Raw genomic sequence first — 144,179 nt, 5'->3', positions numbered from 1 at the left:
GTTGTCTTTACTTTGTCCGTTACACTCTTTCTGCCCTTTGAAACTGAAAACATCAGCAAGACAAATCATTTTCCCATACCCGCTTTTCTTTCTTTGTAATGGTTTATGCCTTAATAAGATGTTTACGTTGGCCGACACCTTTCAGATTGTTTTGTACTTGAAAGGAGAAGGTTCGCGGATGCATGCCTGCACTTGCGCCAGCTTAGGTGATCAAACAGTTGCATGGAAAAACCAACTTTCTTTCAAGTGTTCGCTGTGCTCATTACGTTAAATATATACTCCTATATATACTCCTCACATTTATTGATGCATATAATGAGAGCTAAACACTGGGAACAAAACAAGTTTCAAGTTTGTCTAGAGAACCTGTTTTACAGGTGTTTAATGTGGCATGTTTTGACATTATCTTGTGAGATCTGTGACTAGTGTATTGAAGTTCTTACATGATGTGCAGAATGTCTGTTTAAATAAATAGACCTGAAATTCTTTTCATAAGAAAACATTAAATATACAATTAACGTCTCGTTACTGAGATTATTGCTGGTTTTTATCATTGAGCGGATTTTCCCATGTCTTGCAAAAAAAAATATTTTTTTTGTAGGGAACTCTGGCTAGCAATCTCTGCTATGGGTGCAGCATGGGGCTCTGTGCCTGACATTGTACAGGGCTAGCAATCTCGGCTCTGGGTGCAGCATGGGGCCCTGTGCCTGACATTGTACAGGGCTAGCAATCTCGGCTCTGGGTGCAGCATGTGGCCCCTGTGCCTGACATTGTACAGGGCTAGCAATCTCTGCTCTGGGTGCAGCATGGGGACCCTGTGCCTGACATTGTACAGGGCTAGCAATCTCGGCTCTGGGTGCAGCTTGGGGACCCTGTGCCTGACATTGTACAGGGCTAGCAATCTCTGCTCTGGGTGCAGCATGGGGACCCGTGCCTGACATTGTACAAGGCTAGCAATCTCTGCTCTGGGTGCAGCATGGGGCCCCTGTGCCTGACATTGTAGAGGGCTAGCAATCTCTGCTCTGGGTGCAGCATGGGGCCCCTGTGCCTGACATTGTACAGGGCTAGCAATCTCTGCTCTGGGTGCAGCATGGGGACTCTGTGCCTGACATTGTACAGGGCTAGCAATCTCTGCTCTGGGTGCAGCATGGGGCCCCTGTGCCTGACATTGTACAGGGCTAGCAATCTCTGCTCTGGATGCAGCATGTGGCCCCTGTGCCTGACATTGTACAGGGCTAGCAATCTCTGCTCTGGGTGCAGCATGGGGCCCCTGTGCCTGACATTGTACAGGGCTAGCAATCTCTGCTCTGGGTGCAGCTTGGGGACCCTGTGCCTGACATTGTACAGGGCTAGCAATCTCTGCTCTGGGTGCAGCATGTGGCCCCTGTGCCTGACATTGTACAGGGCTAGCAATCTCTGCTCTGGGTGCAGCTTGGGGACCCTGTGCCTGACATTGTACAGGGCTAGCAATCTCTGCTCTGGGTGCAGCATGGGGACCCGTGCCTGACATTGTACAGGGCTAGCAATCTCTGCTCTGGGTGCAGCATGGGGCCCCTGTGCCTGACATTGTACAGGGCTAGCAATCTCTGCTCTGGGTGCAGCATGGGGCCCCTGTGCCTGACATTGTACAGGGCTAGCAATCTCTGCTCTGGGTGCAGCTTGGGGACCCTGTGCCTGACATTGTACAGGACTAGCAATCTCTGCTCTGGGTGCAGCATGGGGACCCTGTGCCTGACATTGTACAGGGCTAGCAATCTCTGCTCTGGGTGCAGCATGTGGCCCCTGTGCCTGACATTGTACAGGGCTAGCAATCTCTGCTCTGGGTGCAGCATGGGGACCCGTGCCTGACATTGTACAGGGCTAGCAATCTCTGCTCTGGGTGCAGCATGGGGCCCATGTGCCTGACATTGTACAGGGCTAGCAATCTCTGCTCTGGGTGCAGCATGGGGCCCCTGTGCCTGACATTGTACAGGGCTAGCAATCTCTGCTCTGGGTGCAGCTTGGGGACCCTGTGCCTGACATTGTACAGGACTAGCAATCTCTGCTCTGGGTGCAGCATGGGGACCCTGTGCCTGACATTGTACAGGGCTAGCAATCTCTGCTCTGGGTGCAGCTTGGGGACCCTGTGCCTGACATTGTACAGGCCTAGCAATCTCTGCTCTGGGTGCAGCTTGGGGCCCTGTGCCTGACATTGTACAGGGCTAGCAATCTCTGCTCTGGGTGCAGCATGGGGCCCCTGTGCCTGACATTGTACAGGGCTAGCAATCTCTGCTCTGGGTGCAGCTTGGGGACCCTGTGCCTGACATTGTACAGGGCTAGCAATCTCTGCTCTGGGTGCAGCTTGGGGACCCTGTGCCTGACATTGTACAGGGCTAGCAATCTCTGCTCTGGGTGCAGCTTGGGGACCCTGTGCCTGACATTGTACAGGGCTAGCAATCTCTGCTCTGGGTGCAGCATGGGGCACCTGTGCCTGACATTGTACAGGGCTAGCAATCTCTGCTCTGGGTGCAGCTTGGGGACCCTGTGCCTGACATTGTACAGGGCTAGCAATCTCGGCTCTGGGTGAAGCATGGGGCCCCTGTGCCTGACATTGTACAGGGCTAGCAATCTCTGCTCTGGGTGCAGCTTGGGGCCCTGTGCCTGACATTGTACAGGGCTAGCAATCTCTGCTCTGGGTGCAGCATGGGGACCCTGTGCCTGACATTGTACAGGGCTAGCAATCTCGGCTCTGGGTGCAGCATGGGGCCCTGTGCCTGACATTGTACAGGGCTAGCAATCTCTGCTCTGGGTGTAGCATGGGGCCCCTGTGCCTTACATTGTACAGGGCTAGCAATCTCTGCTCTGGGTGCAGCATGGGGCCCCTGTGCCTGACATTGTACAGGGCTAGCAATCTCTGCTCTGGGTGCAGCTTGGGGACCCTGTGCCTGACATTGTACAGGGCTAGCAATCTAGGCTCTGGGTGGAGCTTGGGGACCATGTGCCTGACATTGTACAGGGCTAGCAATCTCGGCTCTGGGTGCAGCTTGGGGACCCTGTGCCTGACATTGTACAGGGCTAGCAATCTCTGCTCTGGGTGCAGCATGTGGCCCCTGTGCCTGACATTGTACAGGACTAGCAATCTCTGCTCTGGGTGCAGCATGGGGACCCTGTGCCTGACATTGTGCAGGGCTAGCAATCTCGGCTCTGAATGCAGCATGGGGACCCTGTGCCTGACATTGTACAGGGCTAGCAATCTCTGCTCTGGGTGCAGCATGGGGACCCTGTGCCTGACATTGTACAGGGCTAGCAATCTCTGCTCTGGGTGCAGCATGTGGCCCCTGTGCCTGACATTGTACAGGGCTAGCAATCTCTGCTCTGGGTGCAGCATGGGGACACTGTGCCTGACATTGTACAGGGCTAGCAATCTCTGCTCTTGGTGCAGCTTGGGGACCCTGTGCCTGACATTGTACAGGGCTAGCAATCTCTGCTCTGGATGCAGCATGTGGCCCCTGTGCCTGACATTGTACAGGGCTAGCAATCTCTGCTCTGGGTGCAGCATGGGGCCCCTGTGCCTGACATTGTACAGGGCTAGCAATCTCTGCTCTGGGTGCAGCTTGGGGACCCTGTGCCTGACATTGTACAGGGCTAGCAATCTCTGCTCTGGGTGCAGCATGTGGCCCCTGTGCCTGACATTGTACAGGGCTAGCAATCTCTGCTCTGGGTGCAGCTTGGGGACCCTGTGCCTGACATTGTACAGGGCTAGCAATCTCTGCTCTGGGTGCAGCATGTGGCCCCTGTGCCTGACATTGTACAGGGCTAGCAATCTCTGCTCTGGGTGCAGCATGGGGACCCGTGCCTGACATTGTACAGGGCTAGCAATCTCTGCTCTGGGTGCAGCATGGGGCCCATGTGCCTGACATTGTACAGGGCTAGCAATCTCTGCTCTGGGTGCAGCATGGGGCCCCTGTGCCTGACATTGTACAGGGCTAGCAATCTCTGCTCTGGGTGCAGCTTGGGGACCCTGTGCCTGACATTGTACAGGACTAGCAATCTCTGCTCTGGGTGCAGCTTGGGGCCCTGTGCCTGACATTGTACAGGGCTAGCAATCTCTGCTCTGGGTGCAGCATGGGGCCCCTGTGCCTGACATTGTACAGGCCTAGCAATCTCTGCTCTGGGTGCAGCTTGGGGACCCTGTGCCTGACATTGTACAGGGCTAGCAATCTCTGCTCTGGGTGCAGCTTGGGGACCCTGTGCCTGACATTGTACAGGGCTAGCAATCTCTGCTCTGGGTGCAGCTTGGGGACCCTGTGCCTGACATTGTACAGGGCTAGCAATCTCTGCTCTGGGTGCAGCTTGGGGACCCTGTGCCTGACATTGTACAGGGCTAGCAATCTCTGCTCTGGGTGCAGCTTGGGGACCCTGTGCCTGACATTGTACAGGGCTAGCAATCTCTGCTCTGGGTGCAGCATGGGGCACCTGTGCCTGACATTGTACAGGGCTAGCAATCTCTGCTCTGGGTGCAGCTTGGGGACCCTGTGCCTGACATTGTACAGGGCTAGCAATCTCGGCTCTGTGTGAAGCATGGGGCCCCTGTGCCTGACATTGTACAGGGCTAGCAATCTCTGCTCTGGGTGCAGCTTGGGGCCCTGTGCCTGACATTGTACAGGGCTAGCAATCTCTGCTCTGGGTGCAGCATGGGGACCCTGTGCCTGACATTGTACAGGGCTAGCAATCTCGGCTCTGGGTGCAGCATGGGGCCCTGTGCCTGACATTGTACAGGGCTAGCAATCTCTGCTCTGGGTGCAGCATGGGGCCCCTGTGCCTTACATTGTACAGGGCTAGCAATCTCTGCTCTGGGTGCAGCATGGGGCCCCTGTGCCTGACATTGTACAGGGCTAGCAATCTCTGCTCTGGGTGCAGCTTGGGGACCCTGTGCCTGACATTGTACAGGGCTAGCAATCTAGGCTCTGGGTGGAGCTTGGGGACCATGTGCCTGACATTGTACAGGCTAGCAATCTCGGCTCTGGGTGCAGCTTGGGGACCCTGTGCCTGACATTGTACAGGGCTAGCAATCTCTGCTCTGGGTGCAGCATGTGGCCCCTGTGCCTGACATTGTACAGGACTAGCAATCTCTGCTCTGGGTGCAGCATGGGGACCCTGTGCCTGACATTGTGCAGGGCTAGCAATCTCGGCTCTGAATGCAGCATGGGGACCCTGTGCCTGACATTGTACAGGGCTAGCAATCTCTGCTCTGGGTGCAGCATGGGGACCCTGTGCCTGACATTGTACAGGGCTAGCAATCTCTGCTCTGGGTGCAGCATGTGGCCCCTGTGCCTGACATTGTACAGGGCTAGCAATCTCTGCTCTGGGTGCAGCATGGGGACACTGTGCCTGACATTGTACAGGGCTAGCAATCTCTGCTCTTGGTGCAGCTTGGGGACCCTGTGCCTGACATTGTACAGGGCTAGCAATCTCTGCTCTGGATGCAGCATGTGGCCCCTGTGCCTGACATTGTACAGGGCTAGCAATCTCTGCTCTGGGTGCAGCATGGGGCCCCTGTGCCTGACATTGTACAGGGCTAGCAATCTCTGCTCTGGGTGCAGCTTGGGGACCCTGTGCCTGACATTGTACAGGGCTAGCAATCTCTGCTCTGGGTGCAGCATGTGGCCCCTGTGCCTGACATTGTACAGGGCTAGCAATCTCTGCTCTGGGTGCAGCTTGGGGACCCTGTGCCTGACATTGTACAGGGCTAGCAATCTCTGCTCTGGGTGCAGCATGTGGCCCCTGTGCCTGACATTGTACAGGGCTAGCAATCTCTGCTCTGGGTGCAGCATGGGGACCCGTGCCTGACATTGTACAGGGCTAGCAATCTCTGCTCTGGGTGCAGCATGGGGCCCATGTGCCTGACATTGTACAGGGCTAGCAATCTCTGCTCTGGGTGCAGCATGGGGCCCCTGTGCCTGACATTGTACAGGGCTAGCAATCTCTGCTCTGGGTGCAGCTTGGGGACCCTGTGCCTGACATTGTACAGGACTAGCAATCTCTGCTCTGGGTGCAGCATGGGGACCCTGTGCCTGACATTGTACAGGGCTAGCAATCTCTGCTCTGGGTGCAGCTTGGGGACCCTGTGCCTGACATTGTACAGGCCTAGCAATCTCTGCTCTGGGTGCAGCTTGGGGCCCTGTGCCTGACATTGTACAGGGCTAGCAATCTCGGCTCTGGGTGCAGCATGGGGCCCTGTGCCTGACATTGTACAGGGCTAGCAATCTCTGCTCTGGGTGCAGCATGGGGCCCCTGTGCCTTACATTGTACAGGGCTAGCAATCTCTGCTCTGGGTGCAGCATGGGGCCCCTGTGCCTGACATTGTACAGGGCTAGCAATCTCTGCTCTGGGTGCAGCTTGGGGACCCTGTGCCTGACATTGTACAGGGCTAGCAATCTCGGCTCTGGGTGGAGCTTGGGGACCATGTGCCTGACATTGTACAGGGCTAGCAATCTCGGCTCTGGGTGCAGCTTGGGGACCCTGTGCCTGACATTGTACAGGGCTAGCAATCTCTGCTCTGGGTGCAGCATGTGGCCCCTGTGCCTGACATTGTACAGGACTAGCAATCTCTGCTCTGGGTGCAGCATGGGGACCCTGTGCCTGACATTGTGCAGGGCTAGCAATCTCGGCTCTGAATGCAGCATGGGGACCCTGTGCCTGACATTGTACAGGGCTAGCAATCTCTGCTCTGGGTGCAGCATGGGGACCCTGTGCCTGACATTGTACAGGGCTAGCAATCTCTGCTCTGGGTGCAGCATGGGGCCCCTGTGCCTGACATTGTACAGGGCTAGCAATCTCTGCTCTGGGTGCAACATGGGGACACTGTGCCTGACATTGTACAGGGCTAGCAATCTCTGCTCTTGGTGCAGCTTGGGGACCCTGTGCCTGACATTGTACAGGGCTAGCAATCTCTGCTCTGGGTGCAGCTTGGGGCCCCTGTGCCTGACATTGTACAGGGCTAGCAATCTCTGCTCTGGGTGCAGCTTGGGGACCCTGTGCCTGCCATTGTACAGGGCTAGCAATCTCGGCTCTGGATGCAGCTTGGGGACCCTGTGCCTGACATTGTACAGGGCTAGCAATCTCTGCTCTGGGTGCAGCATGGGGCCCCTGTGCCTGACATTGTACAGGGCTAGCAATCTCTGCTCTGGGTGCAGCTTGGGGACCCTGTGCCTGACATTGTACAGGGCTAGCAATCTCGGCTCTGGATGCAGCTTGGGGACCCTGTGCCTGACATTGTACAGGGCTAGCAATCTCTGCTCTGGGTGCAGCATGGGGCCCCTGTGCCTGACATTGTACAGGGCTAGCAATCTCTGCTCTGGGTGCAGCTTGGGGACCCTGTGCCTGACATTGTACAGGGCTAGCACTTGCAAAGTAACCACATTATGATAGTTACCGATGCAGCGCCCGTTATCCGACCATTTCTCGAATTAGCTTTCGAGATTTCCCGGAGATCCTTTCAACATTTGCTGCTGCAGACTAATGGCCCATCGGATACCTGTCTGTAAGAGACACACTGAGAGTGGCTGAATCAGCCCCTCTACCGGTGTCACGTGACCGGAGGCCTTTAATGTTGTGTGGATACCTCACCCCATACCGGGGCCTGTATCTCGGGAAGCAGGTGGTAGTACAGACAGGCAGAACCCAGTAGGATTAACACAGCAGAGATCCCTGCTGTGTTAATCCGATGGGCTATTTCGTGTGCAGCGGACCAACTCGACTATAGTGGGTGTTTCAACCCAAGAAATGGTCGGATAACGGCCGCTGCATCTGTAATTGTCATAATGTGGTTACATTACCAGTGCTAGCACTGTGTGACACAGAAAAGGTACAATGAGGTTTGCAGATACACAACAATGGTTGTTGCCCTCGTCACTCACACCCAGGGTTGCCACCTCTCCGGCATTCTTCTCCTTCAAGTGTTTACCCTGCAGCTCCTTTCAAAATGGCCACGCAGCGTCATTTGACATTTATATATTAAACCACACCATGAAGGAATTGAACCCATGATCTTTCATATACCTGTCCACCACTCTAATCAATTACACCACGTTGTGGATGGAAGGTTATCCTCTTTAAACAACCCTGTGGTTGTTTGGAATGCAAATTCTAATTGGATGATGGACTGCACTGTGCAGTATATGTTACGTTTGTTTAAAGAGTCCGATACATCACACCACCCTGTGGTGTAGCAGTAAGAGAATTACACTAGTATATGAAGTATCAGGGGTTCAATTCCTGCATGGTGTAGTATAATTTATATTATGTTATATACTTTATATAATACACAATGCAGGAATTGTTAGGATTGTGGTGCAGAGAAGCTGTATGTTAGGATTGTGGTGCAGAGAAGCTGTATGTTAGGATTGTGGTGCAGAGAAGCTGTATGTTAGGATTGTGGTGCAGAGAAGCTGTATGTTAGGATTGTCGTGCAGAGGACCTGTATGTTAGGATTGTGGTGCAAAGAAGCTGTATGTTAGGATTGTGGTACAGAGAAGCTGTATGTTAGGATTGTGGTACAGAGAAGCTGTATGTTAGGATTGTGGTGCAAAGAAGCTGTATGTTAGGATTGTGGTACAGAGAAGCTGTATGTTAGGATTGTGGTACAGAGAAGCTGTATGTTAGGATTGTGGTGCAAAGAAGCTGTATGTTAGGATTGTGGTACAGAGAAGCTGTATGTTAGGATTGTGGTGCAATTTTATTCAGCATAATTGGTGACTTAGTTTTTGTTTCTGCGGGGGGAAATGGAGGGGGCAGGGCTAGTTGACGAGTAGCTTTTCTGGTTGAGCGATTAGCTTTTTGAGTAATTTCTCAAGCCCTAGTCATGACGTCACTTAGCGTTCCATTGCCATGGCAACGCAATGCCATTTTACTCCCCTTTGCCATCTCAACGCAGCGTCATTTGACGTTGCACCGCCATGTTCACTGCAGTTGAAGGTGGAGTTGCAGCAGGATGCCGGGAGACGCCGCCGCAGCACGCCACCAAGGGAATTTTTTTTCCTCCGGGTTGGCCATCAGTTGAAGGCGGCGATCCTGTTGCCGTCCTGCATTCTATGATTTGATCAAATATCAGAGGGGAGCTATTTATGCCAAAATGCAGCTTGTTAACCAAGGTTTTACTCAAATTTTCAAGTAACATTCAATTTCTGCTCTGTATTTCATCTGTTACGGAGTGTACTCTTCAGTACATAGATATTTTTATATAGCTTACAAGATTTATTTTGTAATGCATTTAATCCAAGTAACAAAGTACCTACAGTACAACAATCTGATTTATATATTTAAAAAAAAAAATCTGAAGCAGAGGTATAATTATTTTACCTTTTTCCCCCTGGTGGCAGCTACTTTGCAAACATATAATTCCACATTATGGTTGTATTGAACTCACAAGGTTTCAGGTGTTGAATGATATGACAACAAGCTCAGAAGTTACGGTTACTGTACATTAATTGCAAATGCTGGGTTTTAGTCACTGTCAGTGAATGTCCTACCAGTGGAAAATGCCTCCCCAGCACTTCTCCACATACTAACAATTTATTGTACTTCTGCAGTCCGTTTACATGTATTTACCTGGACCATACCACTTACACTTAGTGTCCCGAGGGCTTTAAAAAAGGTGTACACCTAATCAGGCAATGAACCCAGTTCATGAAACCAGGTTACTAAGAACACAAAACCTTATTGCAAATCGGATCTGGAAGAACTAGCTTGCATGTAGTGTGATGGTTACACTGGTTTATAATAGCAGCATATTGTGGTGCAATTACCTTGGACAATAAAGTCCTTACCACTATTGCATTCAGTCACTGACACTGAAGGAACGTACAGGTGCAATGAATTTACTATCAATGGGGTCTTCAGTCTTCACTTTATAGAAAATGGGCAAATGAACCTTGACTCAATCCAAGCATCAAGTTATTTCCTATATATCCGGTTATATGAGCTTTCACATCTCGCTGAGCATGTGTGGTTTGCGTACACAGTACATTAGGGAACAAAAATGCAAAGTTAAACATTAACCATTTATTGACGCAGCGAGGCAGTTCTTGCACTTGGGCTGTTTTTTCTTTTTTGAGTAAATATTCAGGAAACTATTTGGGAAACTTGCTTACTCTGTGCCAAACTGAGTGCAGACAGCATGGCTGTATGATCACCAAGAAACACACTCACAGGAGGAGACCCAGGGAAAAAGAATAATTGGCTCCTGAGATAGAGGACTTCTGTACAGCTCAGAAGGCAACAGAAGGTCGCAAGGAATATTCCCACATTTTAATTGGTGGAACTCGCCTGAGGCATAAGCAGTTAGGAATTAAAAATCGGCTCCATTTGTCAGCTATACCGTAGATCTACAACTCTCCCCTGCAATCTGTAGGGCGGCCTTTGCTGGAGATTTTACGTTTATGGGACAGCATGGTCCCTTTGAGGCACTGAAAATGTTTTGTGGCTTTTAACATGAAAGTAGCTCTCTAGATTATCCGGAGATAAAGATGAGTTTTGGTGGGTTTGGGAATTCTTCTTTGTGTGTTTGGTGTGATCCAGCACAAAACCCTGGTCTGTTTCAAGTGCTTGTGAATTGACTGGAGGTTTGGCTTGGGTGGAAAGACCAAGTCTAGCCTGGTCATTTTAGGTGGTTATGTTGTTCCCATTTGGTTATTTTTAACAATTTTTTTTTGCTCTGCTACTTCAGAAAAAAAGGATCCGTGATTTAAGGCTACTGATCATATATTTATATGAATACATATGCATTTTGTGAGCTGCGTCCTCCGTTCGGCCCCTCAGAAGTACAGTGTACAATGCACATCAGAAAGTTGCTGCACAATTGATACAAAGCAGAATTTGAGTAATTAGACTAGTATTACTCGCCAAATGCTCTGCTCAGTTTATTTTAAGTCCTTTGTGTACATGAGAGCCTACTGTATACAGCAGTGATTACTGGTAATCAGTATATAGCAAGTATACTTGTCAGTATTTTGATTTCAGGCTGCGAGATACAGCTCATGCCAGGAAAGCTCAACACTGCGACATGAGCGGCAGAGGCAGAAACCGTATAATACTAGTTCTTGAACATGCGGACGTGTTTGACAGCTGTCAACCTCAATGAACAAGTTAAACGTGCAGCTATATATGTAAATCTAACTAACTTAAGATCGTCAGTATTTCTTATGAGAAATGTGCAACATTTTCGCTAAAATTTGTGAACCAGGCAAAATTTGCAGGGTTTCTTTTCAGTGAAACCCTTAATATTGCCATTTTCAATTATTTTTGCAAATTTCCGTATGAACTTTATCAAAAATAATTCATGCAGAATGCGAGAAGCAGAAAAAATGGCAAGGCGATTGTGAAGATTTTGGCACCTCACTAATTGTCGTCATGTAAAGTTGCGAATCTAGAGTATGCTTGCTGCTTTATATTAGCCATAGGAGAACATAAGTGGTAGTTTCTTATGTACAAGAAAGGGATGAGACCCGCTCAACCTGAGTTGGTAGATGGTAGGTACAGAAGTGGGGCCCTAGGGGAAAAACAACTTGAGGTAACAAGAAATCTTGTCAAAATTGCAGGAAAATAAGTAATTTGGGGCCTTTTTTCCTGCCATTTTGGCAGGATTTCTTTTCGTTACCTCTAGTTTCTTATGTAACCAAATATTTAATTCAAGGATATTTATCATATACTGTAAGGTTCATGGGCAAAGCACTTGTTTAAAGACATGTCCTTGATCTGTAAACCCATTTTCATGGTCACACTTTTGCATCCTTAGGCAACGTATATAATCTTTTATGCTGGTAGGAACAGGTGCGGGTTGGGAATAGGGGAATGCGTACTGTATCTGGTTGATTTTTGTTAACCAATCTTATTAAAACCTCAGTTTTTGGAAATGCTGATTCAAATATATGGCTATGTACCGATTGTTTTATCCAGCGCCATCAACGTTACCCATTTTGTATTTGACAGTTGTGAAGATATCTACTTTTGTCAAACAGGCCTCCAAAATATGGTTTTGCTTAAGTCAAAAGAATTTGTGTTATTAGTGTACTAGTGTTTCCCCCACCCGGAGGGAGATTTGGCCATTACTAGTTGTGTGGTGCTTGATACCTGCTGGTAACAAGAGGGCTAAGTCGTCCGCCGATGGTAGTGGGGACACAGGAACAGGATTCTGGGGTACATTACCCACATGGTTCTCTAACAGTGCAGCGCCTCCATCTGCCGCAGGCTCCAAGATGAATGGAGGTGATCTACAGTAGAATTATTCCCTCTCCTCCCAGTTTCTCCTCCCAGTATTCCCTCTCCTCCCAGTAAGATCACACACCAGGTAGGAGTTATATGCAAACAGAAACGGTCTTTATTGAGACCACGCTCAACACAGCAGTGGTCTGCCCAATCACAGCTTACTCAGGATCAGCTATCCACTGGATGATGGTCCCTGCACAACCACTGAGGTCTAGGCCACCCCAGCTGTCCTAGCTCTTCTCTGGCGTTCTAGCAGGACCAGAGGTATATGGTATCACTCACTCTCCCTCGAGGGAAAGAGGAACAGGGTAGGCCCAGATCCAGGCATTCCTGCATGATCCCTGCCTCTCGTGGGGAGAGGAACTACTGAATTTAAGTACAGCCAGGAGGAAGATCTGTCCCATGATTGGACATGCTCAGGCCTGTGGTCACCGCCTCCCACTGTCGCTCAAATGCAACACCATGGAGTGGGGAAAACCCATCTTAACTGTTGGCAAGTTTGACGGTGCTCATCTCAAATCAGGAGGCGGACCCGCAGGGCTGAGGTAGGAATACAAATAAACCGACCACAACCCAAGGACAGAGCCCTGTAAGAGTATCCGTAGTCAGTATGGAAGCAGGGGTCAGGGCTTGTGGCAGAGGTGCAAAGTCAAGGAGGCAAGCGGAGGGCAGTGCAGGCAGAAGGCAGCGAGGTCGGGGTCACGGTCCGGGGTCAGCAACAGGAATTCAAAACAAGCAAGAGGATAAGGCGTAACTGCAAAGACCGACAGGAGCTGCAAACACAGGAGGTTGCTCAGCAACTCCCTATGGTAACTGTAGCCTTAGGCCACGCTTATAGTGCTGGCGACGGCGACGCGACCGATGCCGTCGCCATTATTGGAAGTTGTAATTAGGTCTTTAGTGATGTCGCTGGCGACCAGGCCAGTGACATCACTAAGGGGGTGGGCCGCGTAATTTGGTTTAGAGACAGTGACATGTGGCGACTATAAACGCTTGTGACGGAGTCAATGTATTTGTTTCGGAGCGACGTCATATCGCCGTCGCAAGGCACTATAAGCGCAGCTTTATAAAGCAGACTGCCAGTACCCAAAATGGCCACAGAGAGCAGAAAGGGCAGGAGAGACAGAAAACCTGGACCGAAGTGAAAACCCGGCACAGATCAAGCAGAATCCTTACAGCAAGGCCTGTTCTTACCAGGGCTTACTGCCAGTACAAGGGCAGGCTAGTAGCCACAGGTGGCATGGTTACATCAGTATTCTAAAAGACACATTTGTCCATAAACTTTCAAGGTGACTGCATCTTTTATGTAGCATATGTCTAACACCATGGGTACAATAACTTCTACCATGTAACTTGCCTTAGATTTTCATGGGTAATTAAATGACAAATGGCAGCTAACTACTTATTCACAGCAATAAGCCTTTTCTATTAAACATTTAATTTAATAAAGAATTGAGTTGCATAGCGTACAAATTGCAATGAAGGGCAGTATTTGAATTTAATAATATTTAAAGCACTGAATTTAAAGGAAGCTCTTGCCAAGCATGGTTCATTGCTCTGATGGAAATGGGCAATCTTCTAAAAGTTAATAGGCCTGTTGTCATAAACCTAATATGTTGTGAGAAGGTGCAGTGCATGCGAGATTCCTAGAGGTACAAACAGAAGGATATAACAGAAGTCGGAAAAAAAATCCAGTCTTATCAGCTAGCTTTACTCTGTCTGCCTTATATCTCTCTCCCTCTCATGTCTCTCTCTCTTCTTTGAAATCCTCTCTGGCAACCTTTGTTTAATTTCTTAATCTCCTCGGGTATCTTCTCAGCTTGCTATACTGTCTTCTCTTTTTCTGTTATCCTTTTCTCTCTAACACTTTATTTTGAAACCAAATGCACAGGCTGGTTTTTTTCACATCTTTTCATGTCTTTTGCCACCAATTCTATGTTTTGCTTTTTCTTTCACTGTTTTCTCATGTCTCCTGTGATCCTTCTTTTTTCCCCCGACCTCTCCTGAGTATCTCCCCTGCAAGGCTGTTACTGGCATTCTGCTCCTTGAGCAAGCTGACTTTCAAAGCTTTAAACTTGTACTCAAGTGGTAAAGCAAAATAAGTATGCTGAAGATAGAGAACAAATATTAGTTATTAGAAGTTTCTGATTTCTAACCTTACATAACTACAACGTATCAAAGAATGCTGGATGGTGCTAGATGCCTCTTCCTGCAACCGGTCCTCATTTGAAAATGAGGTGCAATAACTACATATTAAATAGATAAATAATATTTTGAATTCAAATGTAGAAACATTGTTTCAATGTATTAATTCCATTATGGTCACTAGTCATACACATTCAGTGCGATCATCATATATAAATAACTGTTGTGAATGTTTAGTTACCATGCAAAATTAAATTGTCCTTTTGAACCATGTACACATCAGATTAGACAACTCATTGGCATATTCCATTAAAATCCATGAACAACATATAGGTTTTGAACAATTCGTAATGTAGGTTATATAAATAGCCAGAAACAAAAAATGATCGATTTTTTGGTTGTTGCTGCCTGGATCGGAGGACACCACCGGTTTCACCATTGTTGCAGGAGGAATGGATTAGTGGTGACACCTTGTGAGCATGCGGCTCTACACCACTTCATTTGGAAGGAGACGGGGTAAGGTGAAGCTTCTCAGGGGGTCACGCAGCCTGGTGTGAATCCAACCTCTCTGTAAGTACCCCGCTTCTTATACCTTGCTTAACCCCTTGGTTTTTCTCCCCTCTACCTGCATCTATACTTATATGTACCGGACATTGCTACTGTATTATCAATTTAAAAGACTGTTATTTGATTTCACTTACCTTTTTGCTTCTGGAGCTGATATTCGTTTTTTTGCACTGTGTATAGAAACAGCCAGGAAAGCAGCAAAATATGCAAATGCACATTCAAAATCCGTGTGCAACACACTTATATACTTTATAGTATGTACATGATCATGCCAATCCATTCTGCAGGCCCCTCCTAAAGTTCACAAAATGATTCTAAGCATGAGAAATACCCTCAAGTCCCTGCTGCCTGGAATAAAATCATAAAAGAGGATGAGACTAGCAAGGAAATAGAAACTATAGGTTTCCTTTATACAGCATATTACTAAAAGAACTCCACCATTCATTCTGAACCCCTTCAGCCCATATCTGTCGCCTCGGAGGCGGAAGCCTGAAAGGGTTGCCAAAGAGCTGCTCCCCTCTGCACAGAACCTGTGTGCTAAGGGTTAACATCTGTGTTTGCTTACGGCTATTTTGTCAGTACCACACACTGGAATGTTAATGACCTAGGTCCTAGGAGGACAAAGGACTGTCAAACCACAGCTGCATTCATTCTGAACCCCTTTAGCCTACATCTGCATCGCCCTAGAGGAGGGGACAGCCTTTTGGTGGCCAAAGGGTGTCAGACATTTGCTGATTGGTAATGTTAAAGCTGCTCTATTGCATTCAGAAACTCACCAGCCCTCTCATCCCCTTTACCCTGTTTCAATTTACCTTGCCTTATAGATTGTAATCTCCTTGAGGCAGGGCCTCTTCTAACACATTGCAGGCCTATCCTACCTCTTCTAACACACTGCAGGCCTATCCTACCTCTTCTAACACATTGCAGGCATATCCTACCTCTTCTAACACATTGCAGGCCTATCCTACCTCTTCTAACACATTGCAGGCCTATCCTACCTCTTCTAACACATTGCAGGCCTATCCTACCTCTTCTAACACATTGCAGGCCTATCCTACCTCTTCTAACACATTGCAGGCCTATCCTACCTCTTCTAACACATCGCAGGCCTATCCTACCTCTTCTAATACATTGCAGGCCTATCCTACCTCTTCTAACACATTGCAGGCCTATCCTACCTCTTCTAACACATTGCAGGCCTATCCTACCTCTTCTAACACAATTGTAACCCAAAGGGAGAAGCGAAGGGATTCACTTTCTGTTTTTCACAATTGTCTGTAAATGTTACACACATAATCATAACTCTAATTGTCCATGAAATGTCTTGTATATAATGTATAACCTCTGTTCACTTAATGTAACTATGTATTTGTCAACATAACTCTATGCCCAGGACATACTTGAAAACGAGAGGTAACTCTCACTGTATTACTTCCTGGTCAAATATTTTATAAATATCTAGATATAGAAGTCCTCAAAAAGGAACTGGGGCTCCACAGGGTGCAAATAGACACAAAAAATAATCTTTATGATCTCTTATTATAAGGAGATATTCCCTTGCAAAATGTCCATAAACCGCATATAGATTTCCAGGCTTGTTATTTAATGAGAAGGAGAAAAACTGGAAGAGCACTACTGTAGGTATCAAAAAAGTAGAAAGGAGGGTGCCTATCCCATAAAAAGATTATTTATTGGTCATGGAAAAACAGGGCAATGGAGAGCCCCACCAACGTTTCACGCTTCACAGGGCTCTTTCTCAAGCTTGAAACGTTGGTGGGGCTCTCCATTGCCCTGTTTTTCTATGACCAATAAATAATCTTTTTATGGGATACGCACCCTCCTTTCTACTTTTTTGATACCTACAGTAGTGCTCTTCCAGTTTTTCTCCTTCTCTACTAGCCTACACCCTAGACGGAAGCACACCTGGGGACCCCTCACCTTTGGACGGAAGCACACCTGGGGACCCCTCACCTTTGGATCGCATGGACTGTGAAGCGCTCAGAGTGAGTCAATCGCTTGCTACATGTTTTCCTGTTCAGGACTTTATTTAGACAATTGGTACGTTATAGGGGGTTATTATGCTCAATCTTCCTGGTGTTATTGTTAACAACAGCGTCACTTATTAGTGAGCTTACCATCCGGGACTGCAACCCAGTACCTGTCTTCTATCAAGCTTATGTTTAGGGGTCCCCCCTACAAGTATCTGGTTATTCATTCATTCATTTATCCTACTGTTGGGGTCTTTAGCATTACAGAGTCACATGGTTTGTTATTTAATGAGGGTGACTCCTACCAGGATCTTCCTCTATGAGACAATACAGCAAAGGCGATGACGTTCCAGATTTCCTCTACAACTCTTATAGTTTACAAATGTAGCCCATTGTAATGAGTAAATACTCAAAAAGAGACTCACGTGCTGCTGTGCTGAGGATCCTTTGGGTGAATGGATGTCTTCAGACACTTGTAGCGAACATCCGGTGTGCGAATCCGCCAACATACTGGGACAATGGGAGAGAGCAAAAACATGTGATGTGCCACCAAGCGGAATGAAAACAGGGCGAATTTATTGGATCATGCAAAATTTATGGCAATTTGTTCTATCCTCCATTTTTAGCATGATCCAGTAAATTTACATTTTTTCATGGAAGTCACCCTCGCTCTTTTCATTACGCTTAGTGGTACGTCGCATTTTTTTTTGCTTTCTCCCATTATAAATAAATAACTGATTTCTGTATATTTTGAGACTTTACTGGAAAATATTTGGTGCGCGTGGGGCAAGTTCTAGTACTTGTAATGGGTCTCTAACACTGCATGATATGTTCAGAGTGGCGAGTATAAACTAGAGATGTGCCAACAAGTCCCAATCCATTTCCTGGGTCTTTTAGACCAAATCCGATCCCCTGCCAAAATCCTTCTGTGGAATGGGTACAAAATAAATCCGAGCGGATTAAGCCGAATTCGCCACTGGATACAATCAACGTGGATTTTTATGAATCCGCACCTAGATTCCATATTGAAGCCAAAATCCACATCGCGGACTTTTAAAAAATCTGCATTCACTACCCTGGGGTTTAATCTGGGCACATTTTTAGCAATCTGACTGCAGATTACTAATCCGCCATGTGGATTTCCGTGATTGAATAATATATTTTTTTTTTTTTTGGAAAAGGTAGATTTGCCCTTTTGTGACTGACCCGCGGCTCAGAGGAACAGGACGATCCGAGGCGGATCCAGATTCGCATAAAAAAATGCAACCATCTCTAGTACAAGCTTCATGAGTCAGCCCGCCAAACTAGACACAAGCTTTTATTGTATTGTTGCTGCCATTATTCTGATTTGGCTCACATGGAGATTGTTTCGTGGTTTAGAGACTGCAATGACAGCCACAAAGATAGTCTCAAAAACAATTCAGCCGTATTACAAAGTATCAACAAATTACAACAGTAATTAAATATAATGGGGAAGCAAGAAGCCGGACACGTTTCTAACAAAAGGGAGACGGTTGGAACAAAACCTATGTCCAGCGGCCAACAAGTGCCTGAAACCCAACAAATAATGTATATCTCATTTTACTTTTGTTGAGTCTTGGAATTATCCTGAAATGCATTGTCCCGTTTCCTTAACTGCACTTCACACCTTGCTATGCCATTTCTTTCCAAGCACTGCTCTCTTCCGCACGCTCTTCATTGAGGGTGATCTGTCTTTTGTTTCATGCATTTCTATACTCTGCATGGTGCCTTTTTTAATCGCTTTGCCCCTGGAGTATCGCCAGCTTACTGTTTGTATAATCACATTCAGTTTCAATGGCATCCCTTCCTCATTGGTACACTACTTAATAATAAAGAAATCTTCATTGTGACAGGAGTGAAGTGAAGCCCTCCCCCCACTCCCAGTATCTCTAAATTGTTTGCTGAACTTAAGGTTTGATTGTGCCCGGCTTCATTGTGACAGGTTATATGAAATTACTTTTCTACGCAACAATGGACGTTGGTGAGCAAGAGAGAGTGTCACACACAATGATTTCAATAATTCCTTACCCAAAGGGAATTAAACTGAAAAGTCATCTAATTTCAGTCAAAAGCAAACATTTCATAAAAATAATAATGCTAATCCCTGTGAGGGATTTGCAGGGCAATTGAAATATTAAATCAATAGACATGGGACTAGAAATAAATCAACTAACTGATGTTAATAACAGAATGCAGTTACATACAGAATGCCTTTGTGTGGCGAAGAATACCAACCTCTTTTTTAAGGAATACAAATGTTTGTTTTCTTTTATTCAACGTTACAGTTTTTAAGTGAGGTAGAAGTGTATGACTGTATATAATTAGAATTATCATGGTTGATCAAATATGAATTAGAATTTTATGGCAATGGGATTAAAAAAATACAACTAAAATGTGAAGATCTAGTATAAAATGACATGGTCAAATGAGTACATTTGCAGCCCAAATGGTTTCTTAATTTCATGCAATTTAACTTTAGTATTGTACTAAGATCACTCCCTGTAAACTGTAATCTTAATTAGAATGGAGGGAAAAGCCATAAGCATCGTTCTTTGTTTCTAATGGTCTGTTTCTGTTTAATAGTTGCAAAGCATTGGTAACCATTTTGTTTTCACTTACTAATTACAATTAACGTGATGGTAGTTTGAAGCAGATTTTAAAAAGATGTGGATAGAAAGAGCCTAGTACAAGTAGGTCTTGTGCACTCGTATGAATTGGAAGAATTAGGATACAGTGCACAGAAACTAAGGCTTTATAGGCTAGCACATACGCTGGGAGATAAAAACTGCGATGATCTTAGTAATGCCATGTCCTTCGTCACAGGAAGTGTATTGAAGCCAATACAAATAGGGTAGCCATATATTTGCTATCAAGTTATATTTTTAATAAATATATAAACAATGGGTTATTTTTTTATATTAAAAAACAAACAAAAAAGGCAGATGTTTATATATTAAGGATAAAGTGCACCATTTTGTTGGAGCATTAAAACGAAGAGACATACCATAAACAAAGTGCAAAAACACGAGCAAAAAAAATATAGGTGAAAGTTGTTCGGAAAGAAACGCGATCGCAATTCGCCATGGCCAGTCACATAAAAAATATATATTGCGCATCCAGCGGATGGTAATATAGTATGTAATTAACATTAATCTAATATACTGATATTGATGTCTATAATCGGACGATTGTAGTGTAACCAGATAGGGTGGAAATCTACAACATAAAGGCATGGTTCATTGGTAGGGATTTTCAAGTGGCCTACAATGACCATGAACCTGTATTATATACCAGATGACAGTTAGAAACATTTAATGAGGGCTATAGTTATATCTCCTGGGGGGGGCAAGATCCCATGATGTGGTGAATTGGGGCAAATTAAGCCGATGGAGGTATATAGAACGCACAATTTCCTTGGGAAGAAACTGTAAATTGTGGAGCTATGCTAACCAAGATGGCATCCGGTCGTCCTGCAGGTATGAATCGCAAATAAGGCGAAGTTCCTGTGGAATAAGCCCTCCATTATGGAGCTATAATTTTAATACAACTACTGGGGAACATATCTTTTATATTGGCCTATACGGGATTGTAATGCTGAAGCTCCAGGAAAAGTAACCCACTGTTTTTGGAGCTCTGGTTTAGCTCCTGGGGGACCCTCTCTCTGTAATGGAGAGCACACCCCTACTTGGCTCCTTACACTGTCTCACCCAGGAGCATCATTACTACATACCATTCTCCCTCAAAGAAAATACCACATTTCCAGTTGTGTCCATTCAGCCATCATCATACATTCTGAATTCAGTTGAGAAAGCCCGTTAATAATGTCTGCTTTATTGATATCATTTTTTTTCCGCTAATCACATCACTGCTCACTAAGAATGAAAGAAAAGGCGTCGATGCTCTGAATGCGTTTGTTAGAGAAATATCTGCAGTGTTGTGCTTTTTTTCTTTGCAGTTCATACATTTCTATTAAAATGCTAGCCATGATGGGCAAGAAGTATTTTTTTCGAAGTTATTTTTTAATTACTCCTAAACATACTTACAGTATATAGTGTTATAACTTTTAAAGTAATGTATTGTTATAGAGTAGTAACAAACCTCAAAAATATATATTTTAATAAAAATAACCTAAAATATTCATATGTTAATAACCTTGTGAAATACCTAGAACATACGTCATCATTTAATGGGAGAGAATATTGTGTTAATTGGAATTGTAAGAAAAGTGTGTGGTGATTAAGAACTAGGATTTTGATCAGAGATTGTTGAGTACCATCTGTTTCCATCCTTTCAAATATCCATAAACGAAATGATTTAGTTTTAAATTGAGCTGAAAGAACAAAGCCGTGAAATATTAAGCAAACAAAACCCAATAATAACTACTAAAGGAACGAGGGAGAAAAGAGACGGCTGTTGAAATATATCAGAACACCACGTTACACCTGAAATATTGGAATACTTTTATATGACAATAGCGTTATATTGCTGAAAAAGATATGTCACTCGCCAGGAAGCGTCCCGATCTGCTGGGGTACTATAATAAGAATACGTTCTCTGAGTTTGTGCATTTAATTATCAGGCAGGGAGACACTGCCAGGTTTGTGTCGTCTGTCTGTCATATCTTAATTAGTATTTTGCATATAGCGCTGGCAGTGTATACCTTTACTGTACACAGTTTAACAGACTTAATCCACCTACTGTATATGACTTCTAACAATCTTTCCTAAAAAACGAAACGGTCACAAAAGGGTCTCTTAACACTTTCATTGCCTGAAGCAATGCTTTGCTGGCAGAGAAGCGGTCACCAATTATGTTTTTGGAATTAACAGTAGAAACCAAGTGAGATTGGGAAAAGCTGAGCTGAGAATGTCTGATTAACTTGGGTTAAACTGTCATGGAGACTCATGATCATGAATTCAAGTAGTCCATCATAAAGACCATGAGAGTTACTATCTAAATCCTGTCATTACTAGAGGGCCCCGGAAGGCTCCTAGGATGTACTTGACTTGATTTAAAAGGGGTAAGAAATAATGCTGCTTTGGGTGCAGCACAGCTCCACATAACAGATCTAATATCAGAGAAAGGAAGACACAGACCAAAAGACTGTTCATGTCCCAAGGCTCGACAAAGTATCCGGCCGCTCCTCCTTCTCTTACAGGGCACCCCAAAACTGGAACAATCTACTGGAGACTCACATCCACCACCAGTTTAAGTTCTTTCAAAACCAAAGCTGTCTCACATTTTAATCTGGTCTGTAACTGTTACATACGCCCATAACATATATTATCTTTAACTGTGCATGCAATGTCTTGTATGTAATGTATACCCTGTTCACTTATGTACCTGTATTTGTAACCATGTACTATTTGTCATTTTAACTCTATGCCCAGGGCATACCTGAAAACGAGAGGTAACTCACTGTATTACTTCCTGGGAAAACATATTATAAATCAATAAAAATAAAACAGACGGAATAAGGGACCGGTACAAATATCAAAGTACACAATTGTTATATGAATGGCACTACTGCGATATGTAATAAAACTTTAAGAAATTAGCACAAATGGTCAGGTATACTCCTGAATGGCAGAGTAAGACCAACACAAGATGCAAAAAGTTATTTAGTGGGGAAATGCTATTTTAACGCTTCCCCATATCCTTATTGTGTTTTCCTGATGTAGGGATTTTAGTTCAGAGCGATATGTTTTCTAAAACTTATATGGACTTGAAGAAAAGTGTCTACAAGGTTCTACACGGGAAACTTTATCCATCGGGTTGTGGTGAAAGGTCTATTAAGATTCTGTACAAGTGAAATACGGACCAAGTCATTTGATGGCACTTTTGGGTTCCTGACACTTCTTAATGCAACATTGTGTCAGATAACGTGGGACATGTTTGTATTCTGCAAAACTAATATACACTGAAAAAAGGAAGTTCTTATGGTCACTGTCTGAATAAAGCAGAAAAGCCAGCTAAAGTGGATATTGCATTTAAAAATAATTTTGTTTGCATAATTGGAACTGTGTTGTCCTGTGGAGCTGAACTGGCTCCCAAAATACTTAGTTTTTGGTGCCTGTGCACTTCCTGGATTTTAAAGTCATCGAACAGGAAGTCGCAAAGTCTTCTCTTGTGCCTTCCTTCTGACCAATTGTTTGGAGACCATTTGTAATTGCCCAGGAGGGAGAGGAAACACTAGCACCTAAACTGTAAGTATTTCAGGAACTAGGGGGTCCCCAGATCCCAAAATAGTGTGGTTCCGCTTCAACCTACAGGTACAAGTTACTTAAAAAAAACAATATACTAAGCAGTCGGAATTGCTGCTTTAAGGTATTTTATTAATTGAAATCTGCTTCAAACAATAATATAATGTCTTGCTGTGTAGAATAAATGAGGCGTGTGACCTAATTGTAACTAAGGAATTCTTCGAGTTTGTTTAATTGAGCCATGACATACAAAGGCGTACATTAACAGAAAGTCTCTTATTTGCTGGAATATTTTGACTTGAAGTAGTTGAAACGATGGGATCTCAGTTTAGTGTATCACAGGGTTATTATCATGCGTTTCTGTGTATGTTTAAGTGTTCTTTCTTCATGCAGTATAACTCTTAGAGGCACAGTCCTGTACTAAAGAGTTCAACAAAATCTATGTTTTGGTGTCTAAGACACGTAGATCAAGTGACTTGCACAAGGTCACAAGGGGCGGACATTGGTCTTTGAACTGAACTCCCTTACTTCAGTCAGTCCCATTGATTTTAGTATGTGCCTTTCCTTACAGAGCCACTCCTTCAGCTATACTTAAGTATGTGCTGTTCTTGAAATAGGTGTTATGTAACCCTCCCTGCTTGGTTTCTAGGGAGATTACATACGTATTATATGGCTACTCCGCATGGGTTACCCTGACTCGGGCTGGATTCATGCAACTGGGCGATGAGGCAGCGAGGTTGTAGACTAACGGGCGCCAGGATCCTTTGTAGTACAACTGTCATTTATTTGTGTTCCCAAGCACAGGGACTGCTCATACACACAACACAGTTCGTCCATCATTGCCCAATCTTAACACTACAATAAAGGTACTTCAGCTTAGTTCTCTGAGTAAATGTGAAATCCTGCTCCCAAGTTGCCGAAGAACCATCAACGGTATTGACCCTGCTGGGCCCATACGGGAATCCTGGCAGGTCTTTTCCTACTTGACCCAATACCTTTTGCCTGCTTGGGAATTGCCACTTCTGCCCAGATGGATGGAGAATGTTAGTGCTGATCCGCTTGCACCCGGGAGCCCTCTATGACGTGCCATATTCCTTTTCATCACTTATGCAGGACTACGTTGTCTCTTTTGGGGATCCTAACTTAACAGATACTGTCTATCTACAGCATAATAATTGTGGGAGGGGGCTGATCTATACTATTACCAAACATTACCCATCTACGCTCCCCGAGGTTCCTCTCCTCATGTCCTCCTAGAACCTAACCTTCTAGAATAGTCCCTCCTCCTTAAATACCCTTGGCTGACGCCTGGATCCTCACAGCAACCCAAGGTGGGGCCCCGCTTACAACAGCCATGTTAGTAACCCTTTAAGAGGGGGGCTACACTTATGACTGTTAATAATATGTTTGATATTTAAACACTGACATCTAAGTGAAATGCTCATGTAGAATTTGACTATCATGCGCTTTAACCATTGACTCTATTGTTATAGTTGTCCATAATGTATTATGATTGCTGTTAGATTATACCATTTAATATGCATCGGGCTACAAAGGCAATGCTTATTTCAACCATCCTTCCTTTCATTAAGCATCTATCCTATTTCCCCATCTATAAAAGTAGCATAGTGTTTTGAATATTGCTGTGTATCTTGGAAGAAAAAAACCCAGCATTACACAGAATTTACAAAAAAAGTTAGAAGCAAGATAGTTTTCATGTCAACAGGGAAAAACTCTCTGCACTGCTCATATTACATTTAACTATTTATTTTTATTAAATAGGAGGTTTGCAGGTCATTAGAGCTGGGCCAGTGCTTCTGTAATATAATTGGGAGCTGAAATAAAGGATAGAAGCATTTTGCAAAGGAGTTCAAATTCCAAACACATCCATACTGAGATGATTACCTCGGTGAGCTTTACATTTTAATAAGACGCTTTATATTTTTTTTTACTCGGCCACAAAAGTAGTATTATTATTTTTTATTAATTTTTTTTTTTTTTTAAATCGTCCTTTCCGGATGAGATGGACGTCCAGGATTTCTAAGCACTGCAATGTTTACCCTTCTAGAGAAAGGTGAAAATGTAAAAAGATGTCCCAAGAAAAAGGATCCCTAATTAAACAAAATAAAGTAAGATAATGGGACTGACTGAACGCATCTAGGAGAGGGTTTTTTGTGTGTGTCATTTTTACTGAAAAAGGTGCCGATTTTTGCACTCCTGATTTTACCTGGTTTACCCTATTAACGATCTTGGGCTTTTTTCCCCCCCTACTCATGAAAAGGAATAAAACCATTCGTATGAAAACTGACCATAATGGTCATTTTAATTTCGCTATTTGCCATATATTTTTATCGGTGAACGCTGTTTACAATGTGTATGCACTATATATGTATATAGTTAATATATTGTATTGTATGTCTTTATTTATATAGCGCCATTAGTGTACATAGCGCTTCACAGTAGTAATACATGTGGTAATCAAATAATTAACAGATAATATAAATAACAGGTCATGGGAATAAGTGCTTCAGACATAAAAGTAACATTAAGGAAGAGGTGTCCCTGCCCCGAGGAGCTTACTGTCTAATTGTTAGGTAGGGAGAACGTATAGAGACAGTAGGAGGGAGTTCTGGTAAGTGCGTCTGCAGGGGGCCAAGCTTATATATAAGGGTTGCTGTTGTTTTTCATGGTTGGTTTAAGTTTTGAAAGAACTCAATTGGTTTTGGATTTGTAACCAATTATGAGGGAAAAAAATCGCAAATAATTCCTCACTACATTTCATTGGAAAGGACTAGTTACAGGGGTGGCCAATTCAAGTCCTCAAGGGCCACCAACAGGTCAGGTTTTCAGGATATCTCTGGCTTAGCACAGGTGGCTCAGTCAAAGACAGGGCAGGGAAGAACCTGGATGAAAATTAAATTTCACTTAAATTAAATTAAACTTTTGTAAGAAATTGGGTGAAATTTAAATTTCACAAACGGAAAATACTCAAACTTTTGTGAAAAGTTTGAAGTTTGAAGTTTGAAGTTTGAAAATGTTTACCCACATTTCACTAAAAAGATACAACAAATGCTGTGTTTTTCCCATGATTGCTTAGAATTCCCAAACCCAGTGAGTTTTGGCAAAATTCAAACCAAATCCAGAATATGAAATTTCTTTAGAACCAAAAACACCAGTGAAAGCGCTAGGCCCGGATCCTCTGGGCAATGGGTAACATGACTGCCTGACGAGTGGAGGGGGGAAGCTTATTGTTACAAATTGGGGTGAAAGAGTAAGGAGGGGCGGTTATATCAGTGCTGGGAGGAGGATTTGCATACTGCTTTGAATTGTGAGAAGTTGCAACTCCAGAGCAGCATGGATCCAGTTCATGAGCAGCAAGGATCCAGCAGCATGGCCCAGTGGAAGCACAGTGCAGATTCAGCAGCATGGCCCAGTGGAAGCACAGTGCAGATCCAGCAGCATGGCCCAGTTCATGAGCAGCAAGGATCCAGCAGCATGGCCCAGTTCATGAGCAGCATGGCCCAGAGGAAGCACAGTGCAGATCCAGCAGCATGGCCCAGTGGATGCGGAGCATGGCCCAGCAGAAGCATAGTATGGATCCAGCAGCATGGCCCAGTGAATGAGCAGTATGGATCCAGAGGAAGCACAGTGCGGATCCAACATCATGTCCCAGTGCATGAGCAGCATGGATCCAGCAGCATGGCCAGCGGAAGCAAAGTGCAGATCCAGCAGCATGGCCAGTGGAAGCAAAGTGCAGATCCAGCAGCATGGCCCAGCGGAAGACCAGCATTGCACAGTGGATGCAGAGCATGGCCCAGCGGGAGACCAGTATGGCCCAGTGGATGCAGAGCATGGCCCAGCAGAAGATCAGCATGGCCCAGTGGATGCAGAGCATGGCCCAGCGGAAGCATAGTACAGATCCAGCTGCATGGCCCAGTGGATGAGCAGCACGGATCCAGCGCCATGTCCCAGTGGAGAGAAGCAGAAGGAGATTGGGGGTTCCAGCAGCAGAGGTGGTCGTGAAGGAGTTTGGGCATGTGAACCTGAGGGCAGAAGCAGAGAGAAGAGGGGCAGCCTGGCTGATGGAGCGGGTCCTGGGACGTGGAGCAGCAGCCGCAGAGGCAGACCTGGTGAAGAGAGCTGTGGTGGGAGGAGTGGCGGGGGCAGGCCAGGAGGTGGGGACGTCTGATGCGATGGGAGCACAGGATGGAGGTCCCCGGCGTAGATGACGTGGATCGGAGGGCTCATCTTGAAGGAGAGCCTGCCAGAAAATGGCGGCTGTGCCTGAATTCTGCGGAGGCAGCTTTGTAGGCAACAAGTTTCCTGTGGGGATGTAAGCGGTCCTGCCCTCTGGAGCAGCTGAGCTTGTCGGGAGACATGAGATTGGTGAGGGACATAAATGTAGCAGTGTCGGGAGGCAGTGCAGGCAATCCTCCCAGGTTGGCCCTTTTAAGGTTGCGCTTCCAGTGCCGACGACAGTAACGCAACGTCGAATAAAAACAAATGCATTGTCGTGTTCGCGTGCGCTTATAGTACGGCGCGATGGAGCGACGGCTTCGTCACGATCGTTGGAAGTCATCTCAATTTGATTTTTCCAGCAACCGCAGCCTGACGTCACCGTCGCCGGCACTCTAAGCATAGCTTAAGGCAGCAGTAGCTGTGGCTGCTATGAGGCAGGACTTGCCCAGGGGGGTGGGGGAGTTCTAGGGAAGTAGTGATTTCTACACTGGCAGCAGTAGGTGAAAGGAGGGGGCAGGCAAATTGGGCTTTCAGGGATAGGGGGCCCAGAGCAGTGTCCCCAGTGTACAGCTCTGGGGGTGAGGGGACAAGTGCTGGCAGGAGGATAGGGTTAGGATGGAAGGAGGACCCAGGGCCAGGGTTGTGTATTACAGACCATTACAATGAGGAACAGCAAGGGAAAGGCAGTGCAGGCCATCAGCAGCACGGGCCAGGAGAAACACTGTGGTGTCTGGAGCGGCTGATGCAAGGGCTGAACTTGCGGTGGCATCAGTCCCAGGAAGGTCAGGGATGGGTGTATCACACAGTAGGATGGGGACCTGGGGGTGGCGAACTTTGTGGATGTATGTCTTTATTTATATAGCGCCATTAATGTACATAGCGCTTCACAGCAGTAATACACATGACAATCATATAAATAACAATTTATACAAATAACATCATGGGAATAAGTGCTTCAGACATAAAAGTAACATTTAGGAAGAGGAGTCCCTGCTCCGAGGCGCTTACAATCTAATTGGGGATGGTATTGAGACCTTTATGGGAGCATTATTGGAGCTACTGTTGAAATTGGGGACAAGGCAGCTTCCTGGGACATGGGGCGGTATGAGTATGTCGGGGCGCTGGGGGTTTAGGGAAGAACATTTCAGTATGGGGGGTGGGATAGAGGACCATAGAGGCTGGCGGGTACATTGGAGAGGGGATAGGGAGTGCATTGAAGGTTGGGGGGTGAGTATGGTGCAGGCAGTGGTGCAGCAGGTAGCGGGAGCATTTAACCCAAGTGGTAAAAGAAAGTGTGTAAGGGGGATTAGGTGGATATTTTAACATTGCTCCCCGATTATATAAAGAACCCCATATGGTGGATAAGAAGGGTGAGAGGGATGATGAGGCTGAGGAAGATGAAAGGGAGAGGAGGCAGGCTCCCAAGCCATCTGGAGGATGGTTAAGGGCATTCTCCATTTTGGCGAGCTTGATTGGGGAAAAATTGCTGGAGAAGTGTTCTGCAATATTTTAGTATGTACACACAATCTGGAGGGCTTGTTATCCCTGCTTCAGCACAGGTGGCTCAGTCATTGACTGAGCCACTGATTAAGCCACCTCTGCTAAAACAGGGATATCCTGAAAACCAGACTTGGTGGAACTTGAGGACTGGAGATGGCCACCCATGGTGTAGAGCAGGAGTGCGCAAAGATTCCTACATACGCCGCCCTCCTGTCTCCTCTCCGGCTCGCGCCCGCCCTCCCTGCACGGCTCCGGCGTCAAATGACGTCACGGGGTCATGTGATGTCAAGTTGCCATGGAAACGTGATGTCACATGACCCCGTGGCGTCATTTGACACCGGGTTGCCATGGAGACACGTCGCTGGAAGGTAAGTAAAAGTTACAGAGGCCTCACACGACCCCCGGCATTTATTTTAAATGCTTTCGGGGATGCGCGGGGCCTCTTTGCGCGCCCCTGAGAGACAGTTCTGCTCAGTTTTCATAGGTAACGAATGCTTTTTCCTCCCTTCTTATGAGTAGGGCAATAAAGTCCGAGAGTTCTAGATGTCTATTTGTATTCAATAGACATTTGTTTTCATGGTTTTGAGAATGTGAGATGCGTGACATGTCTAGATAACCATGACCCGATGACCTGCTTAGTTTTACCTCGTTAAATCAGCATGATGCAACATTTGACACTTGGGATTAGTTCTAAATGAGCATGTAACTGAACAGTTTCCTTTTGACTGTCCCTCAATGTTCCAATTTAAATTTGGAAAAGTTGTATGGAAATAATAAATTATACTGGACACATTGGTAACCACTGGCTGACGCCCATGTTAGTGGCTGGAGTCAATGGAGCGGCAAAAATGAGTTAATAGTTGATTGTATATAAAGCTTTAAGGAAGCTCGTTAGCAGAAACTGTGCTTTATTTTCTGGCTTACAATATATTTTATGGAGACCTACCTCAGGGAGCAATAGGCCAGTTGTCTCTTTATTAGATTGCAAAAAAACATATTAGAATTGTAGACTATATATTATGAAATTAAGAGGATGCCCTTGGGTTTGGTCCCTTGCTGTATTTCTAATGAAAATAACAATTTCCAACATACTATTTAAGATCTATAACTATTAAAATACACTAGCCTTAGTGATGCTTAAGAAGAACGAGTGCTTTATTTTATATGAAAGAGGGCAGTCCTACAGGGCCCAATATCCGTATTTCAAAACTAATAACCTCCAAATGGGAAACCCAACAATGAATTCGCTATTCCGCCCTGCCTGCGGGTTACCCGTGGTGGTGTTGTACTGAATGGTGGGAAAGGATATGCATTAGAAATTTGCCGTTTCATTTTCCACAATGTTTTGTCTAAAAGAGTCTTGTATGTATCTGATTATGTAATAATAAGGTCGCAAATCATACCCTCAAGTACTAAATGTATCTACTTTTAAAGTGCGTTATTTTAAAATCAAATCAAAGTCAATTTGAAGGTATCTTGTCTATAAAAAAAAAAACCCAACAATTATTTCTGTGCCGTCTGTTAAAAATGTAATAAATCAATATAGACAATTTTTGTTTTGATCTCTTTATTAAAGATATTATACCTATTAAATCAGTAGCATAGCAAATGCATTATCTTTCGACACAGTGTAAGGCATCATTTGCTGCAGTCACTGGGGACAGCAAGAACAATTTAAAATAATAAATGGGAATTCTTGGTTTATATTAGTGATTCTGTATGAAAATGAATGACTAAAGATTTCAGATGGGAAATCATTTTGATAAATGTATATGTTAGGTTATGGTTGATATGATTACGGCTTTATGCAATTTTATTGGAAATGTAACCTCCCCATAACACATCCAGCACCTCAAGAAGAGCGTTTAGGCTCAGGTTCACTACACGGTAAACCAATAATGCTTCTAACATGAAATAACTCAGATTTTACATTGTGAGTTAAATTTAATGGCAACCATGGAAATGAGAATGAACCGAGCTAATTACGGCAAGTTACTTAATCATTAAACCGCGATACCTGGAGATATTGGGTTAGTGCCAACAAAACATTGGCTGTATCATTTAGTCCAGGTTGGTGTTGAGTATCTTGCCTACGAATATAGACACCACTGTATAGGTAGGAAAGCAGGTTTTAACTTCCTTTTTATCTTCAGTTTTTACCTGCCATTTAATGAACGTGTGTGTATCTCCCTCCACGTTTAATGAACGTGTGTGTATCTCCCAGGGCTTTTCCCTCCCTCCGCCCCCGCTCAGCGGGCAATTCCTGCCTCCTCTCTCCTCCTTCTGAACCACAGCTTCAAATGACGCTGTAGACGTCACAAATGTGACGTCTACAGCGTCATGTTGCCATGGTAACACAGTCATTTAACGCTGAGATTCAGAAGGAGCAGGGCGGCAGGTAAGGAGGCGGCCGCAACAACTTTATGACTTCCCATCAGCTCCGATAGGTCCGAGAGCGCGGCAAAAGTATATGGGGGCGGACATTTTTGCCGCCCCAAAATCTTGCTGCCCTAAGCCCGGGCCTAATGGGAAATCCGCCGCTGCCCCCGCGCACGCCTTTCTCTAACAAAAGCCATATCTTGCTGATGTTTATAATGGCCAATGCGACTGATCAGGGAACCCCCCCCAAAAAAATACTTAACATTTCAGAACCAGGGGCGTAGTTATAGCCCGCTCTTCCCCCAGCCCTGTAGAGACAGGCGGGGGAGATGGTATGCGGTGGTGGAGGACCCCGGCGTTAAACAGAAGCCGGTAGAGGAATCAGCAAGGCAGGGGAGGAGCGCCCTCTAGCAGTCTGACCCGGAAGTGTTTCTTCTGGTGTCTGCTACCAGAGCGCAAATCCTAACTCCTCTACTGTCTGCTCCTCTGATCTTCTCCTCCTGCCAAAGGTAGGCATTGGAGAGAGAGCTGAGGGGAAGAGAGAGAGCTAAAGGTGGGGGGAGATAGAGCTCGTGATGAGGGGGGAGCTGGTGATGGTGATGAGGGGGGAGAGCTGGTGAGGGGGAGGTGATAATGAGAGGGGATAGCTGGTGAGGGGGAGGTGATAATGAGAGGGAGCAAATGATTAGAAAGAGGATCAGAGAGAGGATGGGGGAGAAAAAAAATGAGTCCGTATTAATATTAAAGGGGCTCGGAATTTTTTTTGCCCGGGTGCCCGCTCTTGTCTTGCTACGCCACTGTTCAGAACATATCTTTAGTGCTAGGAAGCACAGCATGTAATGGTAACTTGTCCCGAGCACCAAGGTAAGAACAGATCAAGCAAATCCTGACTTGTAATGTTTGTATTTTTTACGAGGGGGGAATGCAGCTCAGAGAACATGGTAACAAATAATTCAATTGGAAGTTAGGAGGACTTTGCTGATCTGAGGCCACCCCGGAGAGGTGGAAAACTTTGCATAATTGGGCTAAAATATGTCATTAAAAGCCCATTTGAAATGAAATATTCGAAATAGTAAAAAATGTGCAGCTTATTATGCACCGTGATCTGAGACAGAGGCGTTCAACTTCAATCCTCAAAGGCCACCAACAGGTCAGGTTTTCAGGATATCCCTGCTTCTTGCACAGGTGGCTCATTCAGAATGACTGAGCCATTGGTTGAGACCCCTGTGCTGAAGCAGGGATGTCCTGAAAACCTTACCTGTGAGTGGCCCTTGAGGACTGGAGTTGGCCGCCCCTGATCTAAGAGATAAGAAAGGGCGGCTAATGATGAAACATGGGGGGGGGGGGTTTGGGGGGGAGGGGAGAGATTTGGGTGCTGGTGTTTTTAGCTGCTAAATTATTTTTTGCTACAGGGGTTTCAAAGAAATACTTTTACATAACCATCAAGTGAGACTTTAACTTTAATTTTAACAGAATTCAAGTGAAATCACTGCATCGTATATACAATTATTTAACATCATTTTTTTTATAGTATACATATTTTATGGAGATAGAAATGATCGTGAAAAAAGCTATATTTGTGGGTTAAAAACATGGGGGGTTTTTTGTTTGTTTTTTAACCCGGTGTTATATTAACTAAGTTTAACAGAGTTTACTTTATCAACATTTCAGCCCTTATTGAATATAATAAAGTCCTTTCCCTGTGGTGGAGAACATTTCAGTCTTATTCCTGTGAATGGAAACTCTCTCCCAGCACTTGAAAGCATGTCAAAGCACATTAAACAGGGTCCTTTGTGATTTTGATCATGAAAAGCATACACATACTATATGAAACAACCAGGTATCTATCAAAGATACCACAGATCTGATGAAAACAAACGTTTATTTTTGAATACTACAAAGGATGTGGTGCTCTATTTTAAAAGGTAGATGCCACTGTAAGATGCCTTCTTCCCACCTTGGTTCAGTCCACAAACTGATGCCTTGATATATTGATATTAAAGGGAACTCATACATACAGTAGCAGCATATTTATGGAGTTGCAGTAAGGTGAAAGGATCCAACAATGTCGAACCTTATCTACCTTAACATTTTGTCATTTAAGATATACAGTATTAAGTATATCTTACAGCTTAGGCTCGGAGCCTTGCAGAATGGGGTGCCTTATACATGATAGTTCTTCATAATTTAAAGCTATTTACAAGCCTCTCTTGCAGATGTACACTACTGCCAATGGTTACATACAAAGAAGGTACTTGGGAGGTTTCAAAAGCTTAGAAATAATTATCTAAACAAATAACTATTCTGAGGGTCCTGTACAATTGATCAAAACCAGCAGCAGGGGGCACTTACCAGCTATTAGTGTAAGCCAGTGGTGGCCTACTCCAGTTTTCAAGGGTCACCAACAGGTTAGGTTTTCAGGGTATCCCTACTTCAGCACAGGTGGTACAGTCTTCGACTGAGCCATTGATTGAGCTACCTGTGCTGGAGCAGGGATACCCTGAAAATCTAACCTGTTGGTAGCTCTTGAGGACTGGAGAAAGTCACTTCTGGTGTAGACTAGTAAGTGTAAAACAAATATATAATCGCCGTGCTTCTCCATGTTAGGAGCATGCAGCTGGCGAAGGGATTGGCCATACAAATGTGAAAAACAGAAAGTGAATCCCTGTGCTTCTCCCTTTGGGATAGCAATAAATGGGGAATATATATATATAATGTGTAAAAATCTATAAGATAAAGGAGACTTTTGGTTTACATCCTTTGATCAAATAAAGCCAAGCCTGCTAACCACGTCAAGGTAAGTCTCTATAGCAGGTTCCTACGCTAAATGCATACTAATGCTATGTGAAATAAACCCAGAGGGGGTTAATATATCCAAGCATATGCTTATATAACCTAGTGCAGTTAAAAACTGGTATATCCCAGTGAAGATACTCGCATGTCTGCAAGTAAAGGGAATAGTGAAATACAGGGACCTTGCTGCGAGATTATATGTAACTACGTTTATGGAATGTATAGAAGAAAAATTGACACCACTTGTGAATACTATTAACGCAATCAAAAACAAGACGTTCATTAGAGACAGATGATTATGAAAGAGCAAATCTTTTTATAGAGGTAGATATGGAGTAAAGACGAGGAGGGATTTTATAAAGAAAGCAATCTATTTAAAATCCAGGGAGAATGTTTCCACTGAAGTCTTGTCTTTTATCTCAGAACCAGAAGATGGTTCTCTGGGAGACCAAGCACCTTCTGCATCTTAATGGTCTCCCACCTCACAACATTCACACGGTGTCATGTAGCGCTGAGGTTCACCAGGCAAAGGCGTTCCTTAAGGTTATAAGTAAATCATTCTATTATCTCTATTGCTAATGGAGTAGATATGTTTGAGAAAATTATAATAAAAGCTGATTCCGGAGGTTTATGGAAAAAAAAAAGATACATTTTGTGAAAAGTATAACGGAGAATGGATTTCTTCTTTCTTCTTGTCAAAAAAAAGTCTTGTCTGTTCTTGCTCATAATGCTTTTTCCTTTGTATGATATTACAATAAAAAGGAACTGCAGTGGTGCATACAGGAAAAGTGGCCATTTAACGGAGGCGCTCCTCCGGTCATGGGCATAACAAGCAGGTAAACGTCCATAACAGTTCACGGATCAGAGCCTAATCCCTGCCACGCGTCTCCGGTACACCCTGCCGACAAACTCAGGCAGGGGAAGAAAAAGGACCGTACAGGAGGTCGCACAATTCTTCCACCGAAGAGACCCACGTTGGCAAGCAGAGAAGGAAGACGACAACTCCAAGACTCAGTGGACGCTCATAACCATCAACTGAAGGTGATCTAGACAACTTACTAAAAACATCTTAAGACTTTACATGCAGGAACTGATTAAGCAGTGTCTGATTTAATGTGCTGACAAAATGTCCTCCTTGATGTGGGTCCTCAGTGTGATTATGATGAAAAGGGATATAGGGAAACAACCAAATATATATCAGAGTAAACCTTCTAGTACATCTACTAAAACAAAACCACCACTTGTGCATCATGTGATAACATAATCATATATAGAGAAGTGCTTAGGATAAGTGCCCTTTTGCATCCGCTCCAGGACTGATATAGGGAAAGAAGTAGATAAAGCACATTATTAAAACAAACTACCTGTGGTGATACCAAAATGAATGGAAATACACCTGAAGACCAGTAAAGGTAAGTGAATGGCAATGCTAAAACATGAATACTTAGCTCCAACTGTCAGGTTGGTGCCCATGAGCATGGAAAGATGGCATGGATTATGTAGAAAAACAGAAATAATCCTCATGGTGCAATAAAGTACAACAATTTATTACAACATAAAATAGGGAATCCAATGGAATCTCACTCACGAATTTATGGATAAAAATGCGCATGTAGATCAAATAAGATCAGGGTGTTGATGTCTTTGGCATCGGGGTGAGTTCTGTGCGCTGTCCTCGCTGCCTTGACGTCTGTATGCAGCGTGGAGTTTGTGCTGCCGAGTATCTACCTGCTGTAGTGCGGTCCTCGATCTCGTCCTGGTTTGTGGGTAAGCTCCGCCCCACGTTTCAACGTTGTCGCGCGATGAAGAATCACACTAAAGCAATTGGCGCCGCCCAGGAATCCTCCGCTCTCCTCTGCAGGCTTCTCCGAACACAGCTCTCCTCCTCTGACATACTATCAATTTATTTATAAAATATTTTACCAGGAAGTAAACAGGAAAGGGAACAGGAGAGATGAGTTGCTCACGATAGTGTGGGGGAACAGAACAGTCCTTTTGGGAATCCGCTCGTTCTTCTCCACTTGGTGTCAGCGCCTCCAGACATAGTGGGTTCAGCAGAGCTGAAGGCAGTCCCACCATGACAACCTTTACCCCCAATACCTCTGTCCAACAGACTGCCGCCGAGCCAGAAGTATAAATGAGGATGATCTTTATTGTAGCAGCCACTGCCACTGGTGTCATTACAGCGCATGCTTCAGTTGATAGGATAGATCTCTAGCTTCTGGATGGTACTGGCCCATGAGGCTGAGCACATGTCTCCCTTCCAGAGGGGAGGAGACATCTCCAACACTCTCCTACCCCATGCAGGGGCAGGCGGGAAACTAACTGAAGGTCTCACCCCTAAGGGGCTGAACTTCAATCTATAATTTAGGAACTTCCTTCCTGAAGCTCAAAGAGGGAGGGCCCAGTATCTGTACCACCATTGGCTGTCACAGATCCCTTGTCATCTCCACTTCTGTCACTCAGGAAGTCAGCATGAGGAGGTGGAAAACCCTATAGGATAGCCTGTCACTTTCTACATCTTATTAGAACTTACATGACAGGAAAGTTAGAGAGATAGCTGGACCAGCCATGGCTATACTTTCATTTTCAAGTATGTCCTGGGCATAGAGTTAAGATGACAAATAATACATGGTTACAAATACAGTTACATTAAGTGAACAGGGTAGACATTATGTACAAGACATTGCATGCACAGCTAGAGATAATATATATTATATGCATATGTAACAGTTACAGACCAGGTTAAAATGTTGTCTCAGCACCAGTAAAACACACCCTACGCGTTTCACGAGTACTAGCTCGCTTCCTCAGACAAGAATTACATGAGCTGGGAAAGAGAACTTGCTGGTTGGAGGGTATAGTACATGAGCTTATTTCAGCCCAAAATCCACCCTGGTGCGCCATGGCTTGACTAGAGGGGCGCCGCGATCAGGGCCGCCAGCAGCGGGAAACAAGGGCCAGCAAATTAAAAAAACAAAAAAAACGCTGAACCCGGTGCTGGCTCTCCCTGCGCACGCTGGAGGAGCAGCACTGGGAGACATGTCTCCCAGCAGCACTAATACCCCACCCCCCGGCCAGAACCACCACCCCCCGGCAGCATCGGTGCATCATCACCCTCCCCCCCGCAGCACACCGGCCCTCACCCAACGTGGCATAGGCCCCCGCAGCACTGACCCCCCCCCTCCCCTCCCCTCCCTCCATGCAGGGACCGGGCTGTTCAGTCACCCCACGCTGCCGCCGTCCCATGCAGCACTGGGCCGTCTGCCCCCCTGCAATAAATGTATTGGGGGTGTGGGGGTAATTCTTAAATGTATTGGGGGTGTGGGGGTAATTTGTGTGTGTGTGTGAGAGAGTGTCTGTGTGAGAGAGAGAGAGAGAGAGAGTGTCTGAGAGGGTGAGAGTGTCTGAGAGGGTGAGAGTGTCTGAGAAGGTGAGAGTGTGTGAGAGGGGGAGGGTGAGAGGGTGAGGGTGAGAGGGTGAGAGGGTGAGGGTGATGGTGAGAGGGAGAGGGAGAGGGAGAGGGTGAGAGGGAGAGGGTGAGAGAGAGAGGGTGAGAGAGAGAGGGTGAGAGAGAGAGAGTGAGAGGGTGAGAAAGAGAAAGAGAGGGTGAGAGAGAGTGTGTGAGAGAGTGAGAGAGAGTGTGTGAGAGAGTGAGAGAGAGTGTGTGAGAGAGTGAGAGATAGTGTGTGAGAGAGAGAGAGAGAGAGAGAAAGACTGTGAGAGAGAGAGAGAGAGAGGGAGAGACTGTGAGAGAGAGAGAGTGTGTGTGTGAGAGAGAGACTGTGTGTGAGTGTGTCTGTGAGAGAGAGTGTGTCTGAGAGAGACACCAACTGCGCACTGCAACTGTTAGGTATGTATATACAACTTTGTTTTAACTTTGGGTGCCGCGGAAAAATCCTGATCGCCTTGGGGAGCCTTGAAAAAACTCCTAATCGCCCTGGGGAGTCTTGAGCGGAAAAAGTTTGGGAACCACTGAGTTAACACATTAACCGTGGTGCTAGAAGACATGGAAAATTGGGAAACTAAGAGATATTTATGGAAAACGTACTTCTGGAAGCGCTTGAAAGTTTGCGCTTAAATTATTCCAAGCATTGATCCCAGACATTCCCGAAGAGACGCTGATGCTAGGCAGGGTTCACAGGGTCCTGGGGCTGAAACAGGCGGATCCCAATAAAATGAGGGCTATCATTCTGCGTGCTTAAAATCTTTGATAAAGCCTGCCTCATGGTCTTCTTTGCATTGGCACATGTAAAGAAAAGAGGGGTAGCTATAATGGTGAGATAATACGTCCCATATTTCCTCGAAAAGGGGGAATCGGACAAAAGAGGGATGGTTTCTGTTTCTCAAAGGTAAAATTTCATCTACACCCATTACATTAGCAAACACTTATGCACCTAAAGAGAGGCAGGCTCAGTTTTTCCAGAGGGTTTTCCAAATATTAGCTTAATTCGCTGAATGGAGGGTTATTTTGGCAGGTGATTTCAATGCCTTGTGGGACAAAAATTTAGACAAATCAAACCCTTTGAAAGGGAAGATAAGGCGCAACCCCCATACACTCTCACTGACATCTCAGGGCAAATAAGATTTATCGCTGTGTGAAATTTGTAGGCTAAAGCATCCAAAATAAAGGGACTACACATTTTATTCTGCATCACACCTAGGTTATTCCAGAATTGATTACTTTGTTGAGCACCCCATGGGCCCAGCAGTCGTCACGACAATGATAAATGTGACTACTTGACTCTGACCATGCAACAATAACATACTCTTAGATATACAACCCCCAATACAGCAAAACCTTTATGGAAACAAAATGATTTTCTCCTGAGATCTCTCACTAGTTGAAGAGCTAGACATGTATCTCAAAGTTTCTTTTACCTTCAAATATACGCCAGATGTGTCTTTGGCGACAACTTGGGAAGCACATTAGGCTCGTATCTGAGGGAAGATTATTGCCATTTCCTCACCGGAAAAAAAAATGTAACAATGTACCAAACAATTATTCTAGCAGAAAAGCAATTATCTTTGAGTTGCTTTCAATTTTCACTTACTCACTAGCACTATTTGGTGGTGGAAAGTGTGGGTCTATTTTTTCACATATTAATTGTATTTATACTGTACGTGATAAGAAGTTTATTACTAAATAAGATTAATATATCCTTTCTTTAATGATATTCACTAAAAGATCACACTACAGGCATACCCCGCTTTAAGGACACTCACTTTAAGTACACTCGCGAGTAAGGACATGTCGCCCAATAGGCAAATGGCAGCTCACGCATGCGCCTGTCTGCACATCCTGAATAGCAATACCGGCTCCCTACCTGTACCGAAGCTGTGCGCAAGCGGGGAGACTATAGAGCCTGTTACACATGCATTCTTTACATCAGTTATGCACGTATATGACGATTGCAGTACAGTACATGCATCGATAAGTAGAAAAAAGGTAGTGATTCACTTTAAGTACATTTTCCCTTTGCATACATGCTCCGGTCCCATTGCGTACGTTAATGCGGGGTATGCCTGTATATAACACTTATTTATATACTGTAGGGGCGCCCGATTACACCGTTTTTTCAGAAAAGCAATAAGGCTAGCAGATTGTTCGCTCACAAACTAAGAAAAGTTCAATCATTAACCTTTATCAAATCAACCAGATTGGGAAATTGAGGGGGGGGGGGGGGGTGGGGTCTCATGTGATGCACAGATTACAGAGGGGGAGTTTATAGATTTCTACAGAGCAATCATAAACAAAATCAAGAGATATTTGGAAAGCGATTAGAAACATGCCTAGACTTTGGTCATCTGTGGATTTTGAGTCCTGAGGATCAATGCCTGTTGAACTCTGAAATTGCACAAGATTAAATACTCTCAGTAATTAAAGAAATTAAACTCCTGGCCCTGATGATCTCTCCAGTTTGTATTATATTATGTTTAAAACACTATTCGCACCATTTTATAAAAGGCTTTTCAACGTCTTTAAGAAACGGAAAGGGATTCCACCTCTGCTGAGGGCCAAACATCAGTAAACCCAAAGCCAGATAGGGACCATTACTATTGTATGTATATCTATCTTTATTTATATAGCGCCATTAATGTACATAACGCTTCACAGCAGTAACACATGACAATTGTATAAATAACAAATAATATAAATAACACATAAAAGGGAGAAGTGTTTCAGACATAAAAGTAACATTTAGAAAAAGGAGTCCCTGCTCCAAAGAGCTTACAATTGAATTGATAGGTAGGAAGAATGTACAGAGACAGTAGGAGGGCATTCTGGTAAGTGTGTCTGCAAGGGGCCAAGCTTTATGTATCAGGTGTATAGTATTAGCCACAGTGCTACTCAAATGCTTCATTAATCAGGTGTGTTTTAAGGTGGATAGAGAGGGTGCTAGTTGGGTATTGAGGGGAAGGGCATTCCAGAGGTGTGGGGAGAAAGATTTAAGGAGGGAGAGGGCTTTAGATACAAAGGGGGTAGAGAAAAGACATCCTTGAGCAGAACGCAAGAGTCAGGATGGTGTATAGGAGGAAATTAGGGCTGAGATGTAAGGAGGGGCAGAAGAGTGTAAATCTTTAAATGTGAGGAGAATTGAGTATGAGATGCGAGATTTGAAAGGAAGCCAGGAGAGTGATTTCAGCAGAGGAGTCGCTGAGACAGATTTAGGAAAGAGTAGAGTGATTCTGGCAGCAGCGTTTAGGATAGATTATAGGGGAAACAGGTGAGAGGCAGGAAGGCCGGACAGCAGGAGGTTACAGTAATCAAGACAGGAGAGAATGAGGGCCTGTGTCAGAGTTTTAGCAGTCGAGCAACAGAGGAAAGGGTGTATCTTTTTGTAATATTGCAGAGGAAAAAGCGACAAGTTTTAGATATGTTTTGAATGTGAGAGGAGAATGTGAGAGGAGTCGCGTGTGACCCCTATGTAGCGTGCTTGGGCTACTGGGCGTATGACAGAACTTCCAACAGTAATGTGGAAGGAGGTAGTGGGGCCAGGTTTGGGATGAAATATGAGGAGCTACTACTGCAGTAATTACCACCCCCTTTCCATGTTGAGTGTTAGAGATGTTATGTTCTTTGATAGACTTAAAATATTTGAGGAAACAAGAAAAATATAATATTTCACAATCTGAGTACTTCAAATACATTCAAATCACTTTATCACAACTAAATTCCAATTTTGAAGGAATATTCATTGTACAGGAACATCAAAGAGGGCTGATCATGGCTGCATACTCGATCTTGAGTCCCTTAGATTGAAAAACACAAACACAGTTATGACTCTATGGGAGAAGGATGTTGGGAAGAAAATCACAGATGATGATTGGACAGATATATTGGAGGCTGCAGCTCATCTTCTATCTCCACAATTAATAAAGAAAATAGATACAAAATGTTGATGAGATGGTACTTACTTCGGATAGATTAGCACATATTTATAAAGAGGCCAGTGAGCTCTGTTAGAAAACCTGTGGACACAAGGGCATACTACATCACATATTTTGACATGTCCACAAGTTATTCCTTTCTGGGTGGAAATGAGAGTACAGATCCATCAAACAGTAAGGATTGAGCTCTGATAATGGTCCTGGGTAAACAAAGCCCAAATATCCGTTTAAATGGACAGCATGGCACCACGATGCACTATATCACATCAGTGGAAGCAAATGTACAGTGCACCACCTCAAATTTTCATGGAGAAGAGAAATGTTTTAGAAATGGAACAATTCACTGCAATATTAAACAATTCCCTGACTAAGTTTGAGGGGATATGGTTCTCCAGAATAACTGCTTGTCCTGGGGACATTTCATCCATGCAAGATATGAGTTTAACCCTGTATAGTTACGGGTCAGTTTAGCTCCTGATTACCAATTTGTTAATAGATTATTATTATGAATCTTATTTGATCTTAGTAATGAATTTACTTATTCTGTATATTCAAATGTAATTACTCTAGTCTCCACATATATTGTTTGTTTCCCAATCCTTCTCACCCCCCCTTTTTATTTTTCTCTTGTTTTTTGTGTACCCCATCCCATATAACCCAACTTAAAATATATATATTTTTTTATTTTTTAAAAGAAGGGGGGACTGCAATAGCAATAATATACACTAATTTATCCCTATGTCATTGGTAAAGAAAATGTATTTATAATGATCAGAATCCCTTTCTATCTAATATCAAATTATATGGACATTATATCGATGACTTCTTAATTGGTAATACAGTATGTCTTTTACCCCAGTTTGTGAAGACAAACAATTGAAATTGTTGGATTTAAAAGTTTATATTGAGGCTGAAGATTAAATTATTTGAATATAATTTGTATACTTAATTTCCCAGGTATCTCCATGTGTGTGTTCATGGGTATCTCTCCACATAAATTATAAGTGACTATTGGGAGATATAAATCAATGAGTACTCTGCTAAATAGGGCTCCCTCTTTCTTACACTCTCTCCTTTCCTCTGATAATTTAGGCTGCAGAGAATTGTACAGTATTTGCAAAGCAAAAGAATGGCAAATGTGAACTTCACATATCTCTACTGAAGCGAGTATCATTACTAGCACTTATACCAAACTTCTTGTAATGCCTAGAGAGGAAAGAAAGGCGCACGCTCCACGGTGTAATCAAGTTTAAAAATGGGTTGACGTTTAAAAAATACATCTAGAAGTAGTGAATTATGCACTCACAAAAGAGGAAATGAGATTTGATCTCAATGCTTATTATCTATCCTCTATTGTGAGTGCATATCTTACCACTTCTAAAAGTAGTTATTACACCATGGAGCGTGCACTTTTCTTTCCTTCTCTATAGATCTTCTTTTGGACTTTCTATTAAATCCTCTTTGGGATGTTTTGAAGAATTCTATTGATTCTATTCACTCAATTGGTGGTTGTTTTTTTTTGTCTTTTATTTACTGTTTGTTACATTCACAGGAACCCTGCACCATTATTACACTGTGTTGTGACTTTGTTCCACAGTGCAACACTTGTATATTAAAGTTATATGTTTTGAGTGCACTTTTTATTCCCTGTTGCTCTTCCATTTTTAGAGCAACATCGTTTAGTAATTAGAGATTACCAACACCTTTTTAGTAGAGTATGTATCGCCTTTCCCGTCTTCTTGTAATGTCTTTACATTTTAAGAGTTTTCTTCCACAAGCTATGAAGAAAGGTATTCCGTTTTGGCAATTCTTACAAATTCATAGAGACTGCAGTAATGTTTCTGATTTTGTTTTACAGGCTAAGGCACTTTATTAAAAATACATATGTTTAAAGGTTATTAGAAACAACTTTTGGATAGAGCTTATACAAGAGCTTAGACTATAAAACAACTGGACTTTTTCAAGAGAAATTTGAAATATAGATGCTGTCTCTCGGGATATGATTAATCCAGCCTTTGGAATTGTTATCTATTATTGTAAGGAATTGAGAGATTTTGCTAAATTATCCATATACTGTACCATGCATATTTTTAAACATCCTCAGAGTAAGTTTCAGGAAAGTGCACTCTTTGGGAGTTGCCGTGGTTAGTAAAATTAAGTTGGGTTGTCGCCCAAAACGTAAATTCAGATGTGGTACTGGCAGCATTTATAATAATATCACATCCCAGAAAAGATTTACTCACGAAGAGAAAATGTATAGGATTAATATATATTTTCTAAAGTCCAGGATAACTTTTGTGGTTCATTTATATGATTAAATAACATTATTTATAATATAATAATGTTGTTCTTATGAATATATATATATATATATATATATGAATGTAGATAAAAAGTTCCAATCGCGCAAACTGTTCCTGGTAATGTAGCGGTTAAAAGCCGAATCCTTGCTGCTGTTGCCACAGAGGGGCTCCGCTCTCCCTCTTGATGTCCGTCACAGGATCTTTAACAAATGGAGAAAAGACACAGCGCACCAGATTCAATGGCAAAAAATGTGTATTAGAGGACACACAAACATATATAACTTACGCACATGTAATTAAAAGCAGACCCTTCACAACACTAAATGAGAACTATGCCGACTGACGATCGCAATGTCTCTGGAGCTCCATATACATATGTATATGTGTATACAACAAAAAACAAACAAAGATGCCCAAAGCTACTGCCAATGTGACAAAAATACACAGTGAAATATCTATATATTCTCTTGAAAAAGGGTCATTTAGTTCAACCCTTTGGCCAAAGTGTCTTAAGCTACTTCCACTTCAAGGCATGACCGTTAGCAAGCCCTAACACTCCCTGAGTTCAAATTCTTATTTACCTGTATAATTAGGGTAAGAATGATCAGCATTGGATCTGTCGTAACCCAGCAAAATGAAACTGACCTGCCAACTTGGAAAGTGGGGAGGGGTCAGGCTTAAACCTTTGGGGGGAGGAGCCGCTAACCTCCCAAAAACAGCTGAGACCAGCTGCACATAGTTTATAAACACACAGATACCCAACAGGCTCTGAGAAACCCAAAACATTACCACAGTATTGCACTGTGTATTTTTGTCACATTGGCAGTAGTTTAGGGCATCTTTGTTTTGTTATTTGTTGTATGTATACATTTAGCCACGCCCTCTAGCACTCCTTTTGACACTTATATATTTATATATTATATGTGGTAATGTTTGGGGTTTCTCAGGGCTTTTTGGGTGTCGGAGGTAAGAGCCCCTACACCCGGCCATCCTTAACACTCGAGCTACCTGTACATCCAGAGATGGAAAATACCGGACACATACATGTCCTGTATTACTTCTCATTTTTCGGCCAATCTGCGAAATACCGGTCTGTCCGGTTCAAAACCGGACACCTCGCAACCCTCCCCACAAAGCATGGATAACGTGAAACCGTTCCTCTTCGATCGGTATCCCAAAATGTGATGATGTTTGGATTATTTCTTTTTTGCATTTAGAGTTTGGTGTATGTATTATTTCTTCTGATGACCTTTGCTCTTGTGATGGGACTGATGTTTTTAAGATTGTTTAATAAAAGGATTACTTTTTATGAAAAGGTGCACAGATCCGCTCTCTAATCTTTCTCTGTATGACCTATTGTCTTCTATTGATGGTTGGTGCACGGTCATAATCCTGTTTTTGGACATTTCAAAGCATGATAAAATTATGGCTGAATCCCTGAGCTATTCCTGAAACTATGTGAGACACACATTTTTAAATATATATATATATATATCTCCTTTAGTACTATGCACAACGCATCTAAGCTATAATGGCTAACTTTATAAAACACTACATGCAATAATAGACATTTTCTTTTATTATGAGCATGTTACGGGGTTAGTTCTAGCTGATAAGATTCTTATGGTCTGAAGTAGCAGTGATAATAAAAACCAAGTTATAGAAATGTTTTTTTTTTTTACAGAAACAAAACATAGTAAGTTTCAAACTCCTCAAACATATCTTTATATTTATATAACATACTAGACTATAAAAAAAATCTTGTGTAGGAAGCCTGTGGAACGCATGTATTGGTGCCACGACTGGTGGAACAGTTGTCTATGCATGCGTCAGCACACATTTAAAACATTTGTGTTTTTTTTTTAATCAGTATACACCAAAACACCCTCCAACCCAACCCCTCGACCTCCATTATGCATATTCTAAAATAAAAGATCAGCTTTTGTGCAATAGCTTGGAAACATTACATTGACAGGACATTAAATTACTTTTGTGTTTGTGTGGGGCAGGGGAGACGGCTCCAGTGTGTGTGACCAATTAATTAGCATTATTGGAGAGCTCATCGCTTTGAGTACTTTCTGCAACTTTTTGCCTATTTTATGCCACATGCTAATCTTATTGCCAGCAAAGTAAAGCAGAATTCTCCCCACTTTCGTGGTTCTTTTTTTGCGGTGAAGGGGAGATAGAACCTGTTGTGTCCTCTCCAGCTCTGTAAAATCTACTATGATCTATAAAACATAATCTCACTTACCACCAATTTTACCACATTTTGAATAGCCAAGAAAGTTTAATGTGTGCAAAATCTGGGGCATCTGATTATCCTCCACCCAGGTGTGAAATGCATATGCAAACAGATGCTCATCCAGCACTGAGTAAATCAATTAGTATTCTTTTGTTACAGTAATTGGGGAACCTTCCTTAAAGGACATTGCAAAACAGCAGTAATGTATGCAAAATTGCAGTAAAAGTTAATGTCCTTGTGAAATTCTATTTAGAATGCAGAATAAGAATGCACATTACTTGTATTTTAATACCCAGGATATTTCATCCTGGAAAAAAAATGTGCTGTCGTGTTCTGAATAGGCAGATACTTCTTCCTTATTCATGCCTATTCAATATATTTTCTCTGGAAGGCAATTTCAGAGAATTCAGTAAATTAGCAGTTGAACAATTGCAGAATTCGATGATTTTACATGACGAAGAGATGACATATTGCCGTTCTCTAGTAATATTGTATTTCTGTCGTTGTGTACAGTAAGTGTAAAAGCTTTATATTATCGCCTGTGCATGTTTCAGCACATTTCACTGTGAAACTCCCTTCTTATGCAAGCCTAGCTGCAGAATGCTGAAAATACATATGTAATGAGTAATAAAGTTTACTGCATGGCTGTCAGATCTATTCTTCTATGCTGCGATGCTTCTATGCTTGAGATCATAGGAGAGTACGTTTGTTGCAAAGACTTCAGCTACATATGATCACATTAAATTCTGAGAATATACTGGCATAAGTCAATAAAACCCAAAACTTTTTAACCAAACTGAATTTTTCCAAGTGAGAAAGACACTTTTCTAAATTGAGATGCATATCATTCTCCTTTATATTAATTTAACATTTATTCTATACCCAGCAGGGCCATGCACGGAGGCCCTCTAGCACTGAAGGAAGTGATTAATAATTGGCTATTTATCTGCTTCTCTCTATATTGTAATGTTATGCAATATTAAGCCATCGGAAGAGGTATTTTTGTCATTGTACACGTCATATACAGAATACAATATTATATTATATATCACAATAAATATCGAGATTGAACATTACCACTAAATGCATGGAGATCTGGGAAACTAATTTAACGTTAAACAAAGAATATGAATCAAATGTCTTAGCTGCGGAACGTGGGAAATGCCAGAAAGGCTTTCTAAGTGCTGAACGGTGGCAAAATACACGTAATCAAATATGGCAGAATCATTTCTTAAACGGATAAGCTAACCAATTAACCCAGCCGTTGAATTCGATACACATTATATACACATTACAACTCCAGTCCTCACGCTCCACCCCCGGCCCCTCCCCCCCAAAGGTCAGATTTTCAGGATATCTCAGCTTCAGCACAGGTGGCCCAATTAGTCTCTGCTTCAGTAAAGGTGTCTCAGTCAGTCCTTGCTTCTGCACAGGTGGCTGAATCAGAGGCTCAGTCTTTGATCCCTGCTCTAAGCCACAAAAAAAATCTCCATGTGAGCCAAATCATCAGAATAATGGCAGCAACAATATAAAAAAAAGCCTGTGTCTAGTTTGGCGGCTCCCAGATGACGTTTATACTAGAGATTGTTGCATTTTGTGTATGGATTTGGACCCACCTCGGATCGTCCTGTTCCTCAGTCGCAAAATCTGCCCTTTCCGAAAATAAGTCCCTGCTTCAGCACAGGTGGCTCAGTCTGATTGACCCACCTGTGCTGAAGCAGAGATATCCTGAAAACCTGACCTGTAAGGGGGGGGGATCATGAGAACTGAATTTGAGACCCCTTGCATTAGAGGATAAAAACAATGTAGAAAGACTTACTGTTTTAGGTGCCACTGACAGACACGGTCACGTAACCACAGCAGTTGCGCCACCACTGTGGACAGGAAGTCTTGCTACGTTTGTATTTGCATGTAAACATTTTCAAAAGTATTCCATGTTTTTTTTTTTTTTTTCAACTCTTCCATCTGGTCAGTTAGCTAACAAACACATCAGTATATCAACATATGCTCTTCATCAAAAATCAGTGTGAAGTTAACTTGTGAAAATAATTGACATTTTATATCATCTCTATAGTAACACGCTTTGATATTAATGAAAAGTGGAAATTGCTTTTCAAATATTTTAATCTATTTCTTCTCAAGAAGTGAATTTTATGCCATTAAGCTCTTCTCTGTTAGAAGGATCGAAAACACTTGGGTAAATGCAGTTTAACTGATGTTTTCACTGAGTACGTATTTCTAAATAGATATATAGCTATTACATATCTTTAATTAAAACAGGGCGATTGCTTTTGTCACGGTTGCCTATGAAATGCATGTATTATATTATATTAATATTCAATAGTGTCCATGGCGCATTAGGAGCTCCCTCCAAAACACACAACCCATCCCAACCCCCAAATAATGACAGACACATAGTGTATGGGGAAAAACAAGGCACAGCTTTATCTATATGTTAGATATAAGGGAGCTCACGCAATGCAAACAAAAAGTAGCGGAAAAAGCGCAGAGATGCAGAATATCCATTTGTTTGAGATAAAATAGTCCCACAATAGGACTATACATTACAAGAATAACAATGTTACAATAATGAACTTACAACTAGCTTGGAGGTGTGAGTAGGGTGACAGGGAGATCCGGAAGTGAAGCTGTAGGAGCAGAAGTAAATCATGACATGTAAAATACTTACATAATTGCTCATTCATATACTGTAAATACATGCTTTAAGACATATTAAAATTATAAATAATAAAATGGCTATTAACTTGAGCTCTGTATAGTATGCAAAAATGGCTTTCCAAATCTATATGTACTGTATATATTTCCTGAGTTGGAACCGCATGAAATATTGGTGACCTGTATATATCTATTTATAAAATCATATAATGGCTGATATATGACAAATATACGCTACAATAATGAACAATCTTATTACCAGCCATTATACAGTATATAATTTAACCTAAGCTTCAAAAACACCATGTTATTAGGATGTAGCCTGTTATTCTCTTAACAGGGAAGTGAAAGGCAGACTTTAATAAACTGAGGTCTAATCTAGTAGTAATACAATGGGATGATGTTTTTGCAGGGAAAAATGTAGAAGATAAATGGGCAGTCTTTAAAACATTGTTAGAAAAGCACACTTATCAGTGTATACTCTTGGGTAATAAGTATAAAAGAAATAAGTCAAAACCAATGTGGCTAAATAAACAGGTAGGGGAGGAAATGGACAAGAAGAGGAAGGCGTTTAGATTCTTCAAGTCAGAAGGGACAGAGACATCGTATCAGAATGATAAGGAATGTAACAAAAATTGCAAAGGGGCAATTAAATTAGCAAAAATGGATAATGAAAAAAGGATTGCAATAGAAAGTAAGGTCAACCCTAAAAAGTTCTTTAAGTACCTTAATAACAAAAAAATGAGAAAAGAAACTATGGGACCCTTTCAGTGTGAGATGGGTAGGCAGATTATTGGAGATAAGGAGAAAGCAGAGGTATTAAACAAATTCTTTGCCTCTGTGTTTACCAGGGAAGAATCAAGTTCAATAGTAGCGCCACAGGAGGAAGCCACAACCTCCATATTAATGACCAATTGGTTAACTGAGGAAGAAGTTCATAAGCGACTTGAAAAAATTAAAGTAAATAAGGCACCTGGCCCCGATGGCATACATCCAAGAGTTCTCAAGGAGTTAAGCTCAGTAATAGCAAAACCATTATATTTAATATTCAAGGACTCCATTTCAACAGGCTCAGTACCACAAGATTGGCGTAAAGCAGATGTGGTGCCTATATTTAAAAAGGGAGCTAGATCACACCTGGGGAATTACAGACCTGTAAGCCTGACTTCAATAGTAGGGAAACTACTTGAAGGTTTAATACGGGATAATATTCAGGAATACCTAATGGAAAACAAAATTATTAGTAATAGTCAGCATGGATTTATGAAGGATAGATCTTGCCAAACTAACCTTATTTGTTTCTTTGAGGAGGTAAGTAGGAATTGAGACCAGGGTAATGCAGTTGATGTGGTCTACTTAGATTTTGCAAAGGCTTTTCATACGGTTTCACACAAGAGGTTGGTGTACAAAATAAAGAAAATTGGACTCAGTAATAATATATGCACCTGGATTGAAAACTGGTTAAAGGACAGACAACAGAGGGTTGTCATAAATGGAACTTTTTCAGGTTGGGCTAAAATCGTGGTAGGGAGTACCTCAAGGATCGGTACTGGGACCCCTGCTTTTTAACTTGTTTATTAATGACCTAGAGGTTGGGATCGAGAGCAAAGTCTCCATCTTTGCTGATGATACTAAATTTTGTAAGGTAATAGAATCAGAGCAGGATGTAATTTCTCTTCAGAAGGACTTGGAGAGACTGGAAACGTGGGCAAGTAAATGGCAAATGAGGTTTAATACAGATAAATGTAAGGTTATGCATTTGGGATGCAAGAATAAAAAGGCGACTTACACATTAAATGGAGATATATTGGGGGAATCCTTGATGGAGAAGGATTTAGGAGTGCTTGTAGATAGCAGGCTTAGCAATAGTGCCCAATGTCATGCAGTAGCTGCAAAGGCAAACAAGATCTTATCTTGCATCAAACGGGCAATGGATGGAAGGGAAGTAAACATAATTATGCCCCTTTACAAAGCATTAGTAAGACCACACCTTGAATATGGAGTACAATTTTGGGCACCAATCCTAAGAAAAGACATTATGGAACAAGAGAGAGTGCAGAGAAGATCCACCAAATTAATAAAGGGGATGGACATTCTAACTTATGAGGAGAGGCTAGCTAAATTAGATTTATTCACATTAGAAAAGAGGCGTCTAAGAGGGGATATGATAACTATATACAAATATATTCAAGGACAATACAAGGAGATTTCAACAGAACTATTCATCCCACGGGCAGTACATAGGACTCGGGGCCATCCCTTAAGGTTGGAGGAAAGGAAATTACACCAGCAACAAAGGAAAGGGTTCTTTACAGTAAGGGCAGTTAAAATGTGGAATTCATTACCCATGGAGACTGTGATGGCAGATACAATAGATTTGTTCAAAAAAAGGTTGGACATCTTTTTAGATGGGAAAGGTATACAGGGATATACCAAATAAGTATACATGGGAAGGATGTTGATCCAGGGATTAATCCGATTGCCAATTCTTGGAGTCAGGAAGGAATTAATTTTTACCCCTTAATGGGGTTTTTTGTTTGCCTTCCTCTGGATCAATAAGTAAGTATAGATCTAGAATAAAGTATCGGTTGTCTAAATTTAGCATAGGTTGAACTTGATGGACGTACGTCTTTTTTCAACCTCATCTACTATGTAACTACAGTATGTAACTATGATTCATTATTCTCTTAGAAAAGGGATTAGTTCAATATAATTCTTGAGACCTCCGGGAAATTTAGATTGAAACATAAAGATCCAATACTGTTCCCTTTTTGTTAGTTGGAGGTCCCTATTTCCTAGTCTCTTAGTTGCTGGCACCGTCTCAAAACCCATAAACCTGAGTTTAATCGAGTCCCAATTATGGGTGTGTAAAAAATGCCTAAGCAGGTGGGTGAGAGGCTGATTTTTCTCAATTAGTTTCGGAATGTTCTTAATATTTCTAAGGTGTTCCAATATCCGCATTTTAAGATTCCTCTTCATTTTACCAATATATTGGAATCCACATTCAAACAGAATGAGATACACCACATCAGTGGTAAGGCAGTTTATGAAGCTCTTTATTTTATATTTTTTTTAGTAACTGAAAGGAATCTTTCCTCTGCCAAAAGATCTGGAGGCCTTGTGACTGGATACACACATCTGCACCATTGCAGCAGACTCCCCCTGGAAGCTTTTCACGCACTGGCACTGTTATCTCTTGATAGAACGTACGGATCCGGGAAACGAAAGAACCAACACACAGACAGTGTTTCAATCCTTCCGCCTCTGTTTATTAAGCATTGGGTTAAGATTTTTATACAGAAAAGAAAAAGGTTTGGTTAGAGGTGTAACATAGGTGTAACATAAGGGTAGAGTTGCTCCGCGCTAACGTGGATATTGGAAGAAATCCCTCTTGCAGCCTGTAGTCTGAAGGGGCTTCCACACGTCCCCTATAATAGTGGGCTCCCACAAGGGGGGCTCACAAACAGAAAAAACAATAGGCAGACAGGCGCACTGAAGGGTATGATAGGTTTATTAATCTAAAACAGTGGACAAAGTATCCACTGATGCAAGGAATAAAAATAACAATAAAGCAAATTATTACAAAATTGCGGCAAGATTATGACAAATAAGGGTTAAAAACGGGACTGGATAATACACTAGTATATTCGGTAGGGGCAGGGGGTAACCACAGGGTCTAGCTACGCACTACAGAATGGATCCGGACCAATCCGAGTACTTACCCAGCTAGAGACAAGGGGACCCGCTCCCACCGGCTGCAAAGAACTCCACAGGAACTGCCACCACGTGACCTCTACGCGTTTCGCACGTAGTGCTTCGTCAGGAGGTCACGTCATAGCGTTGTCCCTGGAGTTTAAGTAGAGAGCGGCAGCCAATGGATCTAGTGTAATTAGAGCAAGTAGGAACACATGTGATACAAAGCAGAGGCAAATAAAGTTCCCTGCAGCATGTGGGGAGGATTAAAAGCACATATTAGATAGGAGCAATGTTAAACAGGTCCCAATTTAGCTTTAAATAAATCCAAAATCATACCAGCATAACTGTAGTGAATGTAGACCAGTATATACTGATATGGACAATTTTAAGGTAAACATGTATTAAAAATCTGTTTAAAACATATATAGTTATTAAATACTAAAACATGTTATCTAAAAATACAAAAAATGCTTGGAAACCGTGTGAACACCTAATAATTAATTCATTAGAATTCGTTCTTTTAAGAATTCATTCTTTTAAGAAAGGGACCAATTCTATGTAATCATTTAAACCATGAGGAAACCTCGTTCGCATGGTATAGATCCAGAATTGCTCCCTTCTACTTAGGCGTAAATCTCTATTGCCTAGGCGTTGATTAGCGGTAATTACTTCAATGCCCATGAAGGAAATGCCACTCGGGTCACACTGATGGCAATCATGAAAGTGTTTTAAAAGGTGGGTTAGGGGCATGTTTTTATCAATTAATTTTTGCACATTTTTGATGTTCCTCATGTGTTCCATTACCCTCACTTTCATGCATCGTTTAGTTTTACCGATGTACTGTAACCCACATTGGCACTGTAAAATGTACACTACATATGTTGTGGAACAATTGATAAAGTGATTAACTTTAAAACTACGTTTTGTGGTAGAGGAAACAACCTCTTTTTTATTCATTAGACACTAAGATCCAAAGGTATCTTTAATCTCTCTTCCCTTAGGATTGACTTACAACTATGCAATGTCTTGTCTAAGGGTCTAACATTCGCTCCGACAGCAAACCCTTCGGAGTTTGAATTATTCATAGACCTTCAGAAGTATCTGAGAAAACTGACATTGCATAGGCACTTTGCCAATTGTAAGGAAATAGAAAACAATATAATGGAACCTTTACCAGTAGCCACTAATCTATACAGCGACCCTATAGAACAACAGACATATAGGGATCTGGAAAGTTTGTTTCGTGAGAACCATACAGATAGTCAAACTGTTGAGGACACGAGAATTTTCCATTCTGGATATAAACCCAAATCGGTTTTTTACCCTTACTATTCTAGAGGACAATATGTCGAGTTGTTTGGGAAACTATTAGAACAAGAGTTCAGACACATCTGTAACTCGGCCTCAATCAAGAAGCGTAGTCGGTCCAATATGACAGCGAGCGAATCCCTATCCATTAAAAACTTGCGCACTAATACTGATATTGTAGTGCGTGAAGCAGACAAGGGAGGGGGAGTTGTCATACAGGACAAAATAGACTACTGCTTAGAAGCAGAGAGACTCCTGTCGGATCCCAAATCATATAAAAAATTGAAAAAGGACCCTACAGGGGACTTTCTCCTATCACTTAAAGTCCTACTTGATGAGGCCCTTGACAAGGGTATACTGAGAAAATCCGAATATGAGTTCATTTATATTCCATCGCCCACCATTCCCATATACTACCATCTACCTAAGATTCACAAATCGACTTCGAATCCTCCTGGACGCCCCATTATATCGGGCATAAATTCTATGACATCGAATTTATCCCAGTATTTGGATTTTTATTTACAGCCCTTAGTTACTGAGTTACCGTCATACCTAAAAGACACCACTGCGGTTATTAAACTATTACAACAAACCAAGTGGAAAACCGGATATAGATTGGCCACGCTAGATGTACAATCATTGTACACATGCATACCTCATCAGGCTGGATGTATGGCGGCTAGGCACTTTTTGGAGGCATGTAATTTCATTAAACAAACACAAATTGATTTTTTGTTATGCTCCATTGAGTTCATATTAACTCATAACTACTTTTTGTTCGAATCGGAATTTTATTTGCAGATACTTGGTACCGCAATGGGTACCAAGTTCGCTCCATCATTCGCCAACTTATATATGGGGTGGTGGGAGAAAATCACGCTTACTGAGACACCTCCTCCACAGTTAATTCTGTGGAGGAGATATATAGATGATATCCTCATCATTTGGGATGGTACAGAAGCCTCTCTTTTAGAGTTTGTTGCACAATTAAACACGAATACATGTAACCTCTGTTTTAGTGGGGAAAATAGTGAAACATCAGTACATTATTTGGACCTTGAAATTACCATCGAATCAGAGCTAATCTGTACCAAAACATATTTCAAGGATACTAATGTGAATTCTTACATTCATCCGTCTAGTTGCCATTTTAAACCCTGGATTGTTAATATCCCTTTTAATCAATTTGCACGTCTTAAAAGAAATTGCACTAATGATGAACATTTTCAGGATCAGGTACTCTTTCTGAAGGAAAGATTTATCCAGAAAGGTTATGATAAACACCTGATTGACCGTGCCATTGACAAAGTCAATCTCGTTAAAAGGACGAATTTATTAAAAAATAAGAAAAAAAGAGATAAAAGACTTGACTTTAGAAAAGGGTCTATCAATCCAAATCCAGTGGTCACGACTGAGCTTGCACTAACAGGGAGGGTAAGTCACGATGACCCAAAACAAAGCAATAAATTCCCAGTGTTTATCACACAATTTAATGATAAACACAAGGCCATACAATCGGCCATTGCTAAGCACTGGGGGGTTTTATCTCTAGACCCTGTGTTGAGTGCCGAGATGTCGTTGAAACCAAAGATTGTATACAAAAAAGCTCCAAATCTGAAAGGATTAATAGCCCCTAGCCAATTGAAGTCTGTTTCTTGTCAAAAGGGTACACTAAGATCCTATTTAGATCTGAAGGGCAACTACAAATGTAGTAAATGTAAAATATGTACCAACCTAATGAATAAAAAAGAGGTTGTTTCCTCTACCACAAAACGTAGTTTTAAAGTTAATCACTTTATCAATTGTTCCACAACATATGTAGTGTACATTTTACAGTGCCAATGTGGGTTACAGTACATCGGTAAAACTAAACGATGCATGAAAGTGAGGGTAATGGAACACATGAGGAACATCAAAAATGTGCAAAAATTAATTGATAAAAACATGCCCCTAACCCACCTTTTAAAACACTTTCATGATTGCCATCAGTGTGACCCGAGTGGCATTTCCTTCATGGGCATTGAAGTAATTACCGCTAATCAACGCCTAGGCAATAGAGATTTACGCCTAAGTAGAAGGGAGCAATTCTGGATCTATACCATGCGAACGAGGTTTCCTCATGGTTTAAATGATTACATAGAATTGGTCCCTTTCTTAAAAGAATGAATTCTTAAAAGAACGAATTCTAATGAATTAATTATTAGGTGTTCACACGGTTTCCAAGCATTTTTTGTATTTTTAGATAACATGTTTTAGTATTTAATAACTATATATGTTTTAAACAGATTTTTAATACATGTTTACCTTAAAATTGTCCATATCAGTATATACTGGTCTACATTCACTACAGTTATGCTGGTATGATTTTGGATTTATTTAAAGCTAAATTGGGACCTGTTTAACATTGCTCCTATCTAATATGTGCTTTTAATCCTCCCCACATGCTGCAGGGAACTTTATTTGCCTCTGCTTTGTATCACATGTGTTCCTACTTGCTCTAATTACACTAGATCCATTGGCTGCCGCTCTCTACTTAAACTCCAGGGACAACGCTATGACGTGACCTCCTGACGAAGCACTACGTGCGAAACGCGTAGAGGTCACGTGGTGGCAGTTCCTGTGGAGTTCTTTGCAGCCGGTGGGAGCGGGTCCCCTTGTCTCTAGCTGGGTAAGTACTCGGATTGGTCCGGATCCATTCTGTAGTGCGTAGCTAGACCCTGTGGTTACCCCCTGCCCCTACCGAATATACTAGTGTATTATCCAGTCCCGTTTTTAACCCTTATTTGTCATAATCTTGCCGCAATTTTGTAATAATTTGCTTTATTGTTATTTTTATTCCTTGCATCAGTGGATACTTTGTCCACTGTTTTAGATTAATAAACCTATCATACCCTTCAGTGCGCCTGTCTGCCTATTGTTTTTTGTGTAACATAGGTGTAACCTGGGTGTGGCTTGGGCGTGGCTTGGATTAGAGGCGTGATTTGAGGGCAGGACATATTAGTGGCATGATTTTGGGACGTGATTCTCCCAATACAGGCACAGGCTGAATACATAGCTTATTCATTGTCTGTTATCAAAAGAAACCTTGAATCTCTAGCAACTAAGTTATACAATCTGCCTCTCTAAAAGAACCAGTCTTATTGTTTACTGACTAAAACAGCAGGAAACTGACAATACAAAAAGTATCTTAGCATAAAAAGTATCTTAGCAAAATCCTGAGCTAGAAGGAAATTAATTTTGGCAGAAGCTGAATACATTAGAAATTATATCTCAGCAAAAGGCTGACTACAGAATCTTAACTGGTTATGAACAGACAAAATGGATGGCTTAACACAAGTGCAGATTCTGGCCTGACCTACTGGTCCTAACAGTAACAAATAAGGTAGCCTGCTTTTCAGTTATGTGTTTACAGGTCTCACACCTGTTACATCTGTAATTCCCCAGTATCCCAAAGTGAGATCTTATGGTTTTGTGTCCCTGGGTATAGGATCTCAATTGACTGGGGGCCAAGATTCCCTTTAGGTTCTGGGCTCGCTTGTATATTACTTTGGGCCTTGAATCCAATGTAGATCCATAAATAGGATCTAAAGTATGCATATTCCAGTGTTTATTCATGGCTTTGTGTATAGCTTGATGAGCCTCATAATATTGAGTTAGAAACACGGGCATGTTGTATTTCTATTTGAGGGATTGATTCCTATTGGGGTTGTTATTGAACCACTGGAGATAACCCCAGTCAGTGGTAGATTGTCTGTATTAGTAGCCTGCCCATTTTTCCTCAGCTTTCTATTGTAATGCAATAGTGTTGCGTTCCTTCTTATTTACTTTATTGATAGAGTGATCAATCAATTCCTCTTTATACTCTTTTCTTTATCTTTAATTAAAACAGGGAGATTGCTTTTGTCATGGTTGCCTATGAAATGCATTTATTATATTAGTATTCAATCGTGTTCATGGCGCGTTGGGAGCCCCACCCTTCCCGCCCCCCAAATAATGATAGACACATTGTGTGTGGGGAAAAATAAGGCACAGCTTTATTTATATTTTATCCTGAGTTTTACCAACTCTTCTTTACCACCTGCCAGGCACCCGACTGTAGTACCGAGCTCCAAGCGGCATTGCCGTAGTCCGTGACTCCTGACTGTAGTACCAGAGTCCCCAAAGGCATCGCCGTGGCTCGTGACTTCCAATGCTACCTGTACCAGATGTAGCATACTTATTCCAACCAGCCCCAATGAGGGCGCCATTATATCAGGTATCCTTTTACCTCTTAGTCTTTCCGAGCCCGGCAGGGCTTCCACCCGCCACGCCCCAGGACATTTACTCCCTAACTTGTCCTGGACACCGCCATGGCGATAGCCTGCTCTATGGCCTCCTGCATGTTCATGTTAAATACATATCGTTGCCGAAACCCAACAGGTGTATTCAACATTTCCAAAACCACCACTGTATTTCCTTCTGTAACTGTGTGCCTTACTGCTTCCTTTCTACCCTTTCCGTGGCCTTGTTTATCCTCAGCTTTTTCATTTCCCTGTGATCCCTGGCATCACGCCAACCCCACCACAGAATAAGTTCCGCCCCATGTATGCTCACACCATCCATCTTGCAATGTAACCTCAGTTGTCTTACCAGTTCCTGAAGCCCTTGGATCCCACACCAAACGTTTTTAATCATCCTGCTCCATGTGGAATCCGAGCCAACAGCCATATAGTCACTCCTGTGACTGGCCCAGAAGGCTAGACATCCCATGTGATACCTCTCCACTCCCTACTAAAACGAAATAAATAGTTAACACAGCCGTACCTGTTATACGATATCTGTTATGTCGATGGTAACTACCCCCAGCCAGTTCCACACTTACCATGTCTTAATTAAACAGGGGGGAAGATCAAGCCACTTACCCGCTCTTGTTCCACACATCAGTGATCCACCCGTAGAGCCCGGCAAACAACGCCTGATGCGTCAAACAGTATAATTCTCCATCCCACATGGTCTTGTATTCCAAATGATTGGCTGTTATAATGCGCCCTTCATAAATCCTATCTTGGAATAACCCACAGTTACTGTCATCATCTAACAGATTATACGGCTGAAAAAATGATCCCCCTTTCTGATATTCTCCCCATGGTTCATAAACCTGGTTGCTATTTTTAACGTAACTGCATACATAGTTGTATCAATGGGAGACCCAGGAGCTGCCGAAATGACCCTTCATACGTCCCTGTATTCAGGTATGCTGATCTAAAACAAAATGTGCTCCTGTCACTTTGCCAACTCACAATACAATAACTTCTTCAGATAGGCTGAGGTGTTCTTCAAACCCACGAGTGACGAGCCTAAATCCTGTGCCTTATACAGTACTGCTCAGCCATGTTACCTGAAGCTTCCCATTTATTATCCCTTATTATTCTAAGCCATAGCATAAATGTAGAGTATACTCTGAACCAGTATTACCATACTTATTATTATATGGCAGGGATTATTATATGGCTGCAGCATGATGTACTGTATCTTAGCCACGCTGTTAGCAAACATATTCCCCTATCAGCTGACTACAGATTGTCTCATTGACAAAAGAACAAAAACAAAATGGCAACTCTCACCAGCCCTCATTTAGGAACCTCGACTAATTTAGTAACCATGTTATTGCACTCTAGGACTTACACCTTCTTGCATTAATATCACCAGCTCTTAGCATAGGGCGTCCCCTCAAGAATGAATTTACCAGATTCCTTCATTCTCCGTAATCCAGCTTGACCTTTAGTAAAATTGTATTTGGATATTATGCATGAAAAGGGTCAGAAGCCAACACATTCTGAGCAATTCAGCTCTATATCACGGCCGCTGCTTTTCGTGTGAGCGACCTTGTTAGCATCCCAGGAGGAGATAGTTATACATAGGCACTGTCTGGTCGCTGACTACAAAATGTTTTCTTTTTTCTCTGTAAAATCAGGGCTGTGGCATGTTGCCGGATCGTAGCAAAGGGCTTCCCCTCAAAATAGATTTACCAGATCTTTCATTCTCCGAAAATCCAACCTGGCGTTTAGTAAAATTGTATTTGGATCTTATAAAAGGGGCCATAAGCCAATATATTCGGAGCAATTCTGCTCTATAGCGCAGCCGCTGCTTTTCGTGTGAAGGACCTTGTTAACCTCCCATTCCTGCACTATAAATCAGGGCTGTGGCCTGTGGCAGGATGTCAGCGCAATGAAGCACAATTTGAAACAAAAAAGGTAAAATGGCTGCTGATTGAGGGCTGGAATATACCTCAGGTTGAATTATGGTTAGGATGAGCAGACGCCCCAGTTTAGATGGGACTGTCCCTTTTTTAATCTTTGTCCTGGTTCCCGACTTTCCTTTTAAATATACCTTTTTTGGCCTTCCGCACATGCACAATGGACACTTGACAGCCGCTTGTGCGCATGCGCAATGGGCGCCTTGCTGGTCGTGTATGTGCGGTGGGTGCTTGCCATTCACAAATGTGCAAAATTTGTCTCGGTTGGTCCTGGGAAAAATATGGTCACCCTAAGTGTGGTCCAGCCTGAGAGCTAATCCCATGGATCACACATACATTTAACACCCATTAATCTGTATACATAATTTAATGCCAACATTACGCTGCAATGCTACCAGATACACCTCAGACTGCGCACCTTAAACCATGGGCCCCTTCCTCTCCCTGTCAGACATGAGCGGGCATTAATCTGTGTGCTTAAAACAAAACCACAACTACAATGCCTGATTAATAAATGTGATCCAGATAAACTTCTGATTGGTCAAATTTAAATAAGGGGCGGAGCCAAAATTACTCAGTGAGGAGATTGTCAAAGCAGCCATTTTGTGTAAACCTTTTGCAAGACAGATAAAGTTTTGCATGCAGCTGAATCATCATAATGATATATGATACTTATATATCATACTGCTATATAACACAGCTGAATATTACATTGAATGAAACCTATATATGCTCCACATAATGTACTATAATAAATTACTCTAGTAACCTCTTACCTATCATGTCACTTGGAGTAAAGAATATGGCACCTTGATTCTTTGCTTGGCAATATTACACGTATAACCCATAACTGTAGAGGTTTAAAGTGTCATATGTCATATTTGTCGTCATAGATTCTGTGTATCACTTATTTGAAGCCGGCCTCACTCTTTTTATTATCTTATCTGCATCTGTAACCTGAAGGGGAATATCATTTACTAGCCATTTTCACTGAACAACTCAGTCCTTGATCCCCTATACCCCACACTAGATCTGTATCTGCCTGTGGGCCCCCCAGCGGGGCAAGGACATGCTGTCCAGTTGCAGAATGAATCCTGGCTCCAGCAGACTTGCAGCAGCGTTTGTAAATTTAAGCTGCCCCTGCACTGAGGGACCCCCAAGCCTCATAAGTAATTTCTTCCCCTTCTCCACTGGGGAGCAATAGTAGGTCCACTTATCTGCTCTGCATTACCATCAATATCAATATGGAGCTGCTACACTCAGATCAAGATCTGATATACATATACAGGCATAGCCCGGTTTAAGGACACTCACTTTAAGTACACTCGCGAGTAAGGACATGTCGCCCAATAGGCAAATGGCAGCTCGTGCATGCACCTGTCAGCAAGTCCTGAACAGCAATACCGACTCCCTACCTGTTCCGAAGCTGTGCGCAAGCGGGGAGACTATAGAGCCTGTTACACATGCGTTATTTACATAAGTTATGCACGTATATGACGATTGCAGTACAGTGGGGAACCCCCATTGATAAGTGGGGAAAAGGTAGTGCTTCACTTTAACTACATTTTCGCTTTACATACATGTTCCGGTCCCATTACGTACATTAATGCGGGGTATGCCTGTATATACACAAATCACACAGTCGGGTCGGTGATTTTTGGAAGTGGTTTCTTAGCAGATGGATCTGTCCAGCTATCCGTGGGTGAGATTCCTTGTACAATAGATAAATGATGGCCCCGCTCAAACCTATCCTATGAAGACTATGTGCTGCCTAGGAGAAATACATACAGGAAGCAATTAGTGCATAGAAGCACTATAAACAGAGCTCCCTATTCGGCACACCAAAGTCAAATGGTTCATGACGTAATTAATTTAAAACATAACATTTAATGTGCTATAGCTAAAAAGAAATAGTCACTTAAGGTACGCATATAAAATACCAGTACTGGTCATATGTTTAAAGTGAAGTGTAACCTCTCGTTACAAGTTAATAGATTAATCCATGAGTATACACTTACCCAAAATTGATATGGGTGTATCATGTGTTTTTTTGGATTAATATTTTCTTAGATATGTGCACAAATCATAATACAGGATATTTACAATATGTGTAGGTCCTTTAGATGTTAATAAATCCTAGATTGGCTTATGGAGAAAAAACATTTCCCACTGCAACCCATATAAGCGAAAATAGAAACAGACGTAACAGGACAGTGTCAAATTAGAAAATCAGTTGTGTGGCTCGCATCAATGTCTCATTTTCAGCAGTTACTATTTGCAAGTTCATGTTGCATGCATAATACCATGTATCACGTTAACTCTACTGTTTCCAAAAGGAAGCCATAACAGAAAAGCATGGAGCCATCAACACAGGTATATTAACACCAATGGGTAGCAAGATTTAACAATATTACTTAATAAACGCTTTATACAAATTCGCTAGTGATCTACAGGGAGGATGTTGTCAAAGTAAATGCCTTGGTAAGTCTTGTGTCTGCACCTAATCATTCATGATGGTGTGCAGCTTTGGCAAAAACAGTGTCATAAGGTTCTGTATAGTCACCCCTGCAAAATGCCACATTTAAGGCATATCATATTATAATACACATTAATGGCTGAACTAAAGCTTGTTTAGAGATACAGAGCTTAAAAGACAAAATACCAAAGCTAGGTAATAAAGCAAGTCTGTTCCCTGCAAACGATCAACCCCTTCAGTTAAACGCTGATAGCTCTGCATGATCTTCACCCTCCGGCGGTCCGTATGGAAAGAGGCCCACCGCCCACCGCACCTCCTACATATATGCTCCCTTCCTTATTACATCACTAGCTCCTCCCCTCGGGTTTAACTCCATAGCTGCCGGCGGGGTGGAGTGGAGGGAGGCAATGCGGAAAGTCTCGCAGAGTGGGGGAAATGGGGGGGGGGAAAGAGGAGGGAAGGTCTCTCACCCACCATGGGACCCCTGCCGTAGCGCAGCTTTAGGGAAATACCCCTTTTATATATTGTACATGTATATATAATGCGTATACTGGGTAGTATTGTATAGTGTATGAATATTTGCTTTTTCTGAAGAGTAAAGTGTTCTCCAGAATGGTGCAATGCAGTTAATGTTTTCTCCAGCTATTATATATATAAAAAGGCCACCAGATTATATTCCTTTTTAAAATCCGGAATTTGCCAAATGTTCGTTAGAACATTGAACTAGTCACATACACAAAGTAATTTACAATCATTTCCCCGTCCTATGTGTGCTATTAGATGAGCTATTTAGCTATTTATTATCTTTAATTAAATCAGATGTATTTTGTCATGGGTGTCTACCAAAATGCATTTATATTGTGATTTACATTTAATAGCATTCACTTCTTTTATACATATAGGCATTCATTTTTCTGGCCTGGTTTGTAGTGTTCTCAGTAAGGTTTACTGGGAATCATGCAGTAATTCCCAGGCCTTCATCGCCCCTCCCATTCCCAGTTACTTGTCATAACTAAATGTGAGCCATGGTCTTTCCCAACTAAACAGAGGCAGCATGAATATTATATCTAGTATCTGACTAGTGCCTCAATATGAAATTACAAATTGGTGAATAATGTAAAGTTTATCACACCCAGCAGCCTAAATTAATAAACAACAGGCCTTTATCTCGACAACAAGGAGATGATCAGTACCAACGGAAGGAAAACAAGGTAAGTTGAGGGGGGGTGGGGGGGGGGGGCAAAAGAAAAGGAAGGGTAAAAGGAATGGGCACATTACAAGTACATTCATACTTCAAAGTTAACTCATCACAAGATCATCGTGGATCTGTATTTGTCATATATTCCAGTCATGGGCCTAATAATAACTCGGTTTAATATCAGTCCATTGGAGGAATAAACCTCCAGCTCTTCATCTATTGTTCAAGCAACTCACAAGATAATCCACATAAAATGTTATACTTGGACCAAGTATGTTGGTTATGAGATGAGGTTCTCTGGTCTTACGAAACCTATTTATGGTGTCCTCAAGATAGCGCGGTCAACGTTCCATAAGCATTACACTTTTTAAAAGGTCGGGGGGCTGGTCTTCATCCAACATCTAGTAACTAGACATCTGGTAGCGTTCAGGATGTGTGACCAGTTATACTTCATTTCTAGTTATTCCCACAATTGCTTTGTTCAGAAGTAGGGACCAGCGATTTCTCGGTACTGTAACGCAATCCTGTCATAAATGAAACCAAATACTTTGGGGCCTATTCTATCAGCTTCAAGTTTGTCCTCGTCAAACCTCGCGACTTGACGTGGTCATGAGTCGCAGAATCAAATGTAAAAAAAATGACAAACCGTGCGGGTCTACAGCCAATCCACACCAGTTGTACTTTTTTTATTTTAGGCCGAGTTAACATAACATCTCAAACTAATGATTATTGAAGACTATTGATTACTATTATTGAAGACTATTGATATTCTTTCCCCCTCCCTTGTTTCTATCCCATTATTAAATTTACTTTATTATGTTATGGGGCGTGCGCTCTCTCTTCTTTGTCTTCCTATATATATATATATATATACACGTGTATTTATTTATATATACACACACAAACACACACACACACACACACACACTTTAATGCTACTACAGTACTATGTTATTACTGCAAGATATATCACAAATGCTATTAAAAACAATAGTAACACTTGGTGACTACTGTACACCTATTACTGTATATACAGCCTAATTTCTTTCATTATTCTGCGTTATCAAGGTAATGATACTACTAGATCTGTAAAAAGATAGGAAGATTGATAAGGATAAATAAATAGTATTTGTAATCATATATGAGTGTATACAGCTAGACATAGATGCAGTATATTTTCAATATTTAGCTTGGCTATCTGTATGTCTACAGCATCTAGGCCTGATCTTAAAACACTTGCATAAAATATTTATTGGCAGTCTAAGATACACATATGGCAATTTAAATTAACACAGCCACTAAATTACTATTCCCTGCACTGGCTTGCTTGTGTATTGAAAATGTACTGGTAATTAATTGCAATATAAAAAAATCATGTGGAAAAAATCCAACTTGCGCTCTGTTTGATGTCACTTATCAACTGTCCATTAGCTGAAAACATGGCCCTGAGTGATAGAAGATACTCTTACCGCCGCAACCACTATGCGTGCCGACCACTCCTCTGCTACAAGTATCTCTTCGTAATCACAACTTTTCTTATTTAAGAAGATATTTCAATGAATAGTATTAGTTAGATTTGTAGCAGTAATATGAGTTTGTAGTTCATCATGCACACGAATAAGAAAAACAGATTGCTTGTCAGTTGTTTGCATCTTCAGCCTGGAGAGTACAGCTGGCGGTCCTACGCGGCCTTTGCAGTGATATGGAAATAAAGTACATTACTCATATCCAACATATGCCAAGAAGTGTTTCTGTTTATTAATATAATTTGTGTGAAGCAGGTCTCTCTTTAGGAATGCTTCGTAGTATGTTGCTGTCTCCATTTGTTATATTTTGTTGCTCTTACACTTTTTAAAGCGTAACTGATTAAGAGTGGGATATTAGTTTGGCAAGAATCAATTAACTCTGCTGACCATCTGGTCCACACAACCCATCAAAATCCTCTCCTGTACTGTAGGTCTCCTGCACAACTTCATGTCTGCATATCATTGCAAAAGGTGGCTTTTTAAGAGACTCCTGTTTGGTCCATGTCCAATATTGTACATATTACACAAATATAAGTATATTAATATACAGAGCAAAGTAATTCTGGTGTTCACATGGTTACTGAAAGGGAAGTGGTTTATCACAAGGGACTCCTTGTTAAAGTGCAAACGCGCACGAAACGCGTAGGAGGGTTGCTACACCTCCGTTTTTTTAACATGGACTTAATAAAGTAATGTGGAAAGTGGCTAAAGCGCTCAAATGCAGGTGTAATAAATAAAATAAGCCAAACCACTAAACCAGGGTACTAATAATAATAATATAGTACATAATGTGCAATAGTATGGGTACTATCCTCCTGAAGACAGGTGGTAGATGTTACAAGCCCACTCACCCTCAGTCTCATCGGCAGGTTCCCCTGAAAATAAGCAATACTCACATCCTGGTGGTAGGTAGACAAGCTGTGCATCTACAATTATGCTTTTTTGACCCATTCTCTTGGCTGTGTGCTATATTCCTACCTTTGTCTATTCTGTTCTAATTACTGGCAGCACGCCCAACTGGTAGCACAGGACAGAGGTACATCACAAATGTGAGTATATTTACACATACAGTATTACTGTAAGTGAAACTCGAATTATAATAGTGCTCCAGGGACTATCCCAACAAGGTTTTGAGGAGTGGGTTCAAGCCCACTAACTCTTACCTTCAAGGTTCAAGCCCACTTACTCTTACCTTCAGGGTTACGGTGTCTCTTCATGGACCTCGTACCTTTTGAGAGTTACATTTGCTATTGCTACTGATCATATACCACTAGCCTCATGCCCGGTGCCTCTGTTTATGCATAATATTGAGTGCATTTACATGTTACGGATCCAGCGCTTGAGTGCTTATAGCACTACAAACTCTCTTTTCTGACATGTTTAGAAGACCTGCTCCATAAGACCAGTCTGGGTCTCAAGGCAAATATATATTTCATGTCTCTCTCTTCTGCATTATTTCGTTTTGTTTCCGCTCTTACTCTCCCAAATTCTTTCTGATCCCCTTTCCATCTCATTTACCCTTTCAAACTTCCTTCCCTTCACATATAAAAAGGTTAACGTTTTAAATAACGCCTTCAGTGTTACTCTTATTGTAATTGTTTTGTGGAATGTAGTGAATGCCTAACCTAAGAGAGTATGTATGCCAGTGTGTCAGTGAGGCAGGTGATGAATGACATTTGCAGGAATCTTGCTTACATGCTGTATGATGTGATCTTCTCCCTTACTGATGCATGATGTGGATTTATTCCGTAGAATGTTTGTTTTGTACTAACTTGGTATCATTTTTGAACTTTGTTAACAGCTTTACAGAAACCACCAAGCTTTGCAAAAGTCACCATGTCAATAGAGCTAAAATGATCTTGAGTAAGAGAAGATTGCTTCGCAGCACATGGAATAGTCTTCTTTCCCTTGCGCAGAACCATTTATGTATCATCAATATGAATTGAACTAACATTTTCCTAAGCAAGGGAAGTCTTCAGACATGTTGATTATGGACTAAAGCAACACGGAAAAATGTGTTGTTGCTATTTATACAGTAAATGTGAAGAAAACCACAAGAAATATAGCTATGTGATTAATGTTCGCTCTTTATCCATTTATCAAGTACATTTGTATCATAGTTAAGTGTTTCGCATCAAAGAAGTGTCACCATTTTGGAAACTGGCTACAACTCAATTAAACAACACAAATGGGCTTAATGCATAGCTGCAGCGCATAAATGAAATGACACCAGCTTGGCGTGATCTGTTTCCTGCACATTGTTTATTACAGCATTAGAATAAAGATGTTTCTATGTCTTTTTCATTCCCCTCTCTCAAATCTCTCTGCTCAAGAACTGCACAAAATGGACAGTGCAAACTTGCATCATCCTGATTTTGGTTGTTAAAGGGATGTAGGGAGATAGAAAGGTCTCAAAAAGCATTTGGGCATCGAAAAAGAATAGCTAAATAATTTGAAACGTGAAAAATCAATTGAAATGTTGCACCCACAAAAGGAAAATGTCGATCACAAATTAATTTTTTTTTTTCAATTTTTTTTTTTAATTGTTTTAGAGAGACATAACAAATATATAGTCTTGGAATACATGTGATGTTTTAACAGTGTCACTTGTCCATACAACAAAGGCCATTAACAGTTCGTCATCATTACTGAAATAAAATAGTTGCTATAACACTGTTTTTGAATAAGTGTGGTCTGTCTTCCTATTTCCGGTTGTGTTAGGGAAGCAGCCGCTTCCGTAGGCGTCTCTCATGGGCTTAACAAAGGAAAGAGAAGAACGTAGAAAAGAAGAAAAAGAAGGGTGGGAAGGGTGGAAGGGGGGGGGGGGGGTAGGACGAGCCCATTTGTCTGGTCTTTCTGTATTTATTTCTATGGGGTCCCTAGTTTCCTGGCCATAGTTCCCAAATTTTGTGAAATTTGTCAGTTTTCTGGTTCAACTGTGCTGTGAGGAGCTCCATCATCTTTATTTCCCTTAGTCTCCGTAGGACCGTCTGCCTAGAAGGCGCATTCACCTTTTTCCAGGCAGCCGCAATAACACAGCGGGCAGCTGTCATTACATGAGTGATCATCTTACTTTCTGCCGTTCCTAATTCATCTATTGGTTTGGCCAGCACCATGGTCAGCGGTTCCACCTCAACATCCACCCCTAGGTACTCTCTGATCAATTTATTTACAAATTAATTTTAATACAGCCCAGTGGTAATTGTGGCAAATTACACTATACCAGGAAAGCTCAATGTGCCTGGTATGATCCTGTCTCCCCATTGTTCTATCTCATCACACTGTGATACATCACAAACAATTGTCTATTGTGTATTGAAACTGTTGAGAGACCCGGATCCTCTATCCTTTTTTGTGTGCAATTTATCAATTCTTGTCAATTTTCCCCGTTTTCTTGGTCGTACCCTTGATTTTCAATGATTTATTCTAGTGGGAAATGTGCCCCCATATTAAGGCTGCAATCCACTCTACTCAGGGTAAAATGAAATGTCTCCTTATCGTGTCATTGCAAAGTTCTTCTGCTGCCGTTTTTAGCAGTCCCGTCCTTTTTAAACTCTGTACCTGTAGTTAAATTGTGGAAATTTCAGTTGCTGAAAATGTGCCTCCCTAGCAGGTTAAAATGGCGAATGCCTTGCACACATTTCAAGACAATAATAGAACACAAGGAAACACCTTGCTCACCTCACTCTTAGGCTGAGTCCCCAGTCTTCACTGTGACACGTGCGCCCGGCGGGGGGGGGGGCGGCGCGTGCGCAGCGCTACACCGCGATCTGCGGTCTGGGGGGAGAGGGATGATTTGCGATGGGAGGGGGCGTGGCTGTGGGTTTGCAGGGGTGTGGCCATGACGTCCCACGGCTGGTTCGCCCTTATTGGCTGAACCGCCGGCGGGGGCGTGGCCACGCCCCCGTCGCAGATGTCGAGGTCAAATTCTCCTGCCTCCCTGAAAACCTGTCGCGCACCGCTGGGGAAAGGTGCGCGACAAGGTAGGGACTGTGACCGGCCGGACCGGGGGGGGCGGGGCTGGGACCGCAGCCTAAGAGGATAAAGACGGTGCAGAGGGAAACTAATTATGCAAAAACACACAAAGTGGCCAAGAGAGGTCACTAAAAGTCCCTCATAATTGCACTCATACCTTAGTGTAATGTAAGTCCAAAAGGGCCAGTTAATTAACTGGTACCAATAATATAAACATTATGTATAGACCAACAGGAAAAAGAACCACTAAGCTAATCTATAGCTAAACAGACAATAATGACAACTTTAATACAAATTAAAACACGACGCAATGCATAAAATTACAGCTAATATACATAAACTAAACCTAAACCTATAAAGGTCCCCTAATGGGCGAACAAGGAGCAGTAGGGTGATGGTAGGGGCTAATAAGACCTATATTGATATCCCCATAAGATATATATATATATATATATATGGAGAGAGGTCCAAAATATGTTAACCCGGCTGAATAGCCTCACCTTACCTATATGCAAAAGTAGTCACTGTAAATTATGGGAAAATCCCTCATTTAAGGAGTACTGAACACACTGATAAGATTGCACTGCTAAAACACAGCTGAATCATGAAGAAGCGCGTGATCGTCGGCTATAGTGACGTCATTACATTGACGGTCTCGTGGGCGGCGACGGAGCGTGTTTGCAGCTCCCACTACTGCTCTCCTGATTCCTACACAGTGTCACTGTTATCAGAGTCAGTCTTTACTCACTGAGCCACTCCTTCTCTCTTGAACATAATGCAAGATTTGGTATCATATATATTTAAACAACCTTAGCTGAAAAATGTGTTTCAGTGTACGTAATTGCATTTAGATTCTTTGGCAACTGCAAAGAAATGTAAAAAAAGGAGAACGCTTAAAGACCACTCGAAGGCCCTTCCAGCCTACAGGCAACAAGTTGAAGAGGCCTAAGAAGCTTTGCCCACTGAGCTATTCAGTTTATACAGAGTGAATTGATTATAAGAATGTCCTTAAGGTTTCACGTATGATGCATTTCCACAGCATCAATATCTGGCACTTACATTGTAAAACAATAAAGGAGCCAAAGTGTTTGAAAGACAGATTGACATGATTAAAGATGAGCATTATATAAAAAAAAAACAGCCAGGAAACCATGAGTACATACAAGTCAGTTGTCTTTAGGTCAGTATTCCCAATTAGGGAAATCAAAACCGGTGTCTAATCCTGACTGTGTTTATTTTATTTAAAAAATGTATCACTAACTCTATGAAGTAAATTCTGGCAGAGACGTCCTATTGGGAGCTGTCATTTCAACCTTTATACTGTACAAAAACATTTGCAAATCTTTGGATGAACGCTCTTGGACCCCTATTTCACAGATTCAGTTAGATAGAGAGTTAGCTAGCATTGCATGGAAAAGCCTATAAAAGCAGTGGTTATGGGTTCTTGTCCTGTTTGGTCTGACACTCGTCCAGTCATTAGGTTGGTGCCTTAGACTTATCAACTCTATATACTGTAGTTGGTATATATTAAAACTTACCTTTTTGGTTCTATACCAGTGATCTGATTTCTATATATAGGGAGTGCTGGATTATTCAGTATTTTGTAGTTGGTATGGAAATCCATTTAGGAAGTGTGGAATGGGACTTACTTAAGTGTGCTTTGCATATTTCCCTGCCGGGTACCACAGGTATGCTCCTGTGTCAGCACAGCCATGTCTCCCTAATTTTCTTGGAGGGAGGTTTGAGGGGACATATATACAACAGGGGGGACAGCCAAATATGAAAGTCTCTCTCTTCCCCCTCTCTCCCTTGCTCCTTCGCCCTCCTCTTCCTTGAGGGGGGGAATCACCCGGTGGTTTGCTGATCGCTCTGGAAGCACCACCTGCTCTGTGTGCTGCTGTTAAAGCTGCTGGAGTCCTCCGACCTCAACTGTCCGTGATAACGTTGCCCGGTGAAACCGGCAGCATGCACGGAGGCACAGGTGTAAATGGAACAAACCGGCACTCTCACAGCTTACAGGGATTCCCTCAGCATACAACTCGCGTCCTCTAGGTAGCGCGATGACGTCAGTTTCTGCGCGTTTTGTCAGCGTCAGCTGACTTCCTCAGGGGATACTGGGTAATGTGCAGCATGGGATTTTATAAAAAAAAAAACAACTGAATTTCACCGCTGCTGATGAGTGAATGCTGATGTCATCGCGCTACCTAGAGGACGCGAGTTGTATGTTGAGTGAATGCTGATGAAACGCGTAGGGACTGACATCATTGCGCTACCTAGAGGACGCGAGTTGTATGTTGAGTGAATGCTGATGAAACGCGTAGGGACTGATGTCATTGCGCTACCTAGAGGACGCGAGTTGTATGCTGAGGGAATCCCTGTAAGCTGTGAGAGTGCCGGTTTGTTCCATTTACACCTGTGCCTCCGTGCATGCTGCCGGTTACACCGGGCAACGTTATCACGGACAGTTGAGGTCGGAGGACTACAGCAGCTTTAACAGCAGCACACAGAGCAGGAGGTGCTTCCAGAGCGATCAGCAAACCGTTTGTCCTCACCTGTATGTAATATACATATCTATGTACCCCATTGTACCGGGCTGCTGAATATGTTGGTGATTTATAAATAAGTTATAATGATATGTACACATAATATATGTATACAGTATTTGTATACGAATTTGGATGTTTATGTAAAATCTGTACTATTCAGCTCCAAATTAGAATATGGCGTAGGTTAAGGGTGCACAAACTTTCCCCCCTGTCCCCCCCTGCCTGCTCTCTCCCCCTGCTTGCGCCCTACCCCCTCCTTGCCTTCTCTCCAACGTCAAATAATGCCGCGGTGTCATGTGACATCGCCTTACCATGGCAACATGACATCCCATGACCCTGCGGCGCCGCCCGAAGCCGTTGGACACAAGGGACAGAGATCTGGCGCGGCCCCCGCGGTAGGGAACTCATTGGCTAGGTTACAATTATAGGCTCTATGATGCTTTTGTAGTCTTTATTGTTTTTGTAATATAAACTTACATATATCTTGGCACATACAATTACAAAAAAAAAAGTGAGAAATATTTACAGTGAGTATGCTGGTTTAACATAATTATAACACTTTGCCATGTTCCGGAGTTAAAGCAGAGTTTTGTGGTTTGGATGAATTATTTTAGAAAGTTCTTCAGATGAGCTACTACAGTACATAATTCAAATATTAATGGGTTGTTTCTATTTCTCCATGCAGTGGGTGTTTAATATATGTGCTATTGCCATTTTTCCTTGAACTATATAACCCACAAACTTGATACACGATCTAGTACTTATTTTTTAATGAATAAAGGATATGCGACTTATGTAGTCATGTTTGATTAATAGATCAACAGTCTGTGCTCTCGGAAACTCGGTCTCATCAATATCTATGTGCAAGTTAGTGTTGGATAGTGTTAGCGGATGTTAGCCCTATAGCTTACGGATAATCAAGCTTTGGTCAAAAATAAAACCCCTACATTTTTTATGACTTGAGAATTATCACTTTAACAAACTATATATTTCTGTATGTTTCTGGAAACTAAACAATGGTTATTGGGACTAAGGATAAATTTGAGCCATTTAAAATAAATAAATGAATTAAAAAAATCATAGATCATACCCTAAATCAAAGGTCTCAAGTCTAGTCCTCAACCCCCCCCCCCCTCAACAGGTCAGGTTTTCACGATATCTCTGCTTCAGCAAAGGTGGCTCAATCAGCTAGCTTTGACAGCTTTGACAGCTAGCATAAACTATTATCCACAACTTTTATCTACAAAATAGAAAAAGAGACAGGTGTAATTACAAATTCTTGAACTGACCAATAACATAGTGATGAGATAAAGTCTGATTCCCTCTAAACAAAGGAAAAAGTGATCGTCATTTTTTTTACTTGTTTAAAACTGGTCTATAAATTAGCATCTCATTTATCAAAGAAAATCCACCAGTTTTCCAACAGGAAATCTTTGGTTCATCAACATCCTTTGTTGCTAAGTGCTAAGTAAAAAAGTGTTGCTCAATCAATGAAACCATTTTGGAAGTGAGAAATATCCTAGGAGTACTTGTGATGTCATTACTAAAGTATTGATAGATTGCAGTTGCAAATACAGTAATTAACCGGAAATATTTGGGGAATAAAACAGAATATTGTAATAGTTACCTCTCTGGGAGCGTATTTTTTTTTTTTTTACATTTGGAAGCTGATAAAGGTGCAATTAGATAAAATATAATGAGTTCATCTTAAAATGTCAGGATGTGTGAATCTCTTGCAGTACGGTCTGCGATTTTTTAAACATTTGTGGGAAAGATTTCTATGCTCTGGCACTTGCAGAAAGTCACCAAAGACTTAAATGGTTTGTGCAAAGTTTGCTGATGATAGTCAGCAAGTTTTTCAAGTACTGTATAGCTATGGCTGGTCCAGGCTATCGTTCTGCCTTCCTGTCAAGTAAGTTCTGATAACTACAGACAGTGACAGGCTATCCTGTGGGTTTACCCCTCCTCATGCTGCCTCTCTGAATGACAAGGGTGGAGGTGAATGGGAATCTGTGTACAACCAATCATTGGGCACACCTGTGCCCTCCCCCTCTGAGCCTTAGAGAGGAAGTGTCCAAATAGTTTCAGTCCAGCTCTTCCCCTCCTGGGGTAAGGAGTGGAGCTCTTCCCCTCCTGGGGTAGAGAGATGCAGCCAAGATCTGTGCAGAGCACAAGGCCTCCATATTGCCAGAAGGCCTGCACCATCCAGGGGCCTGGGACCCATTCTCCAATACAAGGCATACGCTGTAATGACACCTGCAGTGGCTGTCTGAATAAAGATCCTTTTAATATACTTCTGATTAAGTCGCAGTCTATTGGGCAGAAGTATAGGAGAAAAGACTGTCATGGTCTGCTGTAGCCTACAGTGACTGGAGGCGCTGACACCTATGAGAATAACCTGAGGATCACCAAAAGCCTGTCCTGTTCCCCACAACATTGCGGAAGCTCATCTCTCCTGGAGCCAAACAGGTACAAAACACCACACAGACCTGTAGCTTAGACAAGATCTCACTGAGGCAAAGGGGGGGGGGGGTGTGTGAAGCAGTGCTACACAAAAATGCAGTATTTAAAGGGCTATGTTGACCAGTAGAGATGGGCAAACCTTTCGGAATCAGTTCTGTGGATTTTCCTGGTATTTAGTGGTCCAATCAAATCTGCGGCAAGAAGTCCGGATTTTATGAATCCAGACTTGCTGTGCGGCTTCAGCGAAATCCGCGATTGGAATTGAAGGACCATGTGGAATTCGAAAACTGAAAAGAGAGAGAAGAGAGAGAGAGAGAAGAGAGAAAAGACAGAGAAAAGAGAGAAGAGAGAGAGAGAGAGAGAAGACAGAGAGAGAGAAGACAGAGAAAAGAGAGAAGAGAGAGATCAAATAATAATAATAATCAGTTTTTTTTTAAAATTCAGATTTTGATGGCAGGTTCGGACTCCGATTCTGAATCCGTCAGACGGATTTTTAGTAATAGGGGGGAGGGAGGAAATGACACTGCCTTTCTGCGACTGATCCGCATAATTCCTCGGTTGGAAGGAAACAGCTAATCCGCAGAGCAAACGGATTCGGGCGAAAATGTCCCCCAACTCTATTGACTACGTGCCATTTTCTGCATTAAGTGAAAGTCAAGAGAATGTTAAAAGGGCAGACATTTTTTGGGTGAACTTTAAATGCATAATGAGTAGCCAATAATTGGGCGAACATTTCCAATATTAATGACTTCGCAAAATGCTAAATTTTTCACACATTTCTATTAACCCCATCAGTTGTAATATACAATGTATTGCATTACCGGGGCTCCAAAATATTACCACCCTTATTTTATAAAGTGCTTAAAGTACCGATCCAGTGCGGAAAACCCTATTGAAATCAATAGGAATGTCCACGCGATTGTGTCTAAAGAGTTAATTCTACAAACGCCAACACAGTCGTTCAGCCATTTGCGGCTGATAATCTCCGATGAAGTCTATAGGGATTTGTGGGAGAAACATCCCGAACGATATCATCGGCGTATATAGAATTACACCATAGACTCTTAAACTTGGAAACTACAGAAAAGTGCTGAAGAACAAACACGTTTGAGTGGAAAATTTCTAATGACAAATGTCTTCTGCAATAATATATTAAACATAACCCAGGAGGGAGGAGATAATAGGGCAGAAAGTGTTGTGATTGTTATAACATATACTTTTCATTTGTATAGCATTCTATTTTTTAATACATTTTAACCATAAAGAAACAGATTAGAGAAAATTGCAGAGACTTCACTCGAAAAACTGGTAATATATGCTGTTAAAAATTTGCATTATTAGATACTTGAAGGCATAATACTGAAAAGTGCATGGTACAAAAGTGTCCCCAATGAGCTTACTGCGAGGAATAAGCAGCAGGTACTCAGAATAGTGTACTTTCCAACACTTCTGCTGGCAGTGTCTTTTTAATGCTAATTATCACATATTGACAAAATTACAGGTAAAACATTTTCTAAGTACTTTGCAGCGAGAATGTCACAACGAAAGGGACGGCATTAGCTTGCTCTGCAAAAACCAACGATATGAATAATCTACAGTTGCAGAACAGCATTTGAATAGCATTGAAATCTATCTGTGTTTCAATAGCAGAAAGTTTCTGTAATGGCTAACAAAATGCCATTTTCAATGTATGCCAATTAGAATTTAGATTCTAATCCGGAGCCATTGATCAGAGAAATTGAGGAGAACCAAAAGAGATGGCTAGTAGAGGCCGTTAGGGCTATGTCATGGAGCTTAGTAGGAGCACCTTCCATAATGCGGAAGTAAGGGTGGTCTACTTAGTTAAAGTATGGAAAGTCAGAAGATCAGTGTACATGGACCGGGTGGAGTACGTGTCCGAACGGCATTCAATAAGGGTGTTTTGCATTACTGTAACTGACGACTCAGGAGCTTTAGTTAGGAGAATGGAAACAAAAGAAAACAGCGCACAACGCCAAATAGTGAAGCAAATTCAACAATATATTATAGAATTAAAAAGGGGGTAATATATCTGCGTACATGAAAAAAGTTGGTAAAAGGCATGTAGTGTGTATCACACTGTTTACCACTCGGCAGCTGTTAGCTGTAGATTCAGGTGCTTGCTTCCCTCTGCTGCTGCAGCTCAGTTGATTCTGGGGCAGGACGTCAGTCTTTTCACTCCCAAGGGGATTTCCCTTCATGCAGCCAGGTTCAGCAGCTGGTACTGGGGCAAAGGCCAATGTAAGCAGATATAAGGCAATAGAATGTTACATCCAACTAGTTTCGTAGAATTAACTACTTCTTCAGGGAACATTCTATTGCCTTTTATCTGCTTACATTGGCCTTTGTATATGTATTGACCTGTCCTGTTTTTATTTCATCCTGTGTGCTGTTTTGGACACTTGTGAGAGACTTTGTAAGACTGTTCAAACTTCCCTATTGAATCCATCACTGCTGTGTAGACAGTGACGTCATTACACAGCGTCCCGCGACCGAGCGGCACCGTGGCACGCTGAGGGCATCCCAGCAAGCTGCGTTTTAACCTCTGTGCAGAGGATACACCTGCCGAGGTACAGGAGCAGCTTCATATCGGCCAGGAAGCAGGAGCGATTTCACCGAGCCCCAGTACCAGCTGCTGAACCTGGCTGCATGAAGGGAAATCCCCTTGGGAGTGAAAAGACTGACGTCCTGCCCCAGAATCAACTGAGCTGCAGCAGCAGAGGGAAGCAAGCACCTGAATCTACTGCTAACAGCTGCCGAGTGGTAAACAGTGTGATACACACTACATGCCTTTTACCAACTTTTTTCATGTACGCAGATATATTACCCCCTTTTTAATTCTATAATATATTGTTGAATTTGCTTCACTATTTGGCGTTGTGCGCTGTTTTCTTTTGTTTCCATTCTCTTAGTGTGTGTGGGGTGCTGAGCCACCCCTGCGTTTACAGCTGCAGACGCCATTATCCCCAACACGGTTATGTGGCACTTATTATTTAATGTATAATTATCTCACTGTGGGAGTTGTGGTTTAATTTTTTATAAATTTTTTATCACTAAATTGATGGTATAGTCACTGCACTGTATATATTTATACATTTAAACTTTATAGGTAGTTAGGTAGTAGCGCACAGTTCTGTTTTTTGGCTTTAGTTAGGAAACTGGTTTCTGAGCACTACTATTTATTAAAGAGTTCTCCATGTTGGGAGAGACTTTTGTATGCACATAGAGACGTGTTGGGTGATACATGCCAATTAAACTATATGCTTTGTGTTCACTGAATGTGTTATGCATAGTAATGTGATATTAATTATGTGAAATGTTATACTGTTATTTGACTAGGGGGTGGGTGTAGCCATGCCATCTGTGGCTACTAGTTTACTTCACTCCTGGCAGTAAGCCCTGGTACAGGCAGGCTTTGCGCCAGTAGTTTATATGGGGTTTTCCCCCTCCAAGGAGCTGCACTTGAGTGACAGCGGGAGGCGGTGACATCAGGCCTGGCATGACCAATTATGAGACTGACCTGGTGCCCTCCTCCTGGCAGTACTTAAGGGCAGTACCGCCCCAAATTCGGGAGTGCATTTCTCCACTTGAGGAAGGTATGTCACACATTGGAGAGGCTGAGTATTGGGCCTTCTCCAGTCCTCTTCCCTCTGGGGGAGAGTGAGTGTGGACCATAGCTCTGCCTCTGCTAGGGAGGCAGGGAAGAGCTAGGGTTGCTGCAGGTGCCCTTGCCCTGTAATGATGGTCCAGGGACCATCCTTCAGTGGTAGCTGAAAGTTACTGCATCGGGCCGAAGCCTGCTTGTTACTGTGCGGTACAGAAAAGATAATAAACCGTTCCTGTTATACCTCCTGCCTGATGCATGACCTTACTGGGGGGAGAAGTAATAGTTTTACCTTGTGAGATCACCTTCAGCTCCTGGAGCCTACGGCAGATGGAGGCTAAAGAGATATGTAGGGTATGAACCCCAGAAGCCTAGTCCTGTGTCCCCAATACCACCGGCAGATAACTCAGCCCTCCTGTTACCAGCAGGTATCATGCACCACACGATCTGTAAAGGCCCCATCTCCCACCGGGTGGGGGAAACACCGTTACAGCTGTTTGAATATCATGGGTCTATTACTGTATGTGTGGGAGAAACATTACATTCAAAGTATTTGAAAATATGTATTTGTGTTGATGTTATTCTTCCTCCCCCAAATAAATGTAGTCAGCATTTCTAAAATAATCATTTGAATTGCTCTCTGAATTTCCTTCCTAAATTAAGATGATTGTGTGGGGACATGAATTATTATTCATATTTGTAATGTTCCTTTTACGTGATACATTGAGAGATGCAGAATCAGCAATCATCTCCAGAATTAGGGGTTTAATCTGAAATTAGAATAATTCTTCTAAATAACAGCTACATGTTCTGCTCAAAGTACGTTGCATTTTAAAGTGGGTGCTTAGTTACCTAGCTCAATTTATGGGAAATCATACTGTAAATTATGATATGTCAGTTTAACGAATGCTTTGGGATATGTTAGTCAATTTATTCCAACCAGGTTAAAAAATAAAATTGCATAAATATTTTTGGTGTGGATAAGCACTAAAACCCCTGTGCAATGCGGTAAATGATGGCATTAAATTTGAATGGTGGTATCATTTTCTGGCAGGCAGATCTGGTGTCCTGTTTGCTGGAATGTTATGGGAGGGGGGTGTATTATCCTAGTCTTTAATAGCATGCGCTTGGATTTTGGGGCAGAAACATTAGTGGGACAAATGTAGTTTATTAAGTGGACTGTGCATTTATGGTTTACTATCAGTTATAGTACTTAGGTGGGATTTAATACAACATAACATTTATAAAATAAAGTCAATCATGTTCCTTTTCTTCCGTGCATTACTAGCTCTCAAACCTGGGTGACATTTTGCAGTTTGTAGCTGACAGATGTCAGTACAAGTCATAACTTTTCTAGGGGATGACACATTTCAAGATCATAGTAGGTCAGTGTTGGGACAAGAAATAAACCAACGTTGTCTCTATAGGATCAACCACACAATCTTGAAATCAAGATGCTTCACCCTTTGCCTGCCAGGGGAGCCAGCTATGCATACCCATTACTGTAATGCCACCAATAGGTCAGGTTTTAAGGATATCACTGCTTCAGCACAGATTGCTTAAGTTGTGACTCAGTTAATGACCGAGCCAGTGATTGAGCCACCTGTGCTGACTCAGGGATATCCTTAAAACCTGACCTGTTGGTGGCTCTTGAGGACTGGAGTTGGCTACTCCTGCTCTAATGTATTGCTGGCTTCCCTGTTGCAGGCCCCTCTATGCAGTGTTGCTGCGTCATTACTTCACTATAACATGTGCTGTTACGTTGTCATGTGACGTTGAAGGAGGAGGGCTGCTCTGAAGAAGGTAAGACCCCCAGGACACACCCTACACACACACCTTGGGGTGAGTAGCGGTCCTGCACCGGAGCGAGGACTCCCCAGCTCCCTCCTCCAGCTCCCTTCTCTCTTGTTGGGCGAAGGTTGGATCCCAGCAGAGACAGGAGAGCGTACGCGCCCCCTCTCCCCAAAGGCGTGGGGTCCAAGGCAACTGCTGTGCCCCGAGGCCGCCCCGGCAACAAAAGTGCTAACTTAAAAATACAAAGCAATTTATTTTATTTCATTTAATGACTCTTTGGAAGTAAAATGGTTAAAGACCAAGTAGGAATATAAACACGTTCACGACTTCACCTGTGTTATGCGAGTGCTAGTAATGGAGAAAACATGTTGCCTGTTCAAAAGATTAATTTGGTCCTGCTCCAGAAATGAAAAGACCATTTAAAGATATTGTATCATTTCACTTTTATTTTTTCAAGAACTATAAGCTTTTAACATGCTGAGGCATTTCTACAGCTCTACCTTTCCCACTCGCTACTGATGAAGAATCATGAAAGCCACAAAACCTCCATAAACCTTGAGGAGTTCCCTTCTCACGAGCTATTATCTCACGTACACACATGTCGCTTGAAAGGCTTGTTTCTGCCATGCTCTCCTGAGATCCAGTTGCATGGCTAGTGAGCTAAATTACCTCTTGCACTGCAGAGTTCATCAGGAAATGTATTGCCTCTGTGCATATCTAAATTTGCCCCTTCCGCTCACAGTAAATATTTCTCTTTCCCCCCTTTCTTTTCATACACTTCTTTTTAAAAAGGGACAACTATGGACATCTCAAACCTTTTCTTTTGTGTCATGATTGTGAGATCAATGACCCTTGAAATGACCAGTCAAATAAGCTATTTCAGAAATAATAAAAACATTCACACAAATATTAATAATTAATGTGTTTTTCATTTCAGATGTGTTCAATTATTTGATTATAAAAACTGAAATACAGTAAATAAGCAACAATAAAACTAACTGAGCCAGTTCAATCAGAAATCATTGTGTTATTTTATTTTAGATTTCTAACCCCATTTAAGTCAAGAATTATATATCCATTGATTTGGCAATGATGGATGAATGTTATAGGACGAAATATAAAATTAAAGCTGGAATTAGAGCACTGAAAAAAAACAATAGTGCCTTTAATATTCCATCATTGTGAACAGTACGATGTCTGAATGTAAAAAAAAGAATTAAAGTTTGACAATTACGTGACTGGTGGTTGTCACTTTTAATAGAGTGTGTTTCCTTTTTCTGGTGTATTTGTGGTGCCCTATATAGTATTTATATAGTGCAGTATTTTTTACCACAGGTTTAAAAATACACTCTGGTTGTCTTCCATTGTTACATGGAACTTGCCTCACCCCATAGTTACATGGAACTTGCCTCACCCCATTGTTATATGACATATTACATAGTACAGTAATTTGCTTTCAAGGATTCTGGGTAATTACATGCAAATGAGCACAAATGCATGTCGTTACTTTGCACATGGCTATTTCTCTCCAGCTTCGTCAGTTGTTACACAGCTTGGACAGAAAAGTCTGAGATAAAGTGAAGACAGTACAGGACGGATCAGAAAATCCACTCATTTCAACTCTCATCGTGGATTCTGCATTGTTAGAGCTGCTCGTTTTTACAAACCAGATACAACAAAATGACGGTTGTTAGAAAGGGAACAGAAACGGGTCATTGTGTAAGCACTTCCCACTGGGAGCACTCGTTTTCCATGATACTGTATCAATTCTATAACTTTGATATGTCCATTTTGTATAAGTAGTAAACATTTTTTGTCTGATGTCACTTTTTGTGTTGAGGAGAAACTCGTGCAAAGTGGCAAACTCCTCGTTCCTACTCCTCCGGATTAGTCCTGTGAAGGGGCAGAGCGTATTACCCGTTTAACATATACCGATTCAGAATCTGTGCTGACATGTTCTTCTAAATGTCCCAAGGAATTCAAACAACCAAACGTTTGTTTTAAGAATGACTCCGTTTGTTTAAGCAAGATAACTACAGTGCTGAGTTGATTACTATAGTCTTTATTTAGTGTTGCGTGAGATTGCCCGTTGAATGAGGGAACGACAATGAAACACAGCAACATTCTCAAGTCTTCTAAGGCGACGTGCAATATTATTTTACAGTAGAGCCCCTGTGGAAGGAATCAACTTGCTCAGCAATGAAGGGAAGGGGTAGACACAGATTTAACATGCAATATAACTGTCATGCGCTTCCGTGTGAGGCAAGCAATAACCACCCCTTGGGTGTCTTCAGACACCAGAGCTTTATGGGAGGGAGCTTTGCGTGGCCACTGAGTTGACCGGTGCAGGGGGATGTCGTCTTACCTCTCCTGCATCCTTGGTCTGGGACCCGCTCTCCTCGCCAGCTCCTGCGTGCTGCCGTCAGTGAAGTCCAGGTAGAAGAGAAAAAACGGCGCAACTGCGCATGTCTGAGAAAATGAAGCTCCCGGATGTTTCTTCAGAAAAACTTTTTTGAACACACACAAGGGCTACACCGCAATCTCCCCCTCTACGCGTTTCACCCTTACAGATAGGGCTTACAGATACAGAGACGAAGCCCTATCTGTAAGGGTGAAACGCGTAGAGGGGGAGATTGCGGTGTAGCCCTTGTGTGTAGACACAGATTTCCCTCATTATTTACTGAAGTCATGTGGAATTATAAAGATTCCTGCACAATTATGTGGTAGTACATACTCGCAGGGCCGGCCTTAGGGAAAGGCTCCCTCCTCTCCCTCCTCCTGTCGGCGCCGGGATCCAAATTCCGCCTGCGCACCCCAAGGTAGGGACAGGGGGAGAGGTAGGTAGAGACTAGAGGCGGGAGGGGGAGAGGGAGGTAGAGACTAGAGGCGGGAGGGTGGGAGTGTGTGTAGCGGGGGGTGATATGTGTGTGTAGCCGTGGAAGGTGCATGTGTTCGTGCGTCATGACACTGCAGGAGGAAGGGCCCCACTGCCGGGATGCCGCCTTGGGCCCCGCCAAAGGTACGGTGTGCCCAATAGGTTCTCAATTTATTGTATATCACTTTAAAGAGAGTGTTAGGCTCATTTGTAGATGTTCACTTAATACCTAACATTTGCAGCGAGATACAGGCATGTACAAATCCTTATGTTAGGATCTTGGCAAGGATAATACACTCCTGTAAGCATATGGATATGAGTCAGATATTTGTTTGCTGTATTTAAATAACAACGCACTTTTTTTTACGTTTAAAAGATCAATCCAAAGCTTCATTAAATCTTGCCAATTTTTTCTTATGCTGAATAAAATGAAAGTATACGCAGATTCTATATAGCTTATAGTAGTTAGTACCTGTTCTGCTGAAAGGACTAGATATAGGGGAAACGCTGCACAAGTTTGCAGGTAAATATTGCCAAGATTTGCAAAAAATTGACAAGTGTTAAAAAATAAAGTGAAATTCTTGTGACACAAGTGTTTTTTCAGCAAATTAATTCATGTACTGCAAATACTACAGATGTCCGCTGGAATCATTGCTTTGGTTTTGGTTTTGACTAAAGCTGCTTGGTTTTGGTTCTAGTTTTGTATTTTGGTAGGATATGGATTATTATATATTTATATATAGATGGAAAAACAACATATTGGTGTATGAAAGCTCACGAGAAAGAGCAGCCAGAATAATTATTCCGTCAACAAAGAGATACAGGCTTCAAAGTATTGCGGGTGTGCCCCAACGTCAAGTCACTGGGATAATAAAGGGAAGATTTTCATCATTAAATAAATTAACAACACAAAAATGCCACTTTAAGATCATTACGGAAAATGTCAAGGGAGCAGAATTGTGCTCCGCAGAAAGATGACGTATCAGTGGGTAAGTATTGTTACGGCAATAGGAATGAATGTGGTATAATCTGCAGAATGGGAAGACGTCTATATCGTGAATCCATTCCTCAAGAAGAATCTAATTATAAAATGGACATGGAATGGACCCAATGGAATAAAACATTTAATTAACTATAACCTAGCTAACAAAAAACAACAACATGTGATTGAAGACTGCGCCAGCATTTTGACACGAGAAGTGATCACCGATTGGTTTGCTGCAAATGATATCTTCATGCAAAGATAGACAGCAGAAAAGTGATTAAACCGAAGACAAAAAAAAAATCAACATCAAGAATCTCCAGCATAACAGCAGAGAAGCTCAAGTACGGCTGAAACCCCATTTTGGCTTGCTAGAGATGCATGGGGATACTTTGACAAACAACTTATGAAGATTATATAGCCAAAAGCACAAAGGAAACTGGAGTAATCATTAACAAAAAACAGGATAAGAAAATAGCAGATAAAATTATGCAGTGACTTCGGAAACGATATAAAATGAAGCAATCTCAAGACACGCACAATAATGAAATTAAATATACAGCTGTGCAAGTCGATCAGCAAGCGTATAACTGAGGATGTAAGAAAATGTAACTACAATATGGTGACAAAGACTATTGAAGACAACAATTGGAAGAAGACAAAGCAGGGAATAATAATTGTTAAGAAGCAAACCAAGTCAGTGGATCAACAATTAAAGAATGTGCTCATTTATCGTAAATATAGTTGAGGACTATAACAAGAATTTGTACCACAACACAGATAACACAGGGCATAATTAAGCAGAGGAAGAGCAAGAAACACCACTGATAGTATACGTCCTCATAGAATAATAACAATGACCCATGGGAAGTTGGAACAACTACTGCAATCTTAAAGGAAGCTGGGGAAGAAGTAAAGAACATTTTAAGCTCTTTACATCTTGGGTGAAGAACAGGAAATCTCCAGAACAGTGGAACAATTCCATAGTTATCTACATCCATACGAATGGAGGCAAAAAGACCTCAAGGGCTTAGCCCGAAACGCGTCAGAGTGGGTGGTTGCTCCACTGTTGGCGTCTCCCCTAGTTGCTTAATAAAGTAGTTTTTAACTTGTGGTATGCTGGTTCCTGTACTTTTGCCCTGCGCAGTGCTCCACTTTCCTCCCCAGAGGCTGTTCTTCTCCTGATCTTCTATCAAGTTGGATGCACGCTTGCACGGATCGCTTTCACTTCCTACAAACAGTGAGTGCACTGTGGTATTGCCTGGCTGGTTACTGACTGTGTTACCTATATGTTCTGTGGCTCTGAGTGTGGTTGGTTAAAAGGGGACGCTCTACCACTGGTATTTGTGTCTCCATGGTACCCTATAAATCCCACTCTGTGGTTTAAGCCTGTTAGATTTGGCGGTTACATGTTTATGAACTATAGGTTGTGATGACACTTCATGTCAGTTCTCCTATTCAATATATTGGAGCAGCTTTAGAAGGACTTATACACCCAGGATCAAGATTGCTATTGTCTGTTATATAAGGGATTTATTGGATGCTATATGTCATAAGCCTGTGATTCGTTTCTGCTGCACCGTGGATGGACTCTATGTCCTTTTTTTCGTACTAAAAGGTTAATAGTGGTTTTCTCTTTCCCAAAAAGATTAAAACGGCAGGGTCCCATTCAGAAGCACGGACCCCGCAGTGTTAATCCTCCCGACCGCACTCCTGTCGCAGGTGAATGCGGCACCGAGAACAGTAAACTTTGCTACATTTGTCAATGCAATAAGAAATCAAACTGTTGAATAGGTGTTCACTAATATTATAAGGAGCATTTACGGGAACGCCACGTCAAAGGATCAGCAAGGGTGCGAGTCACCTACAATTTGCCGTTAACATTGTTATTATGCCACAAATCCAGAGAAGCGGCATTCTCTGTGAAAGAACCATCAAATTCCTTAGCACTGCAGATAGAGAATTCATTCTTAAATGGTTTTAGCAATTATATAGCCTCATATTCATCTGGATCGGTGAAATCTAAAGAAAGGGGAAATAATGGTGAAATATATGTGGGAAAAATCCGTTCGGAAACTTCCCTAAATATAAGAATGTCTTGGAAAAGCGAAGAAAGGTTTGTGAACTGAATTGCGTGACGTTCAAACATCACTGCACATACCATCAGCCCTTCCCCTAAAGGTTAGTCTTTTTAAACGCTAAATCATTTAAACACCGTAGAATATATTTGAATGTTATGTTATTTGATTTCATTGCTCTTCACTTCCGTATTTGCTGGCTCATTAAAACAAAGGATTGTGGTAATAAAAATAATATAATTTTCTTTATTCATGTTTGCTTCTGCAGTTATCCATGGTCCTTCGTACTGCCATCAAAGATGCTTTCAACAATCTCCCCCAAAACTTTTCCGCCTTGAGGCGCCTTCACCACCTTGTATGGCTTTTGCAAAATCTTGTGTAGCTAAAAAGTAATATGCCTTAGCAGAGTAATTTAACACACCGTAACAGTAATATGAACTAAGCATACCAAATTTATATTATGGTTCTTTTAAGACAAAAATGTTCCTTGTGTCATTTGAAAGCGTTCAAGTAAAGCGGTTAAAAATTCTTATTCATATTCTTATCTTATTATTCACAGCATTATGTTGGGGTAGATTATTTGTGGAATTAGGTTTATTATCTGTAGCCAGGACTGGTTCTTGACTACCAGTCTGCCCTCTCTAGCAGCAAGTCCTGGTAAGAACAGGCTTGTTAGTACCAACATGGGTTTTCCACTCTCACACCAGCACCCTAGAGTGATGGGAAGGAGGTGGAACTAGGCCTGGGTTTACCGATCCTGGGTCAGACCTAGTGCCCTCCTCCTACTGTACTTATTGGGGTTTCCACCCAAATTTAGTTAGTGCCTCTCCCCACTTGAGAGAGGCAGGTCACACACAGGTTGCCTGGAGATTGGCCTTCCTTGTTCCTCTTCCCTTAGGCCTCATCCAGGGTGGGAACAGGTGCGCTGGCGCTCCAGCGCTGCGCCCTGCTTGGCCGTGCTTTTCCTGGCTGGCTAGGTGCACAAGCGTCTGGGGACGCGGCCCCAACGTCACAGAGCTGGTTCTCCCTCATTGGGCGAACCGCTCACGTGATGCGCTTGCGAGCAGCAAAGCCTTAGGGGGAGGGTTAGTGTGTAGCTTTCCACTGACCTTGCTAGAGGGTCAGGGAAGAGCAAGGACTGCTGTGGGGGCCCTTGACCTGTAGTGTAGGTCCAGGGACCATCCTACAGCTGGATACAAAGCCAGAGACAGCATTGGGCAGAAGCCTCCCGTGACTGTTGTGATCTGTGTGTGTGATGTTTCTGGGGAAGGAGAGAGGATTGATTTCTACCGTAGGAGATCACCTCCATACATCTGGAACCTGCAGCAGGTGGGGGCACTGTACCACTAGAGATCAATGTTGGGTATGTACCCAGAAGCCTGTCCTGGGTCTCCACAAACATTGGCGGACAACTCTGCAATTCTGTGAGCCTACAGGTAGCATGCACCAAACACCTAGTAACAAAGGGAATCTCTCAGAGACCGGAGGAAACCCCGTTACATATCTACCAGTGAGAACACAACCCCTGCAAGCTCTAACCACAGGGTTAGAGCTTGCAGGGATTGTGCGTTCATTAATTGTCAACTGGTAACAGTTGTTTGTAGGTTGGGGGCCCCTCCTCCCTGGGATTAAGCCACTTTTTAAGTAGCAGGTTTTTCTATGTACCTGTGCAGGACAGGTCTATTGAGACCTTTCTCCCGCCACTGCAGGAGTAAATGAGAATACTCACAGGTAGCATTAGGACCTGCATACTGGTCATGCCATGACGTGGCTGCAGGTTTATAATGCTTTGGCCAAAGGGTTTAACTAAATGACCCTTACTTATGAGAATACAAACATTTAAGTATTTTACTATGCATTTTTTTTTATCACATTGGATGTAGCATTGGGTATTTTTGTCTTTTGTTATTATCTACCAGAATTAAAGAGCTTATGCATCATGTTCAATGTGTCACACATTTTCTGTATGTGTTGTTTTTGTGGGTAAGATTGGAACCCAGATCAAACTATTTTAGCTTAAAAATAAACCATTTATGTGCAATCCAACAATATCTCCTGGACCGTTAACCATTTGTTTAGGAGATTGTGCATTCTTTACTACACCTGGATGCAGTTTTTTTCCAGATATCTAGTTACCAATATAACCCATCAAAACCATACTTGGATTTCATTCTATTGTTTGTATATACATTTGAGAAAAGATTTGTGAATCTGTAATCATTTTTAAAATAGAAATTTGTACTCCAATACATTTCTTTCAACTGCTTAAAAAATGCCCTTTATTAGACCTAGTTCAGAACATTTTGAAGCAGTCTTCAATCAAAGTACAGATTCTCATTAAAGGAAAATGATTATTAAAATCCTCATATAGCTCCCTCTCGTGAATTATTTGCATTCAGAGATGTGCATGGCATTAGTTTAAGGGTAAATGCAAATATGACAGCAGGATTTCTCACCGAGCCGTTTTATTATTAGCAAGTTTTATGCACGGCATTTATTATCCCCTTATCATTTTTCACATTATATTAAAATGTTACAATTCTTAAAATAATATTTTTTCATTTTCCAATTGTCTCATCAGAGCCGTGCGATGGTTTCCTTACAGAGCTGACATATATATCATTTTGAGCAGCTTATAAAAAGTGTCTTAATGCTGTTTGAGGAACAGAATTAAGCAATCCTGGACACACCCACCCACTGAGAGCATGATTATAACTTCAAGGGAGGTGCAGTGATTGGTGGAGCCAGAGTATACTGGTTTTTCCTATGGTATATGTGAAACTGTTGTAATAGAAAGCTACATATGATTTTTTTCCCCATGTAGTTTGAATCCCTTACTGCTGGTTGAATATATTCAACAATAACAAACTATTAGCATGATTAGAACCTGAACGCACAGCTGCATTCATTATGAACTCCTTCAGTCCACATCTGCAGCGCCCCAAAGGCGGACAGCCTTTGGCACAGCCAAAGGGTGTGAGCCGTTTGCTGCCATTCACTGATGTTCAGTAATGTTACAGCTGCTCTATTGCATTCAGAAACTCACCAGCCCTCTTATCTCCTGTACCCAATGTTTCAACTTACACTGCCTACAGATTTTAAGCTCCTTGTGGCATGGACTCTTTTAACACATTGCAGGCCTATCCTAACTTTTCTAACACATCGAAGGCCTATTCTACCTCTCCTAACACATCACTGGCCTATCCTACCTCTTCTAACACATCACAAGCCTATCCTACCTCTTCTAACACACCACAGGCCTATCCTACCACTCCTAACACATCACAGGCCTTTCCTACCTCCCCTTACACACTGCAGGCCTATTCTACCTCTTCTAACACATTGTAGGTCTATCCTACCTCTTCTAACACATTGCAGGCCAATCCTACCTCTTCTAACACATTGCAGGCCTATCCTACCTCTTCTAACACCACATTGCAGGCCTATCCTACCTCTTCTAACACATCGCAGGCCTATCCTACCTCTCCTAACTCATTGCAGGCCTATCCTACCTCTTCTAATACATCGCAGGCCTATCCTGCCTCTCCTAACACATTCCAGGCCAATCCTACCTCTTCTAACACATTGCAGGCCTATCCTATGTCTGTAAATGTTACATACACCCATAATCATATCGCTGACTGTCCATGAAATGTCTGAAAATATCATGAATAACATTTGTTCATTTCATCTAACTGTGCCCAGGACATACTTATAAACAAGAAGCAACTCTCAATGTATTGCTTCCTGGTTAAACATTTTATAAATGCATAAATAGAACAGCCCACTGCAGAATTTAGCATTACATCCTTAGTGCATGAAGCTTATTGGATATGATTTGTATCACTCTGCTGAAATACAAGTTATTTTTCTTTTTATTTGCTGATATTGTAGGACTTCTATGCTCATACTTTTTAAGGTTGTTTATATGAAATAATTATTCCCATCCCAAAGGGAAACCGCTCTTACTACTGCCAGAATATATTATATGCTTGTTTGGGGCCAGTATATTCCCTTTTTATTTCCCTGTGCTTGATCTTGCATTTGCAGACATAAATGAGCAGTCCCTCTGCATGTAGAGTGTGTATGTATATATGTATGTATGTATGTATGTATGTATGCATGTATGTATATAGAGCCATCCATGTACATTGCCCTTTACATGTGTAATATAAGTGACATAATAGGAATAAGCCCTTCAGGTATAAAAGTAACATCAAGAAAAGGAGTTCAAGCCCCACAGAGCTTACAATCTAAGTGCTAAGTGGAGAGAACGTACAGAGGGAGTGGGAGGGTGTTCTGGTAAGTGCCTCTGCAAGAGGTCATGGTAAATGCATATCAGATGTATAGTATCAGCCAACAGAGCTACCCAAATGCTTCGTTAAAGAGGTGTGTTTTAAGAAGTTCTTTGAAGGTGGATAGAGAGGAGGCTGGTTAGATATATTGAGGGTGAGGACATTCCAGAGGTGCGGGGCAGTGAGTGAGAAGGGTTTAAGGCGGGAGAGGGCTTTAGATACAAAAGGGGTAGAGAGAAGACATCCTTCAGCAGAACGCAAGAGTCCGAGAAATTAGGGCTCCAGTAAGGAGGGGCAGAAATGTGTACAGCATTAAAAAAGAGAAGGAGCGTTTTGTAATACTGGATTTAATAGGAACCAGGAGAGGGATTTCAGCGGGAGAGACGCTGAGACAGATTTAGGAGAGAGTAACGTGACTCTAACAGCAGCATTTAGGACAGGTTGTAGGGGTGAAAGGCAGGAAGGCCGGACAGTAGAAAGTTACAATACTCGAGAAGGGAGAGAATTAGGGTCTACGTTAGAGTTTTAGCAGCAACAGAGGAAAGGGTGTATTTTTGCAATGTTACCAGAGAAAAATCGATGAGTTTTATCTACACCAGTGTTGTGCAAACTGGGGGGCGTGAAATTAGCTGCGGGGGGTGTGGGGCTTACAGAGGCCCCGCGCGGTTCCCGAAGGCACTTAAATTAAGTGCCGGGGAAGCGGCGAAGGCCTCTGTAAACCTTGCTTACCGTGGTTCAGCCGGCATCTGGAGACGCGTCGCCATGGCAAAGCGGCATCAAATGATCACGCGGGGTCATGTGATGGCACGTTGCTATGGCAACGTGAAGTCATGATGCCCAGATGCCTGCAACCACAGTAAGGAGGAGAGAGGGGGGCACACGGAGAGCAGGACAGTCGGCAGGGGGGCGCAGGGGAAAAAGATTGCGCTCCCCTGAATTCTACTCTGTGAAAGTGAGGGATGAGTCAAATGTGACCCCATGGCAGCATGCTTGTGATACTGTTAACAGTAATGGAAAAGGGGGCAGTAGAGCCAGGCTTGGGAGGAAGTATGAGGAGCTCCGTCTTTCACATGTTAAGTTTGAGCTGGTGGAGGGCCATTCAGAATGATATAGCGGAGAGACATTTGGGGACTTTGGTCTGTACAGCAGGTGTAAGGTTAGGGGCTGAAAGGTAGATTTCTGTTTCATCAGCATAGTGGTGATATTTGAACCTTAGAGAAGTGACAAGGTCACCTAGAAAGTGAGAAGAGGTCTCAGGACCGACCCCTATGTAAACCCACAGAGAGATCGATAGAGGAGGAGGAGGTGTTAGCAAACGAGACACTGAAAGTCCCATGGGAGAAGTGAGAGGAGGTTCAGGATAGAGCATCAATTTCTTTTTGTGGATTTAGCTTTTTTTCTTACCTGGAATGGGGGTTTCTCGGGGAACTCTACATTTCTCATATTACTTGGTCTAGTAGATGTACCGTAGGATTTTCCAGCACTTGTTTGAGTTATTGAATTAATTAAATATGTAATTGTGATGAGGGAAGTACTGATATGCCAAATAGCAATAATATTTTCTTATATAGCACCACCCATATAATTTTTGGAGGCACTGTGAAACCCTTCTGTAGTTGGCGTGCTAATAAATAAATAAATCATTGATTCATAGAACCACAGCCCTGAAGACCTTAAAAATACATTTTTGTTCAATGGCACAAACTGACATATTCACAATCACTGGGACCCAGACTCTGCTTATCCACTTTCTAGGTCACGAAGACATCCCTTCATCTCAAATCTAATGCGTATTGATCAGTGAAGTTAGAAGGAAGGTAAGAAAGTACAGGATATATACAGTACACGACAGGTTAAATGTCTTCAAATATATTGGAATGACAAACTCCTATTGTAGAATGCAAATAAAATGCAAATTTGTCAGAGATGTCCATAAAAAGGAAAGAAGTGATTCTCGTAGTAATTAATACAATTTACCACTCAGTGTAGGTTTATAGATTACAAAAAAATCATTTGATTCTGTCTACACCTCAGCTGTTTCACATGTGGATCTATTTTGATCTGGTTTGAAACTGATTGGCCGGCGAAGCCGGCCAATTCAGTTGAACAGCAATTCTACTTGTTACCAAGTAGAACAAAGATAAACCAGTCAAACAAAAATGAAATGAACCCAACAAGTGCACTGATGAAGTGCACTTAAAACAGAAGGGTTAAATCTGAAGAACCCTGATTAGTGGATACCGAGCAAAGCACCCCGCCTAACGCCCACTGGGAGGCAAACTCTGAAACCGTCCCAGTAGACTCGGCGTACGAGTACTCTGCCCGAATACGGGAGTGCACCAGCGCCCGGAACATGACCACGATGTTTGTCGGGACCCCCCCCCTCCAAACACTGCTTCCTGGTTTTACAAATGGCTACCTTAGCCAATGCCAGGAGCAGGTTGACCAGGAGATCCCTAGGCTTATTGTCATGGGACACTGGGCACCCAAAAATAAAAAAAATGAGATGAGAAGTGCAACCAGAACTGCAGGAGTAAGCTCCTCAAGAAGGAAAAGAGGGGCTGCAGTCTGGCACAACTCGAATAAATGTGATATACGGACTCCCGCTCGCCACAGAAGGGACAGGCGGCGGGGGAGTCCGTGAAGTGTGCCAAATACCCTCCACCGGGGTCTCTCGTCCTCGTTCGCTGGGAATACCCGCCTCCAGATGGTGCTGTTTTCCATGTGGAAGAAGCTGTTTCACATGTTGAAGAAGCTGTTTCTCATGTTGAAGAAGCTGTTTCGCATGTGGAAGAAGCTGTTTCACATGTTGAAGAAGCTGTTTCACATGTTGAAGAAGCTGTTTCGCATGTTGAAGAAGCTGTTTCACATGTTGAAGAAGCTGTTTCACATGTGGAAGAAGCTGTTTCGCATGTTGAAGAAGCTGTTTCACATGTGGAAGAAGCTGTTTCGCATGTTGAAGAAGCTGTTTCGCATGCTGAAGAAGCTGTTTCACATGTGGAAGAAGCTGTTTCGCATGTTGAAGAAGCTGTTTCGCATGTTGAAGAATCTGTTTCACATGTTGAAGAAGCTGTTTCACATGTGGAAGAAGCTGTTTCGCATGTTGAAGAAGCTGTTTCGCATGTTGAAGAAGCTGTTTCACATGTGGAAGAAGCTGTTTCACATGTTGAAGAAGCTGTTTTGCATGTTGAAGAAGCTGTTTCACATGTGGAAGAAGCTGTTTCACATGTGGAAGAAGCTGTTTCACATGTGGAAGAAGCTGTTTCACATGTTGAAGAAGCTGTTTCACATGTTGAAGAAGCTGTTTCGCATGTTGAAGAAGCTGTTTCGCATGTTGAAGAAGCTGTTTCACATGTTGAAGAAGCTGTTTCACATGTTGAAGAAGCTGTTTCACATGTGGAAGAAGCTGTTTCACATGTGGAAGAAGCTGTTTCACATGTTGAAGAAGCTGTTCCACATGTGGAAGAAGCTGTTTCACGTGTGGAAGAAGCTGTTTCACATGTTGAAGAAGCTGTTTCACATGTGGAAGAAGCTGTTTCACATGTGGAAGAAGCTGTTTCACATGTTGAAGAAGCTGTTTCACATGTTGAAGAAGCTGTTTCACATGTGGCAGAAGCTGTTTCGCATGTTGAAGAAGCTGTTTCGCATGTGGAAGAAGCTGTTTTGCATGTTGAAGAAGCTGTTTTGCATGTGGAAGAAGCTGTTTCAAATGTGGAAGAAGCTGTTTCACATGTGGAAGAAGCTGTTTCACATGTGGAAGAAGCTGTTTCACATGTTGAAGAAGCTGTTTTCCATGTGGAAGAAGCTGTTTCACATGTTGAAGAAGCTGTTTCTCATGTTGAAGAAGCTGTTTCGCATGTGGAAGAAGCTGTTTCACATGTTGAAGAAGCTGTTTCACATGTTGAAGAAGCTGTTTCGCATGTTGAAGAAGCTGTTTCACATGTTGAAGAAGCTGTTTCACATGTGGAAGAAGCTGTTTCGCATGTTGAAGAAGCTGTTTCACATGTGGAAGAAGCTGTTTCGCATGTTGAAGAAGCTGTTTCGCATGCTGAAGAAGCTGTTTCACATGTGGAAGAAGCTGTTTCGCATGTTGAAGAAGCTGTTTCGCATGTTGAAGAATCTGTTTCACATGTTGAAGAAGCTGTTTCACATGTGGAAGAAGCTGTTTCGCATGTTGAAGAAGCTGTTTCGCATGTTGAAGAAGCTGTTTCACATGTGGAAGAAGCTGTTTCACATGTTGAAGAAGCTGTTTCGCATGTTGAAGAAGCTGTTTCACATGTGGAAGAAGCTGTTTCACATGTGGAAGAAGCTGTTTCACATGTGGAAGAAGCTGTTTCACATGTTGAAGAAGCTGTTTCACATGTTGAAGAAGCTGTTTCGCATGTTGAAGAAGCTGTTTCGCATGTTGAAGAAGCTGTTTCACATGTTGAAGAAGCTGTTTCACATGTTGAAGAAGCTGTTTCACATGTGGAAGAAGCTGTTTCACATGTGGAAGAAGCTGTTTCACATGTTGAAGAAGCTGTTCCACATGTGGAAGAAGCTGTTTCACGTGTGGAAGAAGCTGTTTCACATGTTGAAGAAGCTGTTTCACATGTGGAAGAAGCTGTTTCACATGTGGAAGAAGCTGTTTCACATGTTGAAGAAGCTGTTTCACATGTTGAAGAAGCTGTTTCACATGTGGAAGAAGCTGTTTCGCATGTTGAAGAAGCTGTTTCGCATGTGGAAGAAGCTGTTTTGCATGTTGAAGAAGCTGTTTTGCATGTGGAAGAAGCTGTTTCAAATGTGGAAGAAGCTGTTTCACATGTGGAAGAAGCTGTTTCACATGTGGAAGAAGCTGTTTCACATGTTGAAGAAGCTGTTCCACATGTGGAAGAAGCTGTTTCACGTGTGGAAGAAGCTGTTTCACATGTTGAAGAAGCTGTTTCACATGTGGAAGAAGCTGTTTCACATGTGGAAGAAGCTGTTTCACATGTGGAAGAAGCTGTTTCACATGTGGAAGAAGCTGTTTCGCATGTGGAAGAAGCTGTTTCACATGTTGAAGAAGCTGTTTCACATGTTGAAGAAGCTGTTCCACATGTGGAAGAAGCTGTTTCACATGTGGAAGAAGCTGTTTCACATGTTGAAGAAGCTTTTTCACATGTGGAAGAAGCGTACACTGATAATTTTATAAGGAACGGTACAAGAATGTCCCATCTTCCTATAGACCACGTGAAGACAGGACTACAAGCAAGATAAGGATCAGCAAGGGTGTCCAATAAGGAGACTCCGTGACAGTGATGTTTTTAACGGCCACTGGGTTGGAGAGGTGACAATGGGATTTTAACCGAGTTTACCCACCTCCAAGGCCACAAAGGCGGCGCTTCTAGTCACGACGACGCTGTCATCACGCTGCGGTCGCTGGACAAATCAAATTGAAGTGACTTCCAGCGATCGCGACTACTATAAGCACACACCATGGCGTCAATACATTTGTTTTGACGTGACGTTGCAGTCACTGGGACTATAAGCGCGGCATGAGACACTACTTCATCCCAAACCTGGAGCCACTGATTGAGCCACCTGTCCTGAAGCAGGGATATCCTTAAAACCTGATCTGTTTGTGGCCCTTGAGGCCTGGAGTTGCCCATCCCTGCTCTAAGACTTCTTTGTACTATGACCTCTGTAAGTGTTGGCAAAGGCTTCATTGACTGTGGTTTGAAAAAAAATCTGAATTTTAATCACAAGTCAAACTAGTCATAATGTAGGAAAGTTCCACTAAGCTTCACTTAGCCAAGAGAAGGAACATTATCATTTTGACTTGGAAACGTATGGACATTTATTTTTTGCTGGCTAACCTCTCTCCCTTCCAACTTTATTTTAGTAACTGTGAAATGATAGCGTTTGATCACCCTTTTCATTTGGGTCACATCCCGTAATGTTAAGGTGAGGATCTCGTCCTATTTAATTTAGCTCCTCATTTCACATTGAATGCTAAACCGTAATTCTTTACATTTCGTTTGCTCCTAGAAAGCTGAAGGAGCTTTTTTTTGTGTTTCACAATGTCAAAAGAAATAAAAGTAAATGTTATTCTTCTATACCTTTTCCGTTTTAAAGACGTTCCCAGCTCCTCACAAATCTTTTCTGTTAGAAATGTAACAAAGCAAAATTCTTTGTAACATTCTTTATCTCCGTGGCTCAGAACCCTGTAGCTACTTTTCCTGCAGTGTTTTTGAAGTGCACCTGAAGCTATATCCTTCCATAATAATGATTATCATATGCTTCAATCACTGTCCTTTAGTCTGCAGCCCAGGGGGAGCAACTGTGCTGAAGCAGGGATATCCAGAAATCCCGACCAGTTGGTAGCTTTTGAGGACTGGAGTTGGTGACCGCTGCTGTAGCACATACTGGACAGTAAAGTCTCATATATAGTGGGCTCGCGACAGAGTGCTGGCATCACGCATGCGACAGAGCGCATGGCATCGGGCTCGCGACAGAGCGCATGGCATCACACGTGCGACAGAGCACATGGCATCGGGCATGCGACAGAGCGCATGGCATCGGGCTCGCGACAGAGCGCATGGCATCACACGTGCGACAGAGCACATGGCATCGGGCTCGCGACAGAGCGCATGGCATCACACGTGCGACAGAGCACATGGCATCGGGCTCGCGACAGAGCACATGGCATCGGGCGCGCGACAGAGCGCATGGCATCGGGCACGCGACAGAGCACATGGCGTTGGGCTCGCGACAGAGCGCATGGCATCGGGCACGCGACAGAGCGCAGGGCATCGGGCACGCAACAGAGTGCTGGCATCACGCGTGCGACAGAGCGCATGGCATCGGGCTCGCGACAGAATGCTGGCATCACGCGTGCGACAGAGCGCATGGCATCGGGCGCGCGACAGAGCGCATGGCATTGGGCATGCGACAGAGCACATGGCATTGGGCTCGCGACAGAGTGCTTGGCATCGGGCACGTGACAGAGCGCATGGCATCGGGCGCGCGACAGAGCGCGTGGCATCGGGCACGTGACAGAGCACATGGCATCACACGTGCGACAGAGCGCAGGGCATCGGGCGCGCAACAGAGTGCAAGGCATCGGGCGCGCGACAGAGCGCATGGCGTCGGGCATGCGACAGAGCGCATGGCATCGGGCGCGCAACAGAGCGCAGGGCATCGGGCATGCGACAGAGTGCTTGGCATCGGGCACGTGACAGAGCGCATGGCATCGGGCACGCGACAGAGCGCATGGCATCGGGCGCGCGACAGAGCGCATGGCATCGGGCACGTGACAGAGCGCATGGCATCGGGCACGCGACAGAGCGCATGGCATCGGGCACGCGACAGAGCACATGGCATTGGGCTCGCGACAGAGCGCATGGCATCGGGCACGCGACAGAGTGCATGGCATCGGGCACGCGACAGAGCGCATGGCATCGGGCATGCGACAGAGCACATGGCATCGGGCTCGCGACAAAGCGCATGGCATCGGGCATGCGACAGAGCACATGGCATCGGGCTCGTGACAGAGCACATGGCATCGGGCACGTGACAGAGCGCATGGCATCGGGCACGCGACAGAGCACATGGCATCGGGCACGCGACAGAGCACATGGCATTGGGCTCGCGACAGAGCGCATGGCATCGGGCGCGCGACAGAGCGCAGGGCATCGGGCATGCGACAGAGCGCATGGCATCGGGCACGCAACAGAGTGCTGGCATCATGCGTGCGACAGAGCGCATGGCATCGGGCTCGCGACAGAGTGCTTGGCATCGGGCACGTGACAGAGCGCATGGCATCGGGCACGCGACAGAGCGCGTGGCATCGGGCACGCGACAGAGCGCATGGCATCGGGCGCGTGACAGAGCACATGGCATCGGGCTCGCGACAGAGCATATGGCATCGGGCTCGTGACAGAGCGCATGGCATCAGGCTTGCGACAGAGCACATGGCATCGGGCTCGCGACAGAGCATATGGCATCGGGCACGTGACAGAGCGTATGGCATCGGGCATGTGACAGAGCGCATGGCATCGGGCATGTGACAGAGCACATGGCATCACGCGTGCGACAGAGCGCATGGCATCGGGCATGCGACAGAGCGCATGGCATCGGCCACGTGACAGAGCACATGGCATCGGGCTCGCGACAGAGCATATGGCATCGGGCACGTGACAGAGCGCATGGCATCGGGCTCGCGACAGAGCGTATGGCATCGGGCATGTGACAGAGCGCATGGCATCACACGTGCGACAGAGCGCATGGCATCGGGCACGTGACAGAGCGCATGGCATCGGGCACGTGACAGAGCGTATGGCATCGGGCATGTGACAGAGCACATGGCATCACGCGTGTGACAGAGCGCATGGCATCGGGCACGTGACAGAGCGCATGGCATCATGCATGTGACAGAGCGCATGGTATCGGGCATGCGACAGAGCACATGGCATCACACGTGCGACACAGCGCATGGCATCGGGCATGTGACAGAGCGCATGGTATCGGGCATGTGACAGAGCGCATGGTATCGGGCATGCGACAGAGCGCATGGCAACGGGCGCGCACCGAGCACCTGACATCACGTGTGCGGCAGAGCGCATGGCATTGGGCACGCGACAGAGCGCATGGCATCGGGCACGCGACAGAGCGCATGACATTGGGCACGCGACAGAGCGCCTGGCACCGGGCACACAACAGAGCGCATGGCATCGGGCACGCAACAGAGTGCCTGGCATGACGTGTGCGACAGAGCGCATGGCATCGGGCGCGCGCAGAGCACCTGACATCACGTGTGCGACAGAGTGCCTTGCATCACGTGTGCGACAGAGCGCATGGCATCGGGCGCGCGCAGAGCACCTGACATCACGTGTGCGACAGAGTGCCTTGCATCACGTGTGCGACAGAGCGCATGGCATCGGGCATGCGACAGAGTGCATGGCATCGGGCACGCGACAGAGTGCCTGGCATCGGGCGTGCGCAGAGCGCCTGACATCACGTGTGCGACAGAGTGCCTGGCATCGGGCGCGCGCAGAGCGCCTGACATCACGTGTGCGACAAAGTGCCTGGCATTACGTGTGCGACAGAGCGCATGGCATCGTGCGCGTGAGAGAGAGCATGTCATCATGCACGCGAGAGAGAGCATGGCATCGGGCGCGCGACATAGTGCATGGCATCGCACGCGCCTGTTGGCTGAGCAATCTGCGGCCTGAGATCCACAGTGTCAGGGAGGCATGGCGGAGGCGTGGCCGTGACATCACGAGGCTGATTTACCCTGATTGGCTGAACCGCTCATGTGACCCGGCCGTCGGGCGACAAAAACAAAATCATTTGTCTGCTGAAAAATCTGCCGCTCCATCGCGCTTCCTCGCGTTCGCACTCTCACCATGGCCCGCCACATAGATCCCCTGCATTTTGCTAGAGCCGTGCGCACCGCCACTCGCACCATGGCTGCGGACTAACAGTCTCTTTTCTCCTGAACAGAGTAAAGGTTAAACAACATTGCAACCCCTCCCCCCTCCCAGAGCACAGTTGTTACTACTCCTCCCCCTCAGAGTGTAGTTGTCACTACCCCCCCACATGACATAGTTGTTACTCCCCCCTTCCCCTCCCCCTCAAAGCAAAGTTGTTACTTACAGGGAGTGTTGGAGACATAAATTAGTAACCAAGTATTTTGTTGCATTTAGGATTATTATTATTCAGATTAATTTTATTAAACCAGTTTACACATTGAGCATATTCACATCACATCTAACTAGCAAGCAGTGATATATTTGCTGTTACACATTAGCTGTACTATGTTTCTTGTCAGCACAAATCTATTGAACACAGATTTAAAGCATGTTTAATATGTTTAAAAAAAAATCAGTTCTGTAATATTAAATAATACTGTCTGCATTTTTTTAACTCCTAATGCCATTTTTAATGATTGTTTTAATGTCCTGATCATCTTTTTGGTTACTACAGCAACCATTTAGAAAGTCATAACCACTTACTTTTTTGAAACAGGCTCTGACGCACCTTTTTGAGCGCTGCACTTTGGCAACAAAGTATCACAAACAGATCTGTTCTTGTGTTCCAAACAGCAGACTGTCTATTGCTCTGTAAGCTGTAACAATAATGTGTTAAACTTAGTAGTATAATGTTACATATCAGCTGCAGCCTTTCACAGAGCAGCAAAGTTAGTAGGCGGCCATTTAGTTAGGCACACGATCAGGATTTTTACAGATTTATAACAGGAGCACCAAACGATTGACAGTTTAGGTAAGGATGTAGAATTATACATTGCCACACGCTTCACATATGAAAGTAAGAAAAAAAGGGGTGGATATAGTATTACTGCTTTATAGCTCTTGAGACAGTTTTCAAATCTTTATTGTATATTTATAATGCAAGAACAAAAAAAGGAGATGCTATTTTAAATAAATAAATAAAATCAGTGAATAAAGAAATAGGGTTACCACAACATATATAGGTACTCTGCATACTCTACATTCATCCTTTGTCCTTGATGGGAGATACAGATTTCCATCACATGCCAAGGCAGCACACACAAAACCATCAATAGGGCTAGTGGTAACCCAAGAGGTAAAAATAAAAAGCAACGGAGGCTGTATGTAAACTATAACAATATATCTCCACCAGTGACTTTAAACAACACTGTTTCCACTATGGCAATGAAGCATTATTGGGTATGGACATGAGCCAATATATATATGCAAGTACATTAATCATTTTGCTGACCGATCAATCAACAGAATCAAGCCTGGGATCTTGGTTTACAAGCCCAGTACTCTCAACAGAATCTCACATTTACAGTCTTTCATGGAAAGAAATACCTCCTGGGTATTTTTTTAACTCCCACTAGGTAACATTTTGTGGGATTTAGTTGCAGTATATTAGTCTACCTGTCTTGAGATTGTTCTGGACTAAACTACTGTGAGAACGTGTTCCATGATATTACGGAGTGCTCATACTAGAAAGAAGCTGCGGGCTGTAACATGTAAATGAATGCGTTAGAGTCACCTTTCAGCCCAAAGCCTCTTTGTATTTTTGACTTCTGACTTGTGGCCTATGACCATGCAATGATCTTCAAATAATCCCATTAGTACAAAATTGATATTTGTGTTTTTCTCTTTCCGTTTGTGCTGAAGCTCACATTATTATAATTATCTACAGAAAGCATCAGTTTTACCAAATTGAGCTTTTGTGATATCATCCACTAGACACATTATTGAGAGCTGAGAGCTCCTTATACTTCAGACAGCTGATTAAATTTAAATCATATTACTAGATATTCAATACTCTTTCAAGTCTAAGCTGCGTAAATTCAGTAACACAAATTGTTTTATTAATAGTCACCAACGGCATGATATTAACTGCCAATAAGACTATGGTTGAGAAGTAAAAGTGAAATATGATGTTAAGAACCCTCAATGTGGAAGTAAACCGACTGAGGTTTTGAAAATGAAAAGCAACATTGTAAACTATTTATTCATATTGTGTATTTCTTTATTTTTGTGTTTTTGTTACAGGATATAAAAACAAAAGATGGATTAGCAGAATACACAGGATGGGGTATTTAAATAAATCACCCAGCAGCAAAACGGAGGCAAAATCAGTTGGAAAAACAGCTCCATATTTAATTTAAAAAAATTATTAAAATAATAATAAAATTAAAAAAAATTTAAAAAAAAAAATACCCTTGAAAGCAACTAGACTAGTCTTTGATAAATCTCGTGCAATTCTTTTACACTGGTGCTGTCCCAGCTTGGTATTGTGGATACTCCCCAAGTTAGACAAGATGTGTTTTCCGTAACGTGGGTGAAGCAAATAATTCAAACGTATACTTTCAGTCTGTTTATTAAAGTTTCAAAATCAAAGTAAATCTGGTGTAAAAACAAACGGCACCAGATTTTATTAAGGAAAAAGAAACAACGCTGACATAAATGAGATATTTTTCGGGGTAAATTGGGTCCAATTCTTTATCAGCAGACTGGGAAATAACCCTTTTCTTTTTCAATTCTTGTAAGCACGCATTTTAATTTAAGACGGCAGTTGCATTACTTTACTGGTATTATTTACTACATTAATCATTGTTTCAGTTGACCTTTTTTCACTATTGTTTTTTAATGTTTTGGCTCCATAAAAAAAACTATAGAAGTAAATTAAGCAAAAAAATAGTATTAACATTTCAGTGGCAAAAAAAAAAAATGATTCAAGAAAAAGATGACGTTATTATTGTGTGTAATTACCACTTACAGAATTGTGTCTGCTTCTGTTCCCAAGACACCTACATTAGTTCTATTTGTACAGGAATACATTTATGTAGCAAACATTTTTGTACTTAGGAAAATGAAGAGTGGAAATGTTAGGAGGCATTTTCAGTGAGACAGAGATGAAGGATGTGTAGCTTCTCAGGAGAGATATGCGGAACTGTCGAGATTCGCTTCTCTGCACTTTCGAGCGAGCTTTCCAAATCTTCACAAAACCTGCTTTGGAGCCAAAACTTCTAGCAAAACAGCCCACGTTTTTTCAAAATTCACTGTTTCACTACTTAAAAGTGGCAAAATAACAGTCCCATAAATCAAAAGTTTTTTTTTTTTTTTTTTACAAGCTCTATTGAAAGTAAAAGAAATCGAAATGAATTGATTTGATTGACTTTTTACCATAAAGCAACTTTTGGATCGAAGCACATTTTTTGCAGAACTTAAAAGAGTAAAATTATTAAAGTTGACATAGCCACGTGAAATGTTTGCATATCTCTAGTAATCAGGGAGGAGGGGGTCTCAACTTCGCAAACCTGGAAGTTCATTTCGAAGTCGAAATTCGGAACAAACGTTACAATTTGAGCCAAGACTCGAGAGGTTCATCCTCGGATTCATTTTTCTTTTTCTTTGTTCATATGATGGGTGAATTTTGGGAGTTTGGAAAGGAAAAAGCCAGCAGAGTATTTAGCTAATTTTCCATAACATTAAAAAAAAATCCAAAAACAACTGAGTTCCATCAAAGCACAGCAACATTCCAGAACCAGAACCAGTGAAAGTTCTCACCCATAATAGAGAGCTGCTGGCACAGTTCTTTCTTTCTTTTTTTTTTTTAAAGAACTTTTCGAAATGAAATGCCAAGTTTTGTGACTGTTACCAATTACATTTTCATGTCTTTTGTTGATAAACAAAGCTACTTAAAATTCTTGCGGTGTCTGAAGAGGAATGGCATGTGAAACCCAAAGCTACATGTACCACATCTTTGACAACTTTCAGCTCTAGGCTTTCTGACCCTTCAGCTGATTATCTACGACTTGACAGAACTGTCGACAAAATGCCTGAGAATTAGCACTTCTGAATCCTTATTTTGCATTCTTCTACTACATGTCTGCAGTCCTTCTGTCAAGGCTGGATGCTAAATCATTACATTCATCAATTTTCTGTGATATGAGCTTCTTTGTGTTTAAAATACTGTTGATAATATTGTTTTTTTCCTGATACATTTACTGCTAGCCGTATACTTCTGTGCAGGAACAAAAGCAAACACACTAGAAAATAATGTTTTTAAATGTAATTCAAGATTTGAAAAATCCAATTTCGGCAGATATGTTGTTAATGGCAGGATTTACATTCTTATCCCTGTCCTATTTATATTCTTAACATCGACCTAGGCATTGATCTGTAGCCCACAAGCAGAAGAGATAAGATTGAGAATGATGTAAAATGGAACACAATTTACATTTCTGTCGTACAATTTTATACTGAGAGGTATATTCAAAGCGTCTCTCGTGCCTCGTGTTCTGGAGACTTGAGGGTGAGGTTATAGGAGGAGCCTGCAGATGCATAATGAGGTTTATATACTTCTGCATGTACACATGCCGCCGCTGTTACCGCTCCCGGTAACGTGATGCGGTGCGTTGACACTGCCATGTCTTCGGAAAGTTTGAACTGGTATGAACTCTACTGATTAGACAGACAAATGTCCTACTGCTCAACCTATTAATCTTCAAGGTTAAGGATTACTGAGGTGCAGCTGGGATAAGAATAATCATAGAACACATAAATGTTTCCCTAAGCAGGGAGACCCACAGATTCCCATATATAGGCACTCGTACAGATAACATACAGGAGGATGCTGAGAATACATGAAATCTCTGAGCTATGGCTCAGAATCTTGTGTGTCTCTCTGCTTAGGGGAACATTTGTGTGTTCTATGAACTCTACTGACTAACAATCTGTGTCCATGTAAGATACGTTTAACAAGCTTCTTACACCAGGCAGAGATGAATTGATGTCCGCATTTAGATGTATGTATCACAATACCTGTATACATTTGGGGTTATTAGTTAAAGTGCGATTGTGTCGATCGGACACAGAAATTCCCATTGACTTGAGCTGGAATTTGTATTCTGTACTGCGCAATCAGCACTGTCACACTAATGAATAACCCATATTGGACAGGAAGGGCCTATAAAATTACCTAGCCTTTGCTATTAGGCTAGTAACATGGCAGGTGTATATATAGTGTATGTGTGTGTGTGTGTGTGTGTGTGTGCATATATATATATCTGTATAATATATATTTATGTGTGTGTGTGTGTGTGTGTGTGTGTGTGTATGGTTATATGTATGTATACACCCCATCTCCTAACCTCAATACACACAACTCCCTCACCCTCAATACACACACTAAAGCCACCCCACACCCCAATACACACAACCTACCCACCCCAATACATACAATAACCCTCGCGCCCCATCGCCAATACACACTAAGCCCCCACCTCCAACACACACAGCTCCATCCATCCCCAATATCCATAACCCACACCCCAATACACAATAATTGCCCAACCCCAATACATAATAACTGCCCCCACCCCAATACACAATAACCACCCCCACCTCCAATATACAGCAAAACTCCACTCAATACAATAATACACACAAACATACACACATTCCTTACCCGGGGGGAGGCCTCTGGCACCACACTGATCCCACGGGAAGTTACGGAAGTTGGGCCCAACTTCCGGGCATGCCCAACTTCTGCTGTGCTGAGCTGTGGCTTATGCTGGAGGCCGGGCCGCAAGCAGGGGGGAGGGGGGGAAGAGCTGGGGACCCCGGGAAATTTTTACCGGCTCTCCGCCCCCTCGGCGGCCCTTATATTAGGACTTAAAGGGTTATCTACTCCAAAGTCTGTCAGTATGCAGGAAGAGCTGCACCAAGCTGTGTCGCTTTACATATCTATTTATAAAATGTTTTACCAGGAAGTAATACAGTGAGAGTTATTTCTCGTTTTCAGGTATGTTCTGGGCACAGAGTTATAACGGAAATACATGGTTACATTAAATAAACAGAGGTTATACATTATATTTACAGACATTTCATGGACAGTTAGAGACAATGCATGTTATGGGCGTATGTAACAGTTACAGACCAGATTAAAATGTGACAGCTGAATTCTTTAAAGAACTTAGACTGGTTCCGGCTTTGAGAGTCTCCAGTAGAATGTTCCAGACGAGAGGTGGACGGTAAGAGAAGGAGGAGCGTCCGGATTCTTTGTGGAACATTGGGACCGGGAACAGTCTTTTTGAGTCAGATCTCAGGTGTTAAGGGCTGCGTGTGATAGGGATGGGGAGTTTTTCAGATACGGGGTAGCTTGCCTCAGACTCAAGTAATGGCCAATCTAGTTATTGGATAATTTCGCAGTGATGTGTGTTGTAATTACATTGGAGGACAAAGCAGCATATTGAGTTCTAGAGGGTGTCTAGTTTGCTAAGGTGAGTTTGGGGTGCTGTACCATGTACTATGCCTCCGTAGTCTATAGTTGGCATTAGCATCTCCTGTGCAATACGCTTTCTGACTAGCGGGCTTAGGATGGATTAGTTCCTGTAAAGTACACCTAGTTTGTCATAGGTTTTGGATGCCAGAGAATCAATGTGCAATCCAAAACTGGGAGTCAAACCATATGCCCAGATATTTAAAACTAGTGACAGGGGCTAGAATGGTGTTCGAGTTGGTTCTGAACTGTTGCTCCGTTATTGGTAGCTTTAGAAATGTAGCCTTCGTCCCAAATACCATTGTTACAGTGTTGTTAGTGTTTAAAAACAGGTTTTTTGGGGGGAAATCCTTTTTTCAAGTCTCAAAATATCTGGTTGAAGTATGTGTTCAAGGTCAGAGAGGCTAGGGCTGTGTGCATATAGGATTGTGTCATCCGCATACATGTGCATTCAAGCTCCCTTACAAGCTGCCAATAAATCATTAATGAAGGCTGAGAAGAGTCGGGGCCCCAGAACAGAGCCTTGTGGTACACCGCAAGTGACATCCAAGGGGTTGGAGCCCGAGATAGACACATGTTGGAATGTACCTGATTGGTAGAAGTGAAACCAGTTTAAAGTATGTTCACCTATTCCAGAGCACTGGAGTTTGTTTAGCAAGATAACATGATCAACAGTATCAAAAGCCTTTGTAAAATCTAGGAATATTGCCCCAGTAAGTTGTTCCACTTCTATTACACACTGAATCTCATTACACACTTTTAGGAGGTAGTTACCGTGGTTCGTTTGGGGCGAAAGCCAGATTGGAGTTGGTTAAAAAAAATTGTCTTGACCTACAGTAGTAATCGCTTACTTGACAGTGGACACATTTTTCCATGACTTTGGATAGTATTGGGGGAAGAGAGATTGGCCTGTAGTTTGAGACAGTGTTTTTGTCCCCACTTTTGAAGATTGGGAAAACTCTGGCAGTTTTTCAGGTTACTTAGTCCAGACTCCTGACGTAAAAGTCCATGTTTACTAAGCCGGGACATGCAATAAAATATATTTTCTAGCACCATAAGGCGTCCCATTTACTTGAATACATTCTGAAGTGCCCTTTCTCATATCACCAGTTAGTAAATATGCCCTGTATTCTGAATAGAATCATAAAATAGCGGCATTTTATTTACCAACTCTATTTAAAGAAAACCTATTTAAATAATGTAACATATTTTTTCTGTGAGAAAAGAAAGCTTTTTTCACATCTTAATTGTGTATCCTATACACATAATATAACACGTTAATACAGGAACATTCTCTTTTTGCATGATTTGTTCCCATACACTGAACATTTTAATGTTTTGTAATTAGGTTTTGTAAGCCACACTGTGTTAAGTCTTTGAAACTGTGAAACTCCATAAGCTTGGAAATAACAAAGACATTCTTATTTTCTTTTTGCCTTTAAATATGTCCCTTGATATCTACATTAAGGAGAAATATATATTTACTCAGATCATTTTTAGAAATGTATCCGTGTAACATATCCCCCAAAATGCACTAACATTTAACGATAGAGACTTACAACATTCAGCAGCATATATAGGAATATATTCATAAAAAGTCACACTTTTGTTTATTGTTTCCTTGAGACTTCATCCTAGGTTGGACTGCTGAGGAAAAAACAACTGAGTAAATCATTGTTTTATTCAAACAATCCCAAAGCAATCAAATTCTGCAAATCCAAACACAAGTTTTTTTTTAATAGAAATTGAAATCTGTAAACTAAAATACACCAGTGTAAGTAGTTACCAAAAAATGTATGTTTTATGCAGACGGGCAAAACCGAGCGTATGAAATAAAGAACTAGCAGAACCGGAACATTCCAAAAGCAAATCCAAAGCCACTAAGATTTCTAGAACCAAAACCCCGAAAGGATTTAGAACCTAAACCAGAACACCAGGCTAAGGGGCAGATCCACAGAAAGTCGCTAATTTAGTGCAAATAACGTAACGATCCTGAAATTGGTATCAGACCTTAACTTCCTCCTTATTGAAGGGTAGCCCAAATCTAATGATATGCGAAAGTAAGGTCCGTTTTCAAAAAGGCTAATGTAACGTTACCTGGATGGACAGGGATTACCATAGTCTAAAAATACACACTGTATGCCCATTGGGAAAGAACGTTAGGGCCTTGTTAGTTGGTGACGCCTTATGTGTTAGGATGTGACCACGCTGCCGCTGATCGCGCTTGTCACTTGGAGCGCTCACTTCAATTATATCAAATCGGTACGGCCACGCTCACGCGGCGCTCCTGCACGTACGCTCTCCAAACCTCAGTGCTTTTGAGAGACATGGAAATTTGTTTTACAAGCACTGAGGAGGGTCAAATGACCCTTCAGCAACCAGTCAGCCTGTGGGTGAATCGGAGCAGTTCCTAGCTAGCTATTACAGTGATGGGTAAAATAAACACATGTTGTAGAGTTTAGCGGACTGCATAGCTGAGTTTTTTTATTTTTTAAATCCAAATAAATATATATAGTTACATAGTTACATAGTAGATGAGGTTGAAAAAGACTTCCGTCCATCAAGATCAACCTATGCTAAATTTAGACAACAGATACTTTATCCTATATCTATACTTATTGATCCAGAGGAAGACAAACAAAAAACCCCACACAGTCCGAACCAGTCAATGACACGCCCCTTCCTACAACACCACGCCCCCCACCCTCCCTTCGCTCCTGCTCTTGAATTTGCGCAGGACAGCCGAGCGCTTATGCTTGGTGAGGTGGTGACGTCACCGCTCTCAAGCATGAGCGCGCTCAGCGGAAGCGGAGCGCAGCCTTAGCGTGACCTTAATACTGCACCCATGAGTATGTTACAATTTGAAATAAAAATACTTGCCTAAAGAGCAATTCTTAACCATTTCCGACTGCCAAACGGGAGGGCTGGCTGCTCTGGTTTCTACCTCCACTGCTTGGGCAACTACTAAGGGGCTGGTGCTGCTACTACTGCTGCTGGGGTACTACTGCGGCTGCTGGGGCTACTATTAGTGCTGACGGGGCTGCTGCTGCTGCTGCTGAGGCTACTATTACGACTGCTGGTGCTGCTAGTGCTGCTACTACTACTGCTCCTTGGGCTACTCCTGCTGCTGCTGGGGCTACTACTACTGCTGCTGAAGCTACTACTAGTGCTGGGGCTACTGCTGGGGCTACTACTATGGCTGCTGGTGCTAGTACTACTACTACTGCTGGGCTATTACTGCTGCTACTGCTGGGGCTAATACTACGGCTGCTGGTGCTACTACTACTACTGCTGCTGAAGCTACTACTAGTGCTGGGGCTACTGCTACTGCTGGGGCTACTACTATGGCTGCTGGTGCTAGTACTACTACTACTGCTGGGCTACTACTGTTGCTGCTGCTGGGGCTACTACTACTGCTGCTGATGCTACTACTATGGCTGCTGGGGCTACTACTGCTGCTGCTTGGGCTAATTCTGCTGCTGATGCTACTACTATGGCTGCTGGTGCTACTACTGCTGCTGCTTGGGCTACTACTGCTGCTGCTTGGGCTACTACTGCTGCTGCTGGGGCTACTCGTACTACTACTGCTGCTGGGGCAGGTAGAATCTGTAGCGACGAGGAGCTGGAGATCCTCATTGAAGGAGTTGTGGCTAACTACACCAAATTATTGGGGGTCATGTGCCAGAAGATACCACTGCAGAAACGCAGCGTATTTGGGGCCGCTTTCTGCAAAGGATTAATGCTCTGGGCAATACTGTCCATATCCTAGAAATGCTTAAATAGCGATGGGCGACAGTAAGGCCGAGGTTAAAAATTAATTGTCTGACCATGGAGCTGCGGCCAAGAGAACAGGAGGAGGCCCACGTGAGCCCCTGCACATGACCTGAGCGGATCAACTCCGTAATCTCCCACTCACAGGTAGTGGGACTTCCTGGCCTTGTACTGTAAGTGGATGTTGAGGATGCAGTGAAACCTGGTAAATAACAATACAGTACATATATATTACACTAGATATCAATCTCATGTATACATGTCACTTTAATCACAACCTAACATCAGAACAAACATTACTGTCTTATTTGCTGTGCCCTCACACATACAGGTGAGGAGTACTTAGCTAAATAATATATGTGACATGCTTACACATATGCCATCATAAGACCTGTGTCCCTTTAAATCACGGTCCAGGATACATGCGTTCCAGACTTCGAATATTAGCCATACCACTCATGTTTGAAAGAATCACTTTTAAAGAACGTTACGTCACTTATTGGCCAGGACATACTTGAAAATGAGACGTATCTCTAAATGATATAGCAAAAGGAAGAGGCTTATAAACTATAGCTATATGGTATAACTATATGCCTCAGCTGTCATTCATGTGCATGGGAGTAAATCCTTCTAAAGTTTAGCAACAGGTTGTGGATCATGCCCTCTATATATCCTACTGCTAAAATGGTCTATAATTGAAGAAATGTGCTTAAAATGTCTGGTCTAAGAAAATCAATCCCAATGTGCTTACATGTATGAATGTCTTTGATGATATGAGGTATTTTTTTTCAGGGCCATCTCTCATACAGATGATGCGATTGGCCCGACAGGCTGCATCAGTGGCTCAAGAGCCACAGGTTGAGGAGGAGGACATGCAAGGAGAGGCTAAGGTTGAGGAGCCCACACTCAAGATTGTCCTTGAGAGATTAGTGATGAGCCAGGTGAAGATCTGTCTGGCACCTCAACTGCTCCCAAACAACACCCTGGGCTGCTCCCCAGCCAACACCCTGGGCTGCTCCCTAGCCAATGCCCCGGGCTGCTCCCCAGACAACACCCCAGGATGGTCCCCTGCCAACCTCACTTTCCGCAGCAGCAACATCAACCATAATGATGGAGATGCAGTTGGAATGAATGGACATCCAGAGGTCTGGATTCCGGGACATAGTGGGACACCTTGCCCGTCTGGAGTCCAGGGCAGCCATTAATTGAGGGAGCGAGTTTCAGATGCCAGGAACAAGCTGCTTTTTTTTGGTCATTGTGCAGTTGACAGGATCAGTTAGTGTCCTGACCTGGGCAAAGTAGGCGTAGGAGAGCAAGGACACCTCTGTCATAACCACCCCTATATCTGTTGAGTCACTGGCCTCATCTGGGGTATACTCAATAGTTGATACCACCCCTCTTGATCCCTTTTCTGAGGAGATGGCTATACCTGTGCTGCCAGTTGCGGTCTGCCGTGTGAGACCCCGTACCCGTGCACCAAGTGGGGGAGTCAGTGCCCCGCCGAAGAATACGCGTAATTTGTAAATATCTGTGTATATGTTTCTGGTTGTCTTTTATGTATATAGTTATGTTTATTGAATGTTATATATGTTAAATTATTTTCTTTTTCACACACAATGCCTGAACTGTTTGTAATGAAATATTATTTTGGTTACTTCTGTCTCCTCGAAAATCATTTTCTCACATGTAGAGTCTTTATGATGAACTCGTACTTTATACCATACATGACATATACAATAGGAAAAGTGTCCAGTCCGCGCTCTTCCTCTTTAAGGATGTGGAATGATAATTCCTCTCTGTTCTTTTGCTGCTCCTGTTGTTCAAGGTGTCTTCCCCCACCTCCAAGATGGATCCCAACGGAGAACTCCGACGGTGATGCCAAGTATCCAAGAAAAAAAGAAAACACAAGAGCACACCAAGATAAGAGAAATGAAGTGTATTACAAATAATAAAAGATAGTAACCACTTACATGAATTAAAACTTTAATAATCCCCGATCTCGATGATAACTTCTCTGGTAGGGCATCCACTCGTGGAGGTCTGACAGCGTTACAGCGCTACAGAGACAGCCCCAGCGCGCGGGACTGATTTCTGAGGATTGACACTGCCCCTGCATACCCTATGTGATGCCCTACCAGAGAAGTTATCATCGAGATCGGAGATTATTAAAGTTTTAATTCATGTAAGTGGTTACTATCTTTTATTATTTGTAATACACTTCATTTCTCTTATCTTGGTGAGCTCTTGTGTTTTCTTTTTTTTCTATGACATATACAATAGTAGGTCACATAAACATATCTAACATTAATTTTCAACATTAAACATATTGTACTTAATCCCTTAAAAAAAAACCACACACAATATTAATTTGTTTCTGTGTTTCAGCCGTTTATATGTTCCACAATATATCTGTTAGTATAACACAGTTAATTACCACGCTCAGTCCATTCATATGGGTACCACTTAAGACCTTCCCTTTTCCATTGTAGGTTATTTGTAGAGATAACGCAATGCTCCTCATGGTTTAGAAGTGGGCAGCGGCTGATTTCAGCAGGCGCAAAACATCGCTGCGTTATTAGCATAACGTTAACCGGCCCGGAGATCTGAGGATCTCTATTGGTTGGTAAAGTGCTCATTACCATCGGATTTGCGTATGAAGAAGCCTAAGGTCCGTTAAAATTCAAGATTCTCTTATTATTAAGGAAAATGGCTGAACAACATAGCGTGAAGCAGCTTTGAGAGTATGCGTTACGGATATTTTTACATTAAAATGAGATAACGTAACATTAAAAAATTAGCGACTTTGAGGATCGACCGCTAAGTGCTCATCTCTGCAGTGGAGTTGAAAACTTGAGGGGCTTATTCCATTACTTAAAAAAAAAAAATGCTATAATATTTAATTTTCTAATTGTTTTTATGATTTTATACTTATTTTAAGCATATTTTTTCACGCATTAACATGCTATTTTAGTATTTTCCTGCTTATTTATATCCTTCCTCCCCCCCTCCATAATTTGGTAAAAATCCAAACCCAAACAAATCATGTTGGTCAAAACATCCAAAACTAAAACACAAGTGAAAGTGCCCATCCTTTCAACAAATTAGCAAATGTGGTTTGGGGAGTTTTATTCTGAATTGTGGGGAAAAATAGAAACAAATCGCTAACATGATCCAAATTTTACTTCCTTTTTTTTATTGTGAACTTAAAAACTTTTGCTTATTTTCACATTTTTTAATATTCAACTAAAAAACAAAACTTAGTGTCGGTTTCTTTACAACTCTACCTAATTCGTGAATATTAAAAAATGCAGAGAAATTACATTTTCATGGCAAGTTTGAAATTTGGTGAAAATTTTCCCCATCTTTTAGTTTTATGCTTAATACAGTACTTGTTTTGGAGGATCTGTACTAGTCTCTCTTTTTGATTATATTTGCTTTAGTTCAGGGGTGGTCAACTTCAGTCTTCAAGGGCCAGCAACAGGTCAGGTTTTCAGGATATCCCTGCTTCAGCACAGGTGGCTCAATCAGTGGCTCAGTCAACGACTGAGTCTAAACTCTGGATTCTTCAGTAGATAACGTCGGTACTGTACGCTCACCATCAAAACTGATCAACTGCACAATTCGTTTTTTTTAAACTGAGTTGATGCCCATTTGATTTTGAATCAATTTGGTATATTGCATATTTTACAATGTTTGGGCACCATAAGGCAAGTCTCCTGGGACCAAGGCCAAAAGAAGAGCAGTGTTGTCAAGTATGTAATAAAGAGTAATAAATGTTATTGGTGATCCTTCACAGTTGGTGAAACCCATAACAGCTGTTGAATTTCACGGATATCTGCCAGGGGCTCTCCATTTCATATTTATTCATGCCTTCAGTTAAAAGCTGCAAATTGAATAATTGATAATTGTCATATAGATGATTCAATCTGCCTTTCTTTTTACCATATATTTTGGGAATTGCTATAATTAGTGTCTTACACCCAGTAAGAAAATTAGCCATTCTTAGATAACAGTAAATAATAATATAATAACCAGCATTATCAATCTCATAAAATGAATTGCAGTTCAGTTTAGATTTACCTCAAGTGAAATCTAGAAAAGAGTAGTTTATAAATGTCACACCTCTTCCCCCGGGCCAACAGAAGAGGAGCCCCACCAACGTGTCCTACCTTATTCTCAGGAGCTGATGGTCCATGCAGGGCTGGTGTGGTGAGCAATAAGTTCAGGTCACCAGGAACTTTTCTTCTACTTTATTATAACAGTCTACAATACAACTTCTTCTTTAGGGGGGCTCATGCAGCATTCCCCACAATTCTTTCCCTTGGTGTCACTTTAAGGCAATGCTCTTGCCTTTACGAATGTGGCAGCTCTCACCTCAACTGGGACCTGTTTGCAGGGTCCCCTCACGTCTTAAGGACAGCTAGGAACTTTTCCCTTTTGGCAGCTACAGGGTGATACTCTATGGAACCTATCACTAAGGAACCTATGATGGAGTCCCTTGCCATCCCCTCTTGTGAGTAGGACACGCTTGAGGGCCATATAAGGGGACCCTATAATAGTTGTTATATTTCCCTGTCATAAAGAGCTTCTTTCCTAGTTACTATAAACTGTGTACCTATTTATAGGTGAGACCCCCTCCTCTGGTTCTTCCTGGAATCTAAGGGACTAGAAGCTTCTGCTGCTCTATTTATGCCCCTGCTGTGATCTCACCACCCCTAGCCCTGTAGCTGGGCAGAAGAAGGGTGGTCTTAGCCTATACCGAGTCACCCTAGATCAGGCATATTCTGGAAACAAAGAGTGGCAAAACACCAGCCTTCAACACTTTACAACATTTGCATCCTGACTACGTGCAACATAAATCTAAGGCCAATACCAGGATAACCTTTTAACTCACTATTAACCCCTTAGATTAGATTAGGATCCCACAGGGGGCTACATAAAAAATTAACATTCCCTCTGTCTATTTGTAAGAACGTTGACAAATAATTTCATGCAAAATTGATGTCCTTGTCTCGTTAGATATCACTGACACTAGTTAGCCTATTCATCTTGTGATGAACCAAATTGAAATAATAATATATAATATCTTTGGATATTTTAGTGGAATATTTTTGCATATGTTATATGGAATTGTTCTACTTATGGACTCAGTCTCTCACACAAAATGTATTTACCCGAAGTGGGTAACTTTTGTTAACATGGGAGAGCGTCTTAAAAAGTTTTTTGCAAACCAAACTTCAAGACATTTATGCATATTTCTAGTCACAATAGCATTTGTGCCCTGCATAGATGGAGTGGAATACATTCTATACATGGACTTTGAGTAGTGGGATAGTTGAAAGACATAGCAGAGGCATATTAGGCATGCTTACTTTAAAGCTCCACAATAATGTGATAAATTAGAGGTGACATTGCAAATTTGTTAAAAAAAAAAATAGCTATAATATTTGCCATTCTTGTTTCATAGCAGATGAATGAGATGACTTATTATATATATATATATATAATATATATATATATATATATATATATATATATATATATATATATATATATATTATATATATATATATTATATTTACTTTCATTGTGTTAATAAATAAACCTGTGAGCGTCAGTAACAGTTTGCTTGTGCTTGATTCCTGATCTCACCAGTGATGACTGATGGAGAAAGATGAACAATTGTGACTGACAATCAGAGTGCTGCAGAGAGCAGTGACTGACAATCAGAGTGCTGCAGAGAGCAGTGACTGACAATCAGAGTGCTGTAGACAATCAAAGTGCTGCAGAGAGCAGTGACTGACAATCAGAGTGCTGCAGAGAGCAGTGACTGACAATCAGAGTGCTGCAGAGAGCAGTGACTGACAATCAGAGTGCGACAGAGAGTGGTGACTGACAATCAGAGTGCTGCAGAGAGCAGTGACTGACAATCAGAGTGCGGCAGAGAGCGGTGACTGACAATCAGAGTGCTGCAGAGAGCAGAAGGTAGAAGAAAGCCGTCTGTGTAGCTCCAAGGCAAACAACCCAGTGGCTAAAAAGCCTGGTGTAAATCTTTGATGGAGAGTAACTTGAGTGAATAAGAAGGGAGAGAGCGTTGGTGAGATACACTGCTAGCAAGTCTGTAGTGCGTTTAGATGCCCAGTTGCATGATACACAGTATAGTAGGATCGGTGTGGAGTTGCTTGAACTCACAATAAATGCCGTCCTCCACTGCTCTCTCTCTCTCTCTCCCGGTGTCATGTGTCCTTGGAAGGATAGTGACGTCACTCCCCGGCGCGGCCCGATCCGAAGTACAATAGAGACAGAGTTGTAGATCGATGCGGCAACCACTCCAAAGGACTGGGACTCACCAGAGGATAATTAAAATCGGGAAATATTTATTAAATTACATAAAAGGGGACACTGAGGACAAACAAAAATAGGGGATCCTCCTCCCACGCGTTTCGGCATAGACTGCCCTTTCTCAAGGAGTATATCCTTTGGAGTGGTTGCCGCATCGATCTACAACTCTGTCTCTGCTGCAGAGAGCAGTTACCCAGCTTCTCTTTGCAGTGAGATTTAGGACATGAGAAAAGATGGTGATTGATGTAAAAAATTAATTGATTTCTTAAATACTTATCAGCCACTAAGGCAAAGTGGCGCTAATATGTACTGTATGCACTGTACGTACTGTATGTATGTATGCACTGTATGCAGTGTACCTACTGTATGCACTGTATGCACTGTACGTACTGTATGCACTGTATGCACTGTAAATACTGTATGCACTGTATGCACTGTATGCACTGTATGCACTGTATGTACTGTATACACTGTATGTACTGTATGCACTGTACGTACTGTATGCACTGTATGCACTGTACGCACTGTATGCACTGTATGCACTGTACGTACTGCATGGAGTGTATGCACTGTATGCACTGTACGTACTGTATGCACTGTATGCACTGTATGCACTGTATGCACTGTATGCACTGTATGTATTGTATGCACTGTACGTACTGTATGCACTGTATGCACTGTAAGTACTGTATGCACTGTATGCACTGTATGTACTGTATGCACTGTACGTACAGTATGCACTGTATGCACTGTATGCACTGTATGTACTGTATACACTGTATGCACTGTACGTACTGCATGCACTGTACGTACTGTACGTACTGTACACACTGTATGCACTGTATGCACTGTATGCACTGTACGTACTGTATGTGCTGTATGCACTGTATGTACTGTATGCACTGTATGCACTGTATGTACTGTATGCACTGTATGCACTGTACGTACTGTGTGCACTGTATGCACTGTATGTACTGTATGCACTGTACATACAGTATGCACAGTATGGAGTGTATGCACTGTATGCACTGTACGTACTGTATGTACTGTATGGAGTGTATGCACTGTATGTACTGTATGCACTGTATGCACTGTACTGTATGCACTGTATGTACTGTATGCACTGTACTGTATGCACTGTATGTACTGTATGCACTGTACTGTATGCACTGTATACACTGTATTTACTGTGTGCACTGTATGTACTGTGTGCTCTGTATTCACTGTACATACTGTATGCACTGTATGGAGTGTATGCCCTGTATGCAGTGTATGCAGTGTATGCCTTGTATGCAGTGTATGCACTGCATGTACTATATGCATTGTATGCACTATATGTATGTATGCAGTGTATGTACTGTATGTACTGTATGCACTGTATGTATGTATGGATGTACTGTATGTATGTATGTATGTATGTACTATATGTACTATATGTACTGTATGTACTGTATGTATGTATGCACTGTATTTACTGTATGCACTGTGCACTGTATGTACTGTATGTACTGTATGTGCTGTATGGTAAATACCGTAACTCTTCCTTTGTAATCCAGATCCCAAACTTCACTGAGAAATCCTAAGGAAATGTTCTATTTTAGGGAAATAGGTAAGGCTTATTTGTGGATTTTAGAAAATGGCCCCATTTCTCAATGATAAGCTGCTTCTTCTTTTCCATGTTCAGCCTGTAAATGTGTATTACAGCTCAGCTCTGTTCAGGCATACCCCGTTTTAAGGACACTCACTTTAAGTACACTCGCGAGTAAGGACATGTCGCCCAATAGGCAAACGGCAGCTCACGCATGCACCTGTCTGCACGTCCTGAACAGTAATACCGGCTCCCTACCTGTACCGAAGCTGTGCGCAAGCGGGGAGACTATAGACCATGTTGCAAATGTGTTATTTACATCAGTTATGCACGTATATGACGATTGCAGTACAGTACATGCATCGATAAGTGGGAAAAAGGTAGTGCTTCACTTTAAGTACATTTTCGCTTTGCATACATGCTCCGGTCCCATTGCGTATGTTAATGCGGGGTATGCCTGTACAGTGTCATTTCTATAACCCAGTAGCTTTGGCAATGCATTGTAATGTGTGTAGTATGTAATATGCTAGTCAATAAAAACTTAAATAAATAAGGTACAATCAGAGGAGTACAGTTTGAACACCAAACCTTAGAGCCATGATTTTAATATTTAGAAAAGTAGATTTAAAAAAAATGTTATTTGAAGATCAAAACCCTTGAAAATGTTCTAAATCGCATTGTAATTTCACACATTTACTGAACGACACAGATCTGAGGTCTTGCTAAATTATATTACAGGTCATTTCAGCTGTTAGGTTAGTGATCAGTACGCAGAGTAGGGGCGATAATGATACAACTCAGTACAATACGCATGTTAAACTACACAATAGACCTGCTTTTATCATACTTTTATCTTTTTTCATTATTATAGTCTTAAAAAAGAACAAAAATCCATTAGTTCAACAATAGACTGCTGTGAGCTCCCTTATCTTTATTAAATGTATGTCTATATTGCAAATATTGTGTTTAAAATTATAATTTCTTTGAAAAGCAGCCACTTCTTTCACTTAATTTAATTTAAGTTAATTGCTGTGGAATGCTTGGGGTTAGTTTTACATTATAATAGACACATTTCTGCATTATGCTGTCAAATTTGTTTATTGACGAATGTCTTGTTCTGAGATGTTCTACAAAGTTTGATTGCATTGTATTTTAAGAAATGATATACTTATCTGTTGGCAAAATAAAGTATTTTTATATTTTTGTTTCTAGATAAAAAATATTTTTAGCTGCACTGGTCCCATGTGAAAAACAGATCAGGAAAAAGTAGGTTGTATGATACCATTTATTGGACCAACAATGGCTTACAGCAGGGGTGTGCAATCTCTCCCCACTGCCCCCCCCTGCCTCCTTCCCTCCCTGCCCTCCCCCCCAACTTACCTTATCTCCGGTGTCAAATGATGTTGTGGCCCCTGCTGCGTCATTTCACGCATTGTTGCCATGGCGACGCGTCGCCGAAGACAACGTAAGGACAGTTGCAGATGCCTCATGTGATCCCCCGGCATTTAATTTAAATGCCTTGGGGAAGAGTGCAGGGCCTCTGCAACCGCCGCGCCCCCTCTGAAAAATCTTGTGCCCCCAAGTTTGCGCACCCCTGGCTTACAGTATACAAGATTGCGCACCCCTGGCTTTCAGTATACAAATTTGCGCACCCCTGGCTTACAGTATACAAGTTTGCGCACCCCTGGCTTACAGTATACAAGTTTGCGCACCCCTGGCTTACAGTATACCATCTGTAGCACCCCTGGCTTACAGTATACAAGTTTGCGCACCCCTGGCTTACAGTATACACGTTTGCGCACCCCGGGCTTACAGTATACAAGTTTGCGCACCCCTAGCTTACAGTATACAAGTTTGCGCACCCCTGGCTTACAGTATACACGTTTGCGCACCCCGGGCTTACAGTATACAAGTTTGCGCACCCCGGGCTTACAGTATACAAGTTTGCGCACCCCTAGCTTACAGTATACAAGTTTGCGCACCCCTGGCTTACAATATACAAGCTGTAGCCCCCCGCGTGGTCGTTCAGGTATGCTGTTGTACAGAATATCAAAGATTATATACAATTTGGTGAAAATGGCAAATTTCGAGACAAAAAAAAATCTCGATATGTGTGCGCTCCTAACAGGTGAGCAGGTCACGTATCTCCCCATACTGTCCTTCTTGCACATTTTTCTTTCTGGAAAACTTTAACACTCTGGCATATTGCAGTGGGACATACACAAAGCACCAGGCGACAACGGGCATTGTTTTAAATCCGCTGCATGAGAAGGGGACAGGGATATAAATTCTTTCCAAACTAAAGCGGTCTCACATTTTAACCTGGTCTGTAACTGTTACATACGCCTATAATATATATTATCTCTACCTGTGCATACAATGTCTTGTATATAATGTATAACCCTGCTCACTTAATGTAACTATGTATTGTAGCCATATATTTGTTATTATAACTCTGTGCCCAGGACATACTTGAAAACGAGAGGTAACTCTCAATGTATTACTTCCTGGTAAAATATTTTATAAATAAATAAAATAAATATTTCACTATTTCACCTACAGGAACTCACCACAGGAGGAAGTAATGCTGGTTATATTGTATTGTATTGTATGTCTTTATTTATATAGCGCCATAAATATACATAGCGCTATACAGTAGTAATACAAGTTGTAATCATATAAATAACAAATAATATAAATAACAGTCATGGGAATAAGTGCTTCAGACATAAGAGTAACATTAAGGAAGAGGAGTCCCTGCTCCGAGGAGCTTACAATCTAATTGGTAGGTAGGAGAACGTATAGAGACAGTAGGAGGGAGTTCTGGTAAGTGCGTCTGCAAGGGGCCAAGCTTTATGTATCATGTGTCCAGGATTATCCACAGTGCTACTCATATGCATCTTTAAGCAAATGTGTCTTAAGGTGGGTCTTAAAGGTGGATAGAGAGGGTGCTAGTCGGGTAGCTGTGCTGTAATTCAACAAAAATATATCAGTTTGTTTGTTGAAATTGTTAATGTAGGAATAAGAATCCTCTAACATATTAAGGTGAAAAAAATATATTGTACATGTCTCCCCAAAAAATTGATACATAAATTGTAAAAATCTTTTCTTCTTTACAATGTTTAAAAAACGTTGTTCGGACTCTCTTATATTTCTACGCACTCTCAAATCCCATTTTTTCTTGGATCTCCTCCACTCGAGGTTTTGTTTTTCAGATATTTCCGGTATGGCAGCAATTGGAATTTTTTAAAGAAATTATTGACAGTTCACGTTGAGTCTTTGGCACATAATGTCATTTTGAAATGACTGGAATTGTTGTATTTCTTTTTCCAAACATATTTTATACACATTGTTTTAATTAGATGAAAGACACATACTTTACCAAATTAATTCACACACTTTGATGAGTGTAAAATATAGAATTTAAAAGTTCCCAATGTGATACTATGTATATTCCTAAAAGTAACAGTTAACATACGTTTAAATATTGCATGCATATGTATCTTATATCTTGCAATTAAATTATCTTTTCTCTTATTCACTTCCTTGAATGTCACGTCATGCTATATATATATACAGTGTTCGACAAATCCATTCAACTACGGGCCCGTGGCGACTGGATTTGACCCCGTGGCGACCTCCTCGTGGCCACCCAAGCAGGGCGGATTGGGGGCGTGACTAGGTGGCGAGTAGATTTTTTGGTTCGGCGAGTAGATTTATATATACACACACATAGAACAAAAATCCAAAGAATCCGCACTCACTAGTCAGTTTAAATGGTAAAATGGGGTTTAATTCATCTCACAAGCATCAGGGGTAAATACAAGAAAGAAGGGAGTGACGTTTCGGACCTCCCGGTCCTTTCTCTAGCTCCTACCTATCTATCTAGCTAAATAAAGGACCGGGAGGTCCGAAACGTCGCTCCCTTCTTTCTTGTATTTACCCCTGATGCGTGTGAGGTGAATTAAACCCCATTTTACTGTTTAAACTGACTAGTGAGTGCTGCAGATTCTTTGGATTTTTGTTGCTGGATGGTGATTCTGGCTGCACTGCAAGCACCTGGATTATAAGATAAGTGATTTGTCCTATTTTTGTCCATTTGAGTGCCCTGAACATTTGTGTTTTGTATACATACTGTATATACACACACACACACACACACACACACACACACACACACACACACACACACACACACACACACACACACACACACACACACACACACACACACACACACACACACACACACACACACACACACACACACACACACACACACACATATATGTATAACTTAACTTTTATATATATATATACTGAGTTAAGTTATGGTGAGTAAAAAAAGTGACAAAAACCCTCCACAGGAAAGTAGGCTTAAGCCTATAGGGAACCATGTTAAAAACGGTTATTGAGGCAAAAAGTGACACTGTGTGCTCATTTGCATGTCATTTCCCAGAATCCCTTGCTGCAGTGGAAGTGCTGTATGCTGGGTGATAATGGGGAAAGGCGGGGTTGCAGACCTGCCTAAGACATGCAGATGAGCATACAGTTATATTTGCATATATATATACTAGCTGATATACCCGGCGTTGCCCGGGATTGAATGGTCCCGCTCCCACTCTCTGTCCACTAACCCCCTATCTCCGCTCCCCATTGCCCTCTCTCTGTGGGTGGGTGAGTTAGTGACTGGGTGGGTGAGTTAGTGACTGGGCGGGTGAGTTAGTGAGTGGGTGGGTGAGTTAGTGAGTTAGTGAGTGGGTGGGTGAGTTAGTGAGTGGGCGGGTGAATTAGTGAGTGGGAAAAAAGGGGGGGTCATGGGGTGCTCCAATCTTATGACAACTATATCAATAGTTCACAATCTTCATGGACTCCAAAAAAGCAGTGTGGGTATAACATAAGATGGCCTGTGAGTCACTCATAACAGCCTAAAGGATAATGTCCTCATAGAAATAAAGGCGTCCCAGTTAGAGTACTCCACTATAATGGTCAAATATGAAGAAATAAATCCTTACCCACTTCTGCTGTCTGTAGGAGTCCACTGTGGCGTGCCAGCCATGGGAGAAATCCAAGTACAAGTAGAACAAAAAAGCACAGGCGCACTGCCAGGGAGTCAGGTGGTGTAAAAGTTAGTGAGTGGGCAGGTGAGTTAGTGAGCGGGCGGATGAGTTAGTGAGCGGGCGGGTGAGTTAGTGGGTGAGTAAGTTAGTGAGCGGGCGGGTGAGTGAGTTAGTGAGCGGGTGAGTGACTGGGTGGGTGAGTAACTGGGTGGGTGAGGGTGGTGCGGCTGCGGCACCGCCCCTGAGGGTTGTGAGGTGATGGGAGCAGCAGCTCAGGGAGGTGAGCTGGGGGAGTGATGGGTGGGTTAGGGTGGGAAGGTGAGCTGGGTGAAGAGGACAGTGGCCGGGTGCTTCTGCGTGTGTGTGTGTGTGTGGCAGTTGGGTGAGGAGAAGAGAGTGGCAGTTGGGTGACATCAGAGCCACAGAGCCACGCAGGCCAATGAGAGTCGCGGGTGGGTGGGCAGACCCATGGACGAATCTGATTGGCCACATCTACAATCCCACAAACTTCAGATTTATATATTAAGATTATATATATATATATATGAAACAAAAAGCAGAAGCGAATGCCCCATAGTGTATTATCGTTTTAATACATATACTAGGTTGGAGTAACCACATGCAGCACGTATCTTCTGGGATCTGACTCCAAAAGACTGTTCATGGTCCCAAGTCTCAACAAAGTATCCGGCCGCTCCTCCTCTTACCGTGCACCCCAAAACTGGAGCAATCTACCGGAGACTCTCACATCCACCACCAGTTTAAGTTCTTTCAAAACTAAGGCTGTCTCACATTTTAATCTGATCTGTAACTGCTACATACGTCTATAATATACATCTTCTCTAACTGTTCATGCAATGTCATGTATATAATGTACACCCTGTTCATTTATGTAACTGTATTTTAACCATGTATTATTTGTCATATTAACTATGTCCAGGACATACTTGAAAACGAGAGGTAACTCTCAATCTATTACTTCCTGGTAAAATATTTTTATAAATAAATAAATCATTCTACTGTACAGTGAGAAAGATTATTCAGAAGTGGAAAACATTCAAAACAGTTGCCAATCTTCCCAGGAGTGGACGTCCCAGCAAATTCACCCCAAGGTCAGACTGTTGAATGCTCAGAGAAATTGTAAAAAAACCAAGAGTTACAGCTCAGAGTCTACAGGCCTCAGTTAGCATGTTAAATGTTAAAGTTCATGACAGTACAATTAGAAAAAGACTGAACAAGTATGGTTTGTTTGGATGGATTGCCAGGAGAAAGCCTCTTCTCTCTTAAAAAAGAACATGGCAGCATGGCTTAGGTTTGCAAAGTTGCATCTGAACAAACCACAAGACTTCAGGAACAAAGTCCTTTGGACAGACGAGACCAAAGTGGAGACGTTTGGCCATAATGCACAGCGCCACGTTTGGCGAAAAACCAAACACAGCATATCAACACCAATACCTCATACCAACTGTAAAGCATGGTTTAGGAGGGGTGATGATTTGGACTTGTTTTGCAACCACAGGACCTGGGAACCTTGCAGTCATTGAGTCGACCATGAACTCCTCTGTATACCAAAGTATTCTAGAGTCAAATGTGAGGCCATCTGTCTGACAGCTAAAGCTTGGCCGAAATTGGGTCATGCAACAGGACAATGATCACAAGCACACCAGCAAATCTACAACAGAATGGCTGAAAAAGAAAAGAATAAAGTTGTTGCAATTGCCCAGTCAAAGTCCAGACCTCAACCCGATTGAAATGCTGTGGCGGGACCTTAAGAGAGCTTTGCATAAAAAAATGCCCACAAATCTCAATGAACTGAAGCAACGCTGTAAAGAAGAGTGGGCCAAAATTTCTCCACAACGATGTGAGAGACTGATAAAGTCATACATAAAACGATTACTTCAAGTTATTGCTGCTAAAGGCGGTTCTACAAGCTATTGAATCATAAGGTATACTTAGTTTTTCACACGTGGCTTTTCCATTTTGGCTTTATTTTTGTTAAATAAATCCTGAAAATGTGTAATACTGTATGTCATGTGTTGTTGTTCATCTGAGGTTGTGTTTACCTAATTTTAAGACCTGCCAAAGTACAGATGATTGTTATTATGTCCTGATATGTAAAACCATAGAATTCAAAGAGGGTTTACTTTCTTTTTCACACAACTGTACATATATAAGATGGAGCATCTTAGCAAGGCAAACGCCTGCTCTATATGTATGAAACTTGTTATTTGAGTTTTTTTACATCTGGTGTTGAGCAACATCGTTTAACGCCACCTCAGACATGGAAGACGGAATTGAGTAACGCTGCTCCATTATATTGCCGGAAACTTTCATACAACTTATTATACTAAGGCTGGAAGGGGGGTGAGAGGGGAGGGAAGGGGGGGTGAGAGGGGAGGGAAGGGGGGGGGGGGGGTGAGAGGGGAGGGAAGGGGGGGTAAGGAGAGGGAAGGCGGGGAGAGAGGTGGGAAGGGTGAGAGAGGAGGGAAGGGGGGAGAGAGGAGGGAAGGAGGGGAGAGAGAGAGGGGAGGGTCAGGGGAGAGAGAGGGGGAGGGGGGGAAGGAGGAGGGGAGAGGGGAGGGGGGAGAGAGAGGGGGCAGGGAGAAAGCAGGGGGAGAGAGAGCAGGGGAAGAGAAAGAGAGGGGAGGGGGAGAGATGATATATTTTTATATATATGGATATATATATATATATATCCAGTGTTCGACAAACCTATACATTTGCACGCCCCGGGCGAGTGGATTTAACATTGTGACGAGCTCCTATTGGCCCAAGCAGCACACGTGTGGTACTAGGTGGCGAGTAGATTTTTTTGTTCGGCGAGTAGATTTTTTGGTGATTTGTCGACCACTGTATATATCCATATATATATCAATATTATATATATATATATATATATATATATATGTTACTGCAATACACGCCCCCCCCCTTCGCTTGTAGATTGGTCTCCTGCTTACATGCACGTCACGTCACTGTGCATGAGCGCCAGCTCGCCCGCTCCGCGCTTCCCTTCACCCTGGACGAGGCCTAAGGCTAAGGCCCCGCTCCCAGAGTCAGCGCACCCGCACTGCTGACAGGCGGTGCGCTGAGATACACAGACCGCGATATGCGGTCTGTAGGGAGCGGGAGCCGGAGCGGGAGGTGGGCGGGTGGTGGGCGGTTTGACAGGGAGGGGGGGCGTGGCTTGAGCGGAGGGACCCGCTACTCTCCCCCCCCCCTCCCTCCACGGACTCGGGCTGGAGCTGGAGCTTCGGTAAGTATTAAACACACACACACGCAGGCACTCATACATACATACACACACACACACACACACACACAGGCAGGCACTCACGCACTCATACACACACGCGCGCACACACAGGCAGGCACTCACGCACTCATACACACACACACACACACACACACACACACACACACACACACACACACACACACACACACACACACACACACACACAGGCAGGCACTCGGGCACACACATACACACACAGACAGGCACGCACACACACAGACACACACACAGAGAAAGGCACTCACCTGCTTTCACTCCACACTCCTCCCCGCTCCCCGAAGCCTCTCCTCCTCCCGCAGCCTCCCCTCCCCATTGGCTCACAGCCACACACGTCACGCGTCAAAGCTAGAAAACACCATTCTCTGGTGTCTCCAGCGGCTGACGCGCTACAGCGTGTAGTCAGCTGTGCCGCCAGTGGGGACCGGGACCGGCTCGCGAGGATTCCCCTGCTGGTGGGGAACTCGCTACATTGCCGCCCGCGCCAACGAGCGCAGCGGGACCGAGGCCTAATACTGCCAGCAACACCTTTCTTAACTGCTCCAAAAGCACTACCCAGATACATGCTAAAATGCCCTGATGAGCTCATCTTTCTTGGTAAACAGCTATTTACTGAATACAGAACACGATCGTATACTGGAGATAATCCACCTCAACCTTTCTGTAACTGGTTTTCTGAACATTGTAACATTAATCATTGGACTATTTTTGCGTTAATAATGTAATATCTTTGTAATTCAAAGTCAGCAGATGATTGTCATTTTTCCAAAGTAAAACTGGGAACACTGCCAGTATGCTGACTCAAGATACAGTGCAACATTTTTGCATATCATAAAGTCATCACAATGTTTCCAAGGAACTTGCAGAGAAAAATGACACTTGCATTCACTGCAGGAGACAATAGCCCTGAGGTGGCCAACTCCTGTCCTCAAGGGCCACCCCCAGGTCAGGTTTTAAGGATATCCCTGCTTCAGCACATCTGATGCAGCCGTTGACTGAGCCAATGATTGAGCCACCTGTGCTGAAACAGGGAAATCCTTAAAACCTGTCCTGTTGGTGGCCCTTCAAGACTGGAGTTGGCCACCCCTGCAATAGCTGGTGAAGATGAGCATTTTTCTACATAACGCTATGCAAAAATGGTCTAAATTGCTTCAATTTTACATTTGCAGCACCCTGCTACACAAACCTCAACAATCTTTGCATTAGATAAATTAAGATCTACACATGGGCAGATCAATAAATCAAACCCAAATTGGTTATTTAACAATAATGTTGTTGTAGCTGAAATATATATATATATACAGTATATATATATATATATATATATATATATATATATATATATATATGTGTGTGTGTATATATATATATATACATATATATAATGGTTAAGGTTATGACCCAATAATTACCACGGAATGCCAATGAAGTAGATACAGGATGTAATTGTAATGCATATATTATTTTAGCAATGAAATGCATTATTACCTAAAACATCTGCTTTAATTCTCTAACAAAATATTCGTTCCCCGCACATTCTGTATCCTGAGGTAACCTAGAAAAACACAGTATGGGGCATGAGTCATATTAGTGTTACAATTCCAAAAAGCTTTCTTGTTCTGCAAACTAACTGAAACATTTCACGTAAATTTTTTTTAAATAAAGTAAATAGCTACTGGTGAGTGCAGGATCTCTGTGTTACCAAGTGAAACTATGTACTGCGCTTAGAAAAGGATCAGCAATGTACAGTTATCTGAATTATAATTGCGGAGTAACCGTTTTGAAATCCTCATTTTAAGAGGAAATGCATTTCCACAAATATTAAATATACATTTCATTATGGCATAATACAACTGTCAGATTATTCATGCTTTCTATGAAAATCTATTATTTTTTATTGACACAGTATACACACTTTAAAAGAAAATCTTCAGTTTCTGTTTTCTTTTCTTTCATTACAAATACACAAATGAATAATACATTCTAGAACTGGCTGGCACTTCCCTGCTCCTCAGTATTGAACTCACTGGAATAGTCTTCCTGAGATTGATTTCTTTGACTGGGTGACAGCGAGATCATGGTGAAGCAGGAGATGTGGCTTGATAGAGATATGGCTATTTTAATAAAGCCTTTGAAACTGTTCCGTACTGAAGACGGAAACGGAACTGCGTTGGATCCTAATGCATCTGCAAATGTTACATTTTGGCTAAGGATTTTATAACTGAGATTTTCGGTAAAGAGAACGGTAAACAAGTGGAAGGGCTCGGGGATCAGTACCGGACCAGCGCTCTTCACATATAATTATTAATGAAATCATTACGGGTGAACTAGCAGGGCGGGCAATCCAAGAGTGCTAAATGAAATGATACATTGTTTGTAAATAGGATAAAGGGTTAAGATTGTAGCATTTTATAATTCAAAGTGCAAAATCAAGCACTTGGGCCACAAAAAAAATTCAAGGGCAGCTTTAATGATATAGCCAAATAAATGTAACATTTTGTGTGCAGTGTGTCAACCAAGGGTTAACCAAAGGCAAATTGCCCTGCGCCAGCAGAGAGGGGGTTAACATTTTTTTAAGTTACATGTAATCAACCATTTAAGGGAAAGGCAGTGTGAGCAGAAACTCTGTGTTATTGTAAGCTGCCATGTGCATAACTTCAAGGCAGTCATATAAATTCCTTAGAAGTAGACTCTAAGGTGTTACCTGGGGGACAGTGTCTCGCTGTGTATTTTCAGGTATGTACAACACACAGGAGTGTCACCTACGTATCAGTGAACTGTGAAATTGAGCTCCAATTGAACCCGTTTACTTATGAAGGGAGTGCCCCGAGTTCCGGATATGGTTTACCACCCACCTCTTGTAATATTGGGGATTTTAGTTGTGTGCATTTATTACATGTGAATGTTGCAAATTATTCCTGGTGGTGGCAGCATAATTGCAATGAGGCGAGAGAACGCACACACACAGGCAACTGGGTAAATGAAAGCAGCATACATAACTCATGGTACAATACCATCAACTTACACAGGGATGAGAATTAAGTGACATTATTTCTGATCATCTTAAATGTAGGCAACAAAGCCCTGTAACTAGTAACGAGTAGGATTCTTTATCTATAAAATGTGTTACCAGGAATTGATACAGTGAGAGTTACCTCTCGTTTTCAGGTATGTCCTGGGCACAGAGTTATGGTACAATACATGGTTACATTAAATGAACAGTGGTTATACATTCAATTCATCCTGTATTGGCCCTTACTGCAAGGGGCCTCAAGTCCAGTCCTCAAGGCCCCCCAACAGGTCAGGTTTTCAGGATATCCCTGCTTCAGCACTGGCGGCTCAATCAGTGCTCAGTCAAAGATTTCACCACCTGTGCTGAAGCAGGGATATCCTGAAAACCTGACCTTTTTGAGGGGAGGAGGGGGGGGTAATCTTGAGCACTGTAGTTCAGCACCCCTGCATTAGTGAATCAAAATCAAACAGAATAACGAGCTCTAGTTACCCTGTTAATAGGGAAAAAAAAGGAGGAATACCCAGCTAATTACATTATTCCATCACTATCGCTTCTTGTGATGTTACAGCAATAAACTGTTACATTTGAAGTTCACAATTCTCTGGAAAGTGAGAAAATACAACAATGTTGCCAAATTACTAGGAAATGTGGGACTTTCAGCAAACAGGGCAGTATTTAAAAGGCCCTGTGATCTCGGGTTATATTTACCTGCAGGTAGTTGTGTGAACATCTTCAAATGCCCTTTCATGAAACAATATTAACATTAATTTTGCCTGGTTCCCAAACTTCAGCGAATATGTCCCAAATCTCCACTCAAACTGTAAAACATCCAATGCCAGGACAGGTTGGGCTGTATTGGATCTGTATGAATAGGCAGGATCTGCTGAACTGGGGTCATTTTATCAGACCGTTTTCAATTAGATACTCATTTTATACCTCTAATTTGTAGAGAGCAATTGTCATAGAATGGGCATGGAGATAATGTGCAAAATATACTAAGTTATAAAAAAAACAGTCACCATACTGTAAATATTGTTATATGTGGAATAATTTGTTTTCCTTAAATTAATTCTAAAAATGTTCTAGTAATGTTGTGTTTAGAAATTACCATAACTACAAATATCCCATTTTACACATGGGAAAACATAAGCAAAACCTGTTGGGCATCTTACATGCTATACAACTTTCACATTGGAGATTTCGAGATATCGTATTGCATCCTATGCTGAGAGTGTGCAGACACAACCGCACTTTGCATCCCGCGCGCCGGACAAAGAAGACGACGCATTCCATGTCAGTGATACAAGCTCTGTACTGGGACTGTCGGGATGTCTATTTTCCATGTCATTGCACATAGAAAACATTAAAAAAAATCAGGTCTGCTTTCTTAGTAAAGCATCTTATGATTAAATAATTGTAAAAAAATGCTTAGCAGGCGCTAACCAATATAGAATAATTTCAAAGCCTGTTTCCCTCTGCTTCTGTTTAATAGCATGCATACGTAGTATAACGTACTGTCCACGACGCCGTGGACAAAGAAGCAAACGTTTAAGGCGCCTGGGACAGTTTCTGCCGCGATCACGCTGCCGGCGGTCAATGCGTTTGAATGGTACCCGCCTTGTTAATTCTTCTGTGCCGCTGTTGCATGATCGCGGCACAAAAGACAGTAAATCTTGCCGCATCTGTAGGTCAAAATTATCCTACTTTGTCCAAAATTGAAAATACAGGCTAAGCTGCAGTTTGCTTTCTCATGGTCCCAATGCCAGGCAGGTGTTGCAATGAACAGTCTTACAGTTATTCTCCACGGTAAATGTGAGGTTTCAGTACACTACACTTCCTAAATATTATATTTCCGTGTGTTTATTGAAAACACATATATACAGCGTGGAGAAGATGCTGATTACTTGTCCACACCTGATAATGGCTCAGAAGGAATATTCGTATATTACAAAATAAGGCGCAGAATTTGGTGAGACATTTTTTTTACCCTTACAAACGATCAAATATTACTATGAGCCAAAGCGGTGTCTCTGCTAAATCCTTCTGTTTGTAGAGAAACAGCACCAGGAAAATATTTTACCTCTTATAAATCTGTCACCACAAAAGTAAAGAACTGTACAGTGAAGAAGAGACATCATTTGCCATCTTCATGACCTCTAAATGTTACATTATCTCAAAGGAAAGTTTTACATCAGAGTCCAATTACGAACACTAACAGTTATCCCAGTGAAGTTACCATACTCATTTTTTGTATGGAATGCATTTCAGATAGGAATAACAATGTAAAATATACTCCTAAGGACATATTATAAAAGTAATTGTACTTCCAAGAAGACAATGCAAAAACTGCAAAGAATGCACTCCCCAGATCACACCCATACACAAAATGTACCCAGAGACAAGATATGAACATATTTAAGTTGTTTTTATGAAAGTTCCTATTTATCCCTGAAAACTGCAGATTGTCTTCATGTTACCATTAAAACATTTACAGAAAAACTAAAGTGTGTACTGTATCTGGTTTTTAACTGGACATTACCTGCTTCCAGGTATTTTATGGTAATTATAAAAAGAAAAATACTGTAGCAGCAATAAAAGGTATACTCCAGATCCCAATCTTGCTCATACATAGTGCTGCTGATGCTAATTGTTATAGACGACAACTATTTTGTAAAAATGTAGACATTACCTGGTGTACATATGAGGCCATAATCATGAGTGTATTGTAAATGTGCCACAATGCTAAAAGTAGTACAAAAATATAAAAACACAGTACTGTATTGATTAATGATTTGTGCCATGCAGTCCTATTAATAATAATACATTAATAAGATTTTCATTCCATGGACCAAATTATAATTTTGTTATAAATCAAGATGGTTGGAGGCTTAAATTATTATTCTGAAGTCTCTGATTTTGTCATTGTTCCACTTGAAAGCATGCAATTATACTGCCTTAATTGAAGGCAGTGATGTGTTTTCATCAGGGATATTTATTTGTATTCTAAATAATGAGATATATGCATGGGACTTTTTACCATTTTAAGTTTTCTGTCTGTATGGAGTTTTGTTTCCAGTCTTTTTCTTTGTATTAGCTATCGTGAATTTTTCATGTAAATACGCTGCCGTACAATATGCTTGTTCAATATAATAATTGCAATTATTTATGTATTGCTTGGTAAGGCAAGACACTAATATTCCTATCTTAATGCTGACACTACAATGTAAATGTAAGCATAAAAGGGAACAAAATGTGTTTTGGCAACATTTTCATGCCAATTTTCATTTGTAGTTGAATAGATTATTATCCATAAAATTAAACACAGCACAGAAAATCAGTTATCATCACAACACTTTAATTATTATTGTTTCAATTTATTTCAGGATTTTGGAATGTTATTTTTCTACTACAGAAAAGTGCAAGAATAAGAAGATGATTTGCTTACAATGATAATTATAATGCAGTAAATGTATTGGTTCTGGATTGAGCAACAAAACAATTAAAAATTTCCATATTTGGCAATATGTACGTATTTTTATAGTACCCTTTATTTTGTGTTCTAGGAATAACATTGAGCAGAAATGTTAACTTAGATTTTGTTATCTTTATTAGATTTCTTATTTTAGATAGATAACAGAAATAGCCTGTACCATACATATGGCACTATATTCATTTATTATACTCTATAACAATTAATGCAACACAAATGATGTGCGTTTTTGTAATAGATTCAGCATCTTCAGAGATGTGAAATTCAATGATTAAAGGAGCAATCCCCACATTATTATTCTTTTAAAAAACATTTTATTTATTTTTTATTTAGACTTGAAGCAGGGGGTCTGCGGAGCTGAACCCCATCTTCAGCTCTGGGGACCCCCTGATTCTGGAGATGCTTACCTCCATAGGGGGTGCCAGTAGCCATTATCTGGGGTTTCAAGTTTAAAGCTGCCGCGTCACGTGGGCCAATAGGAAGCCGAACCTGATGATGTCACTGCCTCCTATTGGCCCACAGGGTGCAGGAGCTTTGAAATGTCGCCATAATGTGAGCCCTGGTAGCTGTGCGGAGCGGCTTCTGGCACCCACCACAGGGATACGTGTCTCCGGAAGCAAGGCATCCCCGGATCAGGAATTAATGGGGTTCTGCTCCGGATACCCTCTGCTTCAATCCTGTCATAAAAAATGTTTTTTAAAGCGCTCGGATTGCAGCTTTCAGGTTATTTTGGGACGTTCCGTTCCCCGTTCCCCCTTCCCCGTTCCCCGTTTCCGTTCCCCGTTTCCCTATGGTGGGTAAGAGGTTGGAATTGGTTTTAGAAAGAGTTCTATTGAATACAATCTGATAGAGCAGCTTTGGCAATCACAAAATATTTTCTGAACTCTTTTACCAAAAAATGTTTACACTTTTCACCTAATTATTTTTTGAGGAATTTTCCTGGCCCTTATATAGAAATATTTTTGGGCAACTTCTCAGGTGTTTAGACTATTTTTTTCCCTTTTTTGAGTTGCTGACTTCTTCATTTCTTTCAACCTTCTTCACTCCTTTTGACAAGTCCTTCTTTTTTTATAGCAGCTTTTCATGTTTTTCAGCATTTGCATGCGAATTTGCATTTTGGATAATGACACATTTACATTTTTTTCCGGGTTGCATGGACTTTCTTATCACCCTTTATTGAATAGGTAGAAGAGAGCTTTGCCTGTCTTTCACATGCAAAATATGTTCAAAGCGCACTCCTCAGTTCATTGAATAGGGCCAGAGATGCACTTGAGTGTTTTCACTCTTAAATGTGAAAACCCTCCCACTGCACATCATTGTTGCATTTTCTATAGAGAATAGCCCAACTCAATTAATGCTAATTATCGCATAAGCAATATTCCAAATACAATTATAATATATACCACTATGAGTAGGAATTGTTTTGTGTATTGCGACTTGTTATGTTTAATTAAACATCCTCACTACTCGGTGTGTAGTACTGCAGAATGCCACTTGTGAACCAACTTCAATATCAAGAGACTTGTTACTATGTAATGAAACAAATTAACAAAAAATGTTCATGTTCCAGTGAGCTGTTCTAAATTAAATGTTTAAGGTGTGCAGTGTAAGGAAAACTGGGTGATATCCAACTGCCAATCCATTACAATATCAAGGCCTTGTATCACAAAGCTCAGATTAAAGGAGAAATTGGTGTTAGCGGTGTTTAACAGACATTTCTTTTATCAGGATGTTCACCAAAGCCATATTGTAAAAATTAGTAACATACATTTTACAAGAGAGTTATTTTGGTGATAATATTAATGCTACGAGCATTCAAATAAACATTTACCGGCTGCTTAATTAATTATGATGAGCACCGATATTGGGCTAACGCCAAAATTCAACTGCAAGTTTATTCACCTACCCAAGGCTGGCCTTCAATATATAACCACACAATACCAGCAAGCTCAGAACTCCCCCCCTCCCCCCCCCCCCACACATATATATATATATATATATATATATATATATATATATATATATATATATATATATATATATATATATAATCAAAAAATAAATAGATGATACCGTTCTGTGGCTAACGAAATGCTTTTATTTGTGCGAGCTTTCGAGATACACTGATCTCTTCTTCCGGCGATGTTACAATGAATGAAGCAAGCAAAAGCTATACTATAAACAGTATCTATTGGAATGTTATCTGCGCTGGTCCTTCCCCCGGAATATATATGTATATATATACACACACACAAAACCGAGACAGCGCCTAATTGCTAATTGTCATACATATGTTGGGTGCAGTCTAGGTGTTAAAATCTTCCTACACTAATACTCCACTCAGTAACTAATACTGACTAGTGAAGAGATACCAGATCCTCTAGAAACCAATTTATAGGCTATTAGGTCACAAATATGGCTGCAATCAATACATGTAGTTATATGATATATGATAATGCCAATAACTGTATATCTATATAAAAAATGAATACTGAAAATAACTGTAACAATGATAAAATAATACAAAATATAGAATAATATGACTAGTCCCAATTGTATCAGTCCTCCAGAGTCTTTGCAGCCTGAACCCAGGAATCACCACTTCCTTCAAAGACACCTACAAAACCAAAAAGAACAGGTGCTCTCCTAGTGTATTACTGATACACAATTTAATGGGCTGGACCGGTAAAAGTAGCTCACTCACAAAGGTAGCTTGGAATCAGGCACATGAGGATGTCTCACGCCCCGTCTCTGCAGGCAGTCACACGTGGTGATTCTGTGCTCTCCGGTGTCCTATGTTACCTGCAGTCGGATGTGGGCTGTGTGGGCTTTGTCACCTTATTAAGCTCGGCTAACATGGTACAGATACCTCTACATCTATATATATACTAATATATAATGTATATTGCTAAACCAACCTGATAAAAAATATATTACATAAACATTTAAGAACTTTTTAAGATATTAGCCCCTGGGTAGCCCAAAGTAGTGAGTTAGTCATGCACAATGACTAGCTGGCCACTAAATTTTACTAAGGCTTAATATATTCCTATCACTATACGACCTACAATGATTTTATATATATATATATATAATTATTTTTAATCAAAAGAGGATCTTTGGCTTCAATCAAGATTCAGATTTAGTCTGCCAAGATTGCTGATGAAATCAGATTGGATCTACGCCATCAGATGTTGGATTATCTTTTACTTTTAATTGTTGGCCCGTAGGACCATCAGATAAATTGTGGACATTATTTGGGGATGATGTTTTGTTTACTTTTTAATTATTAAACCATCAGATTTTTGGATTATTCTTCAGGATTAGTTTCAGAGTGTCGCTGACCTTGGAGATCCTGGAAAATGCCCTAAGTGGGTTTATTTTTCATTAACCTCTTTGGAGCCAATGAGACTACCCAGGCACACATTGAGAGAGCCTACGTAGCCTCACTGGCACTCAAAGTATAAATTATCATTTTATATATACAGTATTACATTGCATGTTTTATTCTAGTTTTTATATTCTAGAACCTGTATGGTATATTTTTGTTATTTCTGTATTTATACTGACTTGCAGTATTATTAGCCATCTTTGGTAAATTCATAAGAACTGAAAGTCCTGATACTATCCCCTCTGTGTAACAAAATGCTGTCTATGTATCCTTGCTGTGAGAATCACTGCAGGGACTGACACAAAAAGTATACCTTGAATCTTCACATACAAAGAGCAAAATAATGCATCTCTATTCTTTAAAAAGAGATTAAATGGTGGAGAAGGTCAAAAAACCTTTGCAGTTTATCTACACCCCCATGCCTTTAATACAGATCTTGCTAAAAGACACATATTTGGAGCAGTGTGAAATATTACATTGCACCTCATGAATACCTCTGAATTCGTGTAGCCACATCGCATGGGAAATAAAGAGAATGAATAATAAAACAAATTTGAATATATTTACTATTCTAGCTAACTGAATTCTTTTTTTTACACTAAAGTAAGTGATACATGCGATGTCACGCTGCCATTCTCACTTGTGTGTTTTTCATTTTTAGTGCCATGTTTTTAAGAGCAATACATAATTCTTAAATGTCTAAGATTGAAGTGAAATTCTGCCCACCACACTTTCCAATGAAAGTTTTTAGAATAATTTAAATTTAATTTAAACTTTTATTGCATAATAATGACCTCCCCACTCCTCTTTTCATGTGCGAGCTCCTGTAGGTAAAGTACTTTTATGTATGTATTTATATAGCGTCATTAATGTACATAGCTCTTCACAGCAGTAATACACGCGACAATCATATAAATAATAAATAATATAAATAACATGTCATGGGAATAAGTGCTTCAGACATAAAAGTAACATTTCGGAAGAGGAGTCCCTGCTCCAAGGAGCTTATAATCTAATTGGTAGGAAGGAAGAACATACAGAGTCAGTGGGAGGGCATTCTGGTAAGTGCGTAAGCAGGGGGCCAAGCTTGATGTATCATCAATATAGTATTAGCCACGGTGCTACTTCATCATACTATGTATCCATGTGTGTTGTAGTGCAATGGTGGCCATCAGGGTATCTCCCTTGAGGGGAGAATAGGGACAGTGGGGGGGAGGAGACCTTCCCCCGAGTTGGGGAGCCAGGTCCCCTTTCTCTGCCAGGGTCTCTCTCCTTGACACAATGGACCCTCATGGGCTTCAGACGCTGTCCATAACCCATGCTCGATGGAAGTCTATGTTGCAGGGGTGCCCTACCTTAAGATAACCATTCAGTCCTGGGACCAGGAAATCTGTCGACAGGCCTATTTAGTATATAGTGCGCTATGTTCTGTTTGTGGCATATTCCCCAATATCAATAAAACATCTGCTGGTCCAAAGTTTGGTCAGCAGAAGAAATGTGTGACCTGTGGCAATGTCAGGAGCCCAAGAACTTTGACAAGTAACATGACCAATCATCTAATTGATAATATAATTCAATAAATCGGTGGCCTTGTTTCTCCAAGAAAGCATTGTACATTTATTTCATTAATAAAAAGGAGTTTCAAGGGCCTGCACAGGTCATGACATTATCATGTATTTCTGATAAGCACAGCTGTTCTGGGTCAGTTTGTAAAACATGTTGTAATGTTTTGGTCAAAACTGTCTGGCACGGAAGCTGCCTATGCAGTGTGCTGCACAGGCTTTGCCAGAGACACCCAGAACGCGGCTTGAGGCTGATCCGAGTGGGAGATTCAAACCTGCTTACGTCTTGAGACTTGACTGTCTGCCGAAGATGCAGAGAATGAGGCTTGGGTCCGATGCGAGAGATTAAAACCTGCCATGAGCCCTATAACGTGTATCTTTTCGGGGGAAGCGGAGAGCGGGACTTTGAGTGGGATTTTCAAAATGACTTGCATGTGTATGGCAGCACTGAGGTCCGGACGGTCCCTACCCCAATGGAGTGTGGAAGCAACCCCTGGGTAAGCCTGTGAACTGGCACCTGGCACCGAGCCTGCACGGATTCCCCCTGTAATCCCCAGGCTGGTGAGTGTAAGCTCTGTTGCTGATTTTGTGCTTTGTCTGCTGGTTCCGCACGGAATAAATGTCCTTTATTTGACTCCTGTGTCCTGTCTGGTGCCTTGCAAAGTTTCAAATGAAGTCTACTAAAGAAGCAGTGGTTATAAGCTTTACAAAAATAGCCTCAGGGTAAAGACAATGCTATTGCAAGTTTAGTTCCTTAGGAGAGGGAAGCAGTTCTCTGTAATTGTCTCTGAATTGAATTTTCTTTTTTCTATTACAACACTACAGCATATTACCCTCTATGCAAGAATAGAAGTTAATGTTGATTGTCGTTACTCAGTAACTCAGTATATTTGGACTAGTTTAGCATACACCATGGCAAATATGATCACATCATTTATTTTGCACTCTTAGGCTGCGCTTATAGTGCCCGCGACGGCGACGGCGACGGCGCTCGAAATCAAAACAATTGACTCCGTCGCCAGCACTTACAGTAAGCGCGACGGCAACGGAGCAACGTTGCGTCTGGAAAATTGGTAGCCGGGTCCATTTGATTTTTTAGAGACAATCGCCACACGTGATTGTCTCTAAACCAATCAAATTGCGCAGCCCCCTTTAGTGACGTGACAGGTGACCGTCGCTAAAAAACAAATTACAACTATCGCGGATTGCGACGGCGACGTCATCTGTCGCGTCGCCGTCGCCAGCACTATAAGTGCGGCCTTAGTGTTAAGGTCCTATATAATACACTCTGAAGAGAAAAACTGCCAAACCTTCTCCAAGTTAAAAAAAAGACGAATAGATGTATTGTTTTGTATGTCTTTATTTATATAGCGCCAAAAGTGTACTCAGCGCTTCACAAAGAATACAGTACGGGGAATTATAATACAATAAGTGCAGCAAAAATCAGAAAATGTGAAAGGAAATCCCTGCCCGAAGAGCTTACAATCTAAGTGGTATGTTGGGATACTTACAGAGACAGCAGGTGAGGGAATAAGTGCTGTAGATGGGTGTGCTTGGCCACAATGGGTGGTATAAGTGACTGTGGGATAATAGCCATGATTGCAGGCTATTGGAATGCTTGATTTGTGGGGCAAGTTTTAAGGTTGGTCAGTGTTAAATGAAAAGGTTAACACCATTTACATGGGAAGAGATGGCAGGGAGCTGTGGGTGAGATCAGGTGTGTATGTCTGGCTTCAGGCTTAGGGGAGATCCCCAGCAGCGGGAAGGAGTAGATAGAGGATGGGAATAGAGGATTTGTGGGGATGATTTTTATTGATGGTTGTTGGGAGAGAGGTGTATAAATAAGGGTGCAATGGGGAGTGGGGAAGTTGGAGAGAACAGGGACATTCACCAAGGAGTGAGGAAACAGTAAACAGAAAATGCAATAAGGAGGGCATAGTGAGATACAGGAGGAGAGACTTCCAAGTTATTGGAGGATAGGAAGAGTACAAGTAATCATTAAAGCATCACCTCCCCAAAAAATCAAAGGCTTTTTGGCGATGCAACTAATCACAAAGACATACAATGGGTTAAACCTTCTCCTCCACTCAGGGGGGGGGGGTGAGAGGCCTAATCGCTCTCCTTGGGGCACCTACCTTCATTACTCAGTCTCTCAATGAGAGTTAAGGTAGCATACATTGCCTCATTGACACTGAATCAGTTAATGAGTAAAAAAGACCACTTACCCCATTGACACAGAGGTCCTTCACGATCTTCAAGGTTCCAGGAACCCCTGGAACTAATCTAAAAAGTGTTAATCCAGTGGGCCCATGCCCACCCCAAAGAAAGCAACAACAAAAAGGCCCCAAATAATAAAAATGAATCCAATCTTCACCACTTACTGGCCCAAACAATAAAACCCAATAAAAACCAGTGCCACAGACCAAGATCTCAGATGAGGCCTAATCCAGAGCCTTGTGTCCTAGATCCAATCCAAAGGGGGAATAAGTTTCTGTGAAGCCGAAGGCACAATATCAGAATATATTAAATAGGCCTTGACTAAGTGACGGACATATTGAAAGCAACATCTATTTAACCAAAGCAGAAAGTCAGACCATTATTTCCATGATTTGGTCAAGTTAATCATTCATAACTACTGTATTTTAACACTCCTTTTCAAACACTGTTCTTGAATTGCAAGGTAACATTGAATTATCATTACCATGTGTGTAGCTCGCACCTCCCACGATGTTAATGCGTTCACAATGTTACATTTTGATAAAGAAGGTGTTGATGAACAGAAGGGACCAAAAGAAACTGCAGATAAGACAAGAAAAGACTTTATAAATGGGAAATTACATATCTCAAATAGCTTGTGGAGCTATACGAGCTGAATAGCAATGTTGGAGGCATTTTTACACTGATTTTAAAAGAAAAATAAAATCACCTGATACAATACCAGCACTTGCTGCCTCAAGAATTTCAGTTAATAAAGAAAACACCAAGGGATTTCAGTATAAAAGCACTGCCGAGAGTAGAAATCCTCAAAGTAAAGTATAAAAAGAAGAAAATAAATAAAGGCAATGGACCAGAAAGGAGGATGAAGGGACGAATTGTACAATGGGGGAATGGGAGGTGGAGAAGTAGATTAAATTGACTACAGTAGATTTAAGTAGAAGTTATAGAGATGCAAATGGCTTTCGGATCGACATATATGGTGAAATTAGCCATGCACGTGTCCTATCATTATGGAGAACCATTAAACTCTTTGAGAGTTTAATATTCCTTTGTTTTCTTCTCTAATTCAATTGACATGTTTTCCATTTTCTATTTCAAATCAAATAAGCTTTATTGGCATGACGAAAGAACATTTCAGTATTGCCAAAACATGAATACCAGGGGGTATGGTATAATGGTTACACGGTACATGAATAACAGGGGGTATGGTATAATGGTTACACGGTACATGAATAACAGGGGGGTAAGGTACAATGATTGCAAAGTACATGAATAACAGGGGGTATGGTATAATGGTTACCCAGTACATGAATAACATTGGGTACGGTATAATGATTGCACGGTACATGAATAACAGGGGGTATGGTATAAGGGTTACACAGTACATGAATAACAGGGGATAAGGTATAATGGTTACACGGTACATGAATAACAGGGTGTATGGTATAATGGTTACACAGTACATGAATAACAGGGGGTAGGGTATAATGGTTACAGGGAACATGAATAACAGGTGTTAGGGTATAATGATTACACAGTACATGAATAGCAGGGGGTAGGTATATTGGTTACTCGGTACATGAATAACAGGGGGTAGGGTATAATGGTTTCATGGTAGATGAATAACAGGGGGTAGGGTATAATGGTTTCACGGTACATGAATAACAGGGGGTAGGGTATAATGGTTTCACGGTACATGAATAACAGGGGGTAGGGTATAATGGTTACACAGTGCATGGGTGTACATAGGGATGTGGGTGTTAGTGGGCATCTCCCAGCCTGTGACAGGTGTTGATATAATGTGCAGCCAGTTTTGCAGGTTGGGGATAATCTACAAACACCACGCAAATCTCTAAATATCACAGGTTTAATAATGTTAGAATACAACAATGGGGGAAGGGGAAGGGGTGGAGACCCTCGCATCAGCCTAAAATAAAGTGAAATCGACAACGGTGCAATAAGGGGAGAGAACAGAATAATAACTAAAGAACAAAGACACCCTATGGGCAGCACTCGTTGTATGTGATAATGAAATGGTGATAGACTTAAAATTAAAATACTTTAATTATGTTTGTTAAAATAAGTGTCAAAAATGGACAACTGACAGTGGTAACACAACACATAAAACAGACAAAAATACACAATTCTAAAACTGAAATCCAGGGGGAAAGGTGGAGATCCCACCTAACTGCTAATTAGCAGAGATGAACAATCAAGGACTAGATAGTCAACCCCCTAGTTCAGCAATGACAAGGTTAAAAAGCCTGTAAAATAGATACAGGTGACGGTGGACTAACCATGCAAAAGTATACTATGCAGAGTATGTAGCAATTGAGTGAGAGCTCACTGATAGTAGTTTTGTAGGCTACAATGTTGAAATGACTCTGGTTGTGAGGGGTCCCTAAATAAAGGGTTAAGCAAGCCTTACTATAGGCAGATGGAGATGGTAATCAAAGTGTTCATGAACAGTGTGCACAAGAGCTCAGAAAGTGTGGTATATAGCTCCGGGGCACGGATCTAGTCCGTATCCAGTTATAGCCCCCTATTTCAAATGTGCCACTATAACATGCTTGGTGAAGCCTCACAATACATAGTAATCAACCATTAGCTGTCGTTAGCTATGTGCACAAGAGCTTACAAAATGTAATATTCAGCTCTGGGGCACGGATCTAGTCCGTATCAAGTTATGGCCCCCTAATTCAAATGTGTCACTATAGCAGGTTTGATAACAGACAGTAGGGACATAGGGCCTCATGCAGAGAGGATAGAATTTTCAAATTGGCGAATTTCATAAAAAGTAGCTTTTTTGGAGAGTTTTATTCTCCATATGCAGAAAAGTGCGAATTCTGCTATGTTTAACATGGATGCGTGTGGCAAGTTTGAATGGGAAAGATGCGCGCTTCAGAAATGTGTAAAAAAAAAATCGCGGCTTTTTTTTCCCCTTTGCTATAGGCGGCGAGCGCCATTTTATTGCCAACTTTTCCTGGCGCGGCAAAAATGAGAAAATCGCGCCATTTCCCTGGCGCGAACAGCCACTACATGCCGTTTGTACCTCTCTGCATTCGGAGAGTTTTAAAAATGGCGAGATGGAGGTTCTCGCCAGCCGCGAGGCGAGTTTTAGCAATAGAAAAAACAAAATGGCGCGTTTTTCGTAACTCGCCATTTTCTGCCGGTTTCTGCGCGAAATTGTACAAAAATGGCGAATTTTGAAATAACGATGCTCTCTGCATGAGGCCCATAGTGAGCAAACATATGTAATGAGCCGAGGGGAAAAGGGATACATATAATGCAGCAATAATAAACAGCAGTTACACTTGAATGCTCAGGGTAAGGTAATTGTATATACACCGCACCCCTATCAAGTATACCGAGCCCTCGCCAGAGCTCACGCAACAAAGTAACGCTGACAAAAGTTGGCTACCTGCTCAGAATCCAGCAGGCAAAGGCACCATATCACGTACAATGTATCTATTGCATATAGACATTGTGTCCCTTTGCGCATATATCGGCACTTAGCAGTGCCTCTCACCCTCTGCCCGGCATGGGAACGTCATCACGTGATGACGTCAGTCCTGTAGCCGCCTCCCACCTGACGCACGTTTCGCTGGGGCGCTTTTTCAAAGGTGGTGACGTGGAGAGCTACATGCAGGATATAAATAGTGTGTTGAGTAACCAGCTAATGCAGAGCAGCTGAGTCTAACTAATTGATTCTATTGCAGGAGGACAGCAGACATCTTGGTACTTTCATTATCACATACAACGAGTGCTGCCCATAGGGTGTCTTTGTTCTTTAGTTATTAATAATGTTAGAGCAAGAAAACTAAACGTATTTACGGTCTTTTCATCGTAGACTTTCTATACCAACGACTTCACAAGCAGGGAAATATGATCAATAGATATTGCACTGCCACCGAGGGTCCCAGGGTCTGGGGCACTGGCAGTGCTGGTTTCTGGGGACCATACTGTGTTGTGGTCCTGGGGAAAACTGCTAGAGGTACAGGGGGAACTCATAGTGTACGCATGGCGCCGCATGGTTTTATAAACAGGTCTGCATTACACATCCCTTTTGCACCAATGGCAAGCCAGGAGGGGGGGTGAGGGGGAGGATCGGGCACACACTGCTAGAACATCTACTATTTAAAGGGTCTGTAGGCAGACACAAGCGCTGTACAGAATGGCAAAGAGCTTCACAAAGTGTGTGTGTGTCGGGGGTGAGTTAGAAGCCCAAGAAGTACAGGAGGGGGAGCTTTGAAGTTTGAGCCAGAAACAAGGAAAATAAATAGTTGAACAATCCCTTCCAGGACCGGGTAGCCAGGCTCACCTGTCAGCAGCACAGGACACAGAAAAAGGAGATGAGGGTGACATATTTTTGTTGTTTAATATTTTTTACCCCTTAGCACCGCCAGAGATATTATTATTATTATTATTAATACATGTTGTCTCTGTTTTTTTGGTAGCTTTGATTAGGAGTTTTCTCTTGAGCAGTATTTCTTCTAACACACACACACACACACACACACGCACGCACGCACGCACGCACGCACGCACGCACACACACACACACACACACACACACACACACACACACACACTATACATGCTTAAAAATCAATGGGACGTTTGACATGAGGGCAAAAACTGCCAGTCAGCCCCTGCCCCACCCCCACTAGCATCAACTTGCAAAGTGGAGTTTAATAGAAGGAATTCCTGTTTTAAGGCATATAAAGCTATTTGGGCAGTCCAGTTTATTGGTGAGATGGTTCTGAGCACTGATTTTTTTTATCATTCTCATTGATTTGGAGTTTGTATAACTTTTCTTTTTAGCAGAAACAGTTTCACAGACATCGTGAGGACTAATACTAAATACTAAATAGTAAAAGTCAGTACCTATCTATTAATAATGCAATTGTATTTGGTCCAGAAGACCAAAATGTAATTGA

The 144,179-nt window shown here is 42.2% G+C and overlaps 1 long non-coding RNA gene across 3 annotated transcripts; it reads right to left on the bottom strand.

The window, feature by feature from the left end:
• Nucleotides 1–39,882: 39,882 nt before the first annotated feature.
• LOC142503355 (uncharacterized) lies at nt 39,883–122,573 on the bottom strand. 3 transcript variants are annotated; one of them, XR_012803972.1, is made up of 6 exons: nt 122,227–122,573; nt 99,738–99,850; nt 58,328–58,468; nt 48,615–48,663; nt 47,835–47,992; nt 39,883–39,926 (listed from the first exon to the last, which is right to left on the bottom strand). It is a non-coding gene; the product is annotated as an uncharacterized LOC142503355 (long non-coding RNA). The 3 variants fall into 3 exon arrangements; XR_012803970.1 differs by lacking the exon at nt 39,883–39,926 and adding an exon at nt 43,304–43,973; XR_012803971.1 differs by lacking the exons at nt 39,883–39,926; nt 58,328–58,468 and adding an exon at nt 43,304–43,973.
• Between the last annotated feature and the right edge of the window lie 21,606 nt (nt 122,574–144,179).

Source organism: Ascaphus truei, chromosome 10 (genome assembly GCF_040206685.1).
Source record: "Ascaphus truei isolate aAscTru1 chromosome 10, aAscTru1.hap1, whole genome shotgun sequence".
In the NCBI taxonomy this organism is placed as follows: Eukaryota; Metazoa; Chordata; class Amphibia; order Anura; family Ascaphidae; genus Ascaphus; species Ascaphus truei.
Note: the sequence above shows the minus strand (reverse complement) of the source record. Positions and strands in the feature narration are given on the sequence as shown.